This window comes from Phocoena sinus, chromosome 7 (genome assembly GCF_008692025.1).
Source record: "Phocoena sinus isolate mPhoSin1 chromosome 7, mPhoSin1.pri, whole genome shotgun sequence".
NCBI classification, from domain to species: Eukaryota; Metazoa; Chordata; class Mammalia; order Artiodactyla; family Phocoenidae; genus Phocoena; species Phocoena sinus.
In genome coordinates this window covers 109,202,920-109,344,465 of record NC_045769.1, presented here as the reverse complement: position 1 = coordinate 109,344,465, position 141,546 = coordinate 109,202,920, and the positions used below count along the sequence as shown (strand labels likewise).

At 51.7% G+C, this 141,546-nt stretch overlaps 1 protein-coding gene and 1 non-coding gene across 17 annotated transcripts; one reads left to right on the top strand and one right to left on the bottom strand.

Annotated features, from left to right (window-relative positions):
• The first annotated feature begins 72,845 nt into the window (after positions 1-72,845).
• BIN1 (bridging integrator 1) lies at positions 72,846-128,136 on the top strand. 16 transcript variants are annotated; one of them, XM_032636981.1, is made up of 19 exons: positions 72,847-73,056; positions 100,567-100,647; positions 106,198-106,252; positions 106,463-106,557; positions 107,020-107,115; positions 108,296-108,403; positions 109,288-109,380; positions 113,261-113,346; positions 113,542-113,617; positions 114,954-115,036; positions 117,917-118,064; positions 119,350-119,478; positions 122,551-122,658; positions 123,209-123,232; positions 124,126-124,233; positions 125,013-125,102; positions 125,325-125,435; positions 125,681-125,782; positions 127,487-128,136. In XM_032636981.1, the coding sequence occupies exons 1-19, from the start codon at positions 72,973-72,975 to the stop codon at positions 127,592-127,594; spliced, it is 1,785 nt and encodes a 594-aa protein (XP_032492872.1). In that variant the 5' UTR covers positions 72,847-72,972; the 3' UTR covers positions 127,595-128,136. The 16 variants fall into 16 exon arrangements, with proteins under 16 accessions (XP_032492859.1, XP_032492872.1, XP_032492861.1 ...); XM_032636968.1 differs by lacking the exons at positions 109,288-109,380; positions 123,209-123,232 and adding an exon at positions 114,105-114,218 and having other exon boundaries at positions 72,846-73,056; XM_032636969.1 differs by lacking the exons at positions 72,847-73,056; positions 109,288-109,380; positions 123,209-123,232 and adding exons at positions 95,015-95,153; positions 114,105-114,218.
• Positions 78,696-78,768, bottom strand: TRNAW-CCA. The gene has a single exon. It is a non-coding gene; the product is annotated as a tRNA-Trp (tRNA).
• Positions 128,137-141,546: the final 13,410 nt, after the last annotated feature.

Here is a 141,546-nt window from a genome sequence, read left to right as displayed (position 1 = left end):
ACTGAAAAAGTGTTGGATTCCTTTGAGTTAGCAGTATATATATTAAATTTTATAAACTAGATACAATTTTATTCTGTTTGAGACTGAAATTTAAAAATATTGAGACACCAGGAAACTTGAGGTGAACTCTTATTCTACAAGGTGACTCTAGTGATGTGTGGCCCTGCCCAGGGATGGGCACAGACAGGTGGGTCGCACCTGTGCCCACCTCTTGATCTCCACAGACAGAGAGAGAGGCAGCCAGACCTTAGGAGCCCCCTGGTGTGACCAACAGGACGTGCATGGCACCAACTGTGAAGCAGTCTTGCCAAAGAAAGTGAAATCGAATCAGTTAAGTCTCTAGATCCACCAGTTTATGGGAAATACAGGGTACAGAGGGGCATGTTAAAATTCCATGCGGATGCAATCAGCAAAATCCAGCCCATAGCAAAGTCTACAGGACAAATAACTTTTATTTCCCCAACAAATAAGTGACAAGAAAAAAGAAAAAGAAGAAGGGGGAACTGTTATAGATTAAGAGATTTAAAGGATAATTAGGGAAATTTGAACACTGTGTATTTGATGATATTAAGGGATTATTGTTACATATTGTTGTTTACATTAACAAGAGAGACCTTATCTTTTGGAGGTCTTCCTTAAAGATATAAATATGTAATGTTTATGGACGGAATGTTATGATATCTTGGATTTGCTTTAAAATAACCCAGCTTGCTGTGGAGGGTGGGTAATGTGTGTGTGTGTTGGGGGGTGGGGGGCTGGGGGAGGAAAAGATGAACCAAGATTGGCCCGATGTTGATAAGTGTAGAAGCTGGGTGATGGGTACCTGGAGGATTCACGCCTCCATTCTCTGCTTTGTGTCCATGTGAATGTTTCCATAATAAAAAGTGTCTTCAAAAACCAAAGACTTGATTGACTAATAATCTCATAGTTCATTTCTTTTTCAAACTGTTTACAAACCAGCAAAACTGACTGTAAATTAGGTTCTTCAGGGAGCTATACCTTCTCTTTCAATAATTGTTAGAAACCATCGATTTAACTACCTAAAGTACAATTGTTGTGCTCAGATTTGAGTGACCTGCCAGACAGGGGTCAGCTAGCCCTCGTAGCTGAGAAGCCAAGGCAGGGCACAATTCCAGAGGTATTAGTAAGGAAAGGGGAGCAGGGCTAGGTGCTGCCACCAGGGAGGGGTGAAGTTGGTAAAAACTGTTAGGTAGCTAGTCAGACATGAGCGGGTGCTGCCCCATCCTGGAGGGGGTCATCTCTCCCGGCCCCCCACTGGTAATCAGAGCACGGCCAGAGATCCTCCCTCTTCCAGTCAAGGACCACCGCTGAGTTTCCAGGCTTATCTGGACTAAGCAGGATAAAATCGCCAACACAGGTTGGTGCAGGGGCACCAAGACCTAAAAAGTGACTCAAAGTAACCCAGGGTCCATTATGCCGTATTTATAATAAATTAGCATTGCGTTTTTTGCCCCGCCCCTTCCCCCATGCTTTTCGCTTGGGTACTTCTCGGTGGTAAGCACCTGCGCAGTAAGAGAAACGTCATATAACCTGAAACTGTCAATCAACTTGTCAGTCAAATGACGTAGGGCGTGGGGAGGGACTGCCACCTGTCTAATAAGCCCAGCCCTGCCCTGACTGCAGGGCTGCTTCTGGAGAGCGTACTTACGCTTTGCTTCATAAAACTTGCTGCCTAAACCTGCTCTCTGTCTCTTGACTGAATTCTTTCCCTTGAGAGGACAAGAACCTAGGAATCGCCGGTCGGCCGGGAATAAAACCACTGTTTGTGGGACAGTAGGGGGTGGTGAGGGCCTGCGGAGTACGCTCCCTGCAGGAAGGTTTTCAAACTCCATTTCTAAAAATGTGCTGGTCAAAACTAAAGGGGTCAGCAACTGGCCAGGCTGAGAGACGGCCAAGGCAAGGGGTACCCCCGGAGGCCCAGGAGCCGTGCCCACGGGGACTGTGGTGGTCACAAGCAACAGGCACACCCGGGGGGGACGGGAGCTGGGGCCAGTCACCAAACTGAAGGAAGAGCTGATCAGCCAGGAACCAGGAAGCACTGTCCAAGGGCCTTTGGCTGCAGGATCTCTGAGTGACCGGCATCCCAGCTGGAGGGTCCCCTTCCCCAAGGCGTTTGACTGGCTTGCCTTGTGATCCATAGGTGCCTTGACCAAAGGAGGAGGGGGGCGGTGGGAATGCCCAGCTGGCAAAACCAGAGCTGCCAGCAGACCGGCATCCCCAGCTCCTGGCTGGGCAGAATTCTCAGGGTGAGACTGAAAACGACATACCCTCTCTCACGGCCGTCCCTTCGAACCGGTGCTGTGGTCACTTCTAGCCTCAGATGAAATCTTGGGCAGTTTTAATACGTTTTAGATCACTCCTAGAAAAGGAAAAAACCTCCAGTTACTTTCAGCCACTGTAACACTCTCAATCACGGATGAAAACATCCAGTCCGGTGTAACTAAACATCCCAGAACTTCGTGTAAAGTTGGGCACTTCCACTCCCCCAGCTCTGGGCAGCTCCGGCTGGGAGCCTGAGGAGGGGATGGGGGGAGGTTGGCTTCTTCTTCCTTTTCTGCGTTGCCCCCACCTCCCACCCCGCAGCCCTCAGGCTATCTGTCTTCTCTGAGTTTGGAGCTGTCAGGAGGAAGGAGGGCAGGAAGCTTGCTCCCGTCTGATGCAGGAGACCTGGCATCGGGCTCTCCGGCCTGGGCGGGTGTCCCTCCACTCCTCTGGGGCTTCCTAAATGAAAACCTGCAGCTGCAGGGCCTCTCCTCCAGGCGGCTTCGTGACTGTCCCCTCAGCCCTGGGCATCCAGCTTGGGTCCCGTGGCCCCTCCCAGCTCTCCTCCTGGCCAGAATCTAACCCCCTGCCTGACTCCCTGTTGTCCCCACCCTAGAGGGTGTCATTTCCTCCCCGTGTGTCCAGTGCTGCGTGGGCTCACTTTCAGGTGGTGGGAGCTGGCCTCAGGTCTCGGGAGCCTGCAGACTCCAGGCAAGGGGGATCAGGCTCCCTCTGAGTGGCTCTGGAAGCCCCCCTCACTCAGCTGGGGGAGGGGAATGTGGGGTCCCTGCCACCCACTGCTCTATTTGCAGCTGTTGCAGCTTACCTGAAAAGAGACATTCTGGGTAGCGGGGGGAAGGTCCTGGTCCCTTGGTCACTGCTCCTGTCCACAGATCTGGGGCCTGGCTTTGAGCTGATGCTGGGAATAGGACCGCCCCCACTGGATGTCAGGCGCCAACACGGAGGTATGCGCCTGGGCTTCCTGGCTCTTGCAGACCAGGGGCAGCGCCGGTGTAGAATGGACACTGAACCCTGCCTGGACTGGAGTAGGGTTGGGGTGGGCAGCAGTTCCTGACAGCTGCTTAGAGCCCCGTGTCTTCTAGTTCTGCAAGCTTTTCATTTAAAGCGCTAATTTAATTGTACTGGGTTCTGCATGGTGTGGAGACTTGCTCTGTGGCCTCATACAGGGTTAACTTATTAAAATGTTCCATGATGCTTGCTGGGTTCAGGGCTCATCTGCCTTATGCCAGGCTTGCTGTTGTGCTGTTGAAAACATCTGTATACTTCTTAATGTTTGCCTATCCATCACTGAAAATGGTGTATTAAAAATTCCCACTCTGATTGTGGAGTTGTCAGTTTTTGCTTAATATAGCTTGAGTTCATGTTATTAGATGCATCCGAGTGTTGTTTTATTTTCCTGGTGAACTATTCCATTTATCATTATGTGGTAATGCTCTTGGTCTCTCCCGGTGCTTTGGCCTTAAAGTCTATTTTGAACCGACAGTGATTTAGCCATTTCAACCTTATTTGATAATCTTTACACGACATTTCTATTCCTATTCGTTCCTGTCTCCACAGTCTTTTACTTTCAATCATATAGTTTTCTTTTGTTTCAGATGTGTCTCTTGTAAACAGAGTGTAGCTGGTTTTTTAAAAAATCCCACTTGGTGATCTCTGTCATTTAACTCTTTTTTTAAAAAAAAAATTATGTTATTCAAGTATAGTTGATTTACAATGTTGTGTTAATTTCTACTGTACAGCGAAGTGATTCAGTTATACACATGTATACACTCTTTTTCATATTCTTTTCCATTATGGTTTATTGCAGGATATCAAATATAGTTCCCTGTGCTCTACAGTAGGACCTTGTTGTTTATCCATTCTCTATGTAATAGTTTGCATCTGCTAACCCCAAACTCCCACTCCATCCTTCCCCCACCCCCTGTCATTTAACTTTTAACCTTTGTTGTGGTCACTGATACATTTGAAATTATTTTTAACTTTTTATTTTGTGCTTTCTCTTTATCTCCTCCTCCTCTTTGACTCTGTTTTCCTGACTTTTGGTTTCTTTATAAATTTACTTATTTACTTCTGGCTGCGTTGGGTCTTTGTTGCTGCACGTGCGCTTTCTGTAGTTGTGGCGAGCGGGGGCTACTCTTTGTTGCGGTGCGCGGGCTTCTTATTGCAGCGGCTTCTCTTGTTGTGGAGCACAGGCTCTAGGCATGCGGGCTTCAGTAGTTGTGGCATGCGAGCTCAGTAGTTGTGGAGCACAGGCTCTAGGCATGCGGGCTTCAGTAGTTGTGGCATGTGGGCTCAGTAGTTGTGGCGCATGGGCTTAGCTGCTCCGTGGCATGTGGGATCTTCCCGGACCAGGGCTCGAACCCGTGTCCCCTGCATTGGCAGGCAGATGCTTGACCACTGCACCACCAGGGAAGCCCTGACTTCTTTTTGACTGGATTGAGTTGTCTTTCCTTTACCCCGCCCTACTGACTTGGAAATTATGCATTCTATTTCTACTCTTTAATGATTACGCCTAAAATTTTAACACACATGCTTAACAAAGTCTAAAATGACTCCGTATCTCTGCTTCTTCTTGAAGGTCACCCCCTTCTGTCTTATGTTTTTGTCGTCCAGTATTTTAATTTCACCTTTTCTATCCTCTATATTACTCATTATTGTAATTATGGTTTTATATAGTAAATACTCATTTATTTCCTGCATCTCGGATCTTCCTTCTGGTTTTAATTTCTTTCTTCCTGAAGTACATCATTTAGAAGTTCTAGCAATAAAAGTCTGTTAGTAGTAAACTCAATATTTTACTGGAAGTCTCTTTATTTTGTGCTCATTTATGTCATGTTTTCAAATTTTATATAAATAGTGCACACTGTATCACTCTGCAACCTGCTTTTTTTCTCCTCTCAGCATTGTTTTAAGTGAGTTATTCATGTTGTTACATGTAGCTCTGTTTCTTTCATTTTAACTCTTTATAGTATTTCATTATATCAATACAGCACAATTTATCTATCTGTTCGCTTGGAAGAAGACTTTTTAAAAATATCTGTAGAATTTTACCTTTTTCTTCTGGTACAGTGCAGAAGTTTACGATCGCAGCAAGTATGTACTTATTCCCAGGTTTTTAACTATCAATCATCACAGCTTGAAGTTCAATTCATGCATAATCACCACAAGCAAAGGAAGTACAATCATCCACAGTCCAACGAGATGCATCCACTTTAAATTGCATCTAAAATTGATGTATCCTTCATCAATTAAAAATGTCTTATAAATGCAACAGAAAAAAAATTTCCAGATTTGTGAAACTAAATGGGGACCAACACTCAGTAGAAGTAATTAACAGGATCATAAATTTTTAAAATCTCAGGCACAAAATGTGTAATAGAAATTTAGAAACTGGTTTACTTTTGTCAGCCAAATACAACATTATGAACAACAGCTGCATCTGATCCAGAAATCTCCTGTTACTTGGACTCCTATCAACGGAAGAATGCAGAATTATTCTATTATAACTGGTTGGATCATGAACTATTAGCAGTTCCAACTGGTTCATTGAGATGTTTCTTTTTAGTTATGCTCTTACAATTTCTAGTTAATATGGTATATCTAATTATAATAATTTAACTACTTGGAAAGTTAAAGTACGTACCAGAAAGGAACATGCCTACAGAAATACAAACACAATTAAGAAACATAATGTTTTCAACTTGGAAGAAGACTTTCAAGAGAATTTATTTCATAATTATATAAATTATAATTATAATAGAAAATATTTATTTTATAGTAGAAAATAATTCTATTTATTTTATGTTTTGGCCACACCATGCAGCATGTGGGGTCTTAGTTCCCTATCCAGGGATTGAACCCGTGTCCCCTGCACTGGAAGCGTGGAGTTTTAACCACCGGACCACCATGGAAGTCCCTCTATTTATTTTATAATTTATTTTATGATAACTGTTATTATTGTATCTTTATTGTGAAAAATTTCAAACAACCATCATAAATAGAGTAATGAACCCTGATGTATCCAACCTCAACAAAAGTCAGCTCATAATCAATCTGGCTTTATGCATATTTCCACTCACTAGATTATTTTGAAGCAAACCCCACACATAGTATCATTACATCTGTTAATAAACCATAAGGATTATTAAAAGAAAAACCTCAGAATACCATAATAACACATACAAATTTAATGATTCATTATTATTATTAAATATCCAGTCTGTTTTCAAACTTGTAGTTGTTTCATGACTATAATTTAAAAAAATAGTTTGAATCAATTCAAATGAGACCCAATCACTGAGACTGACTGATATGTCTCTTAAGTGTCTTTTAGGGTTCTCTCCTCTTTTTTCTTTCTTTTTCAAGATTTCCTTGAAATTTATTTGTTGAGGAAATCAAGGTGTTTGTCCTGTGTAATTTCCCACAATCTGAGCATTGATCTCATCCTGCAGTCTCACTTAGCATGTTCTTCTATCCTCTGTTTGTCCCGTACATTTGTAGCTAGAGCTAGAGGTCACCTCCTTCTTGAGTCATTTAGTTGAGTATAAAACTCTCTATTAATGGTTATTTTTTCTCAGCTTTTTTTTTTTTTTGCCGTACGCAGGCCTCTCACTGTTGTGGCCTCTCCTGTTGCGGAGCACAGGCTCTGGACGCACAGGCTCAGTGGCCATGACTCACGGGCCCAGCCGCTCCACGGCATGTGGGATCTTCCAGGACTGGGGCACAAACCTGTGTCCCCTGCATCAGCAGGTGGACTCCCAACCACTGCACCACTAGGGGAGCCCCCTTTATCAGCATTTTGAAGATATTATTCTGTCTTTAGACTTTGGTTATTGCTATTGAGAGGTCTGAGGTCAGTCTATCTGTACTTTGTAGCAATTTATCTTTTCTCTCTGGCTGTCCTTGTCCTTAAAGTTCTCCAATTTCATTATTTTTATTTCTCTTACTTACAGCTCATTTTACTCCCTAAATTAGAAGATTCATGTCCTTCATCAATTATGGAAAATTCTCAGCCATTATCTTTCTGAAAAACTGTTCTTTCTCCTCTTCTTTCCATACATTCCTTCAGGAACTTCTATTAATCAGAAGTTGGACCTCTCATTCTGTCTTCCATGTCTCTTATCTTTTCTTGCAAAATTTCCATCTCCATCTCTCCCAAGTGGCACTCTCAGGAATTTCTTCATACTTATTTTCCAGTTCACTATTGCCCTCTTCAGCTGACTTGTCCATTGAATTTTCCATTTCAATAACCATTATTTTCCATCCTATAAACACTGTTTGGTTCATTTTTAAGCAAGCCTAGTAATATATTTTAATACCATCTTGCTCCTATATCATGCTCTGACTCCTTCCTTAATTCTTTGATGATCTTCAATGTAATTACTTTACAATCTGTATCTACCTGTTCTGTTGTCTCCAGTTCTTGGGAGTCTGGTTCAGTGGCTCCTCACCTCTGTTGGCTTTTGCTCACAATGGCTTGTTCCTTGCTTGCTCTGTGGGTCTGGACTGCACATCCCCGTGGGTGGGGCCTTAGCTGTAGAACACATGCAGCCCATACTATACTCCTTTAGGGAAGTATACTTCCCATACTCCTTTAGGGAACCCAACTCCTTTGGGTTCCCTAAAGGAGCTCTATAGTTGCTTTTGCCAGATACCCCAGTGATGTTCACAGCACAGAGCTGCTGTTTACTTGTTTCTCAGCATTGGGTTCCTGGAAGGTCAATGCATGAGGGCGGGCCTGTGGCTGTGTATCCCCATGGGCATATTTTAAGACAATTTGAGACAAATTCTTTTGTAGCCCCCCCCCTTTTTTTTTGCCACTGGACAGATTTTTGTGTGTTCTTTGAAAGTGAAAAGCTTTAAGGCTCCTAGCTTTTTATGAGGGCGGGTGCTCAGTTCTAATCCCCCTCTACTGTGCTCCGGCTTCTCTTGCCTTCATGATCATTGAAATGCAAGCCCTTTGGAAACTACTAACCTCCCCCATCCAAGGCAGCCAAAGTGTTAGCCCCCCCCCCACCCTTTTATTTTGGACTTTGGTGTTCTCCATGTGGTAGAATAATGTCCCTCACCCCAAAGATTTCTGCATCTTTATCTCCAGAATATGCTAGAGGACATGGCAAAGAGGGAATTGAGGGTGCTGATTATCCGGGTGGGCCTGATAGAAGGAATCACAGGATCCATATAAGTCGGGGAAGGAGGCAGAAGAGGGTCAGAGGGTGGTGTGACTACAGAAAAATGGTCAGAGGAAGGCAATGCTGGCCGTGAAGGTGAGGTCGGGCCCTGAGCCAAGGAATGCAGGTGGCCTCCAGAAACTGCAAAAGCTACAGAAGTTGATCCTCCCATAGAATGCAGCCCAGTGAGACCAGTGGTGGACTTCTCACCCTCGAAACTATAAGTACATAAATCTTATGTCGTTTTCAGCCACTAAGTTTGGGGTCATTTGTTATGGCAGTGATAGAAAATGAACACACTCTCCAAAATGTTTGGCTCTAGGTCTTTTTACTTTTCTGTGGACCCATCCATGTATTTCAAAGGACATTTATTATATTTCTTGCAGCATTTCTGGGTATTTCATAGCAGGGTATTTTCGCTCTGCAGTCTATCACATTGCCGGAAGCAGAAGCCCCTGCCTTCACTGTGGAAAGGTTCATTATATCTTTATTCCCAGGCCCGTTTTGTTTGGGTCCCTGCATTGTATTCTCAATCCACAAATGTCTCCTGTCATGGGAACATAAGGCCAGGAGGAGGATTAGTCCACACTTCCGGATGGGACGCCTTTAGGAACAGACACAGATGTGGGCAGAGAAGCTGTGAACTAGAATGATCTTGACGGGTCCCAAGGTCAGCGTCACACATGACTGCTCTGGTTAAAGGCCCATCCTTGTTAAAGGGATGATCGTAGAGGGGAAGAAGATTGTAGTCACTACCGGATGCTTGGTGTTATATCAAGGCTCTAATTTAGCTCTTGGATAATGAAAACCTTCTCTAGAACTCTCTGATTTGTTTCATCCTTGGACTCTGCAAAGGAGCCGGTTCTGCTTTGGCCATCGAGTGGGTGGAAGGCGGGAGCAGAGGTCTCTGCAGAGAGAGGGAGTGAGCGCTGGTCCTCAGGGCAGGTCGTGCTGTGACTGTAATAAAACCACAAGTGCTCTTGGTACCCAGCGTGGGTTTTAACATGTCAGGCATGTGGTAGGTGGTTCTGTTAATATTACCACACATGGATTCTAAATTACAGCCTCAGTGAGAACCTAAGATTACAGCAATCCTTGCAGAACTGCCCCCCTGCCCAGTTCCCCAGGGCCTGAGTGGGACCAGAGAGGAAATGTCCAGGGGACCCCTGCTGGGACATGATGTCAAGACAGCCCCCAGGGACCTCCAGGGGTTCGAAATTGCCTTCTGTGTGAAAGAAGGTAGGCCCAGAAGATTTTTCATTCAAAATTCTGTCTTTAAAAAGGAAACAAAATAGTGTTTCGGCTTTTGGTAGAGATGGAGAGAAGTAACACCCTCCTCCAGGGTGTGCAAGCAATTTCCATAAATAGATGATTCCCGAGGAGCAGCGTGAGGGTCCCTGAGCAAAGAATCTTGCCTCAGGGAGGGAGGCCGTGGGGAGCACTGTGAGGGTGTCCCATCTTAGGGAGCAGGTGGCATCCGCTCGGCTCCAGAGTTCGAGTCCCCTGTCACCTGCATCCTGAACATCGTTACCAGATGGGCGACCCCCAGCCCTGCTCCCATCTTCACCCCGCCCGAAGCTCCTGACCCCTGAGACGCCTCCCAGCTTTGTTGCAGACAGAAGAAGCTTGGGTCTGCCCAGACCTCAGTGCTGTCCAGCTCTTGACCTTGGCGAGCACTCAAGGACCTTGAGGGCTTTGCATAAGCACAGGGATAGGAATCGCTACTTTGCTTGGTGAGGATTAAATAAGACCATGTCCGCAAAGCATCTGGCACATAGCTGGACTCACTCTGCGTGTCTTTCCCTACATTGCTTAATGGAGAGGCCTCACAGAATCACTGCTTGATACAATTTGCAGCTGATTCCACATGAGGGTGGGGAAATAGTCGACTTCTGAGTCCCGGTTCAGCGTGGTGGCCGAGGACAGGAACACTGTGTACCATTAAGTTTGGTCCTGGGGGACTGAGCCATTACGAAGTCATGGTCCAGATGGGAAATGAGGTCCAGGAGGTGTTGGAAACCACTCGGGCTGGCTTGGTCCTGGCCGTGCTGCTGACAAGCTGCAGGACTTTGTGAAGTGACTGGATCTCCCAGGCCCAGGACTCCCCAGCTCAAGGAGTTGTTCTCGCCTACTGTCTGGTCCATGGAAAGAAGGTTATAAACCCCAGCTCCTTGGGTCTGCCTTTGACTGGCAGCTCCTGCAGTGCAGCATCTCCGCCTTGCACCCCTCTCCCCTTGCGGTCCTGATGCTGCCCACGGCCTGTCACCTGTCGGGCATCTCTCCGCTGGGGCTGCAGTCAGCTCAGCCCTGACTCCTGCCTGGTCCTACGCTGAAGCTAGTTCATACCACCTGGCTCACAGGAGTTGATCGTATGCTCTTTTTTAAACAAATTAATTTATTTTAGGCTGTGTTGGGTCTTTGTTGCTGCGCGTGGGCTTTCTCCAGTTGTGGCGAGTGGGAGCTGCTCTTCGTTGTGGTGCATGGGCTCTAGGTGTGCGGGTTTCAGTAGTTGTGGCACGCGGGCTCAGTAGTTATGGCCCACAGGCTCTGGAGTGCAAGTTCAGTAGTTGTGGCACACGGGCTTAGCTGATCTGCGACATGTGGGATCTTCCCGGACCAGGGCTCGAACCCGTGTCCCCTGCATTGGCAGGCGGATTCTTAACCACTGCGCCACCAGGGAAGCCCTGATCATATGTTCTAAGCTAACTTTAGAACCACTGCAGGAGTATTTACACAAAGGAAACTAGCAAATTCTACGGCAATGACTTCCGATGCCAACTCCTCAGAGTTGGGCCAAACTTCACAGGTTGAAGGCACCGTCTCCACTAGACGGCCCTCACTTCAGTCCCAGATGCAAGTTCTAGGGTTCCCAGGCCATGTTCCCTTCTAATCAGCTGGCTACAAATGTGGAGGTTCTCACCACCCCCTCAGGTCCGGTCGTTTGCTAGAACTATTCATAGAACTCAGGAAAATGCTATACTTAGGGTTACAGTTTTCTTATGACCCAGGAACCCAAATCAGAACAAAGGGAGAGATGCATTAAGGTGTCGTCCCCAGGGACACGCTGTCTTCCTGGCACGTCCCTGCGTGATGATACGCAGAGTACTGCCAACCAGGGAAGCTCCCCTGAGCTCTGGTGTCGGACTTCTTATTGGGGTTTCATGAAGTAGGCAAGAATGATTGAATCGTTGCCCGTGTGATTCCATCTCCATCCCCCCTCCCCTACTCACACTCCCCAACCCCCATCATCACTGGAGGTCCCAACCCTGTAATCACATTGTTGGTTTTTCTGAGTCACCTTGTTAGCATAAAGCAGCAGGTGTGGTCCAAGGGATCCATCACCGCTTGGGAAATTCCAAGGGTTTCTAAACCCTTGCTGGCCCGGGAACTAGGGACAAAGGCCAGTCAAATTCTCTATTACTCAGTTTCAAATCAGCGCCCACTCCACACGGCAGCCTTCTTGGCGCCCCACTCCTGTTTCCTAGCGCGAGCACTTGGGCAGGCCAGACTCATCTTCTGCCTCCAGTCAAGGTCAAAGGTTGGTAGCAAGCCTCTGGTCAGGGGTCACTGGTCCAACCAGTGGGGCGGGGTGGTATGGGTCATAGGACGTGAACCATGACCCCCTAATCTTCGTCTTTAGCTGCAGCTACGTACAGGCCTTCACTGGGGCTCCTGGAAGCGCGGGCACCAGGATTGGAGGGTCTGCTGCGACAGGGAAGGGATGTCAGCTAAGGGACCAGGTGGGGAGGTTTTCCTTGTGGCTCCGTTAAGCCCTTAACACCACACTTTCCTCCCGGAGAGGCTGATCTTGTCTTTCCTTTTGTAAATTTCTTCCCGATGTTCTCAGGCTCGCACACAGCAGCACAGCCTGGCCCATGAGGTCTCCTCCCCTCCTGTGACTGACTCCCTGAGACCGAAGAGCCTGGATCCGTGTATTTTCAGAAATCAAGACATCGATCAACGTTTGTCCCAAAAGCAATAACTATGACGAAGTACCTACTACGTGCTAGCTCATGAGTAGGGAGAGGTGTAGAAAGCTTCAGGATAGCGCTGTTGGGTAGAAAGAAACTGTGAACCACGTAGGCAATTTAAATTTTTCTAACCGCCACACTAAAAACGTGAAAAGAAACAGGCCAAATGAATTTAAATAATGTATTTTATTTAACTCAATATACCCAAACTATTACCATTTCGACATGTAACCAATGTGAAAATTATTAATGAGATATTTCACATGTTTTCAAAATATTCAAAATCTAGTGACTATTTTATGCTTATAGCATGTGTCAGCGAGGACCAGCCCCAATTCAAGGGCTCAGTAACCTCCTGTAGCCTGTGGCTGCGTATTGGACAGCACAGCTACAAGTTGATTATATGTATAGTTTATATATTTTAAAATTATATATATTACATATTTATTTCTTTTCTTATACTCAGTATTTCATAATGACTATAAGGGAAAAGAATCTGAAAAAGAATATATATACATATATATAACTGAATCATTTTACTGTGCGCCTGAAATTAACAGAACATTGTAAATCAACTATACTTCAATAACAAATAAAATTATATAGATCACATATTTACCTCTTTGGTATTATATATATGTATAAATATGATATATTTTCTTCTCTGGAGGAAAGATGCTGGGGAAAACCATCTTCAGGAGGCCTGGTGCCTATATCCTGGCTCCACTGTTTGCTGGTAAGTTACCAGCCCTCCTGAGCCACTGTTTCCTCATCTGTGGCATGGAGCTAATAACACAGGCACAGAATTGTTGGGAGGGTTAAACGAGCTACTCTGTGGAATATGGTACAGAACAGGTGATTGGTTAATACCTAGCTTGTTCTCTGTTCTCAAGGACTTCAAGTCATGACACAGATCCAGATAGTAAGTTGGCTTCTGACCCACCTTGACCAGAATTCTAACGAAGAAATCACAGCCAACAAAGATCAGGTTCGTTGTGTAGCAGGTAGAATGCCAGTTCTGTGGGCTGTCAGTGAGGCCCTATCAATGTATCAAAGTTATCCATGGTCAAACACATCAGGACTTCGCAGAGCCTTAATGTATTGACAGGATGTATTGTGAATCTCTGAAAGTGGGATGTGTCCAGATTCCTTTGACCATGTAGCTTTTTCTATAGAGCCTCTCAAGGAGAGACAGGGAACACCTTGGTGGGCTCCCTGCTGTTTATATCAATTATAAGAATCAACCACATGGAGCATGCCTTAAACTCAATTTATTCCCTTGACTGCGCTGGTTTGGGTTTAACACGTTCAGAGCAATTTATGCTGGAATGGAAGGGTTGCCTAAGAGTATGGGCTTTTCAGACAGGTTAGATAGAGCATCCAAGATTCACAGAGTGATGCAATGTTACAGCTGGAAGACTCAAGACTGCCTGCTTCCACCGCTGCCCCTCCCGGCCCCCTCCAAGCACATGGCTTGACCGCCTCTGTCCCATAGTGCTTCTGTGAACATTAGGGTGCAGGTATCTTTTTGAATTAGAGTTTTAGTCTTTTCTGGATATATGCCCAGGAGCGGGATTGCTGGGATTCCATATGTGGCAACTCTAGTTTTAGTTTCTTAAGGAACCTCCATACTGTTCTCCATAGTGGCTGAACCAATTTGCATTCCCACCAACGGTGTAGGAGGGTTCCCTTTTCTCCACACCCTCTCCAGCATTTGTTATTTGTGGACATTTTTTTTTTTTTGGCCTTACTACGTGGCTTAGCGGGATCTTAGTTCCCTGGCTAGGGATTGAACTCGTGCCCCCTGCAATGGAAGCATGGAGTCTTAACCACTGGACCGCCAGGGCAGTGCCTATATGTGGGCTTTTTAGTGATTGCTATTGCCAGTTGAGTGGCTCTGCTGGCATTGTGTGCTTCACAACTTTGGCAACCACAGACCTTAGGTGTGTGCGACGCACTGGCAAAAACATACGTGGAACTGGCAAAAATATACGTGGACTGCTGCAGGCTCCGTGCCCCGGTGGGAACAGATCCTGCCACGTGGGGTCCCCCCTGAACTGCTCAGAGCCCCTGACTGGGCTTCGGCCCCTGCTCTCAGGCTCCCAGGCGGCCTCACTCGTGCCTGTAGACGGTTCTCAGGGTTGCTGCTCTCCTGAACCCTGTCTGGGTCGCTGACTGCTCACAAGGCGGGGCTGTTGCTGCCGCATCCCTGCCCTGGACGCCGCCTCTTTGGGGGCTGCTGAACTTGGGGGCCCGCTCGCCAACTGCCCCGCCGCATGGAGCTCATCCAGGTTTGGTTTAGAGATGGGGAGAAGGCCCCTCCCCCACTCTGAGCCCAATCTGTCGGCTCACCTTGAGCCTCTGAAAATAGGAGCCTCCCGCCTTCCTGTCTCTCCTGCCTCGGCCCCCGGCGACCCTGACAGCCGTCTCCTTAAACGCCTGGGGCGTCTCTGGCTTCATCTCCTTGAGAACAAGCACTTGGGATTTCCCAGGACCTTCGCAGTCCTTGGCTGTCTCAGTCCTCACCACAGCCCCCGGATGCTCGTTACCCCACTCCTCATATTAGAAAACCGAGGCTCAGAGATACGGCAGTGCTCGTTCAAAAATCATAATGATGGCGAGTCCCAGGTCTGGGTTTGAATCCACCTTGTCCATGCAGTCCACAGGGATTTATTGAGCACCTACTGTGTGCTGTCTGCATCCAAAGCCCACGCTCTTCCTACACTGCCTGCTGCCCAGGAGCGGGTCAGAACAGGAGGCTTGGGGTGGGGATGGGGGGAGGTGGGTGCCAGGCCCGAGGGGAGGTGCTTGTGCTCTGTCTCACCACTAGATGGCGCTGCTGGCCCGGCCGCCCAGCCTGTGCTGGGGCAGCAGCGTCCAGCCCGACAGCCGCTTTGGGCCCTGTTGTTCATGAAAGCAGGACAGCCCTGGCCATGCTGGGAGAGCACTTTAAAGAGGCCAGCAAGCCACCCCCGAGAAGTTCTCGTTCGTGGAAAGCTGGAGCCTGAGGGGACTCTGAGACTCCCCCGCTCCTTCCTGCGTTTTGGTTTCTCAGAAGTTCCAGCTGTGGAAGGTTCAGAAGGCCCAAGAAGGTGCTGGAGGATAGACCCTAAGCCCAGCTTCTGGAAGGAGGTCGATGGGGATAATCCTGGAAGCCTGGGATTAATTTGGGGGGCTTCCCCGCCCCCCGTAAACTTAATTTAAAAACGTTTCAAGCCTACAGAAGAGTTGAAAAAATAGTACAATGGGGACTTCTCTGGTGGTCCAGTGGTTAGGACTCTGCGCTTCCACTGCAGGGGGTGTGGGTTTGATCCCTGGTCGGGGGAACCAAGATCCCGCATGCTGCACGGCAGGGCCAAAAAAAAAAGGTACAATGAACACCCATTTCTACCTCACCTAGGTCACCGCTTAACACGTGGACATACCAGCTTGGTCTCTTTCTCACTTGTGCGTGTGTGTGAACCACGTGAAAGTTAGTTGTAGACAGGACTCTCCTCCCCCTCCCCCCATCAGTTCACCTCAGCTTGCCTCTCCTAAAAGCAAGGCCATTCCCTCACTTAACCATGATGCTGTTCTTTGTGGTTTTACTTTTTAAGAAAAGAAAGGAAGGGAAAATGTATCTGGCTTAAGAACTTGAAAAATCTCCAGTGAGATATTATTGCCAAGAGTGAAAACATTAAGACGCCTAATGTTGTTTAAAAGATTCGTCCCTGGGAGTTCCCTGGTGGCCTAGTGGTTAGGATTCTGCGTGTTCACTCTGTGCCCCGGGTTAAATCACTTTGCTGTACAGCAGAAATTTTTAAAAAATTTCTTTTAAATTGAAGTATAGTTGATTTACAATGTTGTGTTAATTTCTGCTGTACAGCAAAGTGACTCAGTTATACATATATATACATTCTTTTTAATATTTTTTTCATTATGGTTTATCCCAGGGTATTGAATATAGTTCCCTGTGCTATACAGTAGGACCTATACAGTAGGTCCCGACGGACCTTTCTTTGGTGGTCTCCTCTCCGGAGTGAGGGGAGAAGGGGCCACCTTTGCGTCCTCCTGGACGATGCTGTTAGGATGCAAGCCCGTGCCTCCTGGTGTGCCCCTTTTCAGCTCTGTGCTCTGAGGCAGGGTTATTTCTGGGGAAATAAACAGCCAGGGACACAGAGCAGCTGGTTGCCTCCCCTTCCTTTGCAGCCCAGTCCTAATTTCTCTGCAAACACACCGCCATCCGCTTTTGCCCACCACATGTGAGGCCAGACCAGGAGGGAATTCAGTAACACCCTTTCCTTGGGTCCATGTCTTGGTGGGCCTGGCCATGATGGACTCCCGGGGTAGACAGATGACTCACTGCTGGACCCTGGGAATGTCAGCCCTCCCTTACACGCTCGAGGTGAAGCTGATGAGTAATCAGTGCCAAAGTGACACCTAAGGGTGCCTGGCTACTGCCACAGAGCACTGATTCTCAACTTTTGAGTCTCAGGAGCTCATTAAACTCTTAAAATTATATGAGACCTGGGAGAGCTTTAGAGGATGTGGATTATATCTATAGATATTTAGCATCTTAAAAATGAAAACAGAAAATTTAAAGCCATTCATTCCTTTCACTGAGTGCTCAGAAACCTAAAACAATCATGTATATATATAGACCGCTATACCAAAACCTCATGGTAATGACAAACCAAAAATCTATAATAGATATAGACACAAAAAAGAAAAAGGAATCCAAACACAACACTAAAGAGTCATCAAATCACAAGAGAAGAGAACAAAAGAGGAAAGGGAAAAAAAGACCTACAAAAACAAATCCAAAACAATGAACAAAAATGGCGATAAGAACATACTGTACATATCAATAATTATCCTAAATGTAAACGGATTAAGTACTCTAACCAAAAGACATAGACTGACTAAATGGATACAAAAACAAGACCCACATTTATGCTGTCTACAAGAGACCCACTTCAGACCTTTCACCGAGTGCTTTTATTCTCTGACCCTCAGAATCCTCAGCTGCTTTTAAGTGTGTCCACTGCCGTTGGTCACTTTTGCTCTCCTCCCAGAAGCTGCAGGCTTTAGGACCCTCCACCCCTCCAATACGCACGCACATGCAGCAAAAGGCTCGCTCCTATGGTGCAGCTGTCTTAGTGAGCTATGATGAGGTCACCTAAGTGTTTCTCGCTAAAGTGTGAATGACTGCCAGCCCCAGAGCTGCCAGGAAAAACCTGACTGGAAGACGAGGCATGCTCAGACAAATACTTCTCTCCCTCTCTGGCTTTTCTAGCCATGTGACAATAGAAAGAACATTCTACCCACCTGTGGGAGTTACTGTGGCGTTTTCGACTCCAACTTCCTGGACTCTTTCTGCCCTTCAGAGCTGCTTCTCCTCTTCTACGTCTAGGCCTTTAAAAAGACTCTCCCAACCCCACTAGTGTGGTGGGAGGCCCCAGAAGTGGGGCCTGAGTACTGTCTCCAGAACCTCAAATTTTAGTACCACTGTTTCCTGTCTGTGGAATCGGAGACCTTCCATCCTCAGTTTACCTTTAAACCACTGCTCTAAACTGTACTTTAAATGGCTCTTTGACTCATGCATGTAACGTCACTCAGATTCACTGAGTTACGCAGTTTTCCCCAAGGTTGACGCTCTTCATCAGACAATATAAAAAAAAAAAATCACATTCGAGAACACTGCCACCCGTCTCAACAGAAACATCCTCAAATATTTGGAGGCTGTCAAGCTCAGGACGGCAGAGATGAGTTTTCCAAATTTCTCATTTTCGCTTGAATGCTCGGATTTTTTCATTGGTGGCAAATACTGTCATTGTTTCCCTTGAAATGACAAGCTCACTTTGTTCCTTTTTGAAGAAATGTCTGTCAAATACCCAAGTCTGAATAACCATTGTGTGTTTGTCATTCTTTTAGTTCAAATGAGATTTCATTCTTTCAAGTTATTGAAAATGTTATTTTCAAAATGTTACTTTCAAAAATGTTACTGCATGAGAAAAAGCATCCAGATCGGCTCACACCACAAACAGCCCCGTAAGTGCTTCTCTCCCAACAACGGTGGTCTTGGGGTGCCCCATAGAAGAACTCTAGGCCACCTTGAATTCCATACACTTAATATTTTTTACGGCTTCATCAGGGAGAATCTTCTTTTAAAAAATTCTCATATTCTCATATTCTTTTCCATTATGGTTTATCACAGGATATTGAATATAGTTCCCTGTGCTACACAGTGGGACCTTGTTGTTTATCCATTTCCTATATAACAGTTTGCATCTGCTAACCCAAAACTCCCAATCCATCCCTTCACCAGCTCCCTCCCCCTTGGCAACCACAAGTCTGTTCTCTATGTCTGTGAGTCTGTTCCTGTTTCATAAATTCAGTTGTGTCATATTTTAGATTCTACATATAAGCGATATCATATGATGTTTGTCTTCCTCTGTGTGACTTACTTCACTTAGTATGAAAATCTCTAAGTCTGTCCATGTTGCTGCAAATGGCATTATTTCATTCTTTCTTATGGCTGAGTAATATTCCATTGTGTATACGCACCACATCGTCTTTATCCATCATCTGTCGATGGACATTTAGGTTGTTTCCATGTCTTGGCTATTGTGAATAGTGCTGCTGTGAACATAGGAGTGCACGTATCTTTTCGAATTATAGTTTTGTCTGAATATATGCCCAGGAGTGGGATTGCTGGATCATATGTTAGTTCTATTTTTAGTTTTTTAAGAACCTCCATACTGTTCTCCATAGTGGCTGCACCAATTTACATTCCCACCGACAGTGTAGGAGGGCTCCATCAGGGAGAATCTTAAGAGGAACTGGCACATGTGATGGAGAATCACATGGCCACTGTTGCCTGAGCAGTGCAAAGGCCCGCAGCTTTACCCACTGCTGTTTTGTGCTCCCGCAATGCAAACACCGGCAAAACTCAAGTGACGTTTCAGTGGGACCATGAAAATAATTTTGACCTCATGGACTCCCTTAAGGGTCTCTTGGGAGTCCAGCTTGCCTGGACTGTGCTTTGAAACCCTGTGGACGGGAGCATCTGATATGTTCCCTCAGTGTTTTCTTAGCACGGCTCCCAAGGCCCCATGGGCTGGGCTCCCGGCAGAAGCTCTGTAAATGCCCGCTGGCTGAAGGCTTGGCATCTCTGTGAGGCAAGTTTAGGGAACAGAGTCTGGATAAAGGAGAAGTTAATGCCCAGAGCCAGGGGACTGCTCTCTGGAGACTAGTAGGTTTGGGGCAGTGCCCAGGCATAGGTATTTTTTAAATATTTAAATGATTTTAAAATCCTACTACAAGAAAACTAACTGCAGGGCTGTGAAGCCAAGAGCAGAGAGGCAGCCCAACTGCAGGGGCAAAGCCACAGTCTTCTCTCTGCTCCCCTGGCTTCTCCTTAGAACAGTCTAGACGGGGCACCTTGACCTTCGACCACAGGCCCTGGGCTGTGTTGCTGTGTGGCTTTCAGGGCCCTCCTGAGGAATGTGCGCTCAGGGGCCCAGGTGGGGATGAGGGCACTGGCACCACTGGGTGCCATTGGAATCACAGAGGAACAGCGCCTGACTCTGGAAGGGATGTGGCCACAGAGCGTTGGAGCTGCACCGGTCAAGGTTAGGAGGCCAGGGAGCTGTGAGTGCCCTGCCCTCCAGGCCTCCATCAGGGGTCTCCCTGCAATTTTCATCCTGAGAAAGACCTGCAACCCCCCAGAACCCTCTCTTTGGCCCTGCTTCAACCCAGGGGACCCTTAGTAAGTCACCACTGTTTCCCGGAGTGGCCGTGATTTTAATTCTGTGCCCACGTCACACCCCGAGACAAGCTGACCAGCTCCAGCTTCTGTGGCCCCGGCCCCGAGCACTCTGTCCAGGCACAGGGGTCAAGGCCCAGAAGCCCATGGGCTCCATCATCATCCATGAGCCTCCCTCCTTGGGCCGTATCTGTGGCTTTGAGGAGGTGGCTGGTGCCAGTGAGGACAAGGCTTTTCTGGTTCTGGGAGATATTTTTGATTTAGTTTTTGTAAGTGTCCTCTGCCCTCCAGAGAACAACCCCTGGGCTACTGGTCTGAAAAGCTTCCCCGGTGATTCTACTGCATGGCCTGGAGAGAACTTGGTTTGTTTATTTATTCCTTAAAATTGACTATTCGGCAGGAAACCAGGGAAGATATATATATATATATATATATATATATACATATATATATATATATTTTTTTTGCCGTACGCGGGCCTCTCACTGTTGTGGACTCTCCCATTGTGGAGCACAGGCTCCGGACACGCAGGCTCCGCGGCCATGGCTCACGGGCCCAGCCGCTCCGCGGACCGGGGCACGAACCCGTGTCCCCTGCATCAGCAGGCGGACTCTTAACCACTGCGCCACCAGGGAAGCCCAGGGAAGATATTTTTGAGATCTAGGTGGAAAGCAGAGCTATGTAACCCCACCTGAGGTTATGCACTTAAAAAACAGAGCAGTATGTTCCTACGTAGCTTACATATATAGATTATTCCGCCAGGACTGTATTTGAAATTTGGTTAACGCTTTCATTGATTATGTTTATCTTCCTGTAATCAATTTCAAAGAGGTATTTGAAATCTCGAAGACCAAGTTTCTCAACAACATTACAAGCTTGTAAGAAAAGTAGCATTACTTTATGATGACATGAAGGGTAGAGAAACCATATTTGTGTTTCCACAGGCTTACGATCAAATTTTCCTGAAACTTGGAATCCTGGGTGTCTTTGTCCGCTCAGGCTGCCATAGCAAAATACCATAGGCTGGGTGATTTAGACAACAGAAATTTATATCTCACAGCTCTGGAGTCTGGAAGTCCAAGATCAAGTGCTGGCTGATTCAGCTCCTGGTGAGAGCTCTCTTCCTAGTTTGTAGTTGGCCACGTTCTTGCTGCGTCCTCACCTGGCAGAGAGAGGGAGCAAGCTCTCTGGGTGTCTCTTATTATAAGGGCACTATTCCCATCATGAGCTCCCGCACCCCATTATCTTATCTAACCCTAATCACCTCCCAAAGGCCCCATCTCCAAATACCGTTACATTGTGGGGTTAGGACTTCAACATATGAGTTTGGGGAGGACACAAATATTCAGTCCATAAAACTGGGCTAAAAGCAAGCCTTAAAAGTTAATTTACAGTAAACATAGTGAGAGAACTCTAGAGAAGTTTACCTAACTCTGGAGTATGTAGTTACGTACATTACAGGGAGTGTGAGGCCTAGAAAATTGGAGGCAGCCATCTCTAGGTTGCCTGGTCCCTGAAGGGGTGTACTGATACTGCAGAAAGTAAGTGAGAGAATCCAAGGTCCAAGGAGCAAGCGTGTCTTCCCTCCTCTCAGGAACTGCTCTGTGCCCTGGTTCAGGAGTGCCCTGCTTGCTGGAGATTTTCCATCCACTCCTGTCATATCACCCAGGTAAGGACCAGAGTGAAGAAGGCCACATGCTTATTATTTACTACAAGGTCGTTAGTGAGAAATCTGTCTCAGATCTAGAACACCTCATACGTGCATTTGGGATAAAATTAATAAAGATGAACTTCAAAAGCCAAAAATGTTAAGTAAAAAAAAAAAAAAAAAACAGGAGGTGCTTATATACAATGGAATATTACTCAGCCATAAAAAAGACTAAAATAATGCCATTTGCAGCAACGTGGATGGGCCTAGAGATTATTATCCTAAGTGAAGTAAGTCAGCCAGAGACAAATATCATTTGATACTGCTTATATGTGAAATCTAAAAAAATGAACTTATTTACAAAACAGAAATAGAGTCACAGATGTAGAAACAAACTTATGGTTACCAGAGGCAAAGGGAGGGAGGGATAAATTGGGAGATTGGGATTGACATATACACACTACTATATATAAAATAGGTAACTAATAAGGACCTACTGTATAGCACAGGGAACTCTACTCAATACACTATAATGACCTATATAGGAAAAGAACCTAAAAAACAGTGGATATACGTATATGTATGATTCAATTTGCTGTACAGCAGAAACTAACAGAGCATTGTAAATCAACTCCAATAAAAATATTAAAAAAACAGGTGAAAAGTTATGTATTCTGAATGATTATAACTAGGCAAAATACCCTCTAGATAGAAGAAAAAATAAAAAAGAAATGGCTGACATGATTAACATGATGGCAGCTGCAAGGTGACACATTTGGTGATTTTAATCTGTCTCTCCTCCTAAGGTTTTCTTAAAGAGTGTATATTAATTCGACAATTGAAAAAATTAAAAAGAAACCCTTTGCCTGAAGGTCACAATGAGTCCAACGGTGGAATGGCTGGAAGCAGGACCTCAGTCCTTGTCTTCTTTGAAGAAACAATTCAGCAAAGAGACCAAGATTGTGAAATAGAGACGGCGTTTATTAGAAGCGAAGTATGTGTGGAAGCGCACACGGGCGAACTTGGAGTGAGTTGCATGCAGTAGCGGCGGCTTAGGTTGCTCCTATGGGGGGACGTCTTCCAGGTTGTCTCTGGCCAGTCATCTGGAAGTGTCAGCAGGAGACTGGTTACAGCTGCTCACCTGGGGCCTATCTATCTCCTGCCTCAACAATAGAGAATCTCTCTGTGTTAGTTATCTATTGCTGCGTTACAGGTTACGCCAAAACACAGCAGCTTCAAACAACATCCTCGTTATCTTTCAGTTTCTGTGGTCAGGAGTCCAGGCCTGGCTGAGCTGGGTCCCCTGGCAGCCCTGGGCCAGACGTGCCACCAAGGGTCTGGGGTCTGGGGAAGCGAATATTACAAATTGAACCTGTAAGTTATACTAAGCTCATGGAATATATTTGAGTGTCCTGTTTCTCTTTCTGTTTTTCGATTTGGGGTTTCATACATGATTTCTAAAGTTTTTCGTTGTGACCGTGCTCTCCCTGTGCTTGTGTGAATCCAGATCTCACAAGCCCTGGAGGTTTGCATTGCGGACCTTGGTCTTCTTGGCAGCGTTTATGGTGTGTTTGGAGCTGGTTCCAGAAGTGGCTGGAGAAGGGGTTGCAGAATTTCTTGGCAGTCAGAGTCTTCCTTGGGGAGATGCATTATCAGGCATGATGGCATGGGGTGGGGGGACCATGGCTTGTACTATTCAGTAAGATGAGAATGAAATAGAAGCCCTGTTATTTTTAATTTAATTTATTTATTTATTATTATTTTAAAAAAAAAATTTTTTTTTTTTGTGGTACGCGGGCCTCTCACTGTTGTGGCCTCTCCCGTTGCGGAGCACAGGCTCCGGATGCACAGGCTCAGCGGCCATGGCTCACAGGCCCAGCCGCTCCGCGGCATGTGGGATCTGCCTGGACCGGGGCACGAACCCGTGTACCCTGCGTCGGGAGGCGGACTCTCAACCACTGCGCCACCAGGGAAGCCCAGAAGCCCTGTTATTTGAAAACACAAATGCTATCCATGCAGGAACATGCGCCCTTGACCTGGGGTCTTGGTGACAGCTGGGCCCTCTGGCATCTGCTGCTCACCCATCTCTCTGGGACCAAGGTCTTCCGACCTCCTCCCACAAGTGTAGCCTCTCAGGGAATTTGTGTGTGTGGGGTCCTCCAGGTTCCCAGAAAGGCCTTTAGGGACTCGTGGCTCCTGACCTCCCTGCCCAGTCATGGCTTGGCTGACCTGCCCCTGGACTGGACCCTGGTGGGCAGGGCTGGGCAGGGCCATGAGGAGCTCACATTTCCAACCATCAGCTCCTTTCCTCTCGGGAGAATCCTATGAGCAGCCCTCAAGCCCTCAGGGAGCGGCTGCGTCCTGCATCCAGGAAAGCAGCCCTGTTCCAGGCCTCTCCCTGAGGACACCCCACCCCTGCCGGGGTCCCAGCCCCTTAGCAGCACAAGGACTATGAAGTGGACGGATGTGGTTAAGTATGCGAGGCTTTCTAGGGCAGGACTTCCAGACCTGAGCTGTGGAGGAGGGTTGTGGGGAATAAGCACAAGCACAGACTGGTCATGCCAGCATGTGGGGCTCCCGAGAAAAGCTTTTGGAACTAGAGGATACATGTGTCATTGGAGGCCACCTTCTCCAAAGGCTCGCTACTGCTTAAACTTCGGGTCACAAATCCTACACCAGTGGGTTCTTGATTCCCAGTCATTAAGAAAACATACCAGACTGTTTATAATAAAAATGGGGAATGGCCAAAGGTCCAAGAGGGGGATGCAGTGCAGACGGCCATGGCTGCTGAAACACAGCAGGGGTGTGTTTGGAGAGAGCATCGCAGACTGCAGGGGTGCACTGGGAGGCTGCGAGCAGAGCTGGGCAGGAACAAAGGGTGGCCCGATCTCCACCCAGGCCCTGTCCAGATCCCATCTGGAGAGGGCACCGCCCCTGGCACTTCTGTCAGTGGACACCCACTGCCACCCTCCCTGGGTCCTCAGTTCCTCTGCTGGGAAAGATGATCTCACCAGCTTGGTGACTCTGGCAGAAATACGGAGTCAGCCAAGCCCGAGCAGAGACTGAGTCATGTAACCTCCCTTGGCCAGCAGGGAGTGAGGAGGGAGAGGGCTTAGCTTTCTCCTGCCACATAGTGGGAGGCAAGGCCTGGCTCCCACCAGACAGATAGGGAGCGAGCTCCCTTGGCTGATAACACCAAATATCAGGTGTCTCCACAGTGGCCAAGAAACCGTGCTATTTTAACCATGCATTTGAAATGCCTGGTAAAAGAATTCTGTATGTTTATGTATATATGTTGTTGATTATTATATATATATCATATAGAATACATTTAATATACAGGTTACAATTATATACAATATAGTAGATAACATATACATACATATATATATATATATATATATATACTGTTCAACAAAAGCATCAGAGCTGAACATAACAGATCATTCTTGCTCTTTTTCCAATCTTACAAAAACATGTATACAAGCACTGGCTGGATTGTGGTAAGCCATTGTAGCTCACTGTTTATATTGTTCTTTTGAGCTGTTGCTATTTGAGTTCAGAAGAAAGAAACTGTGGTAGAAATGCCCGTGGAAACACTCATTCTCTAATCTACTTGGTTTTATTCATTTTGAAAGACATGTATCTTCTGGTGGCATCAGAGGCTTCTGATGTCGGTTTTCAAGATGGTGATTCCCACCAGGAAACTTCTAAGAGCCCATGGCAGAAAACGTACAGTTTGGGAATGACCAAGGTTTATGTCAGAGCTTGGAATAAGTACTGAACCCAGTCTGGTGGAGTTATGATTGGGCTATCCTGTCCAGCATTGGGACAGTCAGATAAATAAGAACACAGACCATTCATTTTGCCCCCCACACTTACAATCACTCTATTTTAAGGTCTGTGCCAAGCACAGCTGACAGAAATGGAGGTTACAGTCTGGTGGAAGAGACAACACATAATTAGAATGTTATAATGACCTATACTTCTTAAGAGTATGACTACTGAGCCAGTGAGCCACAACTACTGAAGCCCGCGCACCTATAGTCCATGCTCCACAACAAGAGAAGTCACCCCAATGAGAAGCTTGTGCACTGCAATGAAGAGTAACCCCCGCTCACCACAACTAGAGAAAGCCTGCGTGCAGCAACAAAGACCCAACGCAGCCAAAAAAAAAAAAAATAGTATGTTGGTGGCTGTGAAGTCCCAGAATAGACTCAGTGTATCTTTCTGGAGAGTTGATTCTGTTCTACAGGAAATAATTTAAAATCAAATAATGTTATAATAACCACAGTTGGGAACAAAACCCACTTGGATATATTGTGGAGTAGAATGTAAAATATGAAGTGGATATTGGTGAAAATTGTGGTGTAAGGACTTCTGAAATCTCTCTCTGTAAGAGCAATGAGAAAGTTGGCAAAAAAGGTCAGAATCAACTTTTTTAGAACTCTGGAAATTAACCACAGGCTTGCAGAAATCTGGGAAATACTTATTCAAGAAAAATGGCAGAATCTTGGTAAAAATGATGGGCTTTGTGTCATTTTATTCAGTTCTAGTCCTATCTACTATGATAGTTTTGAAAAATAACAGCCCCATTTGCAGTGAACATCAGCAGTCTGGCAGCCACCTAAGGGAGCAGACCTGGTCTGGAGCTCTTTCAAAACCCCATCACCAGAGAACTGTCATTGTTTGACCTGCTGGTGGTTCCCTGGAAGACCCCTTTTACAGGGTTGTCTGTTATCTGACCAGACTCTGAACACACACAGTGTGAAAAACCTTTTCCCAGGAAACATTTGTTGAAAACAATTACAGGCAATTGATAACAGCTGGGTTAAATAATAGACTAATCAAAAAGCTTAATAGGAAAAGCTGCAGAATGAGCTGTCCAGAGGGGTGTTGAAAAGCTCTAAAATATTCCTGGGAATCTAGAAGGCCACCTTCATGCGTAGGGTTGTGAGCATGCTCAGAGCTGTATGCAGACTCAAGAAAGACCTGAGAAAGCTCAAAATTCTCACCTCTGGCTGGTCTTGAGGCTCTGTGAAAACTGTAGGAGTTGTAAACTGCCTGGCTGAGTGTGAAGGCACATCCAACACACACACACACACACACACACACACACACAGCCCTTCAGCACAGACTGGCAGACTTACTGGTTCCAAGTGTTTAAGGAAATCTCTATCCAATCATTAACTGATCACTAGGCTAACTGAGAAGAAACTTCAGAGACCACATATGACAAAGAATACCCTACTATGTAGAAGTAGTTCAGAAAAGGCAGTAAACAAACAAAACAAAAACTCAACTACAACAAACAGCAAAAAACAGCAAACCCTGGGGAGACGGAGAGCTTGTTTTTCAGAATTGCCATAGCATATTATTTCAAATGTTCAGTTTTTCACAAAATGTTCTCAGAAAATTAGGAGACATGGGAATTCCCTGCTGATTCAGTGGTTAGGGCTCAGTGCTTTCACTGCTGGGGCCTGGGTTCGATCCCTGGTCAGGGAACTAAGATCCTGCAAGCTACATGGTGTGGTCAAAAAAAAAAAAAAATTATGAGACATGAAAAGATACAAAGTACAACCCATTCACAGGAAAAAAGCAATCAATAAAAACTGTCCCTGAGGAAACCTAGATGTTGGACTTACTAGATAAAGACTTTAAATTAGCTATTTTAAATATGTTGAAAGAACTAAAGAAAACCATGTCATACTACAAGAAAACATATGTATAAGTGACATATAATTTATATATCTTTATTGATGTTCTCTATTTGTTGTGACATCATTCTCATGCTTTCCTTTAGTATAATATGGATGTATATACATATAAAATAAAAGTACAATAACTAATATGAAAACTTCACCAGAAGGGCTCAACAGTATATTTGAGCAGACAGAAGAAAAAAGTTAATGAATTTGAAGATAGAGCAATTGAGATTATCCAGTCTGAGAAGCAGATTAAGCAGAAAGAAAAAAGAATGAAGAAAAATTAACAGAGCCCCGGAGACTTGTGGACACTGTGAAATATACCAGCATATGCATAGTGAGAGTCTCAGAAGGAGAGGAGAGAAAGAGGCAGAAAAAAATATTTAAGATATATTGGATGAAAACTTCCAAAATTTGATGAAAGATATTATTTCATAATATATATATATATATATATATATATATATATATATATATATAACTTCCAAGTGCTCAAAAAACTTCAAGTAGGGTAAATTCAAAGAGATCCACACCTAGATACATCATAATCAAATTCTCAAAAGACAAAGACAAAGAATCTTGAACGCAGTAAGAGAGATGATTCATCACGTATAAGTGATCCTCAATAAGTTTAAAAGTTGATTTCCCATTAGAAACAGTGAAGGAAGCAATGGAACGATAAATTCAAAATGGTGAAAAAAAACTCTCAAACAAGAATTCTATATCCAGCAAAAGCCTCTTTCATAAATGAAGAATAAATTAAGATATTTAATTTATTCATACAAGCAAACACGGAGAGAATTCATCACTAGGAGACCTGTCTTATAGGAGATATTAATGGGGGTCCTTCAGTCTAAAATAAAAGAAGCACTGCACAGTAACTTGAAGCCAGTGAAGAATGAAAAGCACTGGTAAAGTAACTACATAGTTAAATATAAAAAAGACTATAAACGTATATTGTTATTAACTCTTTTTTTCCCATCTGAACTGAAAGACAACTGTATAAAGCAATAATTAGAAATCTGTGTTAATGGTTACAAAATGTATAAAGATGTAATTTGTATGAAAGTAACATCATAAAGCAGAGGGGAAGGAATGGAGTTTTATTGGAAGAAAGTTTTGTATATGATTGAAACTAAATTGGTATTAATCTGAACTAGATTGATATAAATTAAGATGTTAATTGTAATCCCAGAGTAACCATTAAGAAACAATCTTTGAAAATATATAGTAAAAGAACACTAAGAGAATAAAAATGTTATACTAGGAAACATCTATTTAATACAAAAGAAGGCAGAGGAATAGAGAAACAAAAAAATATAAGAAATATAGAAAACAAAAAATAAAAGGGCAGATGTAATTCCAACTCTATCAATGATAACATTAAATGTAAATGGATCAAGCAATCCAGTCAAAAGGCAGAGATTATCAGACTGGATTAAAAAAAATAAACAAATAAAACAAAACAAAATGAGACCCAACTATATGCCGTCTACTGGAGACATGCTTTAGATTCAAAAACACAAGCTGATTTAAAATAAAAGAATGGAAAAAGATGTGATGCAAACAGTAAAGAGAAGAAAGATGGAATGGTTATACATGGAACAAAATAAACTTTAAAAATGTTACTCTAAGTAAACAGGGACATTTTATAATGATGGAAGTGTCAATTCATCAGCAAGACGTAACATTATAAACATATATGTACCTACCAGCAGAGCCCCAAAATACATGAAGCATGACATATTTAGAAGGAGAAATAGATAATTCAAGTAATAGCTGGAGACTTCATATGCCATATTCAATAATGGATAGAACTAGACAAAAAATAAATCAACAAATAGAAGACTTGAATGTCACTATAAACCAGCTAGAACTAACAGCCATCTATAGAACTTTCCACCCAACAAGAGTAGACTATACATTCTTCTCAAGTGTACCTGCAACGTTCTGAAGAATAGACCATTTGTTAGGCCATAAAACAAACCTAAATAAATTTTAAAGGATTGAAATAATACAAAGTATATCTTCTGACCATAATGGTATAAAATTGCAAATCAATAACTGATAGAATTTTGAGAAACTCACAAATATGTGGAAATAAACAACGTACTTCTAAATACCCAATGGATCAAAGAAGAAATCACGCAGGAAATTAGAAAATACTTTGAGATAAGTGAAATGAAAGATACAACATATCAAACTTACAGGATACAGCTAAAGCAGAGTTTAGGAGAAATTGATAGCTGTTAACACCTATGCTAAAAAAACAGAAAAATCTAAGATCAATAGCTTAACCTTCCACTTAAAGACACTAGAAAAAGAATAAAGTAAACCTAAAGCAAGCAAAAGGAAGGGAAATAATAAATATTAAAATGAATATAAGTGAAATAGAGAACAGAAACACAGTAGAGAAAAATTAATAAAACCAAAAGTTAGTCCTTTAAAAAGATCCTCAAGATGGACAGTTATAACAACTTTGATAAAGAAAGAAGAGAGGAAACTCCAATAACTAAAATCATAAATGAAATAGGGGATATCACTACTGATTTTATAGAAACAAAAAGGATTATAAAGGAGTACTATAAATAATGTATGACAATAGATAACAGATAAAATTGATAAAGTTTTAGAAAGACACAAACCATCAGAATTGACTTCAAAAGAAAGAGAAACTCTGAATAGACTTAAAATAAGAAAAGAGACTGAATTAGTCATCAAAAAACTACCCACAAAGAAAAGCCCAGGCCTAGATGGCTTTATTGGTAAATTTCACAAAACATCTAAAGAAAAATTAGTACCAATTCTTCACAAACCTTTCCCAAAAATAGAAGAGGAAGGACCTCCCAAATCTTTCTATAAGGCCAATATTACTCTAATAGCAAAACAAGACAATGAAATCCAAGAAAATGCCAGACAATCTTTTTTTAATGAATATGAATACAAAAATCCTTAACAAAATACTAGCAAACCAAATCAAGCAACACATGAATAGATTTATATCCTATAAACAAGTGAGATTTATCCCCAGAATGTAAGATTGGTTTAATATCCTGAAATAATTAAGGTAATACACCATATCAATAGATTAAAAACAAAAACCACATGGTTATCTCAGTAGAACAGACAATAAGGAAAACCATTAACAAAATCCAGCACCCTTTCATGATAAGACACTCAACAAAGTAGGAATAGAAGGGAACTTCCTTGGGACTTTCCTGGCAGTCCAGTGGTTAAGACTTTGCCCTCCAGGGCAGGGGGTGTGGGTTTGATACTTGGTTGGGAAGCTAAGATCCCATATGCCTTGGGGCCAAAAAAACAAAAACCATAAAACAGAAGCTATATTGTAACAAATTCAATAAACACTTTAAAAATGGTCTACATCACTTTGTTATAAAGCAGAAACTAACACACCATTGTAAAGCAATTATACCCCAATAAAGATGTTAAAAAAAAAAAGGAACTTCCTCAATCTAATAAAGAGCATCTATAAAAGCAAAACAAAACTAAAACAAAAACTCCAAACCTACAGTTAACATCATGCTTAATAGTGAAAGACTGGATACATTTCCCCTAAGATCAGGAACAAGAAAAGGATGTCTGCTTTCACTATTTCTATTCAATATTGTACTGGAGGTTCTAGCCAGGGCAATTGGGCAAGAGGAAATAAATGGAACCCAGACTGGAAAGAAAGAAGTAAAACTTTCTCAGTTCACAGATGACATGGCCTTTTGGATAGAAAATCCTAGGGAATCCACAAAAAATTATGAGAACTAATAAATGAGTTCAGCAAAGTACAAGCTCAATACACAAAAATCAGTTGTATTTCTATACCTTAGGAATGAAAAATACAAAAACGAAATTAAGAAAACAATTCCACTTATAATATCATTAAGGGGAATAAAACACTCTAGAATAAATTTAACAAAAGATGTATACAATTTGCACGTGGAAAACTACAAAATACCACTGAAAAAATTAAAGAAAACTTAAATAAATGAAAAGGCATGCCTTGTTCGTAGATCAGAAGACTTAATATTGTTAAGATGGCAATACTCCCCAAATAGATCTACAAATTCAACACAATCCCTATTGGAATCTGAGCTGGCTTCTTTGTAGAAAGTAATAAGCTGATCCTAAAATTCATATGGAAGCCCACAGGACCCAGAATAACCAATATTTACAATAGCCAGGACATGGAAGCAACCTAAGTGTCCATGAACAGATGAATGGATAAAGAAGATGTGACACATATATACAATGGAATATTACTCAGCCATAAAAAGAAACGAAATTGAGTTATTTGTAGTGAGGTGGATGGACCTAGAGTCTGTCATACAGAGTGAAGTAAGTCAGAAAGAGAAAAACAAACACCATATGCTAACACATATATATGGAATCTAAAAAAAAAAAAAAGGTTCTGAAGAACCTAGGGGCAGGACAGGAATAAAGATGCAGATGTAGAGAACGGACTTGAGGACATGGGGAAGGGGAAGGGTAAGCTGAGATGAAGTGAGAGAGTAGCACTGATGTGTATACACTACCAAATGTAAAATAGATAGGTAGTGGGAAGCAGCTGCATAGCACAGGGAGATCAGCTTGTGCTTTGTGACCACCTAGAGGGGTGGGATAGGGAGGGTGGGAGGACGACGCAAGAGGGAGGGAATATGGGGATATATGCATGTGTATAGCTGATTCACTTTGTTATACAACACCAACTAACACAACAATGTAAAGCAATTATACTCCAATAAAGATGTAAAAAAAAAAAAAAGCAAAAGAGGTTACTGTGAAGAGCAGATAAATGAAGTGTAAGTAAAAAATAAAAAATAAAAAAAAGAGAAAAAAACAGTGCCAGAGTACTTACACTTCCCAATTTCAAAACATACTACAAAGCTATGGTAATCAAGACAGTGTGGTACTGGCATAAGGATAGACATGTAGATAATGGAATAGATGAGAATTTGGAAATAAACTCTCACATTTACAGTCAATTGATTATCGACAAAGGTGTCAAACCAATTCAATGGACAAAAAAGTAGTCCTTTCCACCTACTTTGGTCTTATTATAAGGATAGTGGTTTCATTATTGGTATAGTTTGCATTTAGAGACACGGATTCTGGACCAGGTCATATGTGCATTCTGGACTCTGCCTCTGCCTGTGTAACTCTGTCTTGATCTTTCTGGCATTTAATTTCCTCATATCCAAATTGGGGTAATAAGCTCATTTTAATTTCTTAAGAGTAAAATGTTTCAGGGATTCCAATGATGGAATCCTGTGCCACTGGATTCGTTTTCACACACACAAAAAATCTTTTGAGATTTTATTTGTGAAAAATCCAGTCAAATCAAATTTATTTGACTACTGAAGGACCAGGCTAGTTAGCAGCTATGCTCATGCCAGTCTGACTGCTACTACTTGTTATGTCCACACCAGCCAGAATGCCAGTCAGTTTAATTTCTACAGATGGCAGCTTCAGCAATATGATATTATTTAGGAGAAAGACTTATATCGTATAGTACTGCTCTCTTTTCTCCCAAACAAGAGGATGCTTTTGAGTGTGTGGTGAAGATCATCAATAATATGAATTCTAGAATAAGCACCATCATTAGTTCACATGTTGGAATTTCTCATACTATGTTTGTAATACCCTTAACGTAGGTTTAATACCCATTTCCCAGAGGTGAGAAACATCTGGTTATCACCATCATTTTAGGTGAACGTCTCAAAAATTTATATTTGTTTTAAAATGTAATATTTTGAAATACCATTTTGATGTATATTTTGCCTTCCTATGAGTTTGACTGTGTTAGATACCTCACACACGTGGAATCTTGCCGTATTTGTCCTTCTTTGACTGTCTTATTTCACTTAGCATAATGTCCTCCAGGTTCATCCATGTTGTTACAAATGACAGGATTTCCTTTTTTTTAAGGCTGAGTAATATTCCAGGATATTCATATACCACCCTTTCTTTATCCATTAATCTGTGTAAGCAGGAAAAAGAAGGGTGGTTGCGTTGGCTGGGGGAGAGGGAAATAGGGTGTTGTTGAAATTGTATAAAGTTTCATGCAAGAAGAGTAAGATCTAAAGATCTGCTGTACAACAGGGTGCTTACTTACACTTATCAGTACAGTCCTAGGCACTTAGAAATTTGTTGAGAGGGTAGATCTCACGTTAAGTGTTCTTACCACAAAAGAAAAGGAACACAAAGATGCTTTTGGAGGTGATGGGTATGTCTACTACCTTGATTGCGGTGATGGTTTCACGTGTATATGCATATATCCAAACTCATCAAATCGTATACATTAAATATGTTTGGTTTTGTATATCAGTTATACCTAAATAAATCTGTTTTTTTTTTTGTTGTTGTTGTTTGTTTTTTGCAGTACGCGGGCCTCTCACTGTTGTGGCCTCTCCCGTCGCGGAGCACAGGCTCCGGATACGCAGGCTCAGCGGCCATGGCTCACGGGCCCAGCCGCTCCGCGGCATGTGGGATCTTCCCGGACCGGGGCACGAATCCGCGTCCCCTGCATCGGCAGGCGGACGCTCAACCACTGCGCCACCAGGGAATCCCATAAGTCTGTTTAAAATTAAAAAAAATAATCCTTTCAATAAATGGTGCTGGGACAACTGGATGTCCACGTGCAAAAAAAAAAAAAGTTTGATTCCCTACATCAAGCTACATATAACATTTAACTCATACTGGATTAAAGATTAAAGTAAGAGTTAATGCTACACAAATTTTAGGAGAAAATATAGGGGTGACCTTTATAACTTTGGATTTGGTAATGGTTTCTTAAGTATGACATCAAAAGCACAAGAAATAAAATAAGTAAATAAACTGAACTTCATCACAATTAAACCCTTTTGTGCTTCAAAGGGCACTTTGAAGGTAAAGTCCAACCCACAGAATGAGAGAAAATATTTGCATAATAGCTGAAAAGTAGAAACAACCCAAACGTCCATCAGTGGATGAATGGATAAAGAAAGTGTGGTATCTTCCTACAATGGAACAATGTCAGCCATAAAAATGTACTGATTCATGCTATAACATGGATGAACCTTGAAAACATGCTTGGTGAAAGAAGTCAGTCACAAAAGGGAACATATTGTATAATTCCGTTTGTAGGAAATGTCTGGAATAGTCAAATCTATAAAGACAGAAAATAAATCAGGGCTGCAAGGGATGCGGCAGCTGGTGGGGGTAATAGCTTACAAGGTCTGAGGGGTGGCTTTGGGGGGGGATGATGAAAATGTTCTAAAATTGGTTGACTATATAAAAACTATTGGGTAAATTGTATGGTATTAAATTGTATGGTGTTAAAAATGCATACGAGTGCTTTAGGACAAAAGTTGAGACTCCAGGAAACCGTGCCCTTGTGTAATGCTCTGTCAATCCATATTTCAATCTATATTTTCAATATAGATTCAATCTATATCTCCTAGACCTTTCAGCAGAGACCTCTGAGGATATCTGTGGGTCCTGTAACCCATGCCAGAAGAGAGACGAGTCCAGCATCCCAGGCAAGGTTAGTGTGATACTAGTGTTCACGGACCCATGAGGGCAGGGGTCCCTCCAAGCTGTCAGGATGCAGGATCCCTTGGGCTTTGCGAGGCTTGTCAGCTTGACACACTTTCCACGCAGGTACTCTCAAGAGAGGCCTCCCAGAGCCCCGTGGCTGTAATCCCCCTGCAATGTGAATCAAGTTCCCTCTGCTAAGCTCACAGGCTAAATGGGCAGCACAGCTGAGGGCCAGCTCATCTTTCCCCCAGGACGTGTAGCCGCAGGGATCCTGAGCCCTTTCTGAACCATGGTAGGCTGCTAAGAATAGCGAGAGTACAGTATGTGAGCCTCTGAAGATCTGGCCATGGAGTCAGGAGTATTCACAGGCCTTCCTGGAATAGGAGCTCTTCAGCCTGCAGTATTGCTTTGAGAACGCCCTGTGGTCTCTCCTGTCAAAACTCAGCCTTAACTTCCCCTCCTCCAGGAAGCATATCTTGATTTACCAAACCTCTCTGATTGAATTTCTCAAACGACTGAACACAAATTTGGCTGATGAATAGATCATGAACAGGTGATGTCTGTCGGGTTTTGAGGGAGGACTCTGGCCCTAGCATCTCCTTTGGGGCCTATTAATCCTCTTTTTGGACAAATTGACATATAACATGAATGTTAGTTATAACTCTTTTTTTTTTTTTTTTTTTTTTGGCCATGCCTCGAAGCTTTTGAGATCTTAGTTCCCCGACCAGAGATTGCACCGGGGCCACGACAGTGAAAGTGCAGAGTCCTAATCACCGGACTGCCAGGGAATTCCCAGTTATAACTCTTCGATTGTAAGTGACAGAAACCCAGCCCAAACTTGGGTAGTAACTGGGGTGATGGAAGCAGAAACTCAGTGCTACTGCGGGAGGGGCAATCCTTTAACGAAGGAGGTGCCTTTTTTAGAGGAGGCAGTACTGGGCAGAAAAACAAACGATGTCTATTACATGATGCTGACTGGATTCTTTGGTGCTGAAGCTGCTCCAGATGAGCTGCTGAGAGAGCCAACAGGGGAGGACATTTACTATTTTTTGCCTGCCCAGCACCCTCTCTCCCATTCCACAAACCGCTCCAGTTTCTTTTTGGGAACCACCCTATTCCTGCTCTCAGCCCATGTGCTGGGATGAGACCCTGCCCTAGCCAGGAATGGGACACATGACTCAGACTGGCCAGTCACGTAGTCCGTTCCCTGCAGCCACACTGACGGTCCCTGTGAGTGTCTTTAGGGCCAGGGCAGTGGGTCACTCAGTTCTGGGTCCCTGACAGCAGCGGTTCCCAGACGTGGAGGGCCCTCAGAATACCTAGGGGCCCCTCCCCAGATGCACTGAATCTGCAAATCTGGGGCTGGTCTCGGGCATCTATAGTTTTGATAAGGTCCCTGTGGAACATGGATGATTAGGCTCGGGAATCATCGTCCCACTGTGTTTGTATACAGCAGGTGCTTTAGAGCTGCTGGTGTCATGGAAAGGGCCGGAGTCTGTTTTTCAGGTGTGCTTGTACTAGCTGGCTTTGAGTCGCTCCTGGAAGTAGAGCAGCCAGGACTCTGTATGTGTTGAGGTGGTCCTGCCACTTTCAGCTGGTGATCTACGTGCTCCCTGTTTGGTGAGATGGTCTTTGCTGATGGGAACAAGGCCTCCTATTCCAAGAGCTGGCAGAGCTCCAGGGGTCTGGGACACCTGAGAAGACAGCCAGGTTGAAATGGGCTCCCCTGATCAGCCCCAATCAGGCCACTTCAGGATGACTCAGAATGTCAGGCCTTCTAAAATTAATCTGTGGCCACATCTAAAATCGGCACCTTGCTTAGAGGCACTGGCCTCTCCTTGCCCCACAGAGGGTTTGGGACCATGGGTGAGCTGGGCCTGGACGTGCTCCATCTTTCTGCCCCTCAGACATTTGTCTGACTTTAGACTTGCTAACAGACAGTTTTCCTTCTGCTTTTTTTCTTTTTATTTATTTATTTTTTTCGTTTTAAATTCGCTCCCTTCTAACTGCAAGCAAAGGTTATTTTTATGACCAGGGGTTTCATTTCTCAAAAGGAGGATGACAGTTGGCAGGTACTTTAGTACCGTGTCCTTAGTTCTTACTAATGGAATTTAGGTGCAAATTTAATCCCAAACATTAAGAGCCCTTTTTTTTTTTTTTAAAGATTTTTTTTCTTCCTGACTAAAAGGGCTGAATACAATCATTGTAAAAATTTCAGATAATACAGTTCTAAAGAAGAAAGCAATAATTACTGGAAATTCCTCATCCAGGAAGAAACACTTATGGGATTGTTGGTGCATTTACTTCTAATGTTTTTTAAACAAATACCTAAAGCCCACAGATTAAAACAAATTAAAATGCATAATTTGCATATATGGAAATAAATGTTAAGTCCAAGAAAGTCTTTGGATTCTTCGTGCAATACGGGCTCCTAGAGGGAAGAAATCAGATATTTGGAGTCTCTACATCAATGTTACTTTTAAATTGTCTGTCACTCTCATAATCTGTTGATTAAATCACAAATCAAAAAATTCTGGAAGGCAATTTGGATTTATGTATAAAAAGCCAAAGCTGCCTACCTTTTGACCCAGCAAATGCAATTATAGAAATTTATTTTAGGGCAGAGCTCCCCAAACTTTCTCACTTCTTGGTGCTTTCAGTGTCTCAGAAATTTTGTCACAGCTCCTCCTAGGCCAGAAGAAGCACCTCTTAGTTGATTAAGTAGTTAGGTCCAAATAACTAAAGTATCTTTGTGCTAAAAACATGGTAGTCATTTGAAAAAGTAATACACATAATTTGAAAAAACTTTTAAAATTTCAGACTTAATAACATTAGACAGCAACACTGGTAACTAGAAGAAGGCAAAGGAGCAATGTCTTCAAAATTCTGGGGGAAAATGATTTATAACCCGGAATATTGTGCCTTGTCTGGTTCATCCCTGTTTCTCCAGCACCCAGTCAGGGTTTGGCCCAGATTAGTTGCTTGATGATTAGTCTGAACTGAATGAATGAGCAAATGGACGAATGAAGGAATTTATAGGACCTGCCAGTTTCCAAGTTTTCTTCGAAGTCCTGAGAGACAAGTGTATCTATCTCTAAAGCCCGAGCCTTGGAAAGGTGAGTCTGGGGACTTCCTTGGCGGTCCAGTGGTTAAGACTCTGCCCTTCCAATGCAGGGGGTGTGGGTTCGATCCCTGGTGGGGGAACTAAGATCTCACATGCTACCATGTGCCAGGGTCAAAAAATAAAAAAAATAGAAAAGGGTGGGTCTGCATCTGGAGGCCAGGCTGAGGGGGTGCGGAGGGAGAGGATATGCAGACACCCCAGGATGTGCCCTATGACACTAGGGGATGGGGCCTAGGGTGCTGAGGGCGCAGGTATAGGAAACAAGCGGCCCTTTGCTTTCAAAGCCTGGTTTGGAAGAGTACGATTCCACAGACATAGGGGACCAAAAGACCCGGTTTCAGAGTCTCCCTCCCTGGCACAGTTTCATCATCCGCAAAATAATAATAAAAACAACAACAAGAGCTATTTTCACAGTGGGCATTAAATGAGTGTAGCATCATCCTGGCATGCGATTAGCACTCCACAGATATTGGCTATTAATATAAGTGGCTGCTCTCTTAGAACCACTTTCTCGAGTCTAGCGGGCACGTCCCGGGCTCACCGTGGTCCCCAGAGCAGAGTGAGCGCGTGCTTGCACAACAGCCCACAGCGGGAAGACTTGGAGTGTTCCCCTTCTGGTCCTCCTCTTCCCATCCCTGTCTCCCTTTTTACTTTCGTTCCCACCCCTCCTACTTTCCACACCAAAGAGGAACAGGAAGTGAAAGCAGTAAAAGTAGAAAAAGAAAAGGACATTTTCCTGTAAGTTAGGGATGTCTCCTGCTGCGCTGGGGTCCCTCAGTCCTGATCTCGGATTTGGGCTCTTTGAGGGCAGCCATCAGGCCTTCCTGTGAATTCCGTGTAGAATTCCCTGGATAGCAAGGCTTAAATTAGCTCTTGTAAGATTCTGGTCCCGGCCAGTCTTATTCATTCTAGCGCGATGGAGTCTGACTGTCCCTCTCCCTCCCACACCCCAGACTGCTCTCTCCTGGAGATCCCACTGGTTCAGGTGCTCCTTAGCGATGGGAGGGCTTTTGGAGGACCTAAGGGATGGTGGCAGGGGAAAGTTAGTGACCGTGGATCCCACATAGCGTGGAGCTGGCTATATTTTGTAACATCTCCTGGACGCTAGGCTCAGACAAGCTAGTTCCTTTAGGGCATGCTTGAAGTGGACCAAGGGTTCCGTCTATACTAGGCAGGACTCCTAGGAGATAAAGTGGCAAATCATAATCGTCACTGTCACACAGCAACTGTTAATATAGCACCTACAATGAACCAAGATCCATCCCAGGCCTTCTATGTACCTTATCTTACTTAATAACAAGAAGCACCATGTGTAATATGTGTCTTTTATCTCATTTTGCAGATGAGGAAACTGAGACTCAAAGAGGTTAATGTTGGGACTTTCCTGGTGGCGCAGTGGTTAGGAGTCTGCCTGCCAACGCAGGGGACACGAATTCGATCCCTGGTCCGGGAAGATCCCACATGCCGCGGAGCAACTAAGCCAGTGCGCCACGACGGCTGAGCCTGCACTCTAGAGCCCGTGAGCCACAACGAATGAGCCCATGTGCCACAACTACTGAAGCCCACGCACCTAGAGCCTGTGCTCCGCAACAAGAGAAGCCACCGCAATGAGAAGCCCGCGCACCGCGACGAAGAGTAGCCCCTGCTCGCCACAACTAGAGAAAACCCGTGCACAGCAACGAAGACCCAACGTAGCCAAATAAGTAAGTAAATAAATAAATTAAAAAAAATTAAATTAAATTAAATTTAAAAAAAGAGGTTAATATTTGTCCAAGGTGGCAAAACAAACATTGACCATAGTCTGTCTGATCTGAAGATTAGTATTTTGAGATATGAGAATATTAACTGAAGGGTGGTGTATGATTGTGAAAAATCGGAAATCATCCTTGATCTCCAGCAATAGAGTAACAATTAAATAGCATGTAATACATCTATACAATGATTAAGATTGATGTTGCAGTATTCATTAACATGGGGATATTTGCACAGTATATTCTTGTTTACTTATTTATTTTAAAATTTATTTATTTATGGCTGCATTGGGTCTTCGTTGCTGTGCACGGGTTTTCTCTAGTTGTGGCGAGCGGGGGCTACTCTTTGTTGCGGGGTTCAGGCTCGTCACAGCGGTGGCTTCTTTTGTTGCAGAGCACGGGCTCTAGGTGCACGGGCTGCAGTAGTTGTGGCTCACAGGCTCAGTAGTTGTGGCATGCGGGCTCTAGAGCGCAGGCTCGGTAGTTGTGGTGCACGGGCTTAGTTGCTCCGCGGCATGTGGGATCTTCCCAGACCAGGCGTCAAACTCGTGTCCCCTGCCTTGGCAGGGAGATTCTAAACCACTGTGCCACCAGGGAAGTCCTACACAGTATATTCTTAAGGAGAAATAGTCTATATAATGTGATTTCACTTTTGTAAGCTAAAACAGATGTTGTAGGACCTTACAAATATTAAGAAGAACATTATGCATGCATGGAAATATGTCTAGAAGGATGCAGGCCAATGTGTTAATCTTGGGCCTTTGCAATGTGAGGTTATGGGTGATTTCTACTTCCTTTTTCATTGTTGACTCGAATTTTCTAATTTTCCAAAACACCCAAGTATTATTTATTTATTTATTTTGATGTTCCCCTTTTAAAAATTTTTTTTATTGGATTATAGTTGCTTTACAATGTTGTGTTAGTTTCTACTGTACAGCAAAGTGAATCAGCTATACGTATACATATAACCCTTCTTTGTTGGATTTCCTTCCATTTTGGTCACCACAGAGCACTGAGTAGAGTTCCCTGTGCTATACGATGGGTTCTCATTAGTTATCTATTTTATATGTAGTATCAATAGTGTATATATGTTAATCCTAATCTCCTATTTCATCCCCCTCCCCCGTATTACTTATTTAAAAATGATAGAAGAAAAGGGGATACTGGTCTGGGAATAAGGAAATGCAGTGCTCTGATGCCAGCTCTGCCACTGATTTGCAATCTTGGGCAAGTCCTTTTTGTTCTGGGTTTTGGCATCTTCATCGGTAACATGAGCAATCTGTGTAGTAGACAGGAAGGCCCGTGAGGCCTGGGACAATGTCTATTTTGTTTTAGAAGTGTCTGTACTCAGTAAATAGTGAATTAATGAGTAAATTAATGAGTGATACAAGAGCCGAGAATTAAGAGGGCTGGTGGCGCAGAGGTTGAGAGTCCGCCTGCCGATGCAGGGGACACGGGTTCGTGCCCCGGTCCGGGAAGATCCCACATGCTGCGGAGTGGCTGGGCCCGTGAGCCATGGCCGCTGAGCCTGCGCGTCCGGAGCCTGTGCTCCGCAACGGGAGAGGCCGCAACAGTGAGAGGCCCACGTACCGAAAAAAAGAATTAAGAGTTGTGGTGGGTGGGAGAGTTTCAGAGACATGACATGTAGCCGTGGTCCTCAAATGTGGTCCAGAGGCAGAAGACCTGGAGGTTGTGAACTTTTTATGGATACTATGAATAATCATGAGACTGGTCTCTGTTACATTCAGTTCACCGGCACTGGAAGCTAGTTCAGAGTGCTGGGTTTAGTGTTGAACAGACTTGGACTCCAGTCCCAGTGTTGCTGTTTGCCAGCTATGAAGTCTTGAGCAAATTATATATATTTTTTCTAAGCTTGTTTTCTCACCTGTAAAATGAGAATAATAATTGATACTGAGCTCATAGGGTTGCTCTGAGCATTTGAACAATCTGTTTATAAATTAGTTCAAAATGGTAGACTGGGAACTTCCCTGGTAGTCTAGGGGTTAAGACTCCGTGCTTCCACTGCAGGGGGCACGGGTTCTATCTCTGGTTAGGGAACTAAGATCCCACATGCCATGTGGCATGGCCAAACAAACAAACAAACAAACAAAATGGTAGACTGAATACCAGCTACTTTTTCCTAATCCCCAATCCTTAGAAACATCAGAAAAGATAAAAACATATAATCCATAAGTGATCTGGGAAAGTGGTAACCTCAGTGGATTTGACATTGCAAGGAATTCCTGAAAGAAGAAAGATGGTGGAATTGGAAGAAAGAAACCATTGCCTAAAATGTGTGTAGGAGAGACCTGCCAAAGAAGGTGGGAGTGGCTTTGAAGGTGCTTCAAGCTTGAAGACAGTGGATGGGGGTGGTGGTGAACGACAGGGTAATGGCTTCAGATGTTGCAGTAGGAACAACCAAGACAACCAGCAGCCTACTCCTCCCAGCCCACCTTCCCTTAGCCAAATAGCGGCAGCCTCCATCATTCAAATGTGGGCACTCAGGCTAGAGACAAGGCAATACCCAGGAAGAATGGGCACTGGGTAATGGCACACTTTTCCATCAGCGTTTTTCTTACGCACTGTCATGCCTCCCACACAACGATGGGAGACATTAGCCATAGATGGGGTAAGAAGAATCTCAAATCCAAGATGAGCACACAGCCAAGAGTCATTAAACACTGAGGAAAAACACTGCCGTGAATGAGGCACAGAGCACAGTAAAAAGAGGAACTGACACCCAAAGAAAGAGAGCTAACAGAGCAGATAGATTAAACATTTACAGTAAGCACAGACATCCTCAGAAAGTTATTAGAAGAAACAGTCTGATATCTCAGAAATAAAAAATGACTCCAAAGCATACTCAATAAACGGGCTATGAACAGGTTGGATACCTATGGATAATAGCATATAAATGAGCTGGAAAATCAAGTTGAGAACTTCTAGAATGCAGTGGAGAGAGAGAGAAGGAGAGAGGGAGAGAACTACAAGTTAGGATATATGAAGGCTAGATTTAGAAATTCAATATCCATGAAACAGAAGTTCCAGAAAGAGGGAATAAAGAGAGTGGAAATGAAGAACACTAGAATAAATACAGGAGGAAATTTCTCAAATTGACGAAAGGCTAAAGTTCTCATAGTGAAAGGGGCCATCACATGACAAGCAGAATAGAAAATTAGGTGATGAATAGACATGTAGGATGAAATTTAGAACATGAAGGACAGAGCAAAGCAAAGCAGATTAATATCAGATTCAACTGCAACACTGCATGCTGGAATATCTTCAGAAGTCCCAGGGAGAATGATCTGAACCAGCCAAGCTATCATTCAAGGGTGGGGGCAAAATATATAAAGACAATTTCAAGCATCCAAGGATGATCAAATAAATCATCTTCGATCTTACCTGTGAGAGGATGCATTCCAACACAATGAGAATAATTTCAAGAGAAAGCTACAGGATTTAAGAAGCATACATAAAAATTAACTCAAGCCTGTTCTCTATGTCTGTGAGTCTGTTTCTGTTTCATAGATAGGTTCGTTTGTGCCATATTTTAGATTCCACATATAAGTGATATCGTATGGCATTTGTCTTTCTCTGTCTGACTTACTTCACTTAGTATGATAATCTCTAGGTCCATCCATGTTGCTGCAAATGGCATTATTTCATTCTTTTTTATGGCTGAGTAATGTTCCATTATATATGTACCACTTCTTCTTTATCCATTCATCTGTCAATGGACACTTAGGTTGCTTCCACGTCCTGGCTATTGTAAACAGTGCTTCTATGAACATAGAGGTGCATGTATCTTTTTGAATTATAGTTTAAGACAAAACTGTACTTGTCGGCAGGTAGTACAACCTTCTACCTAGGTAACCCAAGAGAGTTATTTGGCAAATGATTAAAATGAATAAGAGAATTCAGCATGCTGGTCAGGTTATAATAGCTTCAAGCTAGCATAGGCCTTTCCTACGGCCCAGCGATAATTAAGTTGAAAGTGCCACCACCAACACCACCACAAACCATCATTAGTGATCTTACTTTCGTCACCATGCTGCCCTTTTAAAAGTAAACCCTCCAGAAAAGCCATCTTTAATCCCTAACCTCTCTGGTTGAATGTCTTTTCTCCAGGGTGGAGGGAGCAGATGGGAAGAAGGGTGCAGCCAGCAAAGGGGCAACCTTGGTGCCGCCTGGAATCTCCCTCTTTCTGGAAGAACTGCTATTTCAGGCAGGACCAGAGTTGGCAGCACAAAAGAGCACTTGGCCAGCAGTGAGAGGATTGGGAGGCCAGAGAGAGAAAGTGATGAGGTTAAATAATGACCAGCAGAGGTGCAGCCACAGGCCAGGTCTCACGGGACCAGCTCTCTGTGGTGGGAAGCGCCTCTCCTTCTGGGCCTCTGCCTTCCAGGGCTCAAGGTCTCCAGAAGCCACTGCCCAGCATAGGGCAAAGTCTGAGGAACAGAAGGGTTAATGCCTAAGCCAGTGGTTCTCAACCTTTGGTACCCGCAGAACCACTGGGGATAGAGGAACACCAAATGCAGATGCCAGGGCACCCCACTCTCCAGAGTCTACCTCAAGGAGCTCCTGAGGGGGGTCCAGTGTACATCAAAGCAGGGAAACCCTGCCCTGGAGTTATGCACTAGTGGAGTCTGGGCTTCTCTTGCTGCACTGGCCCTTAGGCAAGGGCTGGCAGCTGTCCTGACCACAGCAGGGTCTGGCTGCCTGAGCGGCAGACTAAGAAATGTGTGACATCGTCTCCCCACTCCGGGCACCCCATCATCCGCTCCCTTTGCCCATCTCCTGACTTAATTGTTTTTTCGTCATCTCATCATTTCCACCATTTATTTCATGTTTTAAATTTTATTTCTTAAATTGAAGTATCCACCCTTAATGACAGGAACAAAGAATTTTAAGAAAATCTGAATGCTCAGGCCAGCACCCCAGGGCAATGAAGTCAAAATCTCTGTGGTAGGGCTGGGGCCTCAGGGTTTCCTGAAGTTCCCCACGTGATCCCATGTGCAGCCCAGACAGCCATCCCCTAAGGGTGACCCATGGGCCTCGCCAGTGATTGGTTCAGGGATGGGTGTGTGACCCAGTTCTGCCCAATGAGACGTGAGAAGTCTTGGGGGTAAGGCGTTTGAAATTCTGTCAGTTCCGGAGGATTCTTCAGTCATAACAAGGAATGAAGTACTGACCCATGCGACAACACGGTCGCTCCCCCAAAGCATTAGGCAAAGTTTAAAAAGCCAGGCAAAAAGACAACATATTGTATTATTCCACTCACACGGAACGTCCACAAGTGGCAAATCTATAGGAACAGAAAGCAGATGAGTGGTGACCTAAGGCTGGAGAGAGGAAGAGGATGGGAGAGTGACTGCTTCATAGTTACGGGCTCTCCTTCCGGGCTGCTGACATTGATCTGGAACTGGGGAGCGCTGATGGCTGCACATCGTCGTGAGGGTACGAAATGCCACTCGGGGTAACTTTTGTGGTGTGTCTTTCCCACCCCGACACACTCGCAAAGTACAGCTGTTCTCTGAGAGAGTGCCTGGGAGAGATGGTACCTCTCTGTGTCAGGGGAAGACGAGGTGAATCCCCAGATTCTGTGAGCAGCCTGAGGAAGGAGCCAACACAGAGGAAGGTAGAGCAGAAAATGGGGCAAAGCTGGTCACAGATGGCCTGGCTGAGCCGCTGAATCCGCACGTGCCCCCGGGGTCCATCCCGCTTCCAGGGGCTCTGTTATGGTTGACGGTAAATGCCCTCTGGTTTAAGGTTGTTTGGCTCAGGGTTTAAGATCACATGCTTGACTTTATTTATTTCTTTTTATTGCCTGTGCCACATGGCTTCTGAGATCTTAGTTCCCCGACCCAGGCCTCCGGCAGTGAAAGTGCCGTGTCCTAACCACTAGACCGCGAGGGAAGTCCCTAAGATCAAACGTTTCAGATTTTCCTCCTCATTTGATGGTGCTGCTGTCTCACTGGGCTGAGTAGGCTGCTGGTGACCCAGCGTGAGCAGTGACATATCTCCCCGCCCAAGACTTGAGTCAGACTTACGAAGAGCCTGGAATGGGCGCAGGGGGGGCCCATCTGTAAGTGTGGCTGCACAGGGCTGGCTGTACCCACACGCAGCCTGTGGGGCTGAGTGGTGGCCTCTGCGAGAGGGGCCCCTGAGAATGATCCACAGGCACGTGTGAGTGCCTTGGTGCCCGGCCTCATACCCCAGACACTGCCCACAGGCGGGCAGCATGGGGGGACCCAGCTGGAGAAGGCGTGTATCCCCAGAGGGGTGGTTAGAAGAGGGGGATCAGCCTGTGAGACTAGGGCTGTGGCCTTGGGGTGGGGCTTGGCCCACAAGCCTGCCTTCCTGGTCCTCATGGCTGGACCACACTTAAGAGGGGCATCCAGGTGATATAGTCAAGGATGAGGGCCATTGACTTTGAACAACCGTTTCTCTTGCTGCTGAGCCAGTCTCACCCAGAACTTATGAGAAGATCTTGGGCTTCCCACGGCAATGTCCCCAGTGGGCCGGGACGTGCTAGCCTCAGGGAGGGGAACCTAGGCCCTAGGCAGCTGAATTTTCACTGTCAGTTCAAGCACTGGTGTCTGAGATGAGCGCACTCTACCTGTCCCCAGAGTTGACTGAAAGAAAAACACACAACGTAAAAATTGTGAGTTTTAAGTTTTATTTGGAGACCTTACTGGGGACTACAGCCTGGGAGACAGCCTCTCAGTAGCTCTGAGGAACTGCTCTAAAGGGGTAAGGAAGGAGTCAGGATGTATACGAACTTTTTTGCTGGTAAAAACATGTAGTCAAGCAACAAAGATTACTACTAATCACTAAGAACAGACATTTCAAGCTGATGATATTAGCACTTTTCTAAGTATGGGAAGATGCAAGATCCAGGGTCATTTGAAATTCTTCCTTAGATACACATCTTAACTATCTAGGGATCAATATAACCGAAGCACAGAAAGTTCCTGTTTTTCTCCATCCTGAATCTCCCGCAGGGTGTGCCGTTGCTGGGCAGCTGCAGTGGCCGATGGCTTGATCCCTGTAGAACTGCAACAGCTGGCAACATTTTTTTCTTTACACCTGGGACTGGGTGACACCAGGAGGCCTCTGGGCCTGCCTGGCTGAGACCACCTCCCCATGGTGTGTCCAGCAGCTCCCAGAGCCGCTCCGTCCCTTCCAGCTCTCCTGGGCTCAGGCCTCCATTCTGCAGGGGCTCTGTAAGAGGAGTGCACTTTGGCCCTTGAATGGAGGGGCAGGTGTCTCCTCAAACTGCCTCCTGTTTTTCTGGAAGGAGAGCAGCCTCAGTCTCATTCTGTGGGAGGAGATGACTAGTGTGTCCGGGACTTCCAAGACCGATGGGAAAATTGCCACAAGCCTCAGGACCAACTTCCACTCAGACTGGACCTTGTGTGTGAGCCAGGCATTTGGAGAGATGCAAGCCAGAGGCTTCCTGGCATGGCTGAGACTGGTTCGGCTTTCAGACCAGGGGGGCTTCCAGGCTCATCCTGGGAGTTAGTCACGCCCACCCCCTTGCTGATCTCACTACCCATCCACACTGATAAGCAGAGTCCCAACCCTGCAGGGCTCCTCTCTGCACATCATCCCCACCTAACCCTTCTCCCTCCCCTGGGGGCTAACATGCACCCCCTCCCCCCCAAGCCCTGGAGTTCCTGTTCTATTGCTAAGATGTGCCTACGTCATTAACCTGGGGGCCAACTTCCATCTCCTTCTTCCCACAGTGGATGGACACGGGCACTAGACCGCAAGGCTCCCCCTGAGTCCTGCGTCACCCCTCCCAGCCCTATTCCATCTGGACATCGAGACCCTGGAAGACTCCCAGCGTCCATCAGATCCCCATCAGGCCCGTGCTTCTTCTCACTCATTCATCCCCCTCACCTATCCCCCTCCACTGTTCCCCTCCTCCCAAGGTCCTGTCCTCTCTCTGTCTCCCCCTTTCCCCAACCCCAAGCCCTCCTCTGTTCTCTGATGCCTTGGTCCCTCTACTTAAACCTGTGCCAGTGTCGGGGACTAATGGGCATCTACTCACGTGGTCTAACTCCTGCCTCACCATCCCCCGACTCCCCACCTTCTATAGCCGACTAGTACCGGGCACTGGGCAGGCCCGGGCACCTGCTTGCCTCATCTCACCTTATCCTCACGACAGACTCCCGAGGAGGCGTTGTTTGCATGCTCTCACAGCCGGATGAGTGAATGAACATCTGCCTTCCCGCAGGTGTGGGCTTCTCCAGGGTCTCTGCCCTAGGCTCTGACGCACAGTGAGGCTGCCACAGGGACGGCTGATGGAGGGGCAGATCATTCTGTGGTACTGGGGACTGTGGGTGACTGGGTTTCAGGAGTGAGGGGATGAGAAACCAGGCTGACTTGTCAGGACAGACATCCCGGACTGGGGTAGGTGACAGACAAGATGCTGGGCTGTTGCCCGTAGATACTTCCTGGGCAGGCAGCTAAGAGGCAGTGAGCTCTTCCCTTCTATCCATCTTTCCCTCCCTCCTTCCCTCCCTCCCCCCATCTACCCATGTAGCTTGGTGTAGCTGTCCACAGGACATGTGGGTACCACAGCTCAGTGGAGCAGACCAGGAGGAGGACCAGTGGGCTTCGATAAGGACTGAGAGAAAACAGGGAGCAGGTTCTAATACCAAGGGGTCAGCTTGGCCAATTACTGCCCAGAGGAAATATGGGCACAGGGGGGCCTGATATCCTGATTTTTCTAGAGAATCCAGAAATGTGAGTTTTTAGGTACACTCTCCTGATTGTTAAGTGTTGACAACTAATCACATTTAAAACACTGGACAGGCCCCAGCTGTGTGAATCAGGCAAAACGTGTACAGGCTGGAATCAGAGCAGGGGCCGCCAGTGCGCAGCCTCTGACATGGGATCCGAAACGCAGGCTTTGGAGTCAGAGGTAGAGCCTGCTAGTGCACCGGCTAACTGAAAGATGTGGGGCAAAGCACTCAGCCACTCTGAACCTCAGTCTCCTCCTCTGTAAACTGGGGTGAGATCTACCCACCTCGCAAGGATGGTGTGAGGGTTAAACAGGTAACGCAAGACAAGCGCCACACACAGCGCCTCCTTGGAGCGACCCCGCCCCCCACAATGATGGCTGTTGTCGCTGTTTCCCATCACAGTGGTGAACGTCGGCCCAGGGTCAGGCCCGGGGGCAGCGCGGCAGCGAGGACCCTCCCAGGCAGCCCCTGCAGGCTTGCTAGTGCCGGGTCCTTGCGGCTGGCCCTCCGCAGGCCCCAGGACCACGAGGAGGACGAGGGGCTCCCAGCCAGGACCGAGACTTCCCCTTCCCTTCTCCTTCCTCCTTCCCCTTCCCCTCTCCTTCCTCCTTCCCCTTTCCTCCTTTCCTAGTTCTCTTCCTTTACTTCTGCTGAAAGCGAAAAGGGAAGTTTAAAAAAGCAGAACAAAGGTTTTGGTTATATTTTTTTTACTTTTTTTCTGGCCGCGCTGTGCCGCCGCACGTGGGATCTTAGTTCCCCGACCCACAGGGTTGGGGGGAGGGGGGAGAACCCGCGCCCTCTGCAGTGGAAGCGTGGAGTTTTAACCACTGGACCGCCAGGGAAGCCCTTGGTTGTATTTTTTGTTTGATTGCTTTTTAAGCGTATTTGAAGTCTCAGTTTTCGGAAAAGTCAGCATAGGTCACGGGGTAAGTGCAGGGAGTAAAGGTTGTCTTCGTGGGGATCAGAGCCCGGGGCACTGGGTCCTGGAGACCCCTAATCTCAGAAGCGTTCCTCCTCCAAGCCTCTGCTCAGTGAGTGTTCTGGGGGCTGCGGGGCTGCGGGGAGGAGGCAGGGGGGCGGCTGGGGTGAGCGCAGGGGCAGGGGTGGCCCCTTGATCCCCAACTGTACGTGTCGCAGACTCTCCTGATTGCTTGAGTCGCCCTCAGTTCGTTTCTGTTATTTGACTCCTAGAAGGAGTTTTCTGGGTTTCAGGCAACAGTGCCTGGTCCACATTCACTGTGGGTCCCCAGTGTCTCTGCTCTGGGTCTGGGAGCCCCAGATCTCTTCTTGCCTCCTATGGTGTCACTACAGCTTCTGCCTCTCCTGTGACTGCTGTCTGTCCAGCTGCCCCTCGCTGGGGCCAGTGGGCAAGGGTGGGGGCCTGGGTCCTTGGCGCTGCTCCGGCTCTTGTCCCTGTGTTCTTCCCCTCCCCTCCCCCTCCCCTCCCCCTCCCCTCCTTTCCTCTCAATCTTTTTCTCAGTGTCTCAGTATCTTAGTCTCTCTTTCTCTGTGCTTCCACATGTGTTATCTCACTGCTGAAGGGTTTCCACCTCACAACTTCTCACTTCAGCATCCCTTGCTGACCAGCTGATCTTCCCTAGGTTTCTCAATTCAAAGAAAAAAGAATCGTGGGGGAGGAGCCTCAGAACACTTCTGGTCGCTTGGGTTCACCATCACTGCCCATCAGGTCTTTGGTTGCTGGCTTGCCCATGGACTGATTGCCTTGTATGGGCAAGGTGTCAGTTGCAAGTACTGTGTGACCTTGAGCAAGTTCCTGCAACCTCTCTGAGTCTCCGTTTATCCCACCTGCCAAATGGGGACATTCATACTTAACTTACAGAACAAAAATGTAATCCTGGGGATGTGAATTCCTTGAGGTCAGGAACAATGTCTGATTCACCTCTAGATCCTCAGATTCAGATTCATGATAAGCGCTCAGTAAATATCTGTTGAATTAAGTTGTTTGTAAGTGGTTTATGTATGTATGAATTAAGAATGTTTTTTGCTATGAAAAACAGAAAATCCTCTTTATAGAGGCCTAGTCATATAGCAAGACTCTTCAGACCAGGTAACTACTTGCATTGGTTTAGCAACTCCTGATGTCAGTGCAGCTTATCTGCAAGTCTCTTACTTATTGCCTTGTGACCACAAAATAGCTGCTGTGGCTCCAGACATTTTATTTGTATTCAAGGAAGCACAAAGGAGGAAAAGCTGCATGTTTCCCTTTAATCAAAAAAAGCAGAACCTTCCCAATCCCAGAAAATTTTCACTTAATTCTCATTTCTATGTCAAATGTCCACTCAGTTCCAATGGAGGCTGGTAAAGTAAGTATTTAACTCTCCCAGCCTCTTTAAAGGAGGTGGCAAGGAACAGGGGAGAGAAATCTTATCATTTTAGCCAACTGCACTCTGCCCCAGTCCTTTTCCTCCCGCTCTCCTCCCTCTGTTGGGATTGTGGGATAGAGGTATTTTGTGAGGATTGTGCCTGGAGTACAAGAGAGAGAAGGTCAGGAACAGGATTCAGGCCCGGGGGCAGGAGGTTTGTGTTACTGGAAGTGTGTCCATTGGCTAGACCATGGCCCTCTCTGGACTGGGGCTTCCAGGCTCCTTAGTGAGGTGACTGAACAAGATGGTGTCTGAGGGTCTTCCAGCTCTCGTGGTCTAGCTTCGTGAGAGCACCGTGAGAAGGCCAGAGAGGAAGGGAGAATGGAGTGGGAAGCAAAGAGTTAGAAACAAATATGTGTGTATATGTGTGCAGAGCTGTAGACATGTTTGTAGGCAATGGGAACTGAAATGAGGGACTGAAGCATCCCCAGCACTGGGCTAGCCGAGACAGAAGTGAGAGAGCTGTAGGCTATTGTGTGTGGCAGTATCCCCAGGCTGGCAGTACCCCCTGGGGGCAGTACGCCCAGGGAGGCAGTAACCTCAGGTGCACAGTACCCCAGGTGGGCAGGACCCCCAGGTGGGCAGTACCTGGGCCTCAGAGATGGTTCCAGCTCCCTGGCTGGACCAGATTGTGAAGCAGAGAAAGCAGCATGGACCAGCCCTTCATTTTCTGTCGGGAAAGAATGAATCAGGGCATCTTGGACTCCTCCTTCCCGCTCCTTCCTTCTAGGGAGGCACTTCTTATTTATCATTAGCTCTAAAGCAGTAAGAATATCTTCTCTTCATTGAACTCATTTGTGTTTTCTGCTTTTTCTAAAACCCAAGTCCGGGCCTATAGCAGTGTTTGCCATCTCTTAAAGGAAGAAATTCTCCCTTACCCCAGGCGTGGGCCTAAATTATATTTAAAAAATAGCTTTGTTTTTTAATTATTATATTTCGTTTATGAGAATGAAATAGGCTTCTAAAGAAGTGACTCATTATGGAAAAATACAAAAACAGAATTTGTGAATTTTTGCTGTTTTTCACTAACCTTGTACATTTTCTTGCTATCCAAGAAAGAAGAAACTACAACTGACTTCATTGTGAGCTCTTTACTTAAAACTGTGGACTAGATTGTTTTGATCATAATGTTTCTTAACTATATAGAAATATAAAATTAAGCATAAACTTCTTATGCTAATAGCGCTTATACTTTTGGGTACCATAAAACCAAAACAAATTTAGAAATCATATATAAACAGGGCAACACCAGTAAAATTCAAAACAACATTAATTTAACATGAGGGATAGTGATGTTTTCCTGAAAATTAATAAAACCTTACAGTAGGACTGGGAGGCATAAGGCTTTATTTTGTTTTTCCTTTTGTTTTTGTCTTGTTCAGCATGGCTATACTTCTAAGGACAAAGAAATTAAAAATAAATCTTAAACTTTAAGAGTTTTAGTCCTCCAAGTAATACTAGTAATGTAATTTTGAAATTATTTGATTCATGTTGTAGGAGACATAAGTAAATAAGTAATTACACTAATTGAAACAAAAATTATCAAGTTAAAGGGGAAAAGATACAAACATGAAAACAAAGCGGGGGGAAAAGCCCTCTAATATTAAATTTGAATTGGGACTATCAATAAGAACATATGGTTTTTACTTATTTATTTATAAATATTTATTTATTTATTATTTATTTGGTTGCGTTGGGTCTTAGTTGCAGCAGGTGGGCTCCTTAGTTGTGGCTCACTGGCTCCTTAGTTGTGGCATGAGAACTCTTAGTTGCAGCATGCATGTGGGAGCTAGTTCCCGGATGAGGGATCAAACGTGGGCCGCCTGCTTTGGGAGTGTGGTGTCTTAACCACTGCGCCACCAAGGAAGTCCCTGGTTTTTTTTTTTAATGTGAATTTTCTAGCTCTGCCCATTGAGAGGGCCCAGGAACAATCATATCTCGGTAGCAATGAGCACACCTAGCACCCAGATTTTAGATTCTAATACCATTTTCCACTGAAAGAAATTAGAACTCTCAGAGAAATGGCTGACTCCAGGGATGGAGAGAGGAAATACAAGGTGAGCTTGCCAGAAAGAAAGGAAGCTTTTTGGGATGGTAAATTTTATACGTCAACTCGGCTGCCCAGTTGTTTGGTCAAATATTAATCTAGATGTTGCTGTGAAGTTGTCTTGTAGATGTAATTACATCTACAATCAGTTGACTTTAAGTAAAGGAGTTTATTCTGGATAATGTGGGTGAGCCTCGTCCTATCACTTGAAGGCCTTAAGAACAAAAAATGGATCAGAAGGCATTCCACCTCCCTGACTATAACATAAAAGTCCCATCCGAGTTTCCGGCCTGCTGGCCTACCCTACAGATTGCAAACTTGTTTGTCCCTACCATTGTGTGAACTTATTCCTTAAAATAAATCAAATACGTATATTATTGGTTCTGTTTCTCAGGACAACCCTGACCTTGAAAGACTAATAGGGACGTATCAAAAGGGCAAGGAACCAGCTAAATGGGGCTCCCACCAGCCAAATTTGGAACAATTTGAGCATCAAAAAAGAATAAAGAATGAACTGATTAAAAACATTGAATAAATAAAGACCCATGAGACCATAGCAATGTTTAAAAAGAAAGAGAGAGAAAGATGAAAAAACCCACCTGATTTACTACCTCATTTACTATTATGTCTGTTATACCAATTCCTTATTCTGGAAATAAAGAGAAAAAATTAAGCATTTATACTACCTTTTTAGCAGGGAATGTAGAAAGAATGTTAGTAAGCAATTATTTTTCAATCCCCAATGAAAGAATTGATTTGAGAATGGATCATCAATGGATGCTAAACCTCCCTTAATTGAGAGTGTGCTAGGGATCGGGGACTTGCATGGGGCCAAACTACCATCCCGCCTCTCATCTGCTAATTGCAAGATAAAAACATGCCTCCGCAGTGGGAAGAGCAGGTTGTCACCAGCTTAGCCAAACCGAATACCACTACCGATGGGATTGGCTGACATGAGTCAGTCACTACACCTCCTGTAGTGATGTGGTGTGAAGTGTACAGCATCACGGGTCAGGTAAACCTGCCAAAGAGTGTTTAGACTCAGCTTCCAGTTTATAAGAACTCCAGGGAAGCAAGTCAAACCAGACCCCAAGGAAACACAATTCAGAATACGGGACATTCTATAAGACAACTGACCTGGTTTCTTCAAACAAGCAATAGCATATTCCCCCCAAAAGGTGGGGCCTCTTCAAAGTGGACTAAAATGTCTCAGCAACAAGCGCAAGGTGTGAATGTTGCTTGAATCCTGTTAACAAAGCCCCATATATATATATAAATATATATATATGTATATATATATATACACACATATGTATACATATATATATATAAAGGTGTATATATATAAATACTTTTATGCATACATATATGTCTTTGTGACAGCTGGTAAAATTAAACTTAATATGGATTGGATATTAGATGATATTAGACATATTATCGTTGAAATTTTTAGGTGTGACAGTGGTAGTGTAATTTATGAGAATGCCTTATTCTTTGGAGATGCACTGAAGTCTTTAGGAGTGACGTGTCATGATATCTGCAGCTAAATTTCGAATGGTTCATATATATTATGTATATATTGAAATTATATATCATATATAAAAATATATACATGTTATATGTAATATTATATACATGGTTTATATATAAAATATATAATATATGATGTATACACTATATGTCTACAATGTATGTATATTTTTTAACCACATATATGTGGCTAAGTGTTTACAACTCTTGCATCGAGGTGATAGGTATATGAGGGTTTGTGGTATTATTCTTTCCATTTTTCTTTGTTTGTGAGATTTTCCATTAAGAAAAGTTGGAAAAAACTGTAGAATCAAAATAACAACGTAAACGTAATGTGATGGAAGATGTTCATACCTCGTAGGGTAGCACTTGGATGCCAGCTCTTGCTGCCGTTTTAATTTTCAGGTGCCCACAGGACTCGGTGTCATGAGAAGACTCAATTCTCCAAGTACTTTCTCTACTAAAACTATGGTCAAACCTTTTTACCGGGCATTATGTAGTTGTTTGGCCGTCTCTTGATGCCAACAATGATGTATAAAATCTTTTATATTTACCATGAGATACAGTACTTGGTGACAGTATGACCCTAAATGGAAACAAACTCCAGTCTGCTGTGGCTGACAGGTCTCAGTTATAAGGTGTCATGCAGATAAGGCAGGTACCAACATGGGTGGCTGCCCAGTGGGCCTCCATTCTATTCAGGGCACTGATTATGGCTCTGTGTCAGTTTTAATACTCACTTTCCCAAATTCCCTGTTGCTAAGCATGACGTGTGACTCAGTTCTGGCCAATGGGATGAAAGTAAAAATGATTCATTGGGTGGGGCTTCTGGGTAACCTCTGTACAAGGGACACAGTTGGGGGGCATGTGGCTTCAATCCTTTACTCTTTGGCTCTCCTGTTGCCCCCCACTAAAACTGGAGCTGTAAGAGACATCTTGCAGCTGTGAGGATACACGTCCCACAGACTATTACTAGAGTAACAGAGTCAGAAGATAGAAGGAAACTGTGTCCTTGATGACATCCTGGAACAGCTGCATTTGCCCTGTACTGCTTTTCCTCAGATTTCTTAACATCTAGGAGAAACAGACTTATATGTGTTTAAGCCAGTGTCTGTTAACTTAACTTGCATATAAATACATCCTTGAATGATTCATTTAAAATATACTAATGTTAGATGTTTAGATTATCATATGTGCCATGAATGTTGACGCAAAAATTCTTAACAAAATATTAGCAAATGGAATTCAGCAATATATAAAAAGAATTATATACCATGACCAAGTGGAGTTTATTCTAGGGGTGCAAAGCTGGCTCAAGGTTAGAAAAATCAATGTAATCCATCATATTAACAGTCTAAAGAAGAAAAATTATATGATTGTATTAATGGATGCAGAAAAAACATTTGACAAAATTCAACACCAATTCACAATAAAAAAAAAAACTCTTAGAAAACTAGGAGAGAGGACACTTCCTTAATTTGATAAAGAACACCTAAAAGAAAGCTACAACTAACATCACACTTAATGGTAAAAGACTAATGCTTTCACCCTAACATTAGGAACAAGTCAACATAGTACTGGAAGATCTAGCCAGGGCAATATGTAAAAAAAAAAAAAAAAAAAACAGAACAACCAAACCAAATCAAAACAAAAACAATAAAACCCAAACAAACAAACAAAAGAAATTAAAGGCATATAGATTGAGGAAGGTAGAGATAAAACTATCCCTATTTGCAAGTGACATATTGTCTACATAGAAAATCCTGAATAAAGAAGACAAAGAAAACCTAAATAAATGGAGAGACATATAGTGTTCATGGGTTGTAAGACCTAATGTGAAAAGATGTCAATGCATACAATGCATACAATGCAATTCCTCTCAAAATCCCAGCAAGAAATTTTGTGGGTATAAACAAGATTATCTTGAAATCTATATGGAAATGTGAAGGAACTAGAATGGCTTTTTCATTTCAGCCCCAACTATTCTGACACCAGTGGATGTACTGCCATACAATTCTGACACTACCCACCCAGAGTTAGCCCAGACCTCACAAATCAAATGTCAAAGTCACCAGCAAGACTACTCCCACTCCGGATTCCGGCTGCAAGCGGGGTCCCAGGACACCTGCGCTTCTGATGAACTGCCTACAAATCCGGGGGTTCCCACCACTACCTCAGATTAGATGATTCACTAGAACATCTCACAGAACTCAGGAAAACACTATACTTATGATTATAGTTTAATTATAAAGAATACAAATCAGGAACAAACAAATGAAGAGACACATAGGACAAGGTCTGGGGGGAACGGCGGATTTTTTGTGCCCTCTTCCTGTGGAATCAAGGCACATCAACCGGGAAGATCCACTGAGCTTCAGTGTCAGAGTTTTTATTGGGGCTTTGTTATGTATTGAATCATTGGCCATGTGATTGAACTCAATCTCCAGCTCCCCTCTGCTTCCCCTGAGGTCAGAGGTCGGGCTGATATGACACGGCTCAAAGCCCCAACCCTCTAATCATGTGCTTGGCCTTTCTGGTGACCAGCCCCCATCAGGAGTCATTTCATCTTTTAGCATAAAATCAGGTGGGATTCGAAATAAAATCAGGTGGGATTCGAAAGGGCTCATGAATAATAGACATTTCTATTACTCTGGAAATTCTAAGGATGTCTTCTCTCTTCCAGGAACCCAGGACAGATGCTAGTCAATTCTTTATTATATGATAATAGCTAAAACAACTTTGAGGAAGAAGAAAGTATGAGGAGACCCTCTATCTGTTGTCATGACTTGTTATATAGCTAGCTTTATTCACACTGTGGTATGAGCAAAGGAATAGACCCATACGTCAATGAACAAAACAGAGGACCTAGAAATAGACCGTACAAGTATGGCCAACTAATTTTTGACAAAGGTAGTAAGAAAATTCAGTGGAGGAAGGAAAGTCTTTTCAATGCATGGTGCTGGATCGTTGGATATCAATAGGCAACCCAACATCTCACATCTTTTACAAAAATTAACTCAAAGTGGATTGTAGATTTAAATATAAAACATAAAGCTATCAACCTTTTAGAAGATGAGATAGGAGGAAATCTTTGGGACCAAGGGTTTTGTGAAGATTTCTTTTTCTTGTTTTTTTCCTCGGCCACGCCATGCGTCTTCAAGTATCTTAGTTCCCCGACCAGGGATTGAACCGAGGCTCTCAGCAGTGAAAACATGGAGTCCTAACCACTGGACTGTCAGGGAATTCCCAAGAGTTCTTAAATATGACGCCAAAAATTCAATTTCTGAAAGAAAAGAAAAGGATACATTGGATTTCAAAATTAAAAGCCTTTGTTAAAAAATATCCTGTTAAATGGATGAAAAGAATTAGCTTCAGACTGTGGGAATATATTTGCAGACCACATAGCCAACAAAGGACAGTGATCTAGAATATATAAAGAGCTCTCAAAATTCAACGGTGAAAAAACAAGCAATCTGATTAGAAAATAGAAGACATGAAGAGACATTTCTCTGAAGAGGATGTACAGATGGCAAATAAGCACTGAAAAGGTGTTCAACCTCATTAGCCATCAGGCAAATGCAAATGTAGACTATGATGAGTGATTACTATACACCTATCAGAATGGCTAAAATGAAAAATAACACCAAATGCTGGCAAGGATGCAGAAAGCCTGGATCTCTCATACTTTGCTGGTGGGAGGGCAATGGTACAGCCACTCTGGAAAACAGTTTGGCAGTTTTTAAAAAAAGGAAACATACGCTTATCATATGACCTGTCGATTGCACTCCTGGCTATAAACACTCTGGGATAAATACCAGAGGGATAAAAATTACGTTCACACAAAAACATGTACACGATTGTTCATAGCAGCTTTATTTGTGGTTGTCAAAAACTGGAGTCAACCCAAATGTCCCTTAATAAGTAAAGGGCTAAGCAAGGTGAGGTACGTCCGTCCATATCATGGAATACTACTCAGTAACACCAAGAAATGAACTATGGATGGATGAAAAAAGCCCATCTCAACACATGGCATTCTCTATGAATTCCATTTATATGACATTCTTTTTTTTTTTTTTTATCGTTAGTCATTTTTTTTTTTTTTTATAAATTTATTTATTCATTTATTTATTTTTGGCTGTGTTGGGTCTTCGTTTCTGTGCAAGGGCTTTCTCTAGTTGTGGCAAGCGGGAGCCACTCTTCATCGCGGTGCGCGGGCCTCTCACTGTCGCGGCCTCTCTTGCTGCGGAGCACAGGCTCCAGACGCGCAGAGCTCAGTATTTGTAGCTCACGGGCCCAGCTGCTCCGTGGCACGTGGGATCTTCCCAGACCAGGGCTTGAACCCGTGTCCCCTGCATTGGTAGGCAGACTCTCAACCACTGCGCCACCAGGGAAGCCCAATATATGACATTCTTGAAATGACATCATGGGATTGGAGAATGAATTAGTGGTTGCCAGAGTGGGAGGAGGGTTGGGGGAGGGTATGACCATGATGGGACAGCACCAGGGAGGGCTTTGTGGGCCGGGATAATTCTGCATCTTGACCGTGGTGATAGTTACTATGAATCTACACGTGTAATGAAGTGACAGAAAGCTATACACGTGTATGATGAGATAGGAGTTATGTAAGATATTACATAGTTATGTAAGATATTACCACTGGGGGAAATGGGGTGGAGGGTACATGGGATCTCAACTACCTTGTCACTTCCGGTGAAACTGTCATTATTTCAAAATTAAAAGTAAAGAGTAATGGCCTATATGGAAAAGAATCTTAAAAAGAGTGAATATATGTGTATGTATAACTGATTCACTTTGCTGTACACCTGAAGCTAACACAACATTGTAAATCAACTCTACTTCAATAAAAGTTAAAAAAAAATAAAGTTAAGGAAAAAAATGAAAAGTAAAGAAAAAAATGATGGCAAAATAAAAACTTCTTCAGAAAAAAAAAAATTATTAGGATGGAGTGTATCAGGACCCACAACCCCGATTGGAGAATCACGAAGTGGGGGCAGAGGGGCTGGGATCGAGCCCTACTGGGTGCAGATACATCCTGGTTGCCCGGCAGGTGCACTGATGAAGTGAGCTGTACTCGCCGCAGAGGAGAGCGCCGTCTAGTCAACAGGGTCCAGGTAACGTAGCATCCCGTGCTCTCTGCTTCCCACTCTCCTTTGCTTTTTCCGAGCACTCAGTGCATCAATGCTGTTGGACACGGGGCACACGGTGATGAATAAAGGTGGAGGTCTCCTCCTTGGAGGGACAGGTAACACAGTGGAAGAAGAGGTATTGGGTCCCAGAGCAAAGGCGCTGGCCCAGCTGGCGGACTTGGGGAGGTGTCCTGGGTGGCAGGAGTCTTGAACTGGGTTTAGAAAGATGAGCTGGAAGCAGTGAGGCAAAGAAGGAGATGCTGGTCATTTATTCTACAATCTCTGGGGAGGCAGTGAAGGGTAGGAGAATGGCATGATCTGATGAACATTTAAGAAAAATCTCCGTGGGCAGTGGAGAGGGCAAGTTGGTGGGGGGAAGGCCAGGGTCCAACCCAGAGGACAATGCCAGGGGGAGGTGAGGGCCCTGGAGGAGGGCAGACTATGGGCACGCGGAGAGGGTTCAGATGGAGGTGGACCTGGGGGCTGAGTTAACCAGGGCTTTGTAGATGCAACATAGATACAGTGGTTCCAGAGCCCCGGCCAGGCCCCCTCCAAGAACGCCTGGAACTCAGCTTCCTCTGGGCTGCCAAACTGTCCCCGCCTGGACCCTGGAGCAGGGTGGACCCTGCCCTGGGCTACCTCATATCCTTCTCTGAGCTGCCAGGCCAGGAGTCTGCTCACTGCTTGGGAATGTCTTAGTTTCTGCAGATGACTTGCACGGGGTCAGGCTTTTTGAGTGATGCTTGCTGCAGGGACCCGCACCTCCCCCACCCCCCCAGGAGCTGCAGCACCTCCAAGGGGTGTCTATGTTGGTGTGGATGCAAAAGCCATTCAAAGTGTGTATGCTTGTTCGGGTTTCTCTCCCACTTGTAGAAGTTTTGGCAACAGCACTTTATGATGTTATGGATGATCGTCTACTATTGGGTGCTTCACAGGGTGTCGTTAGTCTCCTTCCAGACTGAAGACTCCTTGTGGGCAGGCACCTTGTGGGCGGGATTCTCCTGTGTGTGTCCCCAGCTCACAGGGCTGGCTGGCTCGGTGCTGGCTGAACACTGACCGGAGATTTCACTGCTTGGTCGGCTGAACTACTCCAGCCTTTGTCTCTGCACTTAGAGGCAGGCTGTGCTGGGGCCTTATTAGGCTGTTAAAAAACACCTCCCTGCTCCATGTTTACAGTGGGGTTCACGTAAAGTATATATATGTGTATGTGTAAATATACACACACACAGGATAGTATTTGGAATGCTAACCACTGCTTCTCTTATCAGCAATTTGTTACCCGCTACCCTCCCTGGTTCAAACAAATGAGCTCTCTGCTTTCATTGCTTCATGGAATGGATCAAATTCTTGGCTTTTGACTTTTATTTTATTTTTTAATTTTTAAATTTTATTGAAGTGTAGTTGATTTACAATGTTGTGTTAATTTCTGCTGTACAGAAATTATACATTTAAATGCATTCTTTTTCATATTCTTTTCCATTATGGTTTATCTCAGGATATTGAGTAGAGTTCCCTGTGCTCTACAGTAGGACCTTGTTGTTTATCCATTCTCTATATAATAGTTTCCATCTGCTAATCCCAAACTCCCAATCCACCACCCCCCCGCTCCTTGGCAACCACAAGTTTATTCTCTATGTCTGTGAGTCTGTTTCTGTTTCATAGTTAAGTTCATTTGTGTCACATTTTAGATTCCATGTATCAGTGATATCACATGGTGTCTGTCTTTCTTTTTCTGGCTTATTTCACCTCGTATGATAACCTCTAGGTCCATCCACGTTGCTGCAAATGGCACTATTTCGTTCTTTATATGGCTGAGTAGTTTTCCATTGTACGTATATCTACTACATCTTCTTTATCCATTCCACTGTCAATGGACATTTAGGTGGTTGGCTTTTGATTTTTAAAAGTCTGGACCTGTTTATAAGCCAGTAGGCTGGGGACGGTACCTGACAAGTTAGTCGAGAGCAAGCGTGCCTCCTTTCAGATCAGAAATCTATTCTGAAGGTGGGATTGTGGAGAATCGGAGAAGAGAATGTGGGTTCTTCTAGGTTCAGAAAGAGGCCCCGACCCTGCCGCCAGGACCAATCCCCGGGGGACAGGGAGAGGGATGGAAATCTGGGTTTGGGAGAATCTGAGAGCAGAGTACACCTTGCCCAGAGTTCCCAGCTGTCACGTGTAAGCCAGGAGAAACCTGCCCATCCTGTCTGGGCAGTGGGCCCTAGGGAAGCTTCAGAAGGTTCCCTGAGGCCCCAACATGGAGGGAGAAACAAAGTGATTCCTTAGGTCTGTTCTGAGAGGCTGCCAAAGCTAGGTGTCCTAAAACCCAGTCATGAGGGAAGGGGGCTATTTCTCCCATGCCCTGGAACAGACCCACGATGTAGCTGGATGGCTGACACAAGGATCCCAGACTGGAGAGAAGGGCGGGAGAACGATGCTATGGTGTGTGGAAGTGGCCAGGAGACACACATGAGGCCAGAGCTTTCTATGTCTGGAGACGTGGGAGCAGGGGGCAGGGGGCAGGAGGGACCTGCCGGGGAAAGAAGGGATTAAGAGTGAAGAGTAAAGGGAGTCAAGTTTTTCCTGCACAGCCAGGACTGTGGCTTGAGATCTGTCCCCACTACCTTTGAATGCACATCTCTTCAGCCATTTTTTATTTAAGGAAGCATTGTTGTGTTTGGGGGGTGGGGGGCAGGACCCATTGAATTGGACATTGTCAGATGTTTACTTAGAATGAACAAAAACTATTATTATGTTTTCTGTCCCACTCTGTAAAATATAAAATGCGAGAAACATGATTTCATTGCAAGAGTGATGCTGGCCACCTGCGCCCTGTGAATGTGCATCACTGTCTGCCCGCCACACCCCTGCCCCCATAGGTCCACCAGTGAGAGCTCGGCTGCATCCTTGGTGCTTCCACCAGCCCCTGGGGGCCAGGAACTAGGCTGGGGTGGTAGAAGCTGGCTTTAGAAGCAATACAGGTCTGCAGGAAATAAGTGAATTATGCACGGTCAAAGACGTATAACCATAAGCAAATGCAGCATACTTAATGCAGCAAATGTCAGAGAGAGAGGAGGTGACAAGGGTGGGGCATATATGAAAAGACAAAAAGGCAGGTGCCTTGGAATGAGTGCAGCCTGCCCACTGATAAGCCATCAGCTCCAGCTACTCTCCAGGTAGGTCTCCGTCCTCTGGTGCTGTGTGCCTTCCCTGAGCTTGGGGGTGGAGGGGATCATGCCCAGGGCCAAGTGCAGTGGCCACATCCCGGTTACATACGCTGAGTGACTGATCTGTGCCCAGCTGATGGAGGGCATTGGGGGTCAGAGCTCATCAGACCCAGTGCCTGCCCCTCAGGAACCTCAGTTGGAGGCTGTGGTTCTCCAACTGAGCATCAGGTCCACTCAAAGGCAACCACAATCCCATGCAGGTGTTGTCACTTCTCAACCTGGGGTCTGAGCAAGAAGTGATTCTTCCCCTCAAAGGATCATAAACTCCTCTCCCAGCTCCTATTATCCCCATGGCCAGGAGGAACACAGTGGATGCTGAGTTAGTGAAGAATTGGGTCCCAGAGTGCCTTCTCTTCACTATTACAGAATGACATTTGGGGGGTGGGTGCTAGGTGTGTGAGAAAGGCAAGCACAGGATTCTGGGGAGCCTAGAGGAGGGTCACTTAACCCTGCCTGAATTCAATGGGTGGAAGAAGGCTCTCTGGAGGAAGAAACAGGTGAGCTGGGTCTGAAGGGTGAGGAGGGGTTGTCAGGTAGCGAGGTGAGGAAACTAGGGTAGGAAAGTTCGGTATGTCTGTACACGTCCTCAGGAAGGACACATTCAAAGCTCCAGTGCATGGCGGAGCCTGTACGGGCATGGGTGGGATGAGCTGGGCAGCTCCTCTCCATTCAGGTGTCTGTCTGCATCCAGTATGCTCAGGGGGCGAAACATGCAGCTGTGCCCACAATTAGCTTTTCGGCATATACGATGAACCTGAGTAGAAGAAGAGGTAGGAGGAAAAGATAGGAAGAAAAAGAAAAATTTGCCATGAGGAAAGGAGGAGGAATCTGAGGCAAGGGAAGAGGTGGTTCTGGGCAGAGTTCCGGTTGCTCTACATCTTCACCAAAGATTGGTGCTGTCAGTCTTTTTAGTTTTAGCCATTTTGGGGAGTGTGTCGTGGTAGCTCATTGTGGTTTTAATTTGCATTTGCCTAAAGACTAATGAAGTTTAGCGTCTTCTCATGTGCCTGTTACCACCTTCTTTGGCCAAGCGTTTCTTCAAATCATTTGCCTTTCTTTTTCCTGTTTTTTATTTAATGTTTTTTTTTTTTAAATGGATTGTTTGCCTTCTTCTTATTGAGTTACAATAATTATTTATATATTCTGGATCCAAGTCCTTTGGTAGATATACGTATCATGGGTAGTTTTTATCTGAGGGGATTACTTCTTCATTTTCATACAGTGTAATGGTGTCTTTAGAAGAGCAGAGTTTTTAAACTTCAAAGAAGTTCTATTTATCAATTTTTTTTTTTTTTTTTTTTTGGAGTACGCGGGCCTCTCACTATTGTGGCCTCTCCCGTTGCGGAGCACAGGCTCCGGACACGCAGGCCCAGCAGCCATGGCTCACGGGCCCAGCCGCTCCGCGGCACGTGGGATCTTCCCGGACCGGGGCACGAACCCGCGTCCCCTGCATCGGCAGGCGGACTCTCAACCACTGCGCCACCAGGGAAGCCCTATCAATTTTTAATGGTAGCTTAATATTAAAACATACCAAAATTTAGAAATTAACTCATTTAACCAACCCATGCTTGGACATTTAGGCTGTTTCCAACTTTTCACTATTTTTCTTGTAAGGAATGTCATTGTACTTCTAACTGTTTCAAGGATAGTCTCAGATGCATCTTAGGGTGAAAGGGTTTGTAAGGCTTTTGTTATACACTCTGAAAATGCTTTCCTAAAGGGTTCCTCATACACTGTAAATGAAGTCCAGTTTCAAGGAACTGGCCAGTCCTCTTAGTATTCCTTCCCAGAGCTTGCTAGTTTGTTCATAGATAAATGAAACTTTAGAAATGCTTGAAAACATACATGTGCAATCTTGTCATGACACTTTGTTTAGTAAACCATTTTTTCCCCTAGATAATACAAAGACAATTATAATAAATTTCCAGTGAGCATTTCCAAAGGCTGACATCTTACTTCTAAAGGAACTCAGCCATGATTGTTTGAAGGATTGCTGGGCAAAGGGCTATTTGCTTTTCTGTACCTCTGTTGACCCATCTCTAAAGCTGGCAAAGGTCAGCCTACTCTGTCTCACTAACAAAGAGGGCCACAAACCAGAGACACTGATCCTGACTCTCAGGACAGGATGTCATGATAGTAACCATTTGCTGAGGCCACTAAGCCCTGGGCAGGGACTGCTAGGTTACCTCTAATCCTCAGCAAAAGCCTTGCCTGGTGATATTCTTGCTTCAATTAAAAGGAGCAAGGTAGTGACTGGCCCAGTTTCACACCACTAAGAATCACAGAGCTGGGGCCTTTTGGCTCTGAAGCCTATGCTGCTGTTGTCATGTTTTTGGTCTATTACCTTTCAGCCACACCATAGACCACACACAGGTCAACAAATGTTTAAAGACATGGGGGAGGGACACAGGGAAGTCTATTATCTTAAACATTTCTTTGCTCTTGGAGATTTCATTTGCCGTTGGCCAAAGGGAGTTACTGGTTTTTGCTGGAAGCCTTGGAAATATCCTGGGGCTGGTTGGTGGCCCGGTGACTGGCCTGTTCCCCAGCCCCTCCTGCATGTCCTGGTTAAAATGGATGAAAACTGGAGCTGACCATCTGGGTCATTAGGTTTGGAAGCAAGTAGGTGGAGCCTGGAGACAGATCCCCTTTCAGAAGGTCCCCTGGAGGGCTGTCTTCCTATCTCTGCAAAGGTCCCCTCCAGGATAGTGGACATGCCCGGGAGAACAGATGGGTATCAGCACTGAGGACCAGCTTGAGCCCAGGCTGTGAATGGCATGTCCTTAGCCTCTTTCCACCTGTATTCTGAACGCCTACTCCTTAACTAGGTACTCGGACGTCCCAATTTGCCCAGGACAGTCCTGGTTTAGGTCTAATATCCCAGTGTCATTGTTTTTTCCCACTTTCCCTGAAAACTATCCAAGTTTGGACATTTCACCTTAATTCAGATGGGCCAGATAGAGGCACTCAAGAGAAACTCTAACTTGAGGATACTTGCGTTAGGGATTCACCAGGGTTGTCTCTCAGAAGGACATTATTTTGATAACGATATATCAGTCATGACAACTGCAGGTGACCTCACATTGGCTTTAGCAAGAAAACAAATGTATTGGTTGGTTTAGTTGGATAGTGGGAGGTGGGGAGTGGGCAGGATTCAAGCATGACTGAAACCATGTTCTCAAACAATATCATTATGTCTGTCTCTCTGCCTCTGTTTCCCTCTCTGTCTCCGTCTCTCCAACTCTCAACCCTTGTTGACTTCATTTGCTAGGCAGGATCTTTCACACGGTGACCAAGCTGACTTCTGGAGGCTCCACACTTATATCTCGTGTATTAGCAACCCCGGCAGAAAGAGGAACTTCTGTGTCCTACCGGCGTATGTTCCTACAAGGCCAGGGAAGACTCTTATTGGCTCTACTGGGGTCATGTGCTCATCCCTGAGCCAATGGTTATGGCCTGGGTGAATGGCTCACCTGGGGTATGTATGCATCATGGTGCAAGGGACAAGGCAGCATCAAAAAAGGACAATTAGCTGGGCAGAGCAAATTTATAGCATCTGCTACTCACTGTACAGAGCCACTTCTAATATTCCAGGAGCTTTATATATATTGTTCTTTATTTCCACAACAATCTAAAGAGTGTAATATACTCGCATATTGCAGATGACGCTTGAACAGTTTAAATGACATACCCAAGGATGGGCAAGTGGTAAACTGAGGATCTGACTTCTGACTCTAGGTCTGACTGGCCCTCCTACAATGTCATGGTGACATTTTACACTTGGAGGGAGTGAGGATAATTTGAGCCAGGGGCCCTTCTTGGACACCATATCACACATATGCTGCCTGAACTAATGCTTCTGGAAAGACATGTCCCCTTTTGGTTCTGCCTGTAGATTCCTCTGCATCCTCCCTGCCTCTCTAAAAGATGAAGCCTGCTGTCCCAGGAGGAAGGTATGAAGATGGTCTGTTCCCCATTCTGGAGATGGCCAGGTGCTAGGTGATCCCAGCACAGGACCTAGCAGCCTTCGGGTAAACCTGTCTTCTTCAAGTCTCCACCTGTAAGAGAATGGCACAAAGTTCTACTGCTACTGAACACAGGATTACTCTGACTGTCAAAAGAGTATAAAGCAAAAATCTTGCTTTGTAAGACAGAATGATGCTGGTGATGCTGAGTCATAGTGCCATCTCAGAGCGTCTTACTCAATTCTTGAAGGATAGAGGGAAAACATCACGCAGTGCTCTTTTATCTCCAAGGGACAGGAGGACTTCCCTTTGCCCACCTGAGTCCTTCATGGCTTAAAAAATCATTTCCCCAGACCTCACTGTTCAGACATGCAGACCAGCAGGTACGGCACACACTCTTTCACAGTGTGGTTTCCCAACCAGTGTCCCAGGGAACAGTTTCCTCATTTCAATTTGTGTTTTTAATAGCATTTCTTTCTGATGACGAAAATAGTATACAAAAAAATTTGCAAAATAAAAAAGGAGGAAGGGAAAAAAAGACCAAACCCATGCCGAACTGCTCCACCCAGAGATAGCAACCACATTTGTTTTTTTAAAATTAAAACAAAAATTTTAATTAAGTGTGGTTGAGTTACAATGTCGTGCCCATCTCTGCAGTACAGCAAAGTGACTCAGTTATCCACATACAGTTTTTTATATTCTTTTCCAGTATGGTTTATAACAGGATGCTGAATAGAGTTCCCTGTGCTCTACAGTAGGACCTTATTGTTTATCCATTCTCTGTATAGTAGTTTGCATCTACCAACTCCAAACTCCCAGTTCATCCCTCCCCCTCTCCCCCCTGGCAACCACAAGTCTGTTCTCTATGTCTGTGAGCCTGTTTCTGTTTTGTAGATAAGTTCATTTTTGTCATATTTTAGATTCCACATATTAAGTGATATCATATGGCATTTGTCTTTCTCTTTCTGACTTACTTCACTTAGTGTGATAATCTCTAGGCCCATCCTTGTTGCTGCAAATGGCATTATTTCGTTCCTTTTTATGGTTGAGGAGTATACCATTGTATATATGTACCACATCTTCTTTATCCATTCATCTGTCGATGGACATTTAGGCTGTTTCCATGTTTTGGCTATTGTGAATAGTGCTTCTATGAACATAGGGGTGAATGTATCTTTTTGAATTATAGTTTTGTCTGGGTATATTCCCAGGAGTGGGATTGCTGGCTCATATGGTAATTCTAGTTTTAGTCTTCTGAGGAACCTCCATACTGTTCTCCATAGTGGCTGTATAGACTTACATTCCCACCAATAGTGTAGGAGGGTTCCCTTTTCTCCACACCCTCTCCAACACTTGGTGTCCATAGACTTTTTAATGATGGCCATTCTGACTGGTGTGAGGTGGTACCTCACTGCAGTTTTGATTTGCATTTCTCTAATAATTAGTGATGTTGAGCATCTTTTCATGTGCTTACTGGCCATCTGTATGTCTTCTTTGGAGAAATTTCTATTAAGGTCTTCTACCCATTTTTCAATTGGGTTGTTTGTTTTTTTGTTGTTGAGTTGTATGAGCTGTTCGTATATTTTGAAGATTAAGCCTTTATCTGTCGTATCCTTTGCAACTATTTTCTCCCATTCCATAAGCTGTCTTTTAGTTTAGTTTTTTTTTTTAATGGTTTCCTTTGCTGTGCAAAACTTGTAAGTTTGATTAGGTCCAATCTGTTTATTTTCATTTTTATTTCTATTGCCTTGGGAGACTGACCTAAGAAAACGTTGGTACAATTTATGTCAGAGAATGTTTTGCCTATGCTCTCTTCTAGCAGTTTTATGCTGTCATGTCTTATGTTTAAGCCTTTAAGCCATTTTGAGTTTATTTTTGTGCATGGTGTGTACCAACCACATTTGAATATCGGTTGGGACTGTACTGTTGTAGAATTTAATATACTGTATTATTCTATTAAAAACACATTATAGCATTTCCCCATCACGAAAAAGTAGAAGTGTTATTGTTTTGGTAAACATTTCATGTTTGGCCATACTGTAGTTTAATCACAGCTGGTAATAGGCCTTTGTGCAGAGGCCTGGGGTTGGGCTTTGGAGAGCTGGAGGGATGCAGGGGCTGGGAGGCCTGCGCTAAAAGGACAGAAGGAAAGGTATACCAATAATCCGTCAGATATTTGCTTGTCTGCTCGTTCATTCCTGCCTCGATATTTGAGGGCTCTGCTGGGCACCAGCCTCCCCTCCCTGTTCTCCTGTCAATGCCCACTTCAGGTTGTTAACATCACCCCCTCAAAGAGCCTTTCACCACCCCCAGACCCCATCAAGCCCCTGAAACAGTGAACTTTCGAGGGAGGGGCTTCATTGCTTGCACCACTGGCAGAGCTGAGCCCAGACTGGTACTTAGTAGGTGCTCAGAAACGTCTGGAGACTGAAAGAGAGAGTGAACATGAAGAGCAACAAGAACAATATAATAATAGCCAACGTATTGTCAACTTTGTACTATTATAATGGGATGCATATCTTTGTGATGAAAGCTTTGCTAAAATTTTATATTTCCTATACTTGGGATTCTAGGGTTGAAGAATATGGGTATTTTGATGATTCTTAATATATACTGCCAGATTGCTTTCCAGAAATTCTGTATCTGTTATACTCTCAGAAGCAGTATGTGAGAGTATCTGTCTCTCTGGTTTTAAGTAACATAACTTAAAAAACGATTTGCTGATTTGATGAAAGTGAGGGCAGGAACGGTATCTCATTGATTTAATGGACAGTTTTTTCTTTCTTCTTCTTCTGGTAAGACTGAACTTTTAAAAAAAATTATTTATTTTTTTTGGCTGTGTTGGGTCTTCGTTGCTGCACACGGGCTTTCTCTAGGTGCGGCGAGCGGGGGCTACTCTTCGTTGCAGTGCGTGGGCTTCTCATTGCGGTGGCTTCTCTTGTTGCAGAGTATGGGCTCTAGGTGCCCGGGCTTCGGTAGCTGTGGCTCGCGGAGTCTAGAGCGCAGGCTCAGTAGCTGTGGCACGTGGGCTCAGTAGTTGTGGATCGTGGGCCCTAGAGCGCAGGCTCAGTAGTTGTGGTACACAGGTTTAGTTGCTCCGTGGCATGTGGGATCTTCCCGGATCAGGGCTCGAACCCATGTCCCCTGTACTGGGAGGCAGATTCTTAACCACTGCGCCACCAGGGAAGCCCAAGACTGAACTTTTAATACCTATGTATTGATCATTTGAATTTCCAATTTTGTGAACTGTCCATTTGCCCATTTATTTGTAGAAATCTTAATGTTTTTCTTATGAATTGTGAGTTCTGTTTTATTTTCAAAGATATTTCTTTAGTTTCTTACGCTTCAATTTTTTATGTCAACTTTCTTTTCAAAACGGAAATAATTTTTTTCCTGATGGTGAAAACAATGGACTATCTTGGTAAAAAGTAAGACACTAGAGAAAACCATAAAGAAGAAAGTAAAAATTGCCTACATTCCTACCCTTTGGCCTATACTAACATTTTTTGAGCATTTCCTTCCAAACTTTTATCCTGTGTGTTGACGGTATTTTTTGAGGTTTAAAAAAATTGAATTTTTGCGTACCCTCAAACAAGCGTTTTTTTAAGTCAATACTTCCTCCGATGGTTTTGTGCTTTAAAAAGTCTTTCCAGTCTAGAGATCGGATAAAGAATTATCTTTTTTAAAGATAAGAGCTGTGCGTATTTTTTAGTTATGAAGACAACATAGCATATTACAGAATATTTAGGAAATTAAGGGGAAAAAAACAGCCATCCTGCCTTGATTGTATCACATCTATTTCCTTGTGCATGGTTCTTTCGAGTCTTTTATCATGAGCACTTACTTTTATGTTGTTGCAAGGAGAGGGCACGCACGATTTCCTATCATCTCCTTTTCACTCATAATTATACTTAAGCATTATTTTCATGTTGCTACACAATCTCTGTAATTGTTTAAAACGATCCTCTAATGGTCTCTCTGGTCATTGTGCTGTCTAGCTAACCCTATCCTGCTGATAACCATTTAAGTTGCCTCCAATTTTTCTGTCAAGTGGTATTTTGAAACACCAAAGTCCAGTGAAGCAGAATCTCCCACTGTTCCCTGGAGGCTGACTGTAATATGATTTGACTTCTGCTCATTTCCTCCTTTCCTCAGAGGAGGACTGGAAGAAATCGCTCTTAGAGAATGGTTAGAAGAATGCCAAACATAAAATTAGGAGGAGAGGGACCATGAGGTGAAAGCTTGATGAGCTTTTGGGAGAAAGCTGCCTTAGAAACTGCACTGTTTAGGTTTTGTTCTTGTAACTCAGGAATCAGGCATGAGTTTATTATCATAATAATTTTGACAAAATGCCTTCCCCTTATGCAGTGCTTGGTGCTTTTCCTGGTATGCAGTTCTGTGTATCAGCTGAGGGCCTTAGTGCTGGAGGGCCTGGGTCTGAATCTCTGCTTATCTCTTTGACCTTCAGCAGCTGCAGAGCCTCAGTCTGTCTTTCTGCAGAAAGGAATAATAATAGGCCCGGAGGACAGAGGTCCTGAGCACTCTTGGGGAAATACCAGAGCAGTAGCCAGAGAGGTTGCAGAGGAGCCTTCCCGGGGAGCACAAGCCAAACCTTTTTTTCCTGGGCCTCGGTTTCTCCATGAGTATGGCAGGCTTGGTGTATGGTCTGCAAGAGCCTTTCCTGCCCCTCCCAGAAGCCTCCAGGGGGCCCCTGCCCTGGCTCCTGCCTGGGTGCTGGACATGTCCAGTCCTCTTCAACAGGGCCTCCAGGACTCCTCTCAGCATTCAACTCAGCCCACAGTTCCTGGGACGCACCCTGACTTCCAGGACGGCAAAGTGCTGTGGCATCCTTCCAACCCCTGACATGATTTTGGGGAGGGGTGTGGGTGGGATCAGTAAACCCAATGCATATTTATTAATTTTGAACAAGTGTCATCGGTCTGTTGGCAAAGTTGTCATCGGTAGGTTAGCAATAACCTTATCTTCTCTTTGAATAATGACAATTACTCATTTTTCCTCCAGCAGGGCATAGGAGACCACTCAGTGTATAGTGGTTGGAGCGCCTGGGATGTGGAGTCAGAGGCCTGACTCCAGGCCTCTCTGTGCCTCGTTTGCAAAATGGGAGAAACACTAGCACCTACTTCATCGGGCTGTCCTGGACACGGACCGAGATAATGCCTGTCGATGAGGCACTTAGCAGAGTTCCAGGCACACAGGAAGGCTCAGTACTGTTAGGCTGCTGTTATTATAATAATTATCCGCAAATTAGAAAACCGAGCGCCTGTTTGGCAAGGGACTAGGCAAGGGGAGCAGTTCACAGGTGGCGCCCTGAGAGCCCAGGTCGAGAAGGGTGAACCTAGAGGCCAGGAGGAGGCCGAGCGTCGAGTAGGGGGGCCAGAGGTGAGCCCCGGGAAAGAGAGGCGTATCCGGTTGGGCTGCGCGCTCCAGCCCGGGCTCCCTGATCGCCACACACTTTATCTTTGATTTTTGAAAGCACCCTTCTCCTCCATCTGGCCTCCTTTCCGGGGCTGCGGCGGCGCCGGACCTAGGCCTGTCGTATTCGTCCCAGCCCCGGGGCGGTGTCATCGGAGGGTCCCGGGAGTCCCGCTCGCCACCTCAGCCGCGGCGAAGGTGGGCGCCGCTCCCTCCTCGCTGGCCGAGCGGTTCCGGCGCCCGGGTGGCCCTTTAAAAGGCCGTGTCTTGTCCGGAGGGGGCGGGCGGGGGGCGCTGACCGCCGCCTGGAGGCCCGGCCCCTCCTCCCTCCCCCTCCCTCCCCCTCCCTCCGCCAGTCCGTCCCTCCCACGGTCCCTGTGTCGCTCGCTAGCTCGCTTGCCGGGCGCACGCTCCGCCTCCGCCAGTCGGCTCGGCGGTCTAGTGCGCGGCGTGGAGCGGGAGCCCGAGCCGGACGCGCGGCCGGGGGCCGGGGCTGGGGGCTGGGTAGATCGGCGCCAGCCACCGGGCAAGCCTGAGCCGCAATGGCTGAGATGGGCAGCAAGGGGGTGACGGCCGGGAAGATCGCCAGCAACGTGCAGAAGAAGCTCACTCGCGCGCAGGAGAAGGTGAGCGAGCCCGAGACCCTGCAGCCGCGCCGTCCGGACACCTGTCCCCCACCCCCGCGCCGGGGGCTGGTCCTGACCCCGGGCCGGGCGCTGTCACCTCCAGACGAGCGCTGCCGAGGGCTTTCGGGGGTCCACAGGCTGCGCCCCCCGGCGCTCTGGGTGCCCTTTGCCGTCCGCGTCCTCCGTCTCCTCTCACCCCCGGCGGGGTGCAGGAGAGGGCGCAGCTGTCCCTTCACCGCCCCCCCCCCCCCCCACCGCCGCCGCTTTGTATCTTCGCGGCACCTCTGCAGAGGAGCGGCGGTCCCCGCTCTTCTCCGGGCGCGAGGTCCAGGCTCACCCCGCCCTGGAGGCCGAGGCCCAGAGGCTGGGAGGCGAGGTGGCGCCCCTAGCCCTCCGGGACCACTTGAGCCCTGCGGGCGGGGCCGGCGCTGGGGCGAGGGGGGTCTGCCCCTTGTCCCCAGGGTCGCTTAGTTCCGGGAATCCCGAGGCTGCCCCTCCGCTCGCGGGTGCTTGCGCGCCAACTCCAGGCCTCTGAGCGCTTCCTGCGCTCGCCGTTCCCTCCTCTCCACCCGCCGCTCCACCTTCTGTCCCCGTGGGCCGAGGGAGGGGTCAGGTTTCCCTTCCCGAGAGGTGCCTGCGGCCTGGAAGCTCCGGCCCGGCTCCCGGGGAGCAGAGAGCTGCGCACCCCTCGAGAGGTGCCCTCGCCGGAGCAGGGGCTTCGTGTTTCCGGCCGCGGGGAGAGAGGGTGGCGGCTCTGGCTTTGGGAGCCCACGGCCGGGGTGGGGAGCCGGCCCGGAGGAGGGGCGGCAAGCCGCCGGGGGGTGTGGAGGGCCCCGCAGGAAACCCGACCCCTCGGCGCGGAGAGCCACTGTTTGCAGCCGGGGCTTCCCGTGGCCCTCGGACTGTGCAGGAAACGCGGGATTGGGCTGCAGGGGTCCGCGCCCACCCGGCTTGCCATCCCTAGCCGCCTCTGGTTTATTGAATTGGATCACGCCAGCTGCTGACGCCACTTCCCCTGCCGACTCCAACTCTGAAATCTGAGATTACAGAATCTGTGCTGCTGCCAGGGTGGCCCCCCAGTGCTCCCCTGGCCGGGTCTGTCCCCTCTGACGCCCGATCCCGGAGACCGGCTGGCCTTCCCCCGCCAGGCTTGTGGCTGTTTATAAACAATGACTTTTGCAGCCGAGACCTGCGGGCTCCCTAAGGATGCAGCCACGTGACAGTGGGGGTGGGGGTCGGGGTGAGAGCGGCGGCGGCCTCTGGAGCTTCCCCCGCGCTTCCCTCCGAGTCCTGCAGCTCATCTTTGCGGTCCCGGGCTAAGGAGGTGGGTGGGTGGCGTAGAGGGAAGGGCCCTCAGCCAGACTCCAGATCTGGCCTGTCCCAGCTGTCCTCCTCCCCTCCCCAGGGCGGGACGAGGGATTAGAGTACCACAGATAGCTGGCTGGGGGCTGGGAAGGCTTCAGTCGCCCAGGTTGGGGGGAGGGGAGGGGCAGATGCCTCTGCCCTTGCTCCCCTCCCACGGCTGGGTAATCCATTTAGGTGCCTGGAGCAGGCAGCTCTGGGTCTAAGCCTGCTTCCTGCCCCCGAGGGGCTGAGGAAGATGAATGGGAAGCCTAGGGAAGGCAGAGGCAGTTTCCCTGCCCCCAATCCAGTGACGCCTTAGTCTTCCCCGGCTCCCCTTTGCTTTTGCTGTGTCCCCGTTGCCCTACTTGCCTTGTTTCTGCAGCAGCATCTTTCAGTAATTTCAGGGGCAGTAGGCATGGGCTGTATCCCCTCCGTGTACATGGCGAGAGGTCATCATTGACCCCACTGAACTGCCCCCCCTCCCTCCTTAGCCTCTGTTCTGTGGCTGTGGGCAGTTGGTGGACAGCTGGTCAGCTGTGGATGCTGGCCTTGGCCAAGGGCTGGCCCTGCCCGAGCCTGGGCCTCATGGGACTGGAGTTGCTTAGCGCTCTTGCTGTTCTCTGCCCCGTGGGCTCTGGTTGGGAGATCTTCCCCAGCGGAAGCCAGAGCAGCGCCACGGGCATCCTGGCCGAGTCTGGGAAAGTAGCCTCCCCTGTTGGCCCAGCTGCAGCCCCCTCCCAGGAAGCCCGATGACTTGACCCACACCAGTCTCTCTCCTCTGCCCTCTGGAGGCTCAGAGTCTGCGTTGCCGCCTCGGTGCCGCTGACCTGGCTATCTCCTCGGCATCTTCAGGTGGCCCTCAGGACCATGTGTAACATGGCAGTCGTCTCATAGGCACCCAGCCCCACCTCGCCTTGGTCAAATCTATGAGTAAAGGGGCAATTCCAGTGGTCCTGTTGCCACGGCAGGGTATTTCCTGAGCAGAGACAAGCAGGCGCTTGGGTGGAGGGCCTAGGTTGTATCTGCATAGGAAGAAGGGCCCCCATCTCTCCTCTTCTTTTCTGCACCCTCGATTTCCCCCCGTGTCTTCTCTGTCCAGTTGTCCACCAGGATTCAGAGGGGGACGGTGAGGCGTGGGACAGCTTGCCCGCTGGTGCCCGTGGAGCCAGCTCTCCTGTCCCCCAGCTCAGTGACTCCCCGCTGGGCCCTGGCATTGCCCATTGACCCGGCAGCATCCACCACCGGTCTGAGTGCTCCCTGGGGCTTGGGCAGATCCGTGTGGGCACCCAGCATTCACCTGGCCCCAGCAGGTGCAGAGTGACTGTTACGAAAAAACAAGGGCGTTTGGGGGCTTGGCTTGGGAGCCCTGACGCAGGCTCTGGGTGAGCTGATTTGTCCCACGTGTGCTCCCTGGCCTTCCCTCGTTCAGCGAATCCCGCCTGCGCCTGGACCTGTGCTGTGTGCCTGAGCCTGGGCTGAGCCCGGGGTGCTGCGGGGAGCAGGGTGTATGTGGCCCTGGCCGGCGTGGAGCTTACTGTCGTAAGGTCTTGAGGCCTCTGGAGGAGGAGGGTGTGAGAGGGTGTGAGACCACAGCGGAGGGCTCCCCGGGGTCCGCCAGCCAAGCATGGCACTGTCACTGCTCACCTCCCAGCCCCCAGCTGCCCCCAGGGTGCTCGGGTGCAGAACATGTGCCTGGATTTCGGACCCAGGTACCATGAGGTCATCTTCCCGTCGCGTTTGGCTTGTCGGATCCTCTATAAATGACTCTGTCCATTTTTGGGCCTCAGTAGGTGGCTGAGCAGAGCCAAGTTGGGGTGGAGCCTGGGTCAGATGACAGAGAAGATTAGGGCTTGGTGGGCTGGGTCCCAGGGGTGATGGGACGGTTGGGGAGAAGGGACAGGTGAGGTGGGGGTATGCTTTGGCCTGCTTGGCCCGAGGTCCACTGCCCAGTAGTCCTCACGGGGCATGCATGAGAGAGGCCGGCCTGTGCTGGTGGAGCCGGGCCCACGGAGGGCGCAGGGGAGGAGGCTCTGCCCACTGTCTGCCCCCCGCCGCCATCACCCCGCCACTGGCCCGGCGCTGCTGGGAGTGGGGAGGCCTGGCCCCGAGGGGCAGGGCCTGGGGCTGTCCGTGCACGCAATAGCGCTGGCGTGTCACAGCAGATGCTCCCTAGAGGGAAGGTGCAGTGGCAGTTATCTATAGGACCCTGACACATGGCCATGATGGGGCCACGCTCATCTGGGTGGTCAAGGCCTCCCGTGCCGTAGCCACGGAGGCCTCCTCAGTAGGAGCCAGGCCTTTGCCACCGGCTCTTATGCTCACGGTGGCCTTGAGAGTAGCCACGCCACACAGAAGGCAGGGGGCAGGGAGCCCGCCGGGTCTGCTGGACGGCCTCTGAGGTCCTGGGCCCTGGTCAGCAGTGGCTCTCCTCGGCCCCGACTTTCCACTGTCCTCCCCATCGGGGTGTCTGTCTCGCCCCTGAGTGTCCTCTCTCTCGTCCCCTCCCATGTTGGCTTTGCCTCTGTCACTCTGTACCTCCCTGCGCTGTGTCTCTTTCCTCTGATCTTACACAAGTGTTTCTGCACCTCTCCAGGCTCGGATCAGCTTCTCCCTGAACCCGAGTTATTTATGTAGATGGTTCATCTTGCCGGCACTGGAGAGAAGGCTCCTGCGCTAGGCGTCATCTCTGGGTGGGGTGTTTCCGGGGGCTCAGTGGACGTTTGGCTGAGGCCTGTGGGTGTGGGGAGATTGCAAGCGTGACCTCCAGACTTCCCGGGCCCCGGCGGGCCGGGGTGGGCTGGGCCTCACCCCACTCCATCGAGTCTGCTGGCTTGTGGCAGGGCCCAAAGCAGGCTGTTTTGCCCAGATCGGCTCACTGGGCTATCTGGGGCCTGGGGAAGGTGTTCCCCGGGGGCGGGGGGGGGGAACAACTGTGGGTCAGGGTGCCTGTGGAGTGGGGGAGTGAGCCGCTGGTCACCCAGGGAAGGGGTGGGGTGTGTCGGGAGCGGAGAGGGGTACCTGGGCCGTCGATCTGGGTTGGATGTGATCAAGTCTTGAATGCTGGTGGGATCTGTGGATCCTGTGGACTCAGAGAGGCTGAGGCCTCAACTCTTCACCCTCCTTCTTCCGCAGATGACCTCGCCGTGTCCCCTCCTCACCTTCGCTCTCTGGCATTGCCCAGGCCCTTGCGCCTGGATGAGGCGATCTCTGCCCAGCTCGCCCCTCACCAAGTTGTGCTTCTGTCCCCCCCTTTCTGCCTTAGCCCGGCCTTGCCTGGGCTTTTGCCATGGGGTTCTAGAATCCCTGGGTCCTACCCAGGGGCGTGTCAGAGACAGACCCCGGGCATGGGCTCGGCAGGCAGCAGGTGGGGATCCTGGGTTCCCCCGACCAGCCGGGACCTTGAGCAGATGGCAGGACCCTCCTGAGCCCAGTTGCTTCATTTGTGAAGTGGGGGTAATACTGGTTCCCCTTAAACGCCCGTTGTGGAGAGTAGGGCCTCGGACAGTTGCCCGTCACACAGCAAGTGCTCAGTGAGCAGGGCCGCACGATGACCCAGAGACCTCCCTCCCTGCCAGGCCCTTGTCCCAGCCCTTCTCCCTGGAGTGTCCGTTACAGGCCTCTGCAGACAGCTAATCCCTGCTGAGCCCTTGAAGGATCAGGGTTTGTAATGTTGTCCCAGCCCAGGGTGATGTGTGTGTGTGTGTGTGTGTGTGTGTGTGTGTGTGTGTGTGTCCCCGTGTCTGTGTGTGTGTGTGCAGGGGAGCGGCGTGTGGCGGGGGAGGGAATCGCACAGTTCCGGGGTTGGGGCGGGAACTGGACTCATTTGCACGTAAATCCGGTGGCCCTGGGTAAGTGTTCCCCCCTCTCTGGGCTTCACTCTGGCCATCTGTAAAGTGATCACGGGGTTTGCTTCTTCATTTACTGGAAAAACCCACTGTGTGCTGGGCACCATCTTGGTTCTGTAGGGCTGAGCAAAACCAAGCCCCTGCCTGCCTGGAACTGACGTCTCGTTGGGGGAGACACTCAAGAAACGAAAAGTCTGGTGGCAGGTAGATACAAGAGCAGGGCACGTTTTCCTCAGTGGAATGTGATGGCTCAGACCAGCCTTTCCTGAGCATTCCAGGGCCGGGTGCTCACATGGTGAAAGGGATTGGTTTGGGGAGAGGCTGAGCAGAAGCTTCTGGCTCCAGGTGAGAGGGCATCTGGGGGATGATGCCTTCCTGTTTGATGTCACCCTGCTATGTGGTTTTCTAAAGCTCCTTTTTTTTTTTTTTGCGTGGCATGCGGGATCTTAGCTCCCTGACCAGGGATCGAACCTGTGCCCCCTGCATTGGAAGCATGGAGTCTTAACCACTGGACCACCAGGGAAGTCACTAAAGCTCCTTTTTTGGCAAGTCTCCTTTTGGGATTAAAAATGCAAAGAAAAGGACACCAGAGCTGAAGGCACTGACAGTGCAGACCAGGGCTTCTTTGTGGGCGGGGGCTCTCACCCAGGATGTAATAGGAGGTGGGAGGGGCCAGTAAAAGAGGAGGAGGGAGACACCAAAGATGACCCATCCCAGGGAGGACCACTTAAAAGATTTTCACATGAAGCAGCAACTCAGGGTGGTGGCAGCCACACTCTAGGGAGCTGGGTTTGAATCCCTTCCCACACGTTACTACCTTTGGGCAGGTCACATTGACCTCTCTGAGCCTCAGTTTCCTCAGCGGAAGTCAGGGGTGAGAGCCACAGAGAATGCTGTGTGGATTAAATGGACACAAGTGAAGGGCAGGGCTGGTGGTTCTTGTGCCGGGGATGGGGCATGCCTCGTGGGACCTGGCTGGCATCTGGGGCTCCTGGGGCCTCCCCAAAGAGGCTGCCACTTCCCAAAGAGGCCACATGGTTCTGGACCGGGCAGCGAAGCTGGCTTAGTGCTAAGGGCTGGCAGGGGTCAGGGCTGGGGAATTGAGAAGAGAAAGGCAGGCTCTTCCTGTCCCAAGGGAAGCCTTTGTCAAATATTAACTTAAGAATAATCTGGTTTGGGGGCTTCCCTGGTGGCGCAGTGGTTGAGGGTCCGCCTGCCGATGCAGGGGACGCGGGTTCGTGTCCCGGTCCGGGAAGATCCCACATGCCGCGGAGCGGCTAGGCCCGTGAGCCATGGCCGCTGGGCCTGCGCGTCCGGAGCCTGTGCTCTGCAATGGGAGAGGCCACAACAGTGAGAGGCCCGTGTACCACAAACAAAACAAAACAAAACAAAACAAAATCAAACCTGGTTTGTTGCACACCTGCTGAGCGCCAGGTGCTTGGTGAAAATTCTCATCCACACTGCAAGCAGGGAGGTCATTATGATACCCATTCAGCAGATGAAGAAACTGAGGCTCAGAGCAGTGGTGTGACTTGCCCATGGGCTGTCCTGGTCCACTGTCTGGGGTGCTACCTCTTCCTTGGTGAGTAGGCCCTCAGGCCAGGGGGAAGGCCCAGATCACGCAAATAAGATGCGGAGGGAAGGCCTGTCTGGGGGGGCGGGGTGTCATTTGACAGATTTTCGTCCCAAGATGTTCCCCACCATTAAATTAGATCTGGGGCTGCTTGTCTGCCCCTGGGTCCCCACGTGGGGTCTAAGCTTATACTTTGGGATGTGGCCCTTCTGTTTTGGGGGTGTTTGGTGGGCCCTGGGGTGAGGGGACAGCCTGGGATTTCCTGAGGCAAGTCTAGGGACAGGAGTTCATACCTGCAAGTGAGGACAAATGAGGTGATGTGTGTGTGTTTTCCCAAATATGAAAGCTGCATCCGCTTTACTCAATATAAAGGAACACCCTTTATCCTGAGATTGTATCTACTTTTGTTCATATTGTTGCAACAGTGTTTCTTTTATGAAATGATGGTAATTCTGGTGGTTTCTTAATGTTTTGGGGGAGGAAATAGTCATAATGCTGACCGCACCCCCCCTTCCTGCAAAACACACACACACACACACACGCACGCACATACACACACACATACACACTGGCTGAAAAAAACACACACACGCGTGCACACACACACACACACACGCACACACACACAGGGAAGATTTTCCTGGTGTGGAATCTAAAAGTCTGGGGCCTAGTGCCCTGGGGCAGTTTGCTGCCCACCCTGTGGACTGGCCGCCTGGAGCTGGGGTGTTGTTGGCTGCTCTCCTGGGTCCAGGCTTGAAGCAGGCCCGTGGTGGCCTGGGGCAAGCCCCCTAGAATATCTGCTCCACAAGGGTGGGTCCTGCCTGCTGCAGTAGCTGTGGTGCTCCCAGCTCTGCACACAGTAGGTGCTCAGTGCTTCCTTGTTGACGGGATGCTTGGATTCTTCAGGCAGGTAGAGGCAGGCTGACGGCTGGCAGAGGTCCGGGAGGCCCTGGGTTCAGGGTGTAGGGTGGGAGGGGGAAGGGCGGTGTGGCTGCTGGATTTCAGACCCCCAGAGAGCACAGGAGGCATCAGAGCCCAGGTCTTGGGGTCAGGTGCAGGGGGCGCATCCGGCCCTGGCACAGGCCATTCCGAGGGACCCCTGGGCAACGCTGCTTAGAACCTTCTCCAGCTGTAAAATGTCTCAGGGCTCTGATGGTGCTACCCTGAGCCTGGGGCTGCAGTGCTTGGGCCCAGACACTCGAGTTCTCAGGAGTGGGCTGGGGCCCTGCTGGAGAGCCCTCCTTGGCTTCGGGCCAAATGCCAAAGAAGGGTTGGCCTGGGCCGTCTGCAGGGGTCCTCTTTTGACCTGAGAAAGCTTTGAGGTGACCGGGGTGCCGGGGATCCCTGACCTGGGGGTCTGTGTGATTTGCTAGACCTGAGACTCATTGCTGCCCTCAGACCCACTTGGGCTTGCTCTCGGCTGGGCCTCTTCCCTCTGCCTCCTGGACCTCACCTTCAGCCCCAGTCCCTGACCCCAGGTCCCAGTGCCACGGCAGATGGGGTGGGATTGGGGCCACAGCGCTGGTGGAGGGTGGGCATCGGCCTTGGGTGCTGAGACCTGTCCATGGTGCCCCTGGGAGTAGACATTTGTGCCCTGTCCCCCCCATGCTGTGCCTGGGGTGACCGGCTGGGTCTCTGCTGCTGTCCCTGCTCTGTGGACAGGGGGCGAGCTTGCAGACATCTCTGCCTCTGCAGTGCGAGGGCCGCAGTAAGGCGGGGGCTGAGCCCCAGGGGCTGGGAGTGAGTGGGCGGCAGCCAGCAGCAGCCACCGCAGTGCTGGGGGGAGGGACTTGTCACTGTTGTCACTGCCAGTGGAGCTGGGGCTCTCAGGCCCTCAGAGGCCCTGCAAGCCCCGCCCCCCCATCCTGGAGCCCCCAGGGCACCTTTGTAGGGACGTCAGAGCTGGCTCCTCGCTTTAGATGCCTGGACTTCTGGCGCTGAATTAGCTCTTCTTCCCCTTGTCATTCTCTCCTTCGTGGCCTGCCCATCGTGGGCCAGAGGGCTGAGGTCTGAGGGCTGAAGGCACTGGGAGGAGAAGAGCTGGCCCCTGCCCTCCAGGAGCTCCCAGCCCCACACCCAGTGCCCATCACAGCACTCGGGGGAGGTGAGGGGAAGGACACTGGGGTCCTGAGGAGCCTCCCATCAGGCCTGAGCAGTCAGGGAAGACTGCTTGGAGGAAGTGGCATCTCCTCTTGAGGGAGTGACCTGGGTTAGGTTAGAATCCAGCTGTGCCCAGGAAGGTACGGGGGGGTCTGGGGCAGGGCTGCCATCCTGGAGTCCACTCCTTCAGGGCTGGGGTCACAGCCTTCCTGGAAAGGCTGCTGTACGTCCTGTACCTCCTCCCAGTATGTGCAAGCCTGCTTCTCTCTGTTTTGAGGCCACAAGGTGACACTGCGGAGGGGATGACACTGCTAAGCCTGTCGAGCTGGACAGCTGGGAGGGGTCAGTGGGCCAGCTCACCCCTGTTCAAGGCACCCCAGTGTGCTCTGCCCTTTGAGGCCAGACCAGATGGCCAAGTGGGGGATCCCCTAGGTCTTGGATCAGAGCCGGGGAGGGTCCTCAGAGGACGAGGGGTCATGCCAGCTGGTGGGAACGCTGGCTCGGAGTGCAGACTGCAGGGCGAGGAGTGCACGGCAGTAAGGTAACATTGTGTGCGTGAGTCTCAGGGCCAGTGGCTGGCTGGTGAGGGGTCCAGGGCTCCACCCAGGCCTGTGCTTGAGGAGCTCTGCAGGGGCCGTGGGGCCGGAAGGCGGCTGGGGTGACGGGAGCGCCTTGCCAGCCCTTTTTCCGACAGCTGCTGCTACTTTCTTTGGACCTTTTGGTCACCTCGGCCTCTCCCCAGGACTGCGACCAACATGCTGGAGCCCTGGCGAGCCGGGTCCCGTCGCTGGGCACTGAGGACAGACCTGGCCCAGGGAAAGCTGGCCCGAGGGGTCTCTCTGCTGCTCCCACCCCAGCCCCATGTGGCCGCCCCTACTTCTCTGCTCCGAGACGGCATCACCTCTCTCAAGTCGTGTCCTCCAGCCTGTCAGTAACTATCTCGGGGCCAGATGTGGGTGATGGAGTGGATGAGGGTGCTGAACTGGGCCCCGGATCCCTGGCAGGTGGGCAAGAGTCAAAGAGAGATTGAACAAGGGAAGGGGAGGAAGGAGGTTGGGGTGAGTGCGGGAGAAAGACAGACCTGGACAGAGAGAAGGGAGCATGACCCCAGTGACCACCCACCTGCTCTGGGGTCCTGGGCAAGTCACGCCCTCTCTGAACCCCTATTTCCTCCTCTGTAAACGGGAATGGGAGTTCCTGCCCACGGGCTTGTGGAGAGGGCCCAGCAGGAAGGAACATGATCAGTGCCCAGTGCCTGGTGGTGGTGGAGGAAGTGATGCCGTCAGTGCCTGGTGGGGAGGACGCACAGGTTCTGTTCCAGGGAGCATCTTGGGGAACCCCTGGGAACCCGCAGGTAGGGACCATTCTGGCTTTTGTGTTCTGATGACTGGATTCTTGAAATTGAACTGCAGTGCATTTTTGCTTCCTTTCTTTCCTGCATAGGCTGAAAACACTAAATCGGGAGGGGTGGTGTTGCCTCCCCCAGGAGGGAAGCCAGAGCCCCCCTGAGCCGGAGCTTGATTGAATGGGTGGGGGGAGGGCAAACAGTTCCAGGTGGGCTGGGTTGAGGGGCCTAATGAGGGGAGGGACCTGGGGACATAGGTGAGGGGTCTCCCATCATTCATTCATTCGTTCATTCGAGGAACCCAATGCCCAGCAGAAAGAGCTGGGGCTTGAGAGATGTGGGTTGAACCCTGGCTCGGCCACCGAGCCTCAGTTGCCCACCTAGGAACTGGGAAGCATGAGATGCCCCTCCCAGTGAGGGAAGGTGAACTCCGGGACTCCTGTAAGTGATAATGGTGGAGCTGAGTTCTGCTGGGTCCAGCTGGGTCTGGATGATTCTGGAGGGGAGGTCAGGGTTAGCATCTCCGTGGCATTTTGTGGTTTACTGAGAACCCTCCCACTCGCTGTTTTTCATTTGTTCCTCTCAGTGACCTATGAGGTTGGCGGGACTGGATTATGGTTCCACTTGGCAGATGAGAACACTGGAGCTCAAGGAAGCCCTGGGATTTCCTCCCTCCCAGTCTTGGACTTGGCCCCAGGTTGGCCTTTCCTGGGAGCTGCCACCGCCATCCCTGAGCTGGGAGAGGGTGGTTGGAGGATGCTTGGAAGAGATTATTGTAGTGCAAATGTGAATGCTGAAATGTTTTCCATTAAAAATCAGTGGGTGGGGGGCTTCCCTGGTGGCGCAGTGGTTGAGAATCCGCCTGCCGATGCAGGGGACACGGGTTCGTGCCCCGGTCCGGGAAGATCCCACATGCCGCGGAGCGGCTGGGCCCGTGAGCCGTGGCCGCTGAGCCTGCGCGTCCGGAGCCTGTGCTCCGCGACGGGAGAGGCCACAGCAGTGAGAGGCCCGCGTACCGCAAAAAAAAAAAAAAAAAAAAAGAAAAAAAATCAGTGGGTGGGGGCTGCCTTTGTGGGGCGAACACCTGGGGAGCGGGGTGTGTGTGTGTGTGTGTGTGTGTGTGTGTGTGTGTGTGTGTGGTGTGTATGGGGGAGGGGGGCTGGCCTGCTAGAGGAGAAGGTGACCCTGCAGAGCCACCTTGGGACTTTCCACATGGCCCCTGGGATCCCCCATGACTCCACCAGGCAGGTGGGGGAACCTGGCTTCATGCAGGAATCACGGGACTCCAGAGGGTCAGGGTCGGATGTGGAAGGAACTGTCCTGACTTGACTCCCAGGGGGAGCCTCAGGTAGAGAGAAACCTGGGTGCAGATTGAAAACAGAGTTGGGGAGGGAGGGGAATCCCACGGCGGGGGAGGGGAGGGGAGACTTGAGGAGGAGTTAATGGCCAGGAATACAAGTGGAGTCGATCTAAACGGAGAAATAGAATCCACAATTAATTGGGTGCATTTGCTGAAACTGGGACAGGATGAAAATATTGTTGTTTGAAATATGAACTAAGCCAGGAGCTAGTTTATAAGTTGTGTGTGTGTGTGTGTGTGTGTGTGTGTGTGTGTGTGTGTGTCCCTGCCACCCAGGCCTCCTGGTGGAGGGGACCATGGGCTTGGCAGGGGCCACAGCCAAGGGGGGTCCTGGGCCCTTCCTGTGGGTCTCGGGGGCGGCGCTGTCCTGGGTCTGGTGGACCAGGTGGGGGCCATCCTGGTACTGCACTGTGGAAGCTGCACCGAAGCGTGGGTGCAGGGCTGCAGGGCCGCCTGGGAGAGCTGAGTCAGCACCCTGGGAAACCCATGGTCAGCAGCAGGACAGAACCTGATTCCTGCATCCCAGCTTTGAGTCCGTGCACTGTCGGGTCACACTGTCCTACTGTGTGCGCTGTGGGTGGAGGTGAGAGACCAGGAGAGGCCACACCCACATCCTGCAGCCCAGAGCCGAGCTCCTGCCCCCTCCCCTCCACTGGGGACTTGGGCCAGTTACTCTACCCTTCTTATTTCGATTTGCTCCTCCATACAATGGGATGACCGTCCTCCCTGCTAGACCCGAGTCTTCAGTGGTGGAGGCTGGTCCCGCTGTGAATGTGTGATCCTGACACCCTCACACAGTAGGCACTTAACGCTGCGTTGGGCTGTGAGGCTCATTTGCGCGAGGGATGGAAAAGGCTTCTCGGAGCATCTTACATAGCGTGGCAGGTGGAAGGCCCATGTTCAAATCCCAGCCCTGCTCCTCCCAAGCGCTTGACCTTGGGCAAGTTACCTGTCCCCTCTGAGCCTCGGTTTCCCCGCATGTGAGAATTTAACGGGGGAAGAGGTGTCTCCATTTCACAGCCGAGGACACTGAAGGTTGGGGTTCCAGCTCTCGGGTGGGGTGGGGGTACTGAGGCGCCTTGGTGGGCGTGGGGTGTTCAGCTGTGCCCATGCCCTCCGTGTGTGTCCAGTTGGGCCATCCTGCTCAAGTCCGGGCCAGCCTTGGCCCAGCAGTGGTGGAGCCATCCAGGTTCAGCTTGGGATCCAGATGGTGAGGCCTCGTGGGAGGAAGGAAGGGGAAGGTGTTGCCCAGAGAGGGCCCGGCAGGGGCCAGGTGACACCGTGGACCCCTTCCCACCACTTTTAGGCCTCCCCCAACCCCTATTCCGTCTCCCTGTAAGCAGCAGGAGTGTCTTCCAGCTTTTAGATGCTCCAGAAGTGTCCAGAGCTGCAGCATGGGCTGGCCAGGAGCCGACCTCCTGGGGTCTGGGGCTGGGCGTCCACCCCAGGCCATGCCCTGCACCGCTCTTTTCTGCTCTCCTCCTTTGGCACATTGCTGTGATTTTGTGTTTTTTTTTTAAAAAGGAAGTGGGTGACTCTGACTGCCAGCTCAGCTTTCCCTTACTGTTGAACTGTGTTTCTCCTGGAAAGCGGGCCCTGGGGGAGGAAAGGGACAGGTGATTGTGAGCAACGTCTGCAGCAGGCCCAGACAGTGAGCTGGCACTGGCTGTGATTTCTGGGGGCCAGTGCCCTCTTTTGTGGGTGGGTGTGGGGAGTCTCTGCTACCCCTCCGTGTCCACACTGCCTCAGCTCTTCTCAGGGAGGGACGTGGGTCAGACCCTGAAGACCTCCTTAGCAAGATAGACTCCAGGGCTGATGCTCTGTCCCAAGCCTGGGAAGTCAGAGATGGAGGGGCCTTTTGCGTTCACTTGGTCCTTACCTCCCGCCTTTCAGGGTAGAGGTGGGACCCTGGGTGGTGACCTGCCCAGACCTCTGGCGGCCCCTGCATTGTCCCCTGTGGTCTCCGGGCTGGCAGGGGGAGGCCCCAGCTCCTGTCCACCGTGTGCTGATTTCCTGCATCTGCTGGGCTGGGAGGACCAGTGCCTCCCCCTCAGGCCCCTCCCTGCCCACAGTATCTCTCTACCCCGCCGCAGCCCAAGACCAGTTGTGCAGGGTTAGCAGGAGGGAGCCTGGGAAAGCCCCTCTTGCCCGCTGACAGTCAGCGCCTCTGCCAGGGGCGGGGCCACCACCGGACTCCCACTCTGGGCCCCTCTTGTTTCCCGCATCCTGGTCTTCGCCCTTGCTCTGACTATGCTCCCTTCCAGCCCCTCCCAGGCCCCTCGCAGCCTTCCCCCAGCCCCTGCTCTAGTGGAAAGCAGTGGCACTGGCCCTGGCCCCCTCTTCTGCTCTGGGGCCCTGTACCAGTGAGTCCCCAGCCTTTGATTCTGCATCTGCAAAGTGGGGTGTCCTCACAGGTAGTGGCAACTTGGAATCAGGCCAGGGCTGCGTTAGGGGAGCCCTAAGGACAGCTCCGGGGCAGCCGAGGGCCTGGGAGGGACCACAGGGCCGGGGTGGGGAGAGGTGGGGCGAGGGGGGAGGGAGCCGGCCCTCCCCCGTGCTGTGTTGTGGGCAGGGCATGTATCTGCACTTGGCAGGACTGGGTGGAGCTATTTAAAGCTGACTCTGGGCATCAACTCCTTTGAGTGACAAAAATAACAACAATAACCAAAATAAAAGCCCTAACATGTTGAAAAAATACCACATGTCTTATGTCCTTTAGGTACTCTTTAATAGTTCCAGGTCCACAGCCATGGAGGCCATGGAGGATTCCGAGTGGTAAAATGAATGAATAGCCTGGTTGCACATTGAGGCCAAACAGACATAGGCAAAGGGCCGAGGGCATTCAGAGGAATGAGTGAAGCCTTGTGCCTGGGGTGGGAGTCTGGGGTGGGGGTCAGGGAAGGCTGCCTGGAAGAGGTGATGTGAAGGGCCGGCTTGGCCTGGCGTCAGTAGGGAAGTGGTTTTCTGATGAATATCGTGGAGGTGGCCGTGGTCCTGCCCTGTCAGACCTTTGCTTGGCCCCAGGCAGGTGGGTGGAGGTGAGACCTTCACCTCCCCTGGCCTGGCTCTGGCTCTGTGCTCTGCTGAGTTGGGGGCTGGGCTCGTGCTTTGCTGCTTCTCCACACAGGCTGTTCCCCCAGGGAGCCCAGCAAGCAGCTGATGAGGGGCTGGTGGGAGGTGGCTGGGCTGGAGGGGCAGATTCCACCCCTCTGCTGATGGCCGGCATCGTGGCGCCTGGGGCTGAGAATAGCACCCACACTCGCATGGAGGGGACAGGTGGGCCGGCGGTGGCTGGGGGTGGGTGGAGCTGATGTCTCAGAACAGGTGGTGTGGAGGGCTGGGCGCAGGGCGGGGCTGTGCGCGTCCTCTGCTGGCCCCACCCAGCACGGAAGCAAGTGGCCGGCGGGTGACCTTGTGGCTGAGAGCCCTCCCTGACCCCTCTGTAGAGTGGGCGGCATGCTGGGATCAGCGCTGGGATGTCAGATAGCAAGGCCCAGCAGGGCTGCTTGTGGGTCGTCAGAGGCCAGTACTCTGAGCCGCTGTTTGGGCTCCAGGGGGCCTTTACCAGTTTACCCTTTTACCAGGGGTCAGGGTAATGGTGGTGGGGCTGGCAGGGCCCCTGCAGAGCCAGGGGGAGGAGGCTGCTGAGGGCGGTGGGACCAGGAACGGGAGGTGGGCTGGCTGCCGTGCAATGCTGTGTGTAAGCCCGAGTGAGTCATGGCGAGCAGGTGCTTGGGGCGCCAGGCACCAGGCACAGGAAAGGGATGTGTGGGCCGGAGGGGTGGTGGAGGTGAGGGAACGAGGTGGGAGCGGCTGCTAGAGCTTTCTGGCTTGGGTGGGAGGAATCCCAGGTCGACATAGGGGTAAAGGGACAGGGGGAAGCCAGCCCCTGCTCTGTGCTGGACCCTCTTGGCTACACAGCCCCACTTCATCCTTATACACCCTTGAGGTCTTGGCTGGGTTTGCTGATGGGGCTCAGGGCTCAGAAAGGTGAGCCCTGGCCCCCGGGCCCCGCCTACCTGCCTTCCGACACCTCTGGGGACCTCAGGCTCACTGTGACCCCCAGGTGTCCCCACCTCGGGTGATTCAGGCTCCTTCCCTCTTGTCGCTCAAACCTGGCGTCCCCCTCAGTTTTCTCCCTGTCCCCCCATCCTTGAGCACTTCTCGCCATTTCCTGTCTTGGCCCTAAACCATCATTGCCTCTCACCTGGGTCACTGTAGTCACCCAAGTGGGCTCCCTGCTCCAACCTGCTCTGCAGTCTGTTCCCACACAGCCGCCTGGGCTCAGATCTGTGGGTCAGATCACAGCTCTCCAGAGCCTCCTACCCCCCGCTGGAGTTTCAAAGCCCTGTGGCCTGGCCCTGGCTGCCAAGGCAGTTTGTGCAGTGGTTGGAGGGTCTAGCCTCTGGAGCCAGGCTCGGGCTTTGGATCCTAACCACCCCGCTGGCTGGCTGTGTGACCCTGGGGAGTTTTTAAGGCAGTGCCTCAGTTTCCATGTCTGCAAAGTGGGGATAATAATAGTGCTTCCTTCCATGCGAAGGGCTCAGCACCTGTGTGCAGGGCATCTTCCTCCTACGCCTGCCCTCTTGCCCTCTTTCACACTCTGGCCTGCTCTTCCCACCCCAGGGCCTTTGCACTTGCTGTGCCCTCTGCCTGGCGTGGTCTCGCTCCTTCATCAGGTCACAGAGGTCACGTCCCTGAGCCCTGCCCTCTCTGTGCCCTGCTGTGTGTTTGTTCAGAGACTTCCATCGCCACTGGACACGCCTCCCCCTTGGAGCACCGGCCCTTCCAGAAGCCCTCCTACCCACATGGAGGCCTGCTTCTGGTTCTGGTTCTGTGGACATCCAGGAATGGGCTCAGACTGGCGGGTGGTTCCTGAGGAGAGGGGAGCCAGTCATGACCGAGCCTGGGCCCCCTCCTGTGCCCCCTTGGGGCTCCAGGGCACCCCATGTGGGCTGAACCCCTCCCAGGTCCTCCCTGAGAGGAAAGGGGCTCCTTTAGAGCCATTTTGTTTGGGAACCAATGGCCAGGTTCAGATTCTAGCTCCTGTTTACTTAGCCCTGAGACCAGGGGCATTAGGCCTCAAGTTTTTGTTTTTTTCTTTCTACAACATATTTTTATTAATTTACTGCCTGATAGTTCTCTATAATACCTTTTTTTTTTTTTTGGCCACACCGCGTGGCATGAGGGATCTTAGCTCCCCGACTAAGGATGGAACCCAGGGCCCCTGCAGTGGAAGCGTGGAGCCCTAACCACTGGACCGCCAGGGAAGTCCCAGGCCTCAAGTTTCCTCATCTGAATACCTCCCTCTCATGGGATTTAGCGAATGCTTGTAAGCTTCTCCGGACGCCTTTGGATTAGCGGCTGCGTCTGATCTGTGGCTGCCTCCGCCCTGCACAGGCCCAGCCCAGCCCCACCCCTCCCAGCACCCCCCAACCCCTTCCCCATCCCAACTTTGGCCCCTGCTGCCTCTGCTCCCCGGCGCTCTGTTCTGGGCTGTTCCAGCCTCCTGCACCCACCGCAGCCCACCCTAGCTTCCTCTGGGGTCAGGGTGGCCCTGCTCTGGCTTCTGGCCACTGGCTTATCTGCTGAACAGGCTGGAATTTCAGGCTTCCAGGGAGGGGAGGGGAGAGAGCAGAGGAGGGCAGGGTTTCTTGGCTGGAATCACCTGGAAACTCCTTACCTGGGAGTAAGTAAACTGGTTTCGACCAGACTGTCGTATTTCAAGGCGCTGTTGTGGGTCTGACATACATGGCGGCCAAGTGTTTGTGTACCAGTTAAGGACGTAAAAAAAGAAAACCAAACATCACTTTTCACTCTCGCCAGTATTTCTAAAGGAAAGGAAGAATCACTAAAAGAGGAAGGAGATAATTTTAGAGTGACAGTTTCCCAAGAAAGGCCCATTGGCTTCTTTAGTCGGTCAGCCGTTCTTACCAGGGCCCACAGGAAAGGATGATGAGTCTCTGTGGACTGGTGTCAGGGGATAGCGACTTCCAGAACATGAGGACTTGGGAAGAAAAATAGATCACCAAGTGGGGTGAGGCCCTGGCGCTTCAGGGAGGCTTGGGAGGGGAACCTGGAAATGTTTTTCAGCTTTGTATTTCATTGCAAAAATGTTTGCAAACTTTGCATTCTAATACACAATCTGTGCCGCTTATGTCACAAAAGTGGTTTCTTTACCAGTCAAATCTTTGGAACGCTGCAGGGTGGAGCAGGAATCTTTTGTAGTAAACGGACACGCTTCCTGTTACCCCCAGGCGGCTCTGTATCCCTGTTTATGGATCACAAGTTGTGGGATTTCCCTGGCGGTCCAGTGGTTAGGACTCCGAGCTTTCACTGCTCTGGGGGACCCGGGTTCAATCACTGGTTGGGGAACTAAGATCCTGCAAGCCCAGTGGTGCGGCCAAAAGAAAAAAAAAAAAAGAATCACAAGTTGGGTTTCGGTTTTGAAATCCATCAGGTTCGGGATCCTGGCTCTGCCACTCATTAGCTGAGTGACCTCTCTGAGCCTGTTTCTTCATCTGTAACATGGGACCAACAGTCACACCTTGGGATGTCCTCGTGATATGAGCCCACCTGTAAGGCAGTGTCAGGGGTGGTGGGACCCCCTCAAGCTGGGTCCTTGGCCAGGGCTCCCTGGGGTCATGCCTTGCACTATGATCTTTGTGGAGCTTCGAAGGAGGGGCAGATGCAGTCCATGGGGAGCTTGGCTGGGCGGGTGCATGGCTGAGAGATGACATCCGATGGTGAGGGGTACCCCCCGCCCCGGGTGTGAGCTGAGCTCACAGACTTCCCCTGAAAGGACGGCGGGTGGCAACCTCTCCTGTCACCTCCTCCAGCCAGCCTGGGGAGACGGAGGTGCCGAGCAAAGATGGGGGCACAGAGGAACCAGGGAAGGGGGCTGTCTCTTGGGGGCAGCCCTGCGTGTGTGCCGGGCTGGGGAGAGGGAGCTGGAGTTGGGACGCCCTCTCCTGAGACCCGCCGGCCCAGAGGTGGCCCTTCCCAGGCCTGGAGCCTGGCTTGCCCCCCTGGGAGACTGTTGCTTTCCCTTTCTCTGGTTTTCTCCCCAGCTCCCTTCTGCATTCCGGATTCTTCTTCCACACTGTCTCCTGGCCTCCACTCTGCTTCTTGCCTGGCTCTGTGGCCTCCGTGTGGTTCCTCCTGCCACCTTCCTCCTGTGTCCGGAGGCGACTGAAAGGCTGGGGCAGGAGCCGTGTCCGGGAGCGTGTGTGGGGCTGTGTGCAGACACGTGGGCGAGCACCGCCACGCGTACACGCGAGTGTGCACACGGGCCTGCGTTGGGGGGCGTTCTTGCCTGCTGGGGTTGGAATGCTGTTCCTGGCTCTTGCCCAAGGCCGGCGTTTTAACATTTATCTTTCTTAAAAAGTCATTGCCTGTTGGAGAAGTCGTCAGGCTGAGCCTGGTGTATGGCCAGCCTGGCACCGCAGGAGGGCTGAGGAGTGCTGTTGGAGGGCCCCTTGCCATGCGTTCTGGAAGCCCTGTGCTCTGGACCGGCTTTCCGGGGCCTGGGCTCTGCTCCCAGGCAGGAGCCTGAGCCGCTCCCCACCGCTGCCGGTCACAGCCAGGCCAGCGAGGCCAGACCCCTCGTTCTAGCCGCTCTCTGCCTGGTGCCCACCCAATGCCAGGGTGCAGCGGCCGCTCTGGGGCTGTAGCCGTGTCACATTGGCCAGCAGATCGCCAGCCTTGGGCGTGAGCACTGTGGTTCTGGAGGCAGAGGTACCTGATGCGTCTGCGTGAGTTCACGGGCCCTCGGCGGGCGAGGCAGCCTCGGTGTAGTCACCAGCCAGCCGGGGGCAGGGGCTGCAGCCCAGGAGCGGCAGCCGGGGAAAAGGACCCAGGAGTCAGGAGCCCTGGGTCCAGTCCTGGCCGGCCCAGTCTCCTTGATACAGACCGGGGTTCTTGGCCTTCCGCAAGCAATAGAAACTGACTAGGGGCCAGACCAGAAATTCAGGCAAGGCTTTACGGGCCCTCCCCCCCGCCCCTCCGCTGCAGCTGGTGGGAGCGAGAACACACAACAGCTTCCCTTGCTCGCTGAGGGGGGAGAGCTTGTTCCTTATATGGGGTGGGGGTAGAGGTGTGTCCAGGGGTCTGGCCGGAGGGGTGGCTGAGGTGCTTTGTCCACCCCCTTGGTGGTGCTGTGTGCAGGGGGCATGCGCGGTACCCTGTTTTTGCTCCCGACCCCCTGCTTTTGCTCCGGGCTCTTCAAAAGTGGCAGCTGGGTTTTTTGGTCTCTTTGTATCTTTTGTCCATAATTTTGCCCCAACTGTGCAAGCACGCAGTTACTTTTAGTCCCTTAGAGTTTCTTTATATTTTGTTGCTCGTGGAGAGGTATGTCCAGGTGCAAGCATTGCAGCAAAGGGTCCCAGGTCCCAGGCTGTCTCATTCTCATTCATGAAATGGGGGTGCCAAGGCCCACTGGAAGAAGAGGCCCAAGGGGTCCAGACGGCTGCACAGTGCCAAGAAGGGTTCGGCCAGGCCAGCAGGGCATCCCTGGGCTAGGGTCGACTGTCGGAGGAGCCCATCACCTCTGCATCCCCAGGGCTCAGTCACCGGGTGGTGTGGCCTCGGCCTCGGCAGGGACGGACCCAGTGGGCAGCTGCAGGGCCTTGAGTCTAGCTCACTTTCCACAGCAGACGAGATCTGGGCCACACTTGCTCAGCCACGGGGCCCTGGCTCTGCTCCTTCTTGGCCCTGTGGCCAAATTCCTTCCTTTTCTCATCTCTAAAGTGGTGGTGAGAATACATAGCTCTAGGCCTGGCATAAGATGAAAAGAAAGACCTAGGAACCGGACACCCAGGAGCAGTGAGCACACCTCTCCCCTAAAGGGACCCTGGGCTTCTTGGAGGAATGGCTGATGCTAGGGCCGGGGCAGGGACCCGCTGAGCCTGGAGCATCTCGTAGTGTCAGGAAGCAAGGAAGTGCTCAAAGACTAGTGGAGGCGTGTCCACAGGCTCCCACTGGCAGAATTTAGGACAGTTTGAGCGTGAAAAAGAATAATGATGGTAATAGACTATAGCACATTGAATGCAAAACGGAGGCAAGAGTCCATAACAATATCCCCATAAAGGCAAGACCAGGGGAAGGACTTCTTTATAGCACGCCAGGTAATATAGAGGAGGTGATAGAAGCCCGCGATAACAGTTGGTTCGGGCAAAGATGAGAGGCACAGAGCTTTTCAGACTTTAATGCACACAGAGCCCTAGGGGACTTGTTAAAATGCGTCCTCGAATCCAGCAGGTCTGGGGTGGAGCCTGAAATTCTGTATTTCTGCCAGGCTCCCAAAGGGCTGTGATGCTGATGGTCCGTGGACCCCACTTTGGTATAACTGAATCACTTTGCTGTACAGCAGAAATTAACACAGCATTGTAAGTCAACTATACTTCAATTAAAAAAAAAAAGCAATGTGTGAACTATGAACTGTGTTTGGATCCCAGATCAAAAAACAAATAACCCAGACCTAAGGAAGATTTGGGGGACAACTAGGCATGTTTGTATATGGACGTATATTGGGTAATAGTAATAAGTAAAGAGTAAACATCGGGGGTGCCATGGTACCACGGGGATTTAGGAGAACATTCTTATTCTTGGAAATGTGCCGACATAAATGTGCCGACGTCATTAGGGGTGAAGGACTTGGGGTACAGGGTCATGATGTTTGCAGCCTACTTTCCAGTGGTTGGGCTAACATACAAACAAGCGAACTAAACTGTTTCAATAGAGAGAAAGAGAGAAAAATTGTGGCCTGTGGTAATAATTGGTGAGTTTGGGGAAGGGCAGAGAGCAGTCTCTTCTTTCAACTTGTTTTGCCATTTATGTGGGTTATATTTCAAACTAGAAGTCAGGAGGGGGCCTATGCAATGTGGCCGTGCCTGGTGGGCTGGGGCTTACCTCTCCCCTCTCCCTCCTTGCTCTGCTGAGGCCCTGCCCACCTGGCTCCTAGGTTAACTAGAGGGTTGGGAGGAGTGTGGGGACAGGCGTCCATCACAGGGGGCCCCGGGGGGCCTGGGCAGCATCTGGGCTCGAGGACCATGAAGCCGGCCCATCCCGCTGTTTGGAACAGAGGATGGAGCCGTCGGGCAGGAGTCAGGGGGTCACCCCAGGGTGTCGGGGAATGAGCCAGAGACCCTGAGGCTGTGGAAAGTTGGGGCAGAATATCCTGGTAGGGGGCAGCTCCAGCCACCAGGTGGCCTTTGGTCCAATTCTGATGGCCACCTCTTCATTTTTGCCTCTTGGCGTGTCTCCATCCAAATGGGTCCCTGCTGTGTGACCCCTGGGGAAGCCTGGCCTTCCACCTGCCCATCTGCCTGCCTGTCTGTGTGCCCCTGCCTGCCTGGGAGCCTCTGTGAGGCTGCAAGGACGTGCATCCTGTCGCTGTGGTCCCCGGACCGCAGGCCCTGCCCAGAGGAGGAAGTGCAGTGGTGACGCCCAGCCGCCCGGGCGCAGCTCATTCCGTGACCAACCTCAGCCGAGGCCGTGGCCGTGGAGGTGCCGGAGGAGATGATGAGGAAGGTGAAGGCCTGCTGGGGTCTCAGCGGCTGGGTGGTGGGTGCCCGGGGGAGCTGAACGCTCCTCTGTGTGTGTGAGCGTGAGGGCTCCGGGTGCTGGGGGAGGCGGGAGGAGGTCTCCATCTCTGCTGGTCTCTAGAAGGGCTTTTCTAGCCTGGTCCAGAGCCTGGGGACCAGGGCTTCTGTCCTAGGCCCCTGGGCTGGGCTTTTCTTGCCAGCCCTGTGCTACATGTTCAGATGTGGGCATGTGTCCCACACATGCAGGGGGCGGGCCACGCTCTGGGAGGAGGGAGGGGTCCAAGCGGGGCCCCTGGGGTCAGCCTAGGGGTGAGTGCCTGCACGCTTGCTCCCCTGCGCTGTGTTGGCTGGGCTGGGGTGGCTTGGAGGGGGCCAGGTGTGCTGGGTGCCCCTTCTCCAGTCTGGAGCTTGGGAGCAGCCCTGTGCTCACTCCTGACTGTGAGGCCCTAGGCTGTGTGTCCTGATTTGCCTGCCATATGTCACGTGGAGCCAAGGACACTTACCTGTGAGGAGGGGGCCCGTGGTGTCTGTAAAGTGCTGTGCTTGGTGGGCAGTGAGCGATAATTTGTCCCTAGTTCGAACGAGACTGGCCCCGGGGGCCCTTTCTGTTCTTCTGGGTTTGGTGGCCGGGTGTGTGGCACAGCTGGTCTGTCCCCTGGGGCCACTGGCCATCCAGGAGGAGAGGAGGGGGCCTGGCAAGATGGCCCGGACGAGGCCTCTGGGCCGTGAGAGGGGCTGGGGAAGGGGCACCCCCCTCCCCCTGCAGCACCCCGGCCACAGGAAGCTGTCGCTGAGCCCTGGCACTTAGAGGCACTCAGCCGTGTCCTGTGAGCCTCCTGCCCCACCCAGGGAGGGGCCACTGGCCCTGGGTCACAGCCCAGCCCGGACAGGCTGACCCATGGACGCTGTCGGGGAGGTTCGTTCTGCCACCAGCTCCCCTTTTTCTGCCCTGCCCGGGGCTGGTCCTTCCGAGGCTCTCCATACCCTCTGCTATCTAGCTGCACTGAGGATGTGGTGAGAGCAGACGGGGTGGCACCGATAAGGCTTCCTGGACCGCTGGGCTTGGGCTGAGCAACTGCGACCTTGGTGTCATCTGTCGCATCGTCAAAAAGGCTCCCCTTTTTTTATTACAGGGGAGACATGCATGATGAGCGTGTGCTTAGCGTGACACAGGAGAGTCTGGGGCTCCCCTCTCGGCGAGGAGAGGGCTGTGAGCTTGTGTGTGTGAGGGCTGGACAGAGCCACCCTGGGGCCTCTGTGGGGGTGGGGACAGATCGGGCATGGCCCAGCGGCTTTTAGGTGGCAGGGTGATCGGGTGCAGTCTGGGCACCCCAGAGGCTGGTCAGAAAGGCCTCTTCCCCAGTGTCTGGGGCGTGGCAGGAGGCCCAGCTATGGAGGGTGGCAAACAGGATAGCCATCGGTGCTGTGGGGCTTTACTGCAACAAATTTTGTCCTGGTCCCTGGCCTGGGGCAGGTGGTGCCCAGCTTGTTTTTCCCCCAGTAGCCACACTGGGAGCTCCCCCTGAGGACGAGGACCCAGGCTGTGTGCCCTCCTCCCCTTGTCTGTAAAGTGAGCAATAAACAAGGCCAAGGCCAGCACACACTCACTGGGCGGTGCCCTGAGCCTCGACGGTGCCGTGGGTACAGTTACTCCTGTGTCAGAGGCAGGCACTGAGGTGTAGCGAGTTAAGCAGTTAGGCTGAGGTCACATGGAGCCGTGCTGGTCACCGCCTTCCACACTGACTTTGCAGGGCTGGGACCTACTGGAACCAACACACGTTACCCAAGACCAGACCTCAAATTCGTGTGAATGCCAGATCTCACCCTGATCCTAACAGCCACCTTCATGGTGAGCTCTCTGCGTGTCAGGCTGAGGACTTTCCATACACGACCCTCTCATTTTGCATAACAGGAAACTGAGAGGCGGACTGTTTTGTTCAAGGTCAAGACTCTGATCTCAAAGTTCAAAGCTCAGATGAGAACGAGTTGTGTGTCCACCCTGTGCCCAGCCCTGTAACGGAGCTGGGGACACAGAGAGGGCTGGACACTGTCCTCGATCTCAGGCTGTGCAGGCTTGGGCAAGGCCAGAGGCAGACACTCAGGCAATGAGGAGAGTTGGTATAGGCCCTAAGTGGTACAGAGTGGGGTGGAGGAGGGAAAGGGCAGGGGCAGCTTCACAGAGGAGGTGTCGCCTGAGCAGGGTTTTGGAGGATGAATAGGAGTCTTCTGTGTGCACATGCATGCCCTTGCATTCAGGTACAGAGTGTGTGCAAGTGTCTGATATCTTGGGATGCCATCTGTCTGGACTGGGAGGGTGGGTTCGTGTCAGGTCCAGCCATCAACTGTGTGAAGGCTGTTCTGAAAGTCTTTTAGGGGATCACCTGTACTTGGGTACCTCCTATGGGCCAGGTACAGAGACGTTTTACAGACATGAGCCTTAAGGTGGGCGCCAATGTCCTTTATTAAAAAAAAAATTAATTAATTACTTGGTTGCATTGGGTCTTTGTTGCTGCACACGGGCTTTCTCTAGTTGTGGCGAGCGGGGACTACTCTTCGTTGAGGTGCGTGGGCTTCTCATTGCGGTGGCTTCTTTTGTTGCGAAGCACGGGCTCTAGGCGCACGGGCTTCAGTAGTTGTGGCTTGCGGGCTTAGTTGCTCCGCGGCATGTGGGATCTTCCCGGACCAGGGCTCGAACCCGTGTCCCCTGCATTGGCAGATGGATTCTTAACAACAGCGCCACCAGGGAAGCCCGCTAACATCCTTTTTATTTTCCGACAAGGCACTTGAGGTTGAGAGAGATGGTCAGAGTCCCTTTTCTCAGGGTTCTTCTCACCACCTGGCGTAGTCTCACCATGGCTGGCCTCTTTCTCGAGGCCTGAAGCTCTCTCTGGTGGCTTCCGCTGGCTGGGGGAAACCCACAGCTGTGTTGGATGCCTGGGGCCAGGTGTGCATGTCTGTGTGTACATCGGGGCCTTGGTGTTCTCAGGAGCCCTGATAGCCGGGCGGGCACTGGTGACTCCACTGATGGAGGGCATCTCCTCAGGGAGAAGGAGAGGCAGGGGGTGGACAGGCTCCCTTTCCAGTTCTCCTGCCTGATGGTTTGCTCCAGTGGCCCCTGCTGACTTCTGCAGGTTCTTTCCCACCTGGTGGTCCATTTCTCTCTCTGGAGGTGGTGGGGCTGTGGGGTGGGCGTTGATGGGGTGAGTCACCTACTTGTGCTCAGTGTCGAGTGGGCTGGGCATCCCCACAGCTCCACCCTGTTCCCATGGGGCCAGCCGGATGTGGCTGCCAGGGGAATGGGGAGCCTGTGGATTGAGGGAAGTGCCTGTTTTCTTTCTTTTACTTTCTTCTTTTTAGAACTCTTTTCTTGGCCACGCTGTGCGGCATGTGGGATCTTAGTTCCCTGACCAGGGATCGAACCTGCGCTCCCGCCATGCATTGGAAGCGCGGAGTCTTAACCACGGGACTGCCAGGGGAGTCCCAAAGTGCCCGTTTTCCTGCTCGTGGTTTTGCTTTTCTCCTCTCAGTCCCGTGTTGGCCCTTGGCATCCAGCTGCACTTTGCCCGTGGAGTGTCCTGACTGTTGTAGCACAAAGTTGTTGGCGGGCTGCTCCCCAGTGTGCACCGCTGCCCCTGCACCCGCCACTCTCACCTTTCCTCTCCATCCTTTACGACCTCTAGTCATCTTGAGCGACTTGAAATTCCCTGGTAACGGACCTCATCTTTCTGGTCCTCCTCGCCTTTGCTGCAAGCTCTCCCCTCCGTCTGAGCTGCCACTTCCCCCTGGAAGTCTTCCTTGATTGCCCGGCCTGGATAGGATCTCCATCCTGGGCTCCCGCAGGCTCTTGTACCTCCCCCTCTCTTGGGACTGGACACACGTCTGAATGATTTGCTGACCCAGCAGAGATGATCAGGGCTGGGCACAGAGCGGGAGTTTGGCAAGAGATGGCCGAATGCATTGCATGATGAGAGAGAGGGTCTGAGAGCTGACTGGCCTCGCCCTGGCTCCTGGGCAGCTGGGGGAGGGGGAGCGGGGCAGCACAGGCCATCTTAGGGTCAGTCAGGGGTGGGAAGGGTCCAGGCTGTGTTCTGGGACTGGGCATCCCTCGGTCTAGGACACTGGCCTGGCATTCCAGCCCCATCTGGTACTCATCCCTGCCAGGGGCCCACTTGTTTGTCTACTCCACCTGCCACCCTCACCCATTACCACCTGCTTACTTGTTATTCTTGTTGGGTCTTGGCTGCCGTCTCTGCCGACCATCATCTCGGTGTTGTCCTTTTTGCTTGCCTGCCCAGGCCTGTGGAGGGGCATCTTTGCCTCCCTCTACCCCTGCACACCCCACCTCCTGTCTCCCTCAGTATCCCCTTCCTGTACCCCCATCTCATGTTTTCCTCTGCTGTCTTCCCATTGCCCTCACCCTTCCTTGCTTCTTTATTGTCGCTCTCTCTCTCTGCCCATAGAGAACTCTGGGATTGGAGGGACAGAAGCTGGGAGAGGGGAGTCTGGGAGATCCTGGTGGGCCAGGGCTTCCTCTCAGGCTCCTGGTCTGGCTCCCTCTTTTTCTAGATCTTTCCCCCTCTCCCGGCCTTGGGTCTCTCTCTCTGCCTTTACCCACCCACCTCCCCATCTGTGTCCTCAGTGCCCTCTCTGCTGACACAGCTGAGAAGGGACAGCTGTGACTCACAGAGGGGCGAGTCTGCCTCTGGGATTTGGGGAGTAGAGTGTGTGGCCGTGAGCCCACGTGTGTGTGCCCTTGTGTGCCTGTGTGTGTGAATGCACGTGTGCCAGTGTGAGTGCCAGGGGTGGGAGGGAGTCTAGATATGGGCTAGAATGGGTCACAACTGAAACTCCGGTCAGATTGGGAGCTGACTTCCAGGGACTGCAAGAGCCTGACGCCCAGCCACCCTCCCTGCCCTCCTGGTCCTGGGGCGGTCACTTCCCTGCCCCTCCGCCTGGTATTTATGAGCCTTGGGCCCAGGAAAAGGAGTCATGTGGGGAGGTGGGGCTGCCCCTACTGGCCCCCTCATGTTCAGCTGCCAGGGTGGGGGCGGAGCACCCAGGGGTGCAGTGTAAGGTCAGCTAGGAGGGGCGCCCGACCCCTCATACTGCTGTTTCGGTTACTACAGCAAGTCTGTCCTAAGTTCCTCCTCTTGACTGATGGGTGAGCCCTGTGTAGAGGATGAAGAGGGTCTCAGTCCTGCCCTTGGGGGTCACAGCAGCCACAAGACCTCTGATGGTCCCGGTGCTCTGGGCTGGCTGGGTGATATTGGCCATGGGCCTCCCAGACCCGACCCTGGCTGGGGTGGGGAGGGGTCTGTGGTATTGGTGACAGGGCCCTCTTGGTTTGGCTACTTCCCTTCTCAGAGTAACACACTTTCTTTCTCCCTCTGCCTTGGCAGGTCCTTCAGAAACTGGGGAAGGCGGATGAGACAAAGGATGAGCAGTTTGAACAGTGTGTCCAGAATTTCAACAAGCAGCTGGTGAGTGTGGGTGGCCCTTGGCCTTCGGGAGCTTGTGAAAATGGAACTGTGGCTGCCAGGTGGAAAATGTCAAGAGCTGAATTTGTGGGCAAGGGGAACCTGAGAAGAGCATCAGTGTGGGCTGGCGAGGTCACGGAAGGCTTCTTGGAAGAGGGAGCATCGGCCCTGGGTGTGGACCGTGGGGGAGAGGAAGGAGGGGCAGGGGTACACCTTAGGTCCTTGGTAACACTTAAGGTTGGGGTGGGAGCTGTCATTAGATTGTGCCCAGGCTCTGGGAAACCTTGAATGTCAAGGCAAGTGGGATCTCTAGAAGCTTCTTGTGAGGAGAGTGGTATCTGCAGGGTTTAATGTGGGAGCAGAGCAGACTGGCTTTGATTTGGGCACCTCGATCAAAGTGTCGACCGTGCCTGGCTGAGTGGCAAGCTCCGGGCCTGGCCATTTGTAGATGGCTTGTGGGTGCCTGTAACAACCCTGTAAGGCAGCTGGTGTCACTGTGCCCCTTTCACAGATGAAGCAGTTGAGGCTCAGAGAAGTTGGGTGATTTGCCCAAGGCCACCCAGCTTTGGGAGTGGATTCAGACCCATACTTGTCTGATTCCAAAAACTGCAAGGGACTTGAAGGGCATCCTTAGCAATTCCTTTTACAGGCCAGGGGCCGGTGACAGGAGGGCCTTAATTATGTTGGCAGCCTGGGGGCAGTGGTTAGATCCAAGGGAGGACTTCCTGACCAAAGGGCTCTAAATACCCTGACTGGGTTGTACCTGAGACCTTCCCCGCTCAGGTCGGCTAAGTCTAGAATAAGCTACTTTGGTGGCTGTGTCTGAGTGTAGTAGAAGAGGAGAATGAAATGACCCTGGCAAGTGTCCCCTCACTGGGCAGGGCCAAGGAGGCAGGGAGAGAGAGCTGGGCCACGGCTCTGTGGCTTCTGCAGACCAGCCCCAGTGAGTGACAGATGGGGATGGGGGCCAGAGGAGGCCACAGGAATGGGCATGGCTGTGGGGAGTGAGGTCAGGGTCTCAGCTCTGCTAGGAAAGGGGCCAGGTGGGCCTAGACAGGGGCTGGGAGGGCCCAGGCCTCTCCTGCTTGTCCACACCTGACGCCTCAGAAAGCACGGAAGGTACCCACCACGGCCTCTGCGGCTGGAATGGAACCTCTGGCGGAAGGGGCCTCCTTTGGAAAACTCTGACAGCCCGCTGGCCAGGGGCTCGGAGCAGCTGGGAGAGGGCTGAAGAGCATGCTGGGAGAGGGCAGGGGTGCATGCTGGGAGAGGGCCAAAGAGCATGCTGGGAGAGGGCAGGGATGTATGCTGGGAGAGGGCAGGGGAGGAGCTGGGAGAGGGTCAGGGAGCCTGCTGGGAGAGGGCAGGGGTGCATGCTGGGAGAGGGCAGGGGAGCAGCTGGGAGAGGGCAGGGGAGCAGCTGAAAGGGGGTAGGGGTGCATGCTGGGAGACGGCCGGGAGCATGCTGGGAGAGGGCGAGGGAACAGCTGGGAGAGGGCAGGGATGCATGCTGGGAGAGGGCAGGGGAGCAGCTGGGAGAGGGCCGGGGAGCCTGCTGGGAGAGGGCCGGGGTGCCAGCTGGGAACGGGCCCAGGACCAAGTCTACCCTCACCTGCCAGAGAAGCTGAACTGAGGGGTTCCCCAGAACAGGGCTGGGAGCCCCCATGGCTGCTTGTCCCCCAGGCCAGGAATGTTTCAAGGCCCAGAACAGAGACATTGCTGGCTGTGTGGCTCTGTGTGAGCCCTTGCCCCTTGGGCCTCACATTTCTCACTTGCAAAATAGAGGTTTGAACAAGAACCCTGAAGTTCCCTCTGGGTCGCTGGCTCTGGGCAAGGAGTCACCCACTGATCTTTGCCCAGAGGGGCTGGGGAGTGAGGCCAGGGCTAAAGATAGCCAGTGCTGGTGGCTCCCTGGCTGTGGACATGGGCGGTCATTTGAGCTGGTGCTCTGCCCTCAGGCTGGGTGGGGTGGTCGGCGTCTGAGGGGCCAAGGGTGGAAGCAGGGTGGGCAAATTTAAGGTCTCGTTTGAGGCTTGGGGTAACCCTCCCTTAGGAGTTAGGGCAGCTGGGCAGTTCTGGATTTGATTGGTGTGTGGAGATGACTAGGACCTGGGGGTGGGTGGGGTTCAGGATTTACAAAGGTGTGAGGGTCACTATTCTCAGGGGAGTGAATTCAGGGAGCTGCAGGGCTTGGTGGGGGGCGGGGGGGGGGGGCAGCTTGGGAAAGGCCAAGTGAAGCTTGAGCACAGGGAGCCCTGCTTTTCACCTGGGAACACCAGGCCTAGTGGGTCAGCCCTAGCTGAGTTCAGGATGGCAGGGAGTTTGGGCTTCAAGGAAGTGAATCTCCCACCCCTTCCTATGGGGGTGGGTCCTAGGAGAGGGTGTCGGTCACCTTGCTGTCACCTGCTCTCACAGGGACCCGGTTTACATAGCTCTTCTGGGCCTGCTCAGTGTTAGTTGCGACATCCCTGCCCCTGCGTCCCGTCCCTGCACTGTGAAACCCTGGAGGGCCCACTCACACTCCCGCCCACCTGAGTGCTTCAAACCCAGCTCAGGCCCTCCCGGAAGCCATCCTGGGTCCTCCAGGTGGCCCAAGCTCTTCCTCCTAGGAGCCACCTGGACCTTGCACCCCAGGGCTCATCGTTGCTGTTTATCTGTCACTGAGGTGGGGCAGGTCTGATTCCTTCTCATCCCCCAGGATCCACCCAGGCCTCTGCTCCAAGGGGGCACTGCTGGCTGTCGTTTGAAGCTCCTACGGCATTGCTTGCAGAGGGGCAAGAGTCAGCTGGAGCCAGAGAGGTCCGTGCAGGGGAGGACTTCCCTGCCCCCTGGATTCCCTGGGAAGATGGGGGCTGACATCAGGGAGGCAGGGAGAGCCTTTGGAGGGAGGTTCGGGGGACATGGGCTGCCTGCTGGCCACCCCATGGAGCCGCACCTGCCGTCAGTCCCAGGCTGTGGTGCCCTTCCAAGACTCCCAAGTCCGGAGCCGGGAGAGCAGGCTGAGGGGCAGGGGCTCCAGAACTTTATCCTTCCCCAGCTGCTCTGCAAGGCGTTTGTTAGAGCCCAGGAGCCTCCGCCTTGTTTGTCAGAGCCAGTGTGGAGGGGAGGTGGCTTGGGCGCCCGCCTGAGGCGACAGCTGGCTGGGGGCCCCGGGGTGGGGGGCGTCGACCCTGGGCCCAGCTGCAGTTGGCACAGGGCGGGCCTTGCACATCTGTACCCAGCGTGCCTGCTCACAGCGTGGCCTTGTTTGGGAAGCACAAGGGGCCCTGGTACGGCCTGAAGCCTGGGCAAGCGTGGCAACCCCCCCCCCCCCACCCCGCCACCGGCGACCCCCTTCTCAGGGTGCATTGGAGACAGACGCTGGGGGACTCTGGGGAGGGGAGCGAGGTGATGGAGGCTAAGCTGGGTCTGGAAGATTCTGTGACATCAGATGAGCACAATAACATCACATCACAAACATATTTGAGTCTTCATCTCTACCACCAAAGCACTGAGTTGTGAAGACTGGGGAGGCTGCATCAAGGCTGCATCAGGAATGGGGTGGACCCTTCCTGGTTCCCCGATCCCTGAGGGAATTCCAGAGAGGTTTGAATGCTTGTGGATTGGCCTTTTGTTTCGTACTTTAATCAGCACACCTCAAACTTGGATGTTCCTAAGAATGATATGTGGCCAGGGTTTCCTTCTTTTAAATGCGATGTGCTGAAACCCTCCTTGCACAGGGTCTCTGCTGTCCCATGGAGGCATTCGTCATAACGAATAGGCAGCTGCCTGTTCCGGCCCCTTCGTGACCCATTCGGCAAACTGGGGCCTGAGTGGCCAGGTATTGGAGGTTCTCGTCGGCTCTCCCAGTGCCCGTGTGACCCTGGGCAAGTCATGCAACCTCTCAGTTTCCTCTTCATTAGGTGGAAACAGTGGTGTTGAGAGCTGGTGTGTGGAAAGTGCCGGCCCCAGTGAGGAGCTGCTGCCCGGAGCTCTGAGGACACCAGGGCAGGAGGAAAGGGCTCTGACTGTAAAGAGGGGGGCCTGTTTGCAGGGGGACAGGAGAGGTTTGAGGGTGCTGGGGGTGAGCCTGTGCAGGGGGGCTGGGTCCCTGCCTGCCCTCGGCTGGAGCCTTGACCTGCAGGGGTGGACCACCACCTTCCGTCTCCTACGGGAGCTCCAGGCTGGCCGGGTGGAGCTCTGTAGGGGCTCACGTCTCCTGGGACTGTGGCTCTATGCTGTCATCTATCTAACCCTCCACCAGGGGGAGGGACTTCAAAACAAGGTGTCACTGAGGCGTAGGCTGGTGTCAGGGTAGGGAGAGCCCAGGAGGTCTGCCGTCACGGCCCTCCAGAGGCCCCGGTCTCCTGTGTCCCCCTAGGTCCCCCATCATTGTTCTCAGTGTACAGCCCACTTCCTGAGGCTGGCCTTCACGACCTCGGGCCCGGCCCAGCTCGCTTAAGCCATTTCCCTGAAGGCCTGTGATGTGCCAGGCGCCCCTGCAGGCACTCCACGCACATTTGCTTGTGGTCTCCCAGGCTGGGGTCATTCGACCCAGTTGGCAGGCAAGGAGACCGAGGCTTAGAGAGGCTACGTGTCTAGTAAGGGACAGAGCTGGGTCTTCACGGCCCCAAAGCCTATGTGTGCTTTCTCCCACTTTCCACGCGGCTTCTGAAAACTTCAGCATCTCCCTGGCGGTGGTCTCAGACTTTCCCCGCTGGCCTCAGCCTGCTCGCCCCTCCTCGCACCTGGAGCTCAGCTGTCCTGCTCCTGCCTTCTGCGGTGCTGATGGCCAGAGGGAGTTGAGGCTGTGCCTGTGGTTCCACCCTCTCTGCTGGCCCTGCCTGCTGTTCCAGGAAGTCCCGGGAGCTGCCCTCCCAGCTCAGGGTGCTTCACTCCCTGGCCCATTCTCCCTCATCACCCTTTCCTCCTACATCTTCCCTCTCAGCTGGGCCAGTGTCCCGAGAGGCCTGGACATGACCCCCATACTTCTCTGCGCTCCTTCCAAAGGCCTTCCCTTCCGGACCTCTCCTCTCCCCATCAGAACCCTCCTGACCCTGGTGGGATGCAGTGGGAGTCCGCTGGCCTCAGGCACCAACCACCTAAGCTTTCAGGACAAGGTGCTGGGTGGTTCCTGTACCCCCGATCGTGTTCCTGGGCTTGTTGGTCGCCTGGTTCATGGTTACCCGAGGGCAGGCCTGCCACACGCTGGTCCCATCCTACACCTGGGCTGTGCGTGTGTGTGTCCTTCAACCGTGCTCCAGTGTCTCGTCCAGGGTGGAGGGGTCTCTGTCTTCTTGCCTTCCTTACAGGGCTGAGAATAGTGTCTGAGAGAGAAGGTGCTGACACCCTTGGGTGAATGTTCCTTCGGGCACAGGGCTCCCGAGAGGGAGCTCAGTGTGTCAGTGGCCAGAGAGGCGATAGCTGCCGTGCCCCGGCGCGGTATCCTGTAGGCCCCCCGTGCCTTGCCGTGGACAGCCCATCCGTGGCGGGTGTCCGGGAGGTGCAGGAGGCAGAGGGAAGGTGTGGGCTGTGCCCCAGGCCCTCACCTTCTTCTCGTCTGCCTCTTTGCAGACCGAGGGCACCCGGCTGCAGAAGGACCTCCGGACCTACCTGGCCTCAGTCAAAGGTAAGGGGCAGACCTGGCCTGGATGGGATGCAGAGAGGGGGCCCTCCCCATATGGAGCTGATGGGCGCAGAGCTGGGAAGGGGCAGCAGGGCTGTCAGGGATGTCCACCTACCTCCTGGGACTTAAGGGGTGGGGCAAGGGTAACCCCCCCACCCCCCCAATCAGGGGTCCCCATGGCCCTGGCTGCAGCATGGCCCTTCTGCCCCACAGCCATGCATGAGGCCTCCAAGAAGCTGAACGAGTGTCTGCAGGAGGTGTACGAGCCTGACTGGCCTGGCAGGGATGAAGCGAACAAGATCGCTGAGGTGAGTGTGGGACCGGTGGCCTGGGCCCTTCCCCAAGGGCCCTTCTGACCTCGGCTGGCCGCCCGTCGCACCCTGCGGCGCCCTCTGGGACCAGCCCTTCTGGTCCTCACGTGCTGTGTGCTCTTGGGCAAGTCCACCTCCCTCTCTGACAGCCCTCGCGCTGAGATGGGTTTCCTGATGCGGTCCTCCTGAGGCACCTCTGGTCTCTGTGCTGTGTCTCCTGGCTCGGGAAGCCTCCCTCTCTGGCCCCACCAGCCCTGGGCCTATCTGATCCTCAGGGTCACGTTTTGAAAAGGCAGGAGGTGTGACCGCATTTTATAGATAAGGAGGCTGAGGTTCTGAGGAGCCGCCCAGCCGTGAAGCGATGGGGCAGAGCTGGCCCCGGGTCCCTGGGAGGTGAGAGCCGGACCGGCTGTGGGCCGGCTCCCCTGGTGCGCGCTGCTGTGTTCTTGTCTCCCGCAGAACAATGACCTGCTCTGGATGGATTACCACCAGAAGCTGGTGGACCAGGCGCTGCTGACCATGGACACGTACCTGGGCCAGTTCCCTGACATCAAGGTGAGAGGTGCTTGGTCTGTCCACCCTGCTGCGGCCTGGCAGCCTGTGTCGGGGAGCTGGAGAGGGAGAGAGGGACGGGGGTGCCGGGGCGGGGGAGAGGGCAGCCCCGGGCTGAAGGCAGGCCTCCCCCACTCGCCTGGCACTTCGTCCTCCAGGGCTGCGCCCTCTGAGACCAGCCTGCCAGCCCCCAGACCTGGGCCTTTCTGAGCTGGAAGGCCTGTCCCTTTGGGTCTCCAGACTATGGAAAGAGACCTCATGGGGCATGTAAGTGTGTGGCCGTGTCCCTGTGGAGTGCCTGCAGGGCTGACGAGGTGTATCAGGGGGCTGGAGTGCCTGCAGGGCTGACGAGGTGTATCAGGGGGCTGGAGTGCCTGCAGGGCTGACGAGGTGTATCAGGGGGCTGGAGTGCCTGCAGGGCTGACGAGGTGTATCAGGGGGCTGGAAGGCCCGGGTGTGTGTGCCCTGTGTGAGGCTCTGTGTGCTTGGAAGGGAAGGTGTGTATAGTTGTGCGTGTCGCCTCTTACCTGGGTGTGTTTGTGCGACGTCGCGTGTTCAAAAAGCCAGCTGCCTTTGCTGGGCCTGGGTGAGTTAGGACCCGTCAGTGTGCCAGGATCGCCGCCGAGGTGACTGGGACCCCAGGTGCTCCAGACATGCAAGCAGAGTTGTCTGGAGCTCAGGTGGTGACCGTCGTGCTGGACCCGATCCCCTGGGTGGGTGGGTGCGGGGGTCCCGGTCCACGCTGGCCACCTCGGCCTCCCAGTGCAGATGCCTCAGGCTCCCGAAGGTGCCTTATGGGGAGAGTAGGAGGGAGGCCGGTGGCGGTGGCCCCGGGGGAGAGAAGCCCGAGGCCCAGGAGGCCTCTTTAAGGAGCTGAGGGCCAAGGGAGGGGGCTCATCGGACGCGGCTGGCAGGAGCTGACAAAAATGGTTCACTGTTGCGAGGACCTCCATAGAAGAAAGGACCGCAGAGGGCACGGACTGCCTCGAAGGGTGAGCTCTTTGCCACCAGAAATGTCCGAGAGAGTCGCAGGCACGTCTTAGACGCACTTGAGCCTGGAGTCGGCTGCCCTGAGCCCTCCGGGTGCATCTAGGTCACCGTGCCCGTGACCCAGTTTCCCCGGGTCAGCATCTCAGCGTGGGCGCCAGGCCCTGTTCAGCCCCCTCCTCCTTCTGTCCCCCAGTCACGCATCGCCAAGCGTGGGCGGAAGCTGGTTGACTACGACAGTGCCCGGCACCATTACGAGTCCCTCCAAACCGCCAAGAAGAAGGATGAAGCCAAAATTGCTAAGGTAAGGCTGGGGGTGTTGGGTGCTGCCGGGGAGTCTTCAGGGAGTGGCAGGCAGCAGGGCCGCAGGGGTCCCAAGCCCTCCCCCGGGGAGCCTTCTTCCTGTGCTGCGTTCACCGCACCCTTGGCAGGCTTGTTTGTCACTGCGCCCTGGCCCGCGGGCATCCTCAACCCCCTTGCCAGATGGCTTCATGGCTGGGGACTAGTCCCGGTAGGTCTGGCCGAAGAGCTGGGGTGGGGACGGCGCTGGGCCCAGGGCCTGAGTGAGAGGCTCTTGTGGGCCCCTGGGTGAGGCCCCCCTCCTGGCCCATCCTGTAGTGCCGTCCTGTCCCCTGGCCCCTCCGCCTGCTCTGAGGCTGCTTTCCAAGATGAGAACAGGCCTGGCTTGGGTTTCACTGGCCTGGCCCCTCCCGGCCTGGCGCGCTCCGGCTGGAATTCCTTCACCGGATCCCAAGCGACCCTGCCACAGCTGGAACAAGCCGGGTGGGGGTGGGGCGGAGTTTACACACACACTCTCCAGGTGAGGGTCTGCGGGCGGAGCCCCGCCCCCCCCCCCCCCCCCCCCCCCCCCCCCCCGCCTCCGCCCAGACCGGGGCAGGACTACGCTTGCTGAGCCCCTCTGCCCCTGCTAACGATTCTCACATTTTGCTTTGCAGTTGGAGTTCACCCCCTTCTCTGCCCTGCTCGGGGCACCCCTTAATTCTCAGCCTCGGGGCCTTTACCTGCTCTGGGGGGCCGGCCCTCTGGAGGGTGGCAGGTGTCTGTCACTGCACTGGAGACTGTTTGGACGTGGTGTTTAATGTCTGTGTCCTCTGTTTCTTTCTCCCCACCTCCCTCCTGTTTCTCTACTCCTTGGCCTTGACCTTGACCTCCCCTCCCCACCCCCAGCCTGTCTCGCTGCTTGAGAAAGCCGCCCCCCAGTGGTGCCAAGGCAAACTGCAGGCTCATCTCGTAGCTCAAACTAACCTGCTCCGAAATCAGGTGACACTGGCTTCTAACCTTGCACGTGCTGGCGCCTTCTGGTTTGTCGTCCTGTCCTTGGTGCTGGGTGGTGCTGGGTGCCCATCTGCCCAGATGCCCTGGGGGGGGGGGCGGGGGCGGGGGAGGGCTCCTCCCGGGTTGGGAGGCAGGGCTGTTTTCATTATGTCTCTGCTGCGAGAGCTCCTGCTTCTGAGATCTGAGGTCCAATGCAGGAAGTGGATAGAGGCTGGGGGCTCTGCTTGACCTGGGATGGGCCCACCTCTGTTGCGTGGTGCCCGGGGCTCTGGTCATCCTGGGACCGACTCTGAAATCCTAGCCTCCAGGAGCCCAGGAAAGCCTCGGAACCTTTGTCCTCTGTGAGGGCTCTTGCGGGGAGGGGTGTGGTGTCGTTAATGCATTGTCCTTCAAGCTTCATAAGAACTGTGGGGTTGCCCTGAATTTACAGAGGAGACAAACCTGCCCAGAGAGGCAGAATCTCCTGCCCAAGGTCTCAGAGCCGCTTAGTGTCTGAGTTGGGGCTCACCCGACTCAAGCTCTGGGTCATTATCCTGGCTCCCTGGTCCGGGGCTCCATGTGGGTGGTCCTGCCACAGCTGACCAGTCATGGTGACCCTTGTAAGTGGACCTGTAGGCCCCGTGGTGCCCCTGGAGGGGACGCCGGGAAGGCTCTTCAGTCTGGCTGGGATGCTGAGACCTGGGGCCGAGAGGCTTGGCTCTTTGTGAATATCATGGAGGGCAAACAGTCCGCGTCACAGTGGTCCCTGAGGGCTTCCTGGAGGAGGCTCTTTGTGCTAAAGTCACGAGTGATGACTCCTATCCTGGCAATACCTTGGAATGGGCCGGGCCCTGGGTGAACACAGTGTGGCCGAGGACCACGATGCAGTGCCCTGGGAGAGGTGGCCTCGTGGTTCTCAGTCCAGTGAAACTGACCAGGCTGTAGCACCCCTTCGTGGTCCTGGGGTGGGGGCAGGTGACAGAGGCCCCAGCCAGGAGGTGGGGTTTCGCTCTGGGCAGCTGCCCCCTTTTATCTGGGCCACCTTCTGATTTCCTCACCTTCAGCCCACACGTATTGAATGCCTGTGATATGGAGAACTCTGGGCTCCGCGTGGGCTTGTGGCTACCTGTTGCCTGATGTCTTTTAGGCCAAAGCTGTGGGCCGACTTTGGAGGTACTGAGCTGTTGACAGCCTTACCTCTCCAGGGTCTGCGGTAAATGGCTGGGGGAATCTTGGAACAAGCCCGTGTCCTCCCCTGCTGCAGGAGGTGGAGGAGGGCCGAGGGGCTGGAGTGGCCTGTCCTGCCTGTAGAGTTCAGGACTTCTGGCTGGAGGGGGAATGGGGCCACTCACCCAGAGCCAGGATTTCTGCATAATTTTCCCTGAGACGGGTTTGGCACAGTTGCCAGGTGAACATTTTTGTTCTGTGGGAGAAGCCCCTGGAAGACTGTGGGGCTTGGGGTGGTGGCCTTGGCCGCTTTGGGGCTCCCGGGATGGGTGTGGTTGGGGATCCTGCTGGAGGGCCCCCGAACCCCCGCCCTGGAGGATGGATCCTGGAGGATGGCCGGGGGAGGCCGAGGCACTGGGATCTCATCTTTGCATGTTGGATTGCAGATGTTTCGCCTTTCGGCCAAATTGACATTCCCATTTGGATCGTCTTCATTTGAGCTTCTCCTCCTTCTGCCCCACCCTGCCTCACGCCTGGCTGGAGGCTGGGGAGCCTTCAGGCCTTCGGCTGGCAGTGGCACTTGGGGTCCCGGGGCTGCCCTGCTGGCTGACTTGACTTCGGGGAGACAGTGCCACCTCCTGAGGCTGTGCTCTCCTGAGCCGGCCAGCTCCGGATGTCCCCTGGGCTGCTTCTGAGCTGCTCTCCATGTGTGCTGGGGCCTCCCCAAACTTGCCTGCAGGGCCCTGGGGCCCTGCTGCATGGCGAGCTTTCCCACTGCTCTCCATGTCCGCCAGCGGCGTGTAGTGGAGCCACCAGGGCTGCAGGGTCTCCCCAACAATGGACAGCTCTCCCCCGACCTCCGGCCACCCCTAGTGTTTCTGAAAGAGCCAGGATATGAGGAATGTGATTCAAAGGGAATAAAAGACACAGGCCCTGACTTCTAGGAACTCTAAAACGAAGCCACCTTGTCCTTTGCAGCATTGCCGGGTGTGTGAACAGCGCTTGGTGCACGGCTACGAGCTGCTGTGCTGTCCGCCACCGTCTTGGCTACGCTTGTCCATTTGGGGAGTTAGGACGAGCATCGTGGGGACCAGAGTGGTGGTCTCTGTGGCTGCAGGAGCCGGGGCGGTCAAGGTGGTCCTGGAGGATGTGGGACTTGAGCTGGCCTGTGGGTACTTGGGTGGGAGGCCCACGTGACAGTGCGAGGTGCTGGAGGCTGGAAGTGTGGGTAGTGGCCCCCCATCAGGCACTGGGATTCTCAGAGGACTAAAGCAGGGATGATGCGGCCCATGGCCTGGAGGGCACCGCAGATCTGACCCATTCCAGGAGTGGCCTGAGGCATGCATGCTTAGAGACGTTTCTTTTATTTCCTATTCGCCCTTTAATTTTTTTTGATAATATTTGTTTTTATTAGTATTCTGTGGATTCCCTTTAATTTTTAAATGAGATTTTAAAAAGTGAGGTGAGGAGCCCTTGCTCACTCTAGCAAGTTCCAGCAACCTGAAGGCCAAGTAGTCAGGGGCATGGTGGCCCTTCTTCCCTCCAAACCCCACCCCCACATTCAACACGGCTCGGCCCTGGCACAGCGGGGGGTAGGCCCTGACTCGGGCTGATGCTGGTGCCTGAAGCTGGATGGGACAGCGCGGGGGGGGGGGGGGAGGGGGGGCGCTCAGGTTGGATGGGACAGCTTGGGTGTGCTCTGTGGCAGCTGGCGGTTCCGGCCAGTTGGCCTGCGAACGTGAGGCTGCCGGAGGGGAGTTTTCTCCTGGACGGGGCCTCCACGTTCGTTCCTGGGCTGTGACTCAGAGCCTGAAGCCAAGTCACCCCCCCTGAGTCACTGTTTCCTGCAGCGCCCTCCGGAATGTGTTAGCCGAGCCCTTTCTGGGGCCGGGGTCTGTGACTCACCCCCTACCCTCGGCTCAGCCCTCGCCAAGCTCTTTTCTTGGGCTCTGTGATGGGGTCTTAGCGCCACCGCCTGGTGGGTGTGGGCAGGCCTGGAGGGCGCCCGGCCGGCGCCCGGTCCCCAGGCCTCGGGAGTGGGTGCAGGCCCCCTGCCCAGCAGCCCGGCTCCCTCCTCCCCTGCCTCTCCCCTGCCTCTCGTGGATGTGCCCGATCTGCTGCCTCTGGCCTCAGTCTGGTGGGGAAGGGTCACAGAGGAGAGAGGGGTCGGGAGAGGGTGGGAAAGACTCTCCCAGGGAGGCCAAGTCAGGCTGGTGGTTGAGGCTGAGTAGGGGCCAGACCTGGGAGAGGAGGGAAGGAAGAGTCAGAGGGGCCGGCACGAGAGCTGGCGGCATGCGGACTCCTCGCCTGAGAGAGGCTCCCCTGGAAGTGAGCAGGGTCCCACCTGGCTGGGTCTGGGGCCTCTGCCCTTCCTGTGCCTCAGCCCCCTTTGTCCCTGGTCTCATGCTTTCTTGCTGTGCTCCTCTCACCTCCATCTTGGCGCATCTGGGCCAGATGCTGGGGGGCGGGGCGGGTTCTCCCTTTGGCCGTGGCTGCTGTGCCCGGAATGCCCCCGACGGGCCTGGCTGTAAGGGCCCGAGGGGCTGCATGGGGAGGTCTGCCCGGGCGTCCACATCCACTTCAACCTCCATCTTGCCCGAGCCCTGGTCCCCATGCACTGGGGCGGGGGGGGGGGCGGGTCTTGGGAATGGGCGTGGCCTAGCCTGGGTGGGCTGGGACGGAGGCCTGGCAGAGGGGAATGACCCGTCCCGCCCTCCAGGCCGAGGAGGAGCTCATCAAAGCCCAGAAGGTGTTTGAGGAGATGAATGTGGATCTGCAGGAGGAGCTGCCTTCCCTGTGGAACAGGTGAGGGGGGGTGGTGGCGGGCCGAGCCTCGGCCGCCCTCCACTCCTGAGGCGGCATGGCCATTCTGCGTGCCCTGCTCCGTGCCCTCCCAGGGCTGGATCCGGTGAGGGTGGAGGCGAAGCAGCCCGTGTGGCTCTCCTGGGCTGCCCGCCCTGGTCTGCAGTTCACCTGGCCCTTCTTCCCTCCCCCCTGCAGCCGTGTGGGTTTCTATGTCAACACATTTCAGAGCATCGCAGGCCTGGAGGAGAACTTCCACAAGGAGATGAGTAAGGTAGTGACCCTGGGCTGTGCTCCACCTGCCAAGGGCCAGGGTCAGAGGCATGGGTGGGCCGAGCTGCTTCTTCCCTGCTGGGGTTGGACACATGCTGGTGACCACAGGGGGACCCTCTGGGCCCCTGAGAAACAGCGTCAGGGCCCAGTCCTCAAGGAACAGAGTGTCAGGGCCCAGTGGGAGCTGCTGGGTGCTCTGGGGAGGCTGCGAGTGGGCCCCAGGGGTCCAGCCCCGGCCCCGTCCCAGCTCCCAGTTCTATTCTCCTTGCCTGGGTGGAGCCCACCACCCTCAAACTGGAAACGTGCTCTCAGGCAGCCTTGGCCCAGGGAGCTCAGTGTCAGAAAATGGTGGCAGTTTTCCAATTTGTAGGCAGATAAGAAATAAATTACTAAAATTTTCCCAATTAAAAAAATGTTTTAAGTTTGCTCTACCTACAGAATCTGGCTCAAGAAGGGGTCTGATTAGCTTAAATTCCTATATGTTGCAGCTTAACTGGCAGTTAAGCTGCAAAGCTGCGTTGGAGAAACGTGGCGTTGGCAGCTCCCTCCCTCCCTGTGCCCTGGGTGGACCTGACTTTGTCTCCTGGGCCCAGAGGAATGAAGTGATTGTGGGGCATTCCAGGCCCAGGGCAGGAGGAGGGCTTTTGCCAGCTTGGGGCCTGTCCTGAGTGACCACCCTCAGTATGGTTTCTTGCCTGGTAGGCCTTTCCCTTTCCTTCCTACTTTTTCTTCTTCCCTTCAAAGATTTGAGACAACTTGTAAAAAAAATTTAAAAAACAAGAGAGAGGTGTTTTGGGAAGAAAACATTTATGTCAAGTGGGAGGAAAATTCAGTTCTGGGCTTCCTAGTGGCTAAAGCAGGGGGAAGTATACTCAGTAAAGAGAATCACGAGGTGCGTGGGGTAAGCCCCTCGTCTTGCCTGGGCTTTTGGTGAAACCTCTGGCAGTGGTAACGTGGCCTGAAAGCATCTTGGCAAGTGACTTCAGCAATGAGGTTCAACAGTTAATTTGCCAAAACAATTGAAAAAACTTAAAAACAGTACAAGCTCTATGGGGCATTTTAAGAAACGCCCCGTAAGTAGGAAGAAGAAAAAGGGGGTCCCAGAAACGGTAGCTGTTCGCAGGGCAGCCCACTGCCTCCTCCTTTTTTCCTGTGGGTTTTCTGGGACAGGTGTGCTGGTTCCCTGCCCCCAGTGATGGGAAGAGAAGAGCTTGCTCCTGGTTGGGGCAGGGGCGCAGGGGAGGGGCTGGTGGGGAGGAAGAGAATCAGGGATGTTGTCAGGGAGAGGGGGGCTGTTGGGTGGCCCCCAGCCAACCGGCTTGCTGTCCCTCCTGCAGCTCAACCAGAACCTCAACGATGTGCTGGTCAGCCTGGAGAAGCAGCATGGGAGCAACACCTTCCCGATCAAGGCCCAGCCCAGGTGTGTGATGCCCCCTCTCCCCTGCCGAGGGCCGCTGGGGGCTCAGGGAGGTGAGGTCTGGGGCTGGGCTGTTTGCTGAGGTCCTTTCTGGCTGGGCCTCCCTGTGCTCAGGGGAGCAGGTGAGGGCCCCCCTCCTCCTCCACCCCGTGTCCCCTCTGGGAAGGAGCTACCCGGGCAGCCTGCAGCTCCCCTGCCTGGGCCTGGCTTCCCTATCTGTGCAGCTTTGCAGGTGGGCCTGGGGACTAAATGATTCAGCCCAATGGGAAGGGAGCCTCCTCGTAGAGCGGGGGCCTGGTCCCAACCTTATCCGAGGCCCCGGATGGCGGGGAGGGGGGGTGCCCTTGTTCCTGCCCTCTGCCCAGAGGGGAGCCCTGCTCCCTGGGGCGAGAGCTCCAGGGAGGAGGGGAAACACCTGGGCCTCGGCTGTGGCCCGTGGGAAACCACAGCAAGTCTGAGATTTCCCTTCCTTTCCGTCCGTGAGCATCGCACCACAGTGTGGAGAGCAGCGATGCACCGTGCCCTCCTCGGCTACAAGGCGGGGTGATTGCATCTGGTTCTTGGGGTAATTAGGGTGTCCCCTAGGAGGAGGAAGGCAGTCAGTATTCAGTGAACGTCACTGTCCCTCTTGTCCCCTGCAAACACAGTATGTGTGAGGGAGGGGGCGGCCCACAGGGTGCCCTGGGGGCAATAAAGGCCAAAACGTGTTTCCCAGGTCACCGCCTGGCCTGGAGGTCATGGTGGCGCGTCCAGGATGGGTGAGGAGGGTGGAGGGCGCCGCCCACCCGGGCAGTGCAGGCAGCGGGGGCCAGGCCGCCTTGGGAAAGGGCTGGTCTGAGGGGAGAGGAAGGGCCTTGGAGGCTCGTGAGCCTCCTTTGCAGCAAAGCGGGCAGCCAGGTTGCCACCTCTCCCAGGGTCCCCCGCTGGCCCGCTGACCCCGGTCCTTCTTGGGCCCCAGAGCTCCTGTGGCTGGACCCCGGGCAGGGCGGGTGGCCAGCGCTGTCCCGGCCTGAGCCGCCTGCCGCCCGCCAGGTCCTGCTTCAGGGCAGCGTCCTCTTTTTGCTTGTTCCGTGGGCACCACCTCAGCGTGCCCGGCAGGACACGGAGGCCAGCGGGGGCCCCAGGACTGGACAGCCGGGGCCGTGGGCAGGACTGGGCCCTCTTCCAGGCCTCCGGGAGTTAGGAGGGCTTCTGCTCTTAGCCCTCCTCTGAGCAGAGGGGCTGCCGATGAGGGAAGGGAACAGGCCGGGCCCACATCTGCATTTCCCCCAAACGAAGGCCTCAACGTCCCGCCCGTCCCCACAGAAAGAAAACTAAACTGTTCTCGCGGCTGCGCAGAAAGAAGAACAGGTACCGGCAGTGAGTGCTGTGTGGTGGGGGCCTCGGAGGCCAGCACCCCGGCCCCTGTGCATGCGCCTGGCCCTGCCAAGGGCGCCACTAACCCCTAACTTGCCTTCCTGTGTGTGGTGTGCGTGTTGGGGGGCAGAGGGCAGAGGGGTGTCGGTGGGAACGGAGGGCGAGCAGACCGCCTTAGCACGTTCCTCTTGGGCTGCGGCCTGACCAGGAGTGGAGGATGCAGCCAGAAGGGAGGTCCGGAGGCTCAGGGAGAGGGCTGCCGTAGCCCCGCGGTTTGTAGGAATTCTGTGTGTGTGTGCGTGTGTACATATGCTGGATGTATGTGTATTCTTCAAGGAGGCAAAGACGTTCCCATAAAACACATTCAGTAAAGGTGAGAAGGAACCAGCGAGTCTCCCACGCATCTGTGCCATTGTCTGGCCCCCCGCCGTGCTCGGGCAGGTGATGGGGTCACTAGCTTCTGTCTGTCCTTCTAGACCTGCCCGGTCCAGCACAGCGGCCGCCTGCCTCACGTGGCTGGTGAACACTGAAAACGTAGTCAGTGTGACCGAGGAGCTGAATTTTTAATTTATTTAATTTAAACAGCCATCTGTAGCTGGTGGCTGGTCTCCGTCAGCACTGTGCTAGTTTCTTTAGGCAAGTACAGCATAGATTCTTATTTTGCACCCGGTAGCGGGCCGTGCACACCGTGTGTCCTTGTTGGTACTGAGACTCGACTTGAGGGCCTCACCCTCTCGTCCCCGCTGTGAAGACCACCCCCCCGCCCCCGTTTATTTACCCCTCTGCCCGTTGCCTCTGCCGGTTCCCCGGGAGGACCCGTGGGAGCAAAGGCTCGGGGCCTGGGGAGCGGGGCTGGCTGTGCGCTGGCGTGAGGGGTGGATGGCAGGCAAGCTGGCCCGGAGGCCCGTGGGCTCAGGCTGAGGAGCGGGGCCGCCCTGAGCGCAGAGGCTGCTGCGTGACGCGTGGGGGTGAGACTCACTTTGCTTCTAGGATGCGTGGCTTTCTCCTGCTGTGGGGCTCGGCGCCCCTGCACCTGGTGGAGGCCTGAGGGAGGCTGGCCGGCCCCTGGCAGCGGCTTCCGGCTCCCGCCCTGGTCCCCCCCACCCCCACCCCCGGGGCCCCGCAGACCTCAGCTTCCCCGCCCGGGCCCGCAGACCTCAGCCCCGGGTGTGACTGTCACTGTGTCCAGGGCAGGCCCTGCTGCGGACACCTGCCTGTTCCCAGTGCTCACGCCTGTGTCGCCTCGTTTCCACCCGTCCTCCTGCCCACGAACGTGCAGTTTCACACGTGGGTGCACGGGGACACACACTTGTGCACACGTGGGCGTCACGTTTTTCCAGTGAGTCTGGACACACACGTGCACCCTCAGTTTCCCAGGATCTACGTGGACACACACACGTGCGCGCACATTTTCACACACGGGTCCCCGGGGCATTGGCACGTGCACACGCCCTGTCACACGCACACTCCTTCCTGGACGCCGCGGCCTCCCTGCATCCGGGCCCCTCTCTTGTCTCACCTCCGCAGTGACAACGCCCCTGCAAAAGGGAACAAGAGCCCCTCTCCTCCGCCTGATGGCTCCCCTGCCGCCACCCCCGAGATCAGAGTCAACCACGAGCCCGAGCCGGCTGCTGCGGCCACCCCCGGGGCCGCCCTCCCCAAATCCCCGTCTCAGGTAGGAACGTGTCTCGGTGGCCTGTCCCCTCCCTGCCTTCCTCTGCCCCCTGCTCTGCCGCCGTTCCCCTCCATCCCTGTCCCCTGTCCCCGCCAGCCCTGGCTCCTCTCCGTGGCCCCGGCCCCTGCCAGGGTCACAGGAGCTTCTGTGACCGTCTGTCTCCTCCTTGAGTGTCCCCCCATCCCCACCTGCTGTAGCGTCCCCTTCTCTCCTCTCCCTTGGCCTTTGGGCTGCTTGACCTTCTCCGTCTTCCTTTCCTCCCGAGACACAGTCTCCAGGGGAGACTGCATCCAGTTCTGCGCAGGGGGCTGCCTCCCCCTCTTCCTTGCCTTCTTCCTTGCGGGGGGCCATGCGGGACCCTGAAAGGGGCATCGCGAGGAGGGGCTCAGTGAGGGGAGAGGGAGGGGGAAGCCCGCTCCCCCCCGTCAGTTTTCTCCAGGTTTCTGCAGCGTCCCTGGGAGCTGCCAAGGGAGAAAGGAGGGGTGGGGTCCACCAGGCAGGACCATCTGAGCCCTGCTAGGCTGTCCCCTGGCCCTTCGCCTCCTGGCCTGCTCGACAGCTGATTAGGAGAGCGATGCTAAGAGGGTGTTGAGAGCCTGCACTTGACTCGAGCACTTGCTCGGGGCCGGACCCCGCGCCAGCCTTTCTGTATTTTCATTCACTGTCCTCACAACCAGCCTGTAAGGCAGATGCTGTTATCACCCCAACGACAAGTGATGAAACCCAGGCTTGGGCGGGGGGAGGGGGTGACTTGCTGTGGTCCCCGAGTGGGCAGGTGTGTGGCCCTCTGCGGGGCCCTGGCTGTGTGCTGGCCTCGGGGGTGACGGCCAGAGGCTGGGCTACAGCTCCTCCAGGGGTTGGAGTGGGCAGAGGGCCTGGGCGGTGCCGGAGCAGAGGCAGGGGGCTGGACGCCCGGCTCTCTCTCAGCTCCTGTTTCTCTCCTCAGCCTCCCCCGAGGGCAGTGAGAGCCAGATCCTCTGATGCCAGCCCCTGGCGGCCCCGCAGGCCCTTCTTTCCTTCTTTTCTGTCCCGTTCTCTCCTCTTCTCTCTTCTTTCGCTCCCTCGCCCTCCGCCCTCCCCTCTCTCTGCGCAGGGTTTCCGACCGCCTGCTTCGGCCCCTCCCGGGAACCCCTGTGGTCTCCGTGTCCATGTCTCGGGGAGCAGTGGCTCTCCTTGTTTCGTCCTCCTCGGCGGCCGGGGGTGTGACTAACGTGGCTTTGTCTCTGTCTGTCTCCCTGGCCCCCATGCTCTGCTGTGCGGCCCCCCAACTGCTGCCGACCCCCAGCTCCGGAAAGGCCCACCGGTCCCTCCGCCTCCCAAACACACCCCGTGCACGGAGGTCAAGCAGCAGCAGACCCTCAGCCTGTTTGAGGACACAACTGTCCCTGAGATCAGCGTGACCACCCCCTCCCAGGTCAGCCGCGGCCGCCGCGGCCCAGCTCTCTCTCCCTTCTCTCGCTCTTTCAGGGTGCGCATGGCCTTCCCCCCCTCCCACCCCCGGTGCCTCCGCCTCAGGAGCAGGGGTCGGCTCTGGGCCTCTCTCTCGCACGTCCCTCCGTCCCTCCACCCGTCATCCCTCATCTCTGAGCACGTGGCCACACCTAGGGACACGGGCAAACAGTCCTAGTAGAGACCGTCAGCTGCGCAGTGGCCTCTCCGTTCCATTGATGCTGTGGCCAAAAGGGGCAGGGAGCACGGAGGACCTGGGCCAATCAGGGAAGGCTTCCTGGAGCAGGTGACGTTTGCCTACGAGCAGACACCGTGCGTTGGCCAGAGGTGGTAGCGTGCGAGCGTGTAGGTCAGGACGGGTGAGGGACAGGCTCAGGATCTGCCGGGAGTTCCGTGCGCGTCAGAAGAGCACTGCTTGGGCGGCGGTGAGGAGGTGACTCGCAGGGTTGGGAACACCTGCAAGGCGCTGCGACTTTAGCTCCCAGAGCTGCTGACCCCACTTGGAGCCGGGGCTGTGGCTGGGCCGCAGAGCCCGGCTCCTGCTGTCCATGCCCTAGGAGGCACGTAATGCCCATCCCCAGGGGGACGGAGGGAGGGTGGAGCAGGGGAGGTCACTGTGGTGGCAGGGGGGTGGGCCGCACATGGTCGGGTCAGCTCACAGAGGCCGCAGTGCGCCGACCGCTCCAAACCTGGCCTCCGGGCCTCACAGCCGGGCCGCCCTGTCCCCGCCGGGCCTCACCATTCGTGCAGGCTGGCTAGTCGCAGGCTGTGCTGGGCCCACGTTGCAGCACTGCTGTGGGCTTGTCCTGCCCGGGTCTCTGGGTTCTGCCTTGTGCAGGCTCCTTTGCACAAGCTCAGAGGCCTGCAGGGAGGGGCAGGGCTGGGGGGTGGCACATCGGGGGAGAGGCAGTTAGGAGCGGAGGACCGTGCTCTCCGCGATGAGGGACTGTGGGGTGAGTGGGCTTCAAGCCCCCATGGGAGGACTTCGGGTCGGAGCTAGGAACTTTCAGTGCAGGGAGGCTGGGGGAGGGCGGGGGTTGCCCTGCCTCAGGGGACCGGGAGAGAGCCTTTCTGGAGAGCCTGGCTGAGGCTGGCCCCGGGCACTCCCAGGGCCTTGGGGAACCGTGGCCTCAGGGCAGCTTGTGGCTGGGTCGCTTGCTGCCTGGAGCCTACCTCCGCCTTGGGGTGCACTCGAGGGCTAGTAGACACTGTGCAGGGGGTGGAGCCAGCCGCTGACCTACGGGCCTGGTTCGGTTTTCAGTCCCCTCTGGGAGGGGCTGTCCCCACTTCACAGGTAAGGAATTGAGGGCCTCACCTGCAGCCAGGCTGCCCGCTGAGCGTGGCCCTTGCGCCCCGCCATGCTCTCTGCATGTCTCCCGTCTGTCCTTCCGCCCACTCCTCGGAGCCGGGGCCCCGCCCAGCAGGGTTGGAGAGCGCTCGCCGGGGTGCTTTGCATGGGGCTGGGGTGGGCTGGTCCCCCCAGGATGCTGTGCCGACAGCGCTGCTCTGCTGGGCTGTGGTGAGTAGCCTGCGTGCCTGCCCCCGAGGCCGGTTCCGGGCCTGCATGGTGGGAGGCTGGCCTGCTGGGAGGTGAGCAGAGAGTGCGCGGTCTGCCCTTGGCCTGGTGACCCTGTACCCTTGGAGTCTGGTGGGTGGGGCGGCGGCTGCCTGGGCCTGGCTGGCGTCTTAGAGGGGTGGGTGGTGGGGCCGTGAGGGGCAGAGAAAGGCTGCCCGCAGCCGGTGAGGGCACCCAGGCCCAGCCTGCGCGGCCTCCCGGACACTCGGTCCCCTAGAGATGGCAGTGACCTTCCTCCCAGGCTCGTTGGACAGGGCTTGACTTGAAGGAGAGTCTGTGGCTGGGGATGAGTGTGGGGCGGGAGTGAGTCCCCTGAGCTTGGGCCTGGGCCCTCTGCGCTCTGCGCCTTATCCCCTGAGCTGTGCGCTGGCGGCACCAGCCCTTCTCAGGACTGCGGGTGTTGGGTCTCCCCACACAGGCCGCAGCTCAGGTGGGAAGGCCCCCCGCCCCGGGAACCTCTGCCCATGCTTCCAGGTCTCGGGTCCTTCTAAATGGAGGACCTCAGGTGCTTTGGGCTGGAGAGTGTGTTCCGTCAGTTCTGGGCCCCATCAAGGGGGTGGGGAGGGAAGCTGGCTGGCCTGGGCTTGCGGGGCTGTGGCCCTCCCAGCCCTGCCTGAGGGGAGGACCCTGGGCTGAGCCAGGGCAGGCATAGCCCTCCCTGTCCCCGGGGAAGCCCCTTGTGTGAGATGGGGCCACAGGGGAGCAAGCCCTCCTCCTAGGAAGGCAGCGTGTCTGCTGGGCACTGGTACCAGGCTGCTTGTCCTCCAGGGTGGCTCTGGGAAAGACCCTTTTCTTCCATGATCGTCTGGCCCAGCTTACCGAGGGACTGGCTTCTCACAGTGTGGACGGGGCCACTGCGGCCCGTCTCCTGGGGCCATTCCTGTTACATGCACATCCCAGGGCTGCACTCAGCCCTGCTGAATGGGAAACTTGGGGGGGCTGGGGAGGGACGTGCAGTGTGAACACGGGTGCTCAGGTGTTGGGGACCCCCCCCGCCCCCTCCGTTACGACGGGGCTCCTGGGCTCTTTGTGCTGGCTCGGCCCTGAGCTGGCTGGGGGTGGGTGTCACCACAGGACTGCCTCTCAGTCTGCGGCAGCAAGGGGAGGCCTGTACCCGTCCAGGGGCTCTCCGAGCCGGGGGACTGAGTGTGGTCTTGTCCAGCCCGTGCCTTGGCCTGGGCTGCTGCTGGGGGGGCGCAGGCCCGGGGAGGCCTCCTCGGCCTGCAGGATGGGACAGACGCGAGACAGTTGGGGGCTCGGCCTTGGTCTGGTGGGTGGCTGCCTGGCGGCTGGCCCCGCCCCAGGTGTGTCCTCGTGTGGGCGGAGCCTGTGCCGGGGGTGTGGTGTGGGGCGTGCCCTCGTGTTGGTGGGTGTGTCTGGGAGCGGAGCCTGCTGTGCCGCCCTGGCCAAGTGCTCACAGCCTGGCACTAACTGCCTTCCTTCTCTGCCGCTGTTGCCAAGTTTGAGGCCCCGGGGCCTTTCTCGGAGCAGGCCAGTCTGCTGGACCTGGACTTTGACCCCCTCCCACCTGTGGCAAGCCCTGTGAAGGCACCCACGCCCTCTGGTCAGGTTGGTGTGAGCCCACCACTGCCCATGGGCCCACCGGCCTCTGGGCCCCGGGGCCTGGGTTCATGTCTGCCCTCCGGCCATGTGGGCCCATCTAGGCCCGGGCCTTTGGGGGTCCTGGGGTCACCAGGCTCTCCGCCCACTCACTGCCCTTCCCCTGGAGCCCTGGTCCCCAGCTCTTGTCACCTCCCCTGGTCCTGACCATGGGAAAGGGAAGAGGGCAGACACAGGTCAGCAAGAGGACCTTCGGGACGAGGTCAGCTGAACACTCACCTGGCAGCTTACACGGTCCATCTCAGCACCCTCCTGCCCCTCTCATGGTGGCAGCCCCGGGTTTGGGCACTCCCTGGCCTGGGGGTCTCAGTAGCCTGGAAGGTGTCCAGGACTCGGTGCTCTGGGGACCGCAGAGCCCGGCTCTGTTCTGCCTGCCCTGTGCCTGCTGGGCTCGAGGGCCCTGGGACGGGTGCGGGGTGGGGGTCCCTGGGGACTGCTTGCCTGCCGCTGCCTCTAACCTCCGTGCTAACTCTGTCCTTCTCCCCTCTGCTGTGCTCAGTCAATTCCGTGGGACCTCTGGGAGGTAAGCTGTGTTTGCTCTGTGCCCACCCCGCCTCGTCTTGCACCTGGCTGGTTCACAGGTGCACACGCACACGCACGCCTGGCCGTGCCCACGCGCACAGGGAACTGTCGCGCCTCCAGCTGTTCTGCTTCCCCCCCGCCCCCACCCCCCCATGGAGACACTGGGCCTTCAGCCAGGCCCTGTGGGAAAAGGCTCCTCAGCTTAGCCTCTGAAGAGTGCCCCATGGTGCAGCCCAGTTGTCAGGGCCTGTGAGTGGCGTAGACAGTGACCAACTGGTCCCCGAGGGTGGATGGGGTGTCCCCGTGCTGGGCCAAGGCCTGCTGGGTAGGGGGGCCTTGAGGTGGAGGGTCCTTGCCCCCGAGGAGCTTTCTGTCAGCAGGGGCCCCGCAGGGCAGTGGCACCAGGGAGCTGCTGGGACAGAGGAGGGGGGAGAGATGATTCGAGAAACAGGACAGACAGAGTGAGGCCAGGCGCCTGCCCGACAGACATCCACGTCCTCAGGGAGGACACGGGATACCCCACAGCTGGTGACGCGGCTCCCGCAGGACCAGGAGGGGCTGGCGAGAAAGTGCCTGCAGCCCAGGCTCCGGGGCTCGCAAGCTCCAGGGTATTTCACTGGAGGAGGCCAGAGAGAGCCTGGCGCCAGAGAGAGCCACGTGCTGAGCTGCGTGTGGCATGTTCGCACCTTCCTGTCCCCTGGGCAGTGGTGGGAGGAGGTGTCCCTCTGGGGAGTCTCTGTCTGTGCCCCGTGGGGCTCCGGCCAGGCTGCAGGTGCCCATCTGCTCCCGTGGGCCCACGCTGGGCTGCTCACGACCTTCTTCTCTTGTCTCCCGCCCCCCCCCCCCCCGCCCCCCGCCCCTCCCACCCTGTTCTCCCTGGTGGCCCATCACTAGCCCACAGAGAGTCCAGCTGGCAGCCTGCCTTCCAGGGAGCCCAGCGCTGCCGAGGGCACCTTTGCCGTGGCCTGGCCCAGCCAGACGGCCGAGCCGGGGCCTGCCCAAGTAAGTGCGCCCGCCAGCCCCTCACCCGCCCCCGGCCTCTGGGGGTGTAGCATGGAGGAAGAGCCCGGAGGAGGGGGCACAGGACGGACAAGGCCACCGTGGGACTGAGGGTGAGGCTAGGGCCCTGAGCCAGGAGGCCCCGGGGCAGCGCTGTGGCTCAGTCAGGTCAGCCCCTCACCCACTCGCCGACCCCCGCCCCAGCTTCCCAGCTCAGGCCTCCCACTGTGGGAGGGAGGCATGTCTCAAGCACCTCCAGGTCCATGGTGGGCACTCCCCAGAATTCTCCTTTAACCTGCAGCCTGACCTAGACATTTCCTCCTCCTGCAGATGAGGAGGTGGGGGCTAGGAGGGCCGAGTGATTGCTCCCAGAGCTCAGAAGTGGCTGAGTTTCAGTGCAGGCCCAGCGCAGCCTGACTGCAGCCAGGCAGCGTCCGGGGTGCTCTGCCTGGGCCCTCGCCACGGGAGCCACCTGTGAGGGGCCAGCAGGACCAGGCGGGTGGCAGGAAGCCGAGGCTCGGCCAGGGCTTGGGCTTAGAGGGCAGGGCCTGTGAGGGAGGCTCAGGGGTGGCACCCAGGGGCCTGCGCCGGGCTTCTCAGCAGCATGTCACTCGGGGTCCGTGTGTCTGCCAGCACCTTCTCCAGCCGCTTCCGTGCCCGGAGCCTTTCTTTGACGGGCTCCCTGTACCAGGCAGAGGCACTGGCTCTCCGTGGCCCCTCTCCTTGTCCCGGTCTCCGCGCCCCATCCTGTGTCTGACCCCATGCCGGCATTTATGTTGCAGCCAGCAGAGGCCTCGGAGGTGACGTGTGGGACCCACCCTGCGGCTGGAGCCCAGGAGCCCGGGGAGACAGCAGCAAGTGAAGCAGCCTCCGTAAGATGACAGGGACCAAGGCCCTGTCTTTTCTCCCCGTCGCCCGCGGCTCCCTAGCCCCGTGTCTTGCTCTGTGCTGGTCCAGGTCATGGTTCCTGGTGGTGAGGAACCTGGAGGCAGGCTGGTCTGGCATTGGGCACAGACACCCCCTTCTCTGCCCGCGCGGCCCCGCCCTCTGGGACCCACTCCCCGCCGTCGCTAACCTGCGCCCCCTCCCGCCAGAGCTCTCTCCCCGCGGTGGTTGTGGAGACCTTCTCGGCAGCTGTGAACGGCACTGTGGAGGGCGGCAGCGGGGCAGGGCGCCTGGACCTGCCCCCGGGGTTCATGTTCAAGGTGAGCCTGGCCTGCTGACCCGCAGCCTTCGGCTGCCTCCATGGGGTGGGGAGGACGCTGGGCCCGAGGCTATGTGGGGGGCCCAAAGCCGTCCCTCCCGGACTACCCGTCCTCTGCTCCCCAATCCGCGAGGTGGCTTCCGAGCCCCGCTCCTGCTACTTTCACCTTCTCCCGGCGCCCACGGGGCTGCAGGTGCGACAGAGGCTGCCGAGGAAAGGGGTGTCAGCTCTCCCCACCCTCTGCAGGTGCAGGCCCAGCACGACTACACGGCCACTGACACGGACGAGCTGCAGCTCAAAGCTGGGGACGTGGTGCTGGTGATCCCCTTCCAGAACCCAGAGGAGCAGGTGAGGCCCAGTCTGCAGGGAGGCGGCGCGGCCAGCAGGGGGCAGCAGAGCCACGCCAGCCGACCCGCGGCCTCTCCCCACGGCCTCTCCCTTCCCTGCGGCCGGCACAGTTCCCCTTTTCTGCTCTCACCCTGTCTGCCCCCCTAGTTTCTCACTTCCTGCTTCTTGCTTCCTCCTTTCCTCAGCCTCTGTCTGCCTTCCTCTCGATTCTCTGCATCCTAGTTCCTTGGGCCCCTTCTCCCTTACAGGCCCCCCCAACCCGCGCCCCCCTCATCCAGGACCGCATCCCAGGCTGCCCCTCCATGGACCACACCCCCCACCCGCGGCTCTGCAGCCTCCTGTTGGGCCCAGGTGCCACCCTCCAGGCTGGCCCCGCCCTGTCCACAAGGGCACGCCCTTCCCTGCCCAGGTGACAGACCCCCGGGTCCACAGCCCTGTCCCCAGCTGGTCCTCACCCTGTGCCTCGCAGACCCTTCTCCTGCTGTGGCCTCTCCTTGTTGTGAAGGTGCTCAGAGTGGGCTTTGCTGAGCCCTGGGGGGCCTCAGAGTGGGGCAGAACTGCCCCCTCTCCTCCCCCCCCAGGTCTGGACGGGCTGTTTTATTCAGGTCGCTCTGGCCCCTCAGCAGGAGCCCCTGTTTGTGGGGTGCTGGTGGTCCAGTGGGGCTGCCCACATGGGTATCCAGGTGGCAGCCACAGTGCAGAGGGGACCTAGTGGGACTCTAGTCCGTTCAGTCACCAACATGTCCCTGTGGTGTAATTGTCAGAGTGGCCGGGGGTGGGAGGAGGGCTGGATTTGGGTGAGGCCAACCTGGCTGGGGTGTCCTGGGCTGGGGCTTGAGGACAGTAGGTACTTACTGAGGCCACCGTGGGCTGGGAGGTTTGAGTAACAAGGATTTCCTGGGCCTGGCGCTGAATCAGCCCATTTTCCTAAAGCCCCAGGTCCCCGCCGATCTCCCCGGTGGGCCAGCCCTGGGCTAGGTGGGGTTTTTAGGAGCAGACCCCTGGCCTCCCAGCCCACATTGGGAGCCATCTGGGATGGGTGGAAGTGGCTCAGGTAGGACACACACAGGGTCTAGGACAAGGCAGGTAATCCTGCAGGTGGGTCCCAGGCATAGCCCCGCTGCAGGGGCAGCAATGGCAGGGGGTGTGTGGTCACTGCAGGCCCAGGGGTCAGGGCTTGTCACGGCTTGGGTAGATGATCCCTCTGAGGGGTCACTATTAAAGCAAAGGTCAGGTTCGACTCGGAGGGCTTGGTGGGATGGCCTCAGGTCACTCTAGAAGCTTTCAAGTGGTCAGTGCTCAGCAGAACTTTCTGGCATTGTTTGTGGAAGGCCGGAAGAACAGTTGATGTCCTCCTCGGTGATGTGGCCTCTGTGGGCACCAGCTGCTGGGAAGTTCTTTGGTGGGGGATTGAAGGAGTCGTTTAGAGGCGTTTGGACCAGTGCAGCAGTCAGGCTGCCTTCCCGCCTGAGGACTCACCAAACAATAAAGAGTTAAATGCACCTACTGCAGGGAGGGATGGCTCCTGGGCTGGGGGGCCCGGTTTGGGTCTCAAGAGAAGAGCAGGGAATGCTGCCTGGAGGAGGCGTCCTTTAAGGCGGGTGTGACGGTCTAGAGGAAATGAGCGGCCAGAAGGAGGGTTCACCCTGTCGGGGTGGACGTCGTCCTCCCCCAGCCCCATGCAACGCTCTGGCTTCCCCTCAGGATGAAGGCTGGCTCATGGGTGTGAAGGAGAGCGACTGGAATCTGCACAAGGAACTGGAGAAGTGCCGGGGCGTCTTCCCCGAGAACTTCACCGCGAGGGTGCAGTGAGAGCAGAGCGGCTGGTGGTGCTGCGGATGCGTGAACAGCAGCACCTTTTCCCGAAAAATGTGTGTTTCTTTTTTTTTTTTTTTTCCGTTTTTGTTTTTAAACTTTTGAAAAGCAAAGGGAAATTGAGGGGAGAGACCTAAGCCAGGAGGTGTCTTCCCAAAGATGAGGTGGTTTTCCAAAGAGCCTGGTTTCGGCGAGTCCGGCGGAATCGCCAGTGTTCCTGAAGCTGCTGTATCCCCTAGTTGAGTTCCCGGCCGCCTCCCCGGCCCGCGCCCGCTGGGTGGCGCCACTGCCGCCGCCTGGGTGCCCGGCCGCGGGGCGGGTCCTGGGGGCCGCCGCGCACCGCGCTTGCCTGAAGCTTGGGCCGGCCGCCCGGGCCGGGGCCCTCCTTTCCTGGCAGCTGCCGCGGGTGGCGTCCAGCGTCCCCTGAGACCTCGGGCCCAGACACCAGCCTGGCCTGGCCCTGCCCCGCAGACGTCTGTGTGCTGTTTGAAAATAAATCTTAGTGTTCAAAACAAAATGAAACAAAAATGACAAAAGTACTCAAAGTGTGTGTGTGTGTCCCTCCATTTCTGTCTGCTATGCAGTGCAGCCGCGATTATCTGTGCTTTTGTCCTGAGACAGCCCACCCAGCAGGCCCTCTGCCCTGACCAGCACCCCTGCCCGTGCGTGACCTCTGCGTCCTTTGGGGCTCATCTGGGCCCGGACCCGGCAGGGGCTTCGGCCCTGTTCCGTGATGTTTTCACTGGCTGTTGGTGGGGATGCAGGAGATGGGGGCCAGGTGACGGGAAGGGCAGACAAGGGGCTCGAAGAGCCAGCTCTGTGCCCAGGAGGTCTGCTGGGTGCCGCCCTCAGTGACTCTATTTAGTGCGTGTGAGAACACGGGGGCGGTACCAGGGCAGCATTGCACAGGTGAGGAGTCAGGCTCGAGGGATATGGGGGGTTTGCTGGTGAGTGGTGGGACAGGGGCGGGAGTAGGGGCAGGGGCTGAACCGGAGGAGTTGGCCCCCGGGCGCGGGAAGGCCTGACGGACTGGCTCCGCCCCGCTCCCCACCTGCCTCTCCTTCTGGCATCAAGGCCCCCACTCACGCAGCCCGGGTCTCCAGCTCCGTCAGTGGACACGGGCTGCTCTGAGTGGCATGTAGCACATGCAGCAGTGGCCTGGGTCCTTCCCGGGGGCCGCTGGAGTTGTGCTCTTGGGCCCAGGGACCAGCCTGGACTTGCAGGTGGCAAGGATTTATCTCTGCATAAACCTCTTCTGCAGAAAAAGCAGGTGAAAGGGATGAATGTTGGAGTCTTAGCTTTATTTTTGGATATACCTCCTGAGCTTTGTTTCAGGTGGCGGGATTGTCACTGCCGTGGTTCTGCCTTGTCCTGTGGCTGACAGTGTCTGCTCTGTCAACCAAAATTTCTACGAGCAAGGAAATTATGAGAGTGGGGCACAGGAAGTTGATTTCTATTGCCCCGCTTCGCAAGCTTTAGCATTTCCTCCTTCCCTCCCTCCCTCCCTTCCAGGTTGACAGGTTAATTCTCTTGCCCAAAGCCACTCAGATCACTGTTGTTGGAGCCAAGCTTGAAGCCCAGACCAGACAAGCTCCACTGAGCTTCCAAACCTGGGGTGTGTGTGCCCTGGGGTATGTGGAGGCCTGCAGCCACGGTGCCAACACGAGAGGCTTCACTTTTATTTCATGATGAGAAATTTAAAGACATTATTCAGGAGAAAGTATGTGCGTTAGGTTTCTCACAAGGTGAGATTCAGAGAGGTATCAGCTGATGGCTGACCCTCACGGGGGTCCCCTCCCTTGCAGCTGGGGCACTTTGGCAGGAAGAGCCCTGCTTTGTGTCGGGTGCGGTCTGCAGGGAGCTCCTTGTGGGAGTGGGGAGGGAGCCGGCCCTGCAGGGACAGCTCCAGCCCAAGCGAATAAGTAGCTAGCTCGAGGCCTGGGCTGCGCCGAGTGTCTGGGAGCTGGGACATCTCCAGGTGTGCGTCAGTCCAAGAGAGCTCAGAGCCAGTCAGCTCACAACTTGTCGGCCTCCCCTCCCCATCCTCGAGGCCACAGACGCCGCTGGCTCGTCTCATGGACTCCCCTGGCCTCCCCTCCTTCCGGCCGGCTCCCCAGGCCTTTCACAGTGACTCAGACGCTGTCCAGCCTGCCGGCTGGCCTCCTCTTTTTCCTCCTCGGTTGGATTTGGGAACCAGGCTGCCATTGCTTCTCTTGGTTCCACTGGCCTGCAGACCCTCGGCTCTGCCTCTGGGAGTTCAAGTGTTCACACCTCTAGCCTCACCACCCCAAACACCAGGCTCTGTGCAGGGACTCTGTGACCGAACGTTGGGTTTGTTGGCTCAGCAAACCTCAGCTGGTAGAGTCTTCAGCGCCTGAGGTGGGTGGGCAGTTGGGCTGCAGCTCAGGCCCTCCGAGATGCTCCCGGCTCCCCTGTGCCCTGAGCGTCAGCTTCATCTTTGGGCTGCGTCCTCAACGGTTTCAGGTTTGATGTCTGCACACCCCACCCAGAGCGGCGGGGGACTTCCTTCCCAGAAGCCCCCCAGCAAAGCTCCTTTGTCTCATTGGCCAGAACTGGGTCAGGTCCCCAGTGCTGAATCAGCCGTGTGGCCAGGGGTGGGACCTCAGGATTGGCCCCAAACTTACAAGGCCTTGAGATGGAGGCGGGGTTGGCCTGGGGGGCTGGGGAGAGAGGACACCTGAACAAAAATTTGGATATAGCTTCCAAGGAGAAGAGGGCTGGATTCTAGGAACTGGAACCAGTGACTGTGCACACCATGGTGGCTTCCAGAAAGGGCCGAGAGACCAGGGAACGTGCCTGATGGAGACCATAAGTGTATGTGTGTGACCTTTGGGAGACCCTGGCTTTATTCACCACATCCAATCTATCTCAAGGTCAGTGTGTGACCGGTGAACACAACCCACGCAGGGCTGTTCCTCCATGTTCCAGGAGTAATGTTCACTGACTGTCCCCCCCCCCGCTCCCACTGGAGATAGGACCTGTCCCACTACTGGAGACCCGTGTAGACTGTGACCTTCCCCAGCCGCTTGGAGACGTGTGGCTGGGGATGGGCCTGTGTCTGCATAGATCCAGTCTCCTGACCATTCATTCACTGTTCATCCGTTCCCCGATTCGTTCCTTGCATCTCCCACAGGAGATTACAGAGATCATTTAGTGCAGCTCCTACCCCGCTGTGCTCAGTCTGGGGAGAAGCAGACAGGAACAGTCAAGACCACAACAGGTGCTCTCGTGGTGGTGAGTCCAAGGTTCTGGAGACAGAAAAGCGCCACCACCTGGCTTCACACGGGAGGGGGTGTCTGCGCTGAGCCTTTAGAGTTAACCGGGGTCCCCAGGAGCTGACGTCTGGGGGGCCTATCTCAGGCAGAGAGAAGCGGGCAGAAGAGTAGGTGAGTCTGGGGGCGAGGTCAGTGGAGTTGGAGGGGCCTGTGAGGGCTCAGGCTCTTGCAGGGGGCCTGGAGCTCAGGAGAGAGGTCTGGGCTGAGGGGCAGCGAGGTGGAGATGGCCCGGGGGAGAAACGAGGGCACCTGGGAGGGGGAGGGCCCTGGGGGTGCGGCCTGAGCACAGCCTCAAGAGGAGGGAGGAAGAGGAGGTTTTGCGGGCACAGAATGCTACCGAGTTGCGAAATGCCTTCCTTTAAGAAGAGTTCCCTGGTCAAGAAAGCCACTGTGGGGCTTTCCTGGTGGCGCAGTGGTTGAGAGTCCGCCTGCCGATGCAGGGGACACGGGTTCGTGCCCCGGTTCGGGAAGATCCCACGTGCCGTGGAGCGGCTGGGCCCGTGAGCCATGGCCGCTGAGCCTGTGCGTCGGAGCCTGTGCTCCACAGCGGGAGAGGCCACAACAGTGAGAGGCCCGCGTACCGCAAAAAAAAAAAAAAAAAGAAAAAAAAAAGAAAAAAGAAAGCCACTGTGGCCAGTGAGGCCAGAGAGGACGTGAAGGGCAGTCAAGACAGCCTTGCCTGGGCTGCTCTTGGGTCCCCGGGGCTCCGGGGAGAGGCTGCCGTGGGCCTGCCAGAGAACACGGGCAGGCCACTGCCAACAACGTTCCAGGCCCGGCTCTGGTTGTGCGGACAAGCAAATCACTGAGGAAGACCCTTCTCGGTATAATAAAGAAGGATAATTAACAATGAGGCAGGAAGCCAGCCCCTGATTACAGATGAGGATCCTGACTGCTGATGGGGGAGGGGGGAAGAGACCTTCCTGGCCTCCCAGCCCGCCAAGGTCAATGCACAGTGGACAGAGATGGATGCCACGTCTTGGAATCCCAGGGTGGGCAGAGGCTCATCTCACTTCCCCACAGTGCCCTGCCTTGTGTGAACTGCCGGGGTGACCAGGAAGGAGGCCCAGCTCTTCCCCCAAAGAGGCGATAAGCTCGTGGTGGGCCAAGGTTTGCACATAGAGACCATCCCAGCGTGGAGGCAGTGGGATTCCTCCTTTGGAAGCCTGATATGACGCCCCATTCTTACTTTGGGAGGTCTATGGGGCAGAGTCACAGAATGGGCTGGGAAGTTTGTAGAAGGTCATCCTTCATTATGAGCTGGCAACCCTGAATTCATGGCTTCAGGCCAGTGACCTCACCCAAGCTTCAGGTGGAGGTGTCTAACTGCCCGTCTTCCCCGATGGCCATGGCACCTCTCAGATGGGCTTGTCAAACCCGGGGCGTCCCCCTGATGCCACTTCGTGCTCACCTGGTACTCACCTGCCCCTGCCCCCTAACTGAACTCTGATTTTGTCCAGGGTACCAATCAATTCCACTGAAATCACCCAGACTTCCATGTAGCTATGGGTGACCCTTTGACACAATCCTGGCCAACGAGAAGAGGGAGGGCATCCTCTCCCTGCAGAGTCAAAGCCTTCTTAAGACAAGGGCCCTGGGAATTCCCTGGCGGTCCAGTGGTTAGGACTTGGTGCTCTCACTGGACTCCAACCCTGGTTGGGAATTAAGATACTGTAAGCCGTGCGACTCGGTCAACCGGAAAAAAAAAAAAAAAAAAAAAAAAAAGAGCAGGGCCCTCGCCTCCTTCCTTGCCTGGAATGAAACAAGCCCGTCACGTTGGTGGGGTTTCTGTTACCAGAAGGGTCCTGGTTGTTCTGTGCTCTGGTGTCTGTCACCAAGTCCTCTGACCGGCCTCTTAAAGAGCTCTAAATCCTTTTATCTCCCTCTCCTCCCAGGTCAGGCCTGTCACCTCTTCCTGCAGGAATGTGACAGTGTCCTGGCCTGTCTGTGGTGTCTCCCTTTAGTCAATGCCTGGAGTGGACCAGGGCTGCCAGGGCAATTTTTCAGAGACTCATTTCTTTCTTTCCTTCCCTCCCTCCCTCCCTCCCTCCCTCCCTCCCTCCCTCTCTTCCTTCCTTTTTTTTTTTTTTATCAGTTTATTGATTATAGTGGCAAGTCTCATTATTTCAAGGACCCATTTTATTTATTTTTATTTTTTATTTTAAAATTATTTTTTGGCTGCATTGGGTCTTTGTTGCCGCGCGTGGGCTTTCTCTAGTTGCGGCGAGCGGGGGCTACTCTGCTGCGGTGCGCGGGCTTCCCGTTGCGGTGGCTTCTCTTACCGCGGAGCACGGGCTCTCCGGCGCTCGGGCTTCAGTAGTTGTGGTACGTGGGCTCAGTAGTTGTGGCTCGCGGGCTCTAGAGCGCAGGCTCAGTAGCTGTGGCGCACAGGCTTAGTTGTTCTGCAGCACGTGGGATCTTCCCGGACCAGGGCTTGAACCCATGCCCCCTGCAGTGGAAGCGCAGAGTCCTGACCACCGGACCTCCAGGGAAGCCCCAGAAACTCATTTCTGATTAAATTGCTCTCTGGTTGAAATCCCCCATCCTGACCGTCTCTCTACCCCATCTTCTTCCACTCCCTGCCTTGAATCTACTGTCCCTGGAACACAACTGAGCTGCCTGACCTCTCCCGCTGTGACTTCTCTGCCCTGCTATGGCCCAGCGCCCTGCAGAGATGCGCTCTCCCCTCCGCTGTCCCTGCTCCCTGTAGGACCCGCGTGCTCAGACCTAGGTGTTGGCTGCCTCCTCTGGCTCTCCCCCACGCCCTGTCCATCTGTCTGTCAGGGGTGCTTGGTGCTAGCGCTGCGTGTAGGGGATGGAGCTGCCCGCTCCTCCGCCCTGGCTCCCGCTCGGGGTCCAGGCGGGGGGTTCAGGGTGCTGCAGTCCTCCACACTCTGCACAGTCCCTGCCAAGCGACTACCACTTCTGCTTGTTGCAGAAGCCAGAGGGTGTTGTTTAGTAAAACCGGAATAAATGAGTCATACTCCTATCACCACAGCCTGGTCACCTGTTTCATTTTTGCCTGTTTTCCTGTTTTTCCCTCTGCCTGTCAGGGAGGACGGGGGTGTGTGGGGGTGTGGGGGTGTGCGTTGGGTGTGTGGGGTGTGGAGGTGTGGGGTGAGGGGTGTGTGGGGGTGTGGGTGAGGGGGGTGTGGGGGGTGTGGGGGTGTGGGGTGAGGGGTGTGTGGGGGTGTGTGTGGGGTGTGGGGGTGTGGGGTGAGGGGTGTGTGGGGGTGTGGGGGTGTGGGTGGTGGGGTGGTGGGTGTGTGGGTGTGTGGGTGAGGGGGGTGTGGGGGGTGTGGGGGTGTGGGGGTGTGGGGGGTGGGGTGGTGGGGGTGGTGGTGGGGTCATGGAAAGAGAAGGAGAGGAGGAGTCTAGAGGGAAAGGGGCCTGAGAATGGGGAGAAGCCAGGCCCAAAGACCCAGCGACCAGAACATCCCCGGCAGTGAACCCTTAAGTCTGTAGGACACTGAAGACTAATATTCAATTTGTTTCTAATTCTGTGCTGGGCTGAAAAATCCCACCTTCGATCCTGAACCTTTTATGTGTCAAATCTGCTTTGAGGAAATCAAGGAGCAGGAAGTCCCGAGAGCAGAGTGTGGAGAAGAGCACCATCTCCCCCCAGCCCTCCGCCCCGCAGAGGCCCTAGGAGACGGTGGGGGCAGGGTCTGAAATGTTCAAAAGCTGTAGGACAGGACAGAGGGCCATTCCACTGGGGAGCAAAGGAAAGGGTGGTTCCCAAAGGGGCAGGGGCCCTGGGCAATGAGAGGGCAGATGTTTGGGCTGCATTCAGGCCCCCCGGAAGCTGGTGATGGGCTGGTTTGCAGCCTGCCTCTGGGCTCCAAGCATGTGGCCTTGATGGTGGGACGTTGCCTTGGGCCTCAGATTGTTTTCTACGAAATAGTGGTGACAACGCTTAAGTCGCAGGGTTGTTGCATGAACTAAGAAGTATTAAAGAATATTTTTTAAAAGGTAAAATCATATATACATACATATGATACAAATAAAAAAGCAACACATTTTATGTAATTAATTAATGAGGAACCAGCGAGATGCTACAAGGTAGTTTCAATGGGCACTAGATTCACAGAGATTCACGGTCTCTCCTGGACAAAATTCACGTGCCCTGTGACCAGGAATCACATGTATTCTGTCAGTCCTGCGTGAACTAACTCAGTCTCCCGAGAACGGGAACACCAGGTTGGTTGCAGGCACGCACCTCTTACAATCAGACAACCGTCTCACTGGGTGACACCCAGAATGCCATGAAGGGACACTCAGTAATTTTTTTTTTCTGCGCAATAGTTTCTCACAATTTTTAGGGCCATAAGCTTCACCTTCAATTCCTCTTGGTCACAAAACTATGGTCTCATTAGGTCTGGCCTGATTATTTACTTAGAGGCAGTAAGAATGTTCATTAACTTACGGACCTCCTTAAATTTTCTGTGAGCCATCGAGTAACTGCCAAGGCCCTGGAATTAGCCTTTGTGGGAAGCTTTCATAATGAGTCTCAGCCTGGATTTTTTTTTTTATTGAAGTATAGTCGATTTCCAATGTTGTGTTAATTTCTGTTGTACAGCAAAGTGATTGTTATACATACAAATACTTGCTTTTTTATATTATTTTCCATTAGAGTGTATCACAGGATATTAAATATAGTTCCCTGTGCTATACAGTAGGACCTTGTTGTTTATCCATTCTACATTCTATATCTAATAGATTGCATCTGCTAATCCCAAACTCCCAATCCATCCCTCCCCCACCCCCTTCCCCCTTGGCAACCACAAGTCTGTTCTCTATGTCTGTGAGATTGTTTGTTTCATTTGTGTCATATTTTAGTTTCCACCTATAAATGATATCACGTGGTATTTGTCTTTCTCTGTCTGACTTACTTCGCTTAGTATGATAATCTCTAGGTCCATCCATGTTCCTACAAATTGCATTATTGCATTTTTTAATGGCTGAGTAATACTCCGTTGTATATATAGACCACATCTTCTTTATCCATTCATCTGTCGATGGACACTTAGGTTGCTTCCATGTCTTGGCTATTGTGAATAGTGCTGCTATGAACATAAGGGTGCATGTATCTTTTTGAATTACAGTTTTGTCTGGCTATATTGCTGGGTCATATTGGAATATGATTCAGGCTGGGTTTTTCAAAGCCTCTATTATTCGCTGGGAAACAGACCCCAAGGAACTGTTGCCACTGGATGATCGGATATATTTCCTCTTTTCTCAAAGCTTCTCCGACTGGGGAATCCTCCCGATCTGCAGGAAGCGACCTTCTTCACCACCTGTGAGGCTGGGATGGGCTTTGTGGCATTGATTGTGTCTATAAAGTGGCTCATCACACCTGACGAAATGAGAATCGTCCCCAAGTATGACATCCCAAATACACAGTCCAATTATATTCCAGGAAAAAGGGGGACAGTTTCTCATTGAACATATGACAATAACTACATTTCCATGCAAAGTTCAGGGAACTAAGCAAGAGTCACTGAATCCTGGAGTTGAGGGGGTCAGAGATAATTGGATGAAAATGTTTCTTTCCATGCCCAGCTATGAACTGTCCAGCAGCTGAAAACAATGCCCGTTTTCCATCTGAGGTGGTTCTACTCAGTACATAGGTCATCAGACCTGTACAAGATGTTTAGTGTACCATATATGGGTAAAAACTGGAAACAACCTAAATGTCTACCAACAAAGAATGATTAAAGTGTCGTCACACGATGGAATATACAGACAGGAAAAAGAATAAGCAAGAACGATATAGACCAATACGGAGTCATCTCAAAAACAATGTCCACCACCCTCTCCCCAAAAAAGTAAACTGCAAGAGGAGAGTTACGATTCCAATTTTAGGAAGATTGAAAGCTTGCAAAAAACTATGCCATATATCGCTAATGGATATCCATATATAACAAAGTGTATAAAAATGCATGGGAGTAACATATATCAAATTTAGATGAATAAGTACCGCTGAGGAAGGAGGAAGGTGGGGAGGGGTTATCCAGGGACTTAAGTCGTCTCTGGAAAAAAAAAAAATGTCTCTTTTCAATTTACAAAAGCAAAGTGAATTAAACTGTAGTTTAAGGAGGAAGAGAAAGGCCTTTGTCATAGAATCTGTAAATGAAGAAGGCGAAAGCAACGTCAGGAATTTTCCAAAAAAAAAAAAAAAATTACCCACAATAAAATGGCCTCATTCAATCCTAAGTAATTCATTCTCGTTCCTTGCACCCTGGGTCAACAGTCTGCTTTCAAGAACGGTCTCCTCTGAACATAGAGTCCTAGAAATCCTGATCTGCGGGTTGGTGTGGTCTGATGGCTGTGCAGGGGAGGTCAGCTCACCAGTCTGTCCCCAGGAGGTGGTTCCATGAGGCGTCAGTGGTCTTTTCACGGGGCTCTCAGGCTGCACTTCACTGCCGAAGACAAAGCATCCGGTCTGTAGCTGAGAGCAGAACTTCCAGACCAACAGCAAACTAAAGACTAATTTTGTCGATGACAAAAGCTGTGGTTCATTTATGACAGCAACTAGCAATGCAAAAATGGAGAAGAGTAAAAATCTCTATTGGGAAACAACTATTTCATAAGAGTTTTGATCAGTGTTTCCCTGAAGGTAAAATGAATTATGAAAAGCAAGGTCACTGACAAACCTTCAGGGCCTTCCCATAAGGCGTGCAATGTCGGGAATATTTATATCGATGACATTTACCGATACCAACTTAACCTGCGGAAGGCTGAGGGGCTCCTCTGATGTTTCAGCTCCTCCAGTGCAGCTCTGATGAAGGAATGTGGAACCCATTAAACACACAATTCCTTCTGGCATCTCACTCTCTTGTTTCATAAGATGAAAGAACAAATCTTTGTGAGTTTCTAGGGCCCCTCTGAGAAGTTTCAAAGAATGTTTTAAAGATATCTGAAAGTTTTATTTTACTGTTTCTGTATTTAGGATCTGATCTTGGGATGGAGAAATCAAAAGAGTTGTCAGAGAGGATCTGGGCATGTGATTAAGAGAATATCAGGCACTGAGAAACAATTCTCGCTCTCCTACTTGGGAATAATACAAAATTGTGAAGCCAACATAGAAGGTGGGATGATTCTGAAGAGCTGCATCTCTTTCCCAAGTGAGGCTTTGTGTGTGTTTTGTTTGTTCATAATCAAGGACATCATAAGGTCGACATAAAGCACAGTAATTTTTATGGTAAGACCCAGACTATCTGTCATCTGGGCGGGTTACATGCAAGGTAAAGAGTCACCTTTCATATTGTAGACAAAGGCGCTAGTCAGTAAACAAAGGCAGCAAGCTCGTCCATAGTGAGTGAGCTTGGCCAATGTTTTTAAATTTTAATTTTCATTTTATATTGGAGTATAGTTGATTTACAATGTTGTGTTAGTTTCAGGTGTACAGCAAAGTGATTCAGTTATACATATACATATATCCATTCTTTTTCAGATTCTTTTCCCATATAGGTTACTACAGAGTATTGAGCAGAGTTCCCTGTGCTACACAGTAGGTCCTTGCTGATTATCTATTTTATATATAGCAGTGTGTACATGTTAATCCCTGACTCCTAATTTATCCCTCCCTACCACCTTTCCCCTTTGGTAACCATAAGCTTGTTTCCTATGTCTGTGAGTCTGTTTCTCTTTTGTAAATAAGTTCATTTGTATCATTTTTAAAAATTCCACATATGTGATATCATATGATATTTGTCTTTGTCTGACTTACTTCATTTAGTATGATCATCTCTAGGTCTATCCATGTTGCTGCAAATGGCACGATTTAATTCTTTTTTATGATTGAGTAATATCCCATTGTATATACGTATCACATCTTTATCCATTCCTCTGTCAATGGACATTTAGGTTGCTTCCACATCCTGGCTATTGTAAATAGTGCTGCTGTGAACACTGGGGTGCACGTATCTTTTCGAATTATGGTTTTCTCTGGCTATATGTCCAGGGGTGGGATTGTTGGATCATATGGTAGTTCTATTTTAAATATGTTTCATGATTTCTTTTCAGAATCAGGTATTCTAAACCAAGACAAATAAAATTTACTTTTTCAGTTTTGTCCCTCACTGTACTCTTTCACATTGTGGAAGAAAACTGCCCTTCGCTGCCTCACAAAATAAAAGCACGTCCACAGTTGTTATTTCTTTGTTACAATTGCTTTGTGTAGAACATCAACCACCCATATTAGTGATAACTTTTATCCAAAGTAACTAGCTTGTATTTTACAGAAAAAACTGGGGAGGTGGGTGGAAAACTGAGAACTTTCCTGCACAAGCCTGTGAGCTGACCAGCAGGGCACGTGAGTTCACGGGCACACATCTCCCTTACTCCTTCTTCTTCTTTTTTTTTTTTTTAGTTTTTTTACTGGGGTATAGTTGATTTACAATGTTGTGTTAGTTTCAGGTGTACAGCAAAGTGACTCTGTTATACAGATACATATACCCACTCTTTTTTAGATTCTTTTCTCACATAGGTTATTACAGAGTATTGAGTAGAGTCCCCTGTGCTATACAGTAGGTCCTTATGAGTTATCTATTTTATATACAGTAGTGTGTATATGTCAGTCCCAATCTTCCAATTTATCCCTCCCCTCCCTTACCCCCGCAGTAACCATAGTTTATTTTCTACATCTCTAACTGTTTTGGTTTTGTAGATAAGTTCATTTGTGTCATATTTTAGATTCCACTTATAAGCGATATCATATGATATTTGTCTCTCTCTGTCTGACTTACTTCACTAATTATGAGAATCTCTAGGTCCACTGATGTTACTGCAAATGGCATTATTTTGCTCTTTTTTATAGCTGCGTTACTCCTTCTTCAAGTGGAAAATGTGAATACATTTGTTAACATGACTCCCACACAGAGTGTTTCTGTAGCGTGTAAAAATAAGAAGCAAAAGTACATAGAGTTATAATTATGCTTAGTAATGTTTTTCAGTATTCTATCTTAGAAATTACGTAGGTAGCCAATGATTATCCATTAATTGTCTCCATTCAGTATCAGTTTAAAGTTTCCAAGATGTGAAGATCTTGGAACTTGACCTCATCTGATTCACTACAAAACATGTAAGTTTGTCTGAATAATGATTCAATTTCGAGTAACACCAATTTACAGTTTTCATAATTGGAATATTACATGAGTAATGTTAGCCTTTTGGTCGGTAAGCTATTTAAGAAGTTCAATGAATTATTCTTTCCATGAGAAATCAAACCAAATAAAATGTACACTTGCATTATACCAAACACTGACAAATCAAGGAAAAGACCTACCTGTTTTTTAAAGCCAAAATGATTAAGCTAACCTGATTTACCTTATTTATGTGAACTTGGATTTATAAAATGTTTCTAGGATAGCCATTTATTTATGAAGGATATTTTATTCAAATACATTGAAAGTATCACCACTTAGGAATATTAGATTTATATATTGCTTAATTTTTTTCTATAAACAAATCAGAACAGAGTTTCTTTAAGATATGATAATCTAATATAATCTATTAACGTATTTTATGCTCACACACCAAGAGGTCAAGGTCTTTTTCCACAATAGATCCACAGACACATGAATACATAGATACATAGAGAGATTTGTCTTCAGTTTTACAAGTTCAGTCACAGGCCAAAAGTAAAGACAAAATCTGACGAATCCCAGATCTCAAAGAGCTGATCTTTCCAGTAGGCACTAAATTCTTAATTGACTTGAGCTCAAAATAGACAAACAAGCAAACAAAAAAGGACTAAAAATGTATTAAAGATACATGCACCCCAATGTTCATAGCAGCATTATTTACAATTGCCAAGGTATGGAAGCAACAGCAGAATGGATGGGGAAGATGTGGTATATATACACAATGGAATACTACTCAGCCATAAAAAAGAATAACATCTTGCCATTTGCAGCAATATGGATGGACTTGGAGGGCATTATGCTAAATGAAATACTTAAATCAGAGAAAGGCAAATGCTGTCTGATATCACTTATATGTGGAATCTAAAAAATACAACAAAGTAGTGAATACAGCAAAAAGAAGTAGACTTATAGAGAACGAACTAGTGGGTTACCAATGGGGAGGGGCAATATAAGACTGGAGGGAAAAAAGGGTTATTATGGGAGTATACAAAGTCATACGTGTGAAACTTTTGAAAATTGTAAAGCACTATAGAATTTAAAGAATCATTCATTCAATTAAAAAAAAGTTAAATAAAAAAGCACTAACAAGGTGGATTTTCTGTTGTCTCTCACCAGAAGGGACTAGATCTCTATCATCCATCTACAGAGATCACCAAATGCTCAGACCATAAAACCAAATTCCCAACCACTGTTGCCAAGAATGGAGAATAACTTATCAGTCATGCGTGAACCAGAAACAAAAACATAAACACAGATTCAGTAAGGATTATAAAAATAGAAGTAGAGAAACAAAGAATGGATCAAGTCAAAGGTCTGTTGCTGATTGGGACTCACCCCGGGGCTAGAATAACTGTGTCTTAGCTCAGCAGCCCAGGAAGTGCCCCTCTCCAGCATACAGTTTACCTGGCTCTGTTCGGTGAATCCACCATGTATCTCAGTGGGACCTCTGAGACTGCTAAAGGATAATTTCCCAAGAGGTGAAATCATGACTCTCACACAAATATAA

Bases quoted from the DNA above. Each gene is read 5' to 3' on its own strand.
- BIN1 (XM_032636981.1), top strand. From the start codon at position 72,973: ATGGCTGAGATGGGCAGCAAGGGGGTGACGGCCGGGAAGATCGCCAGC. The intron at 119,479-122,550 runs GTCAGCCGCGGC...GCTGTTGCCAAG, and splicing joins GCGTGACCACCCCCTCCCAG to TTTGAGGCCCCGGGGCCTTT. The intron at 122,659-123,208 runs GTTGGTGTGAGC...TGCTGTGCTCAG, and splicing joins CACCCACGCCCTCTGGTCAG to TCAATTCCGTGGGACCTCTG.